The 144,179-nt window shown below is 36.9% G+C and overlaps 4 protein-coding genes across 4 annotated transcripts in view; 2 read left to right on the top strand and 2 right to left on the bottom strand.

The window, feature by feature from the left end:
- Nucleotides 1–46,635: 46,635 nt before the first annotated feature.
- LOC140162136 (uncharacterized) lies at nt 46,636–55,365 on the bottom strand. The gene is made up of 3 exons (XM_072185411.1): nt 55,239–55,365; nt 49,893–50,689; nt 46,636–47,883 (listed from the first exon to the last, which is right to left on the bottom strand). Exons 2-3 carry the CDS (start codon nt 50,661–50,663, stop codon nt 46,999–47,001), a joined length of 1,656 nt encoding a protein of 551 aa, XP_072041512.1. The 5' UTR covers nt 50,664–50,689; nt 55,239–55,365; the 3' UTR covers nt 46,636–46,998.
- Nucleotides 55,366–64,528: 9,163 nt separating this feature from the next.
- LOC140162546 (kinesin-like protein KIF28P) lies at nt 64,529–137,020 on the bottom strand. Its single transcript, XM_072185797.1, has 23 exons — nt 136,807–137,020; nt 119,705–119,899; nt 117,434–117,566; nt 116,653–116,735; nt 89,714–89,831; nt 85,574–85,685; nt 84,420–84,527; nt 83,301–83,434; nt 82,788–82,858; nt 81,759–81,819; nt 81,033–81,191; nt 79,883–79,998; nt 79,102–79,216; nt 78,697–78,760; nt 77,374–77,502; nt 76,104–76,276; nt 75,282–75,430; nt 74,234–74,371; nt 73,597–73,818; nt 72,386–72,454; nt 71,832–72,056; nt 68,897–68,974; nt 64,529–64,802 (listed from the first exon to the last, which is right to left on the bottom strand). The coding sequence occupies exons 1-23, from the start codon at nt 136,858–136,860 to the stop codon at nt 64,605–64,607; spliced, it is 2,904 nt and encodes a 967-aa protein (XP_072041898.1). The 5' UTR covers nt 136,861–137,020; the 3' UTR covers nt 64,529–64,604.
- LOC140162545 (mitogen-activated protein kinase kinase kinase 20-like) lies at nt 97,911–102,636 on the top strand. Its single transcript, XM_072185796.1, has 2 exons — nt 97,911–98,697; nt 101,955–102,636. Exons 1-2 carry the CDS (start codon nt 97,927–97,929, stop codon nt 102,546–102,548), a joined length of 1,365 nt encoding a protein of 454 aa, XP_072041897.1. The 5' UTR covers nt 97,911–97,926; the 3' UTR covers nt 102,549–102,636.
- A 3,756-nt stretch (nt 137,021–140,776) lies between the features above and the next one.
- Nucleotides 140,777–144,179, top strand: part of LOC140162135 (uncharacterized) — a 5,644-nt gene continuing 2,241 nt past the window's right edge. The window contains exons 1-2 of the mRNA XM_072185410.1: nt 140,777–140,844; nt 142,562–143,399. Coding sequence (XP_072041511.1) covers nt 140,783–140,844; nt 142,562–143,399 — 900 coding nt within the window. The 5' untranslated portion in view covers nt 140,777–140,782. The remainder of the gene's footprint in view (nt 140,845–142,561; nt 143,400–144,179) is intronic.

Raw genomic sequence — 144,179 nt, 5'->3', positions numbered from 1 at the left:
TTAGTGAAGTGGTTTTCTCACTCGCTTCTCACCACTGCAGCCAGGGTTCAATTCCCAGCATTGCCACATGTGAGTTTGGTTGCCGATCCATGCTCGTCCTCACAGGTTTTTCTGCGTTTTCTTCCTGGTTCTAAAATCAGACCTCTTCCCATATCCCTGTGCCATCATATTCGGTTAGTAACCTCTGAGCACTATTTGGGCTTTGTCTGGCTTCAGCTGAACGTTATAAATAAATGAAAATCAAAAAAAAAATCATAAGCTCCAGAATATCAGGGAAGGCAGTCCTCAATATGAGACAGAAATTATTGAGGGCATATGGTACATGGTCACACACCAAAATTAATATAGGGTGGGGGTGATTCCAGAGCCACTGACTATATACATACACACATTTTAAATATTTGTATAGTGCTGTTACATGGATATTGTGCCAAATAGAATGTCAAGTGTCAAAAACAATATTTATTTGAACACAAGGCAGCACATTACATTTATTGTGTTTTGTGTATATCATTATGCGACCAAGAGACAATGGAGAATTTATCAATGCTTATTATGTTTTATTTAGCTACCGATGAAGTAATGAGAATATTTTTAGCTATGATGGGTGTTTATCAGATCAAAGCAGTGTTCTATATACATGTAGACAACCTGTTATATCCATGTATGTATAGAAAAGATGTTTAGAAATATCAACAGGTATTCATACAAGTCTTAATATTTGCAGCATCAATGTATTACATATTTTACTGTACTGTTTGCTAGCTAGGTCTCATAAAAGAACAGAATAATTTGTGCACCTAGTGGATCGGAGCCAATCTAAATCGGTCAATTTTAGTAAAATCGCTTCTAAATTGGGATTGAGGACAATCCTTTCACTTGCTGATCTAATAAACCAATTTTTTTTCATGCAAAATCAGTATTTAAGCTTCAGATTTTACAACCACAATTAGCTGACACATCAAGTTTTACCCAAAAAAGTTGATTAAAGGTGTTTATTAGCGGTAGGGGGTTTCCCTTTTTTTATCTATAGAGGGTATGCAATACGACATCACTCATAACAGAGTCATCCTCATTTAAATAAAATTCTGTCCTCCATAAGGTACTACGGGAAAATTCACATGATAATACAATAAAACGTGTGGTAGGTATGATTGAATGTGGAATTGATCTAGAGACCTGTCCCTCTGTCATCTTAAGTTATCTTAGAACTGTGCTCCAGCATGGCTGCCATTTCAATTGTTATACACTCTATATGCTATCAGTCAGAGTTGATGGTTGCCGATTGTAGAGGACACCCTAATTAATTTATCAAAGTATGTGGATGCCTTAATTAATTTATCAAAGAGTGTAGGACATGTTATTTTTGGTAAAGCACTGATCAAGATCGGTATCCGATCAGCCAACTTAGAAAACAAACTGATCGGTGATCAGCAGATTGAAGTAAACGGTAGATTGGTGCAATCCACTGAATAAACATCACCAGTTACAGCACCATGGGGACCATCCAGCCTCCCCCAAACAAAATAGATACAGAAATTGGTTTATCGATCATGCTTCAAGGGACAGCATACGACCATCTCATTTTTCAATATGAGCAGGGCGTACTATTAACATTAGACAGCCTTTTGCCAATGGCTATAGGGGTTGACAGTGATTCGCCGACTCTCCAAATTTGGCCAAATTTGCACGCTACGGTATGCTATACAGAAGTTGCCGGGAATCACAAATTTGGTACCAGCATGGGCGCCGCCATCTTGGGAAAAGGGGGTGCTGGCATGCTGCGACCGTAACAGTTCGCGTTCCCGACTGTCAATCATCAAGGGTCAATCACCTCGAGCTTGACAACGATATCTGAATAGACTATTGCCAAGTCTTACGTGTAGGCGAAATTAAGGTTAATTTTGTGATTGAAACAGTATTTTTCTTGTATAAATCTTGGTCTGGAGAGTGGGATTGTTGGTCGATTTGATGTATTTAATAAATTAAGTTAATGGATGCGCTAAAAATATTATTAAAAGTATTAACAACAGCTATTCAACATTTGAAAAAATACGCTGTTGCAGGCTTGAAAAGGTCTAACCTTGGTTGCAGCAAGCCGTGATTTTCACGGGTAATTTTATTTCTTGAACGCGGAGCACGGGTACGATGCAGCCGGTAGAAATCGCAGTAGTGTTCCAGGCCTACGCGATGGCAGGGTAATGGCGGCATTAAGGCTGGCATTTTCGGTCGGGTAAACGGGTACCCGCCCGAGATTACATTACCCGGGTAGGAAATACCCTCCCCGGGTACACGAAATTCAAAAAAAAAAAAAAATTTTTTTTTTTTTTTTTTTTTTTTTCGGTTTTGTAGTGTCCCTGGACCTAGACCTAAATGCTAGGATCATTCATGGTTGACCTAAAAAAAAAAAAAAAATTCAAGATATTTTGTTATTTTTAATATGAAAATTGATCATTTGTATTCATGTCATAGTTTATTAATGATTTCAAAATGCATTCAAATTCAATACATTTTGAAATGAATACAAATTATCAATTTTCATATAAAAAATAACAAAATATCTTGAATTTTTTTTTTTTTTTTTTTTTTTAGGTCAACCATGAATGATCCTGGCATTTAGGTCTAGGTCCAGAGACACTACAAAACCGAAAAAATAAAAAACTTAAAAAAACTTTTTCAATTTCGGGTACCCGGTTACCCGCCCGAAAATTGCGGCGGGTACCCGGGTACAAAATTACCCGAAAATGCCAGGCCTAGGCGGCATCCATAGTTTTATTACATTTATCTTCGAGTGACGCTTCCCAATCTTTATTTATTCCCTGCTATCCCTGCCAGAGGGTTTATATGTATTGATTGTTGTGTTTTTGCACACCAAGGGAATTTGCAGATTCCTCTTCATGGACTAGAATAATTCATGCTTACTTGCTTTTCTTCATGAAAATTTTAAATGTTTTAAGGGGGTACTACACCTCTTGATAAATTTGTGCCTATTTTTGCATTTTTCTCAATAACTAATAACACAGTGGTAACAAAAGTTATGTACATGTATATTATAGGGGCAAGGAATCCCATTACTACACTGGAATTTCAATGACCCAAGACAAGCGGTTTGTTATTTATGATGAGAAATAAGGTACTGCTAGGATGTACCTCCTTTCCTATCATATATACTGAACCGCTTGACTTGAGTCACTGAAATTTCAGTGTAGTCATTGGATTCCTTGCCCCAATAATATACATAACTTTTATTACCAGTGTGTTATTATTTTTTGAGAAAAATGCAAAAATAGTCACAAATTTACCACAGGGGTGTAGTACCCCCTTAAAATAATCTATTGTGCAATAATTGTATATGCATTTGTTGTAATCTGTTCAATGTTTTTACCTGGCAAATAAAATGAAATGAAATTTTAATTTTTCTATTATGTTTGACAGGTGCATTCCCATATTCATTATGGTGATCCTCCGCATTATACAGACAGAAGCAGACAGAATGGGCTATTCGCCGATCGCACAGTCATCTCAAAAGGAGTTTCTACCTGCAAAGGGCGTATTGTGTGTGCATACGCCTGTCACGCGCGTGTTTTAATTGCCGCGTACGATTTGCAAAAACCTTCTGCCACATTGCTAGAAAAGCGAGAGAAACAAAATGCACTTTTTGCACATGCGTTTGCAGGGAGAACCTCATTTTGGTAGCAAGATGGCGGATCCGTGCAAAAGGCGAATTCTAGTCGAAATCCATATACACTTCCTATGGAAGTTAAAAAAAATGGAGGAAAAGAGCTCAACTTCATGCATCGACATCACCAATCATCTTTGCAGAGCATTGGAAAGCAATCTGGTTGCAGTAAAAGATATATTCAAGATCTTGTAAGATGTACTGACTACCACTACCACTGTGTATGTACAACAGTGTGTTTGTCTACATTCTGCAGACATTTCTAGATCGATGGAGGACAGTTATTGTCAGCTTTGAATTCTGATTTACAGAAATTAATGGCTCAGTGGTTAGAGTTCTCGCTTCTGGTGCATGATTAGGTCCTTGGTATGATTCCTGACGGTGGAAAACCTGCTGGGATATTGACTTGGGGGGGGGGTCTGGATTAGTGAATTTAATTGACAACATCTATAGATTAAATTCAGACTTCCACTCTCCCTGTGGTGCATTCAGAGATGGGTAAATGAACCATAAGAGTAATCTGTCCTTTGGAGGGGACGATAAACAGTTGGTCCCATGCACACAGGAGAGCCATACCTGTACATGTATCTTACAGTCAGTTTCGAAAAAAGTAGGGTGTTAACACCTGGTTGTCCTAACCTGTTTCTGTGTTCAAATGTACCCCAATGGAAATAAGCTTCACAAGGGGCTTTATTTGGTCGATCCTTCATGTAATTACTTCGTGCAAGCTAATCCTAACTCTAACCCTAATCATAACCCTAATCATAATCATAATCATAACCTTATCCTAACCCTAACCCTAATCCTAACCCTAATCCTAACCCTAAACTAACCCTAACCTTAACCCTAATCCTAATTTTGTGTAAAATTACATGAAGGAATAACCCTTTATGGGGTCAAACCTCAACAAATCAAATCAAGTTTTTAACATCAGTTACTAACCCTTCATAAATGTTAAACTTTGATTCAAACCACATAATTGCTTGCTCAGTTATTGAAACTTTGTATATAAAATGATTACAAGAAGCTGATTCATGCAATGACTAACTAAAATGTTTTATCAAAATCTGCAACTCAAAAGAAAGATATATAAATGTAATAATAGATATATTGAATATATACAAGAAATAACCATTACTGTAATCATAATTTATATACACAGATCGGGTACAGTAATAAAATGATAATATATCAAAATTGTTTATATTTTAAAACTGTATGGCTTTTGCTGATTCTTTGGTTATATGTAAGCTTAGAGAGAAAAGACAATCTCGCTTTCTCGCTGTGAAATTTTTGTGCTTTTCTCACTTTTAAAAGATTCATTTCTACCACGAAAATGTATTTCTTTGGCGCATGGTTGCAGAATTTGACAACCATTACAACTGAATAAGCGTAAGTTTGACCCGATTTTCCAGCCCGGCTGAATTTACAAAAACGGTCCATTTTCTGGCACATCCAAGCAAGTAATATTCTTTATTTACTACTCAAACCTTTCAGTATATTGATCTTTTAAGCTGATTTATGAGGACAATATTTGTGCATTTTTGATGACAGTTCAGTCAGCTATTTGTTTTGGTTATGGAGTCCAAAAAAATACTGCCCTCAATTTTATTTTATTTTTTATTTTTGCCAATTTTGGGTCATAAATATCGCCATCTCGCATTTTTGGTCAAAAAATTGTGTTTTTTCTCTAAGCCTAGTTATATGATATGCATGGGTGGCTGTTTGGCTGTGTTTTTGGTACATGAGTCTTGATTCATAATGAGGCTATTCAAGTTAACATCCAAGTACATGTACCCCTGTGGCAGACATGATCTTAATCTCCCACACAGGGGGTATAGATTTCAAATGGAGTCACCCATTCGGGTAATATATAACCCCATTTGAAATTCACACTCCCTGCATGGAAGATTAAGGCCGTATTTTCCACAGGGAGTGTATCATGGATTTCAACTGAAATAGCTCATTTTAATGATGACTGACCAAAGATATGCATTTATGTATTAGTATGACTTTTCACAGCAGCTGAAGTGAGTATCCCATTATGCTTTGCGGTACCATAATAGAACTGAATGTGCTATAGAAAATGTACACAAAACCCATCACAACTTTAAATAACTCGTTTAAATCAGGAAAGCTTAGACTTTTGTTTGCAAAAATATGACTCCTGAAGTATTGTGAAACTATCCATAGCTCTCTATCTAAGCGGCTCTTGTTTATATATTTTGTATACATTTGCTATGGAGCATGCAGATATACTGCAATGCATGATGGGATATTCCTTTCAACTGCTGTGTGACTTTTAATATAAACTGAATTCAATGTTAGGCCATGTACAAACAATTACTTATTTTTTCACTGGTATGTTTAGTAATTGATCAATTTATTTCAATTATAAAAACTTGTATTTTTTATGTGACCTTGTATGTATTATATACACAAATGTCAGTTGCATATATGTGACACAATATAATCCAATCAGACCACTAAAGTATCTAGTTTTGAAAATTGAGTTATTATATTCATCAGGGGCACGGTGGCGCAACAGTCTAAGACTACGTCTCCTATTGGCGAGATAGATCAAGGCAGTGACTTTAAGTTCTCATGGCGTCCATGTGTTGTGTACATAGGCAATGCTCTGCAGCCCTATTGCCTCTCCCATGGGCTCCCCACCAGCTTGATTCAATAATAATAATAATAATAATAATATTAGCGACAAGGCACATATCCACTCAATTAAGAGTGCTCAAGGCTCTAAAACAAAAAACAAAAACTGAACAATAGGCAAAGAAAACTAGAAGTAAATTAAGGAAAGTAACTTAAGGGATGTAGAATGAGCATTTCAACAGTATTTTTTGTGGGACATGAGAGCACATCCGACATATCGAACTGCATTCTGAATTCGAAGAAAGTCCTTCTGATTTTTTGAAATTTGAGATACAACACAAATTTTAAGACAAATTATTGAAATTTGATATTTTTAAAATTTTTGATATATAACAGTCCTTGAAGTAAACTTCAAAAATCTATGTAATTATATGTACTTAAAGCGTATGTAGCTGGAAGGAAAAGCCGACGATCAATTATAAATTTTGACCTTTCATATTGAAGATATACATTTTTCCCCCAAAAGACCTAAAAAATTGTTTTGGTGTTTTGGGGAAAAAAATCCATATTTTCAATATGAAAGGTCAAAATTTTCAATTGATCGTCAGCTTCTCATCCCAGCTTCATACACTTTAAGTATATATCATCAAGATTTATAAAAAATTACTTCGAGGACTGTTAAATATCAAAAATATCAATTTTTGATTATTTACCATAAACTGTATATTACATTGCAAATTTCAAAAAAAATTAAAATTATTTGATATCAGAAATACATTCTTCGTATTGAGAATGCAATTCGATATCTCTGTGCTCTCATCTCCCACAAAAAATACTGTCCACTGTGAACACAGCCTTTGCCTTTTTACCTCATCAACTTGCTCAGTAAACAAGCATGTTATTTCTGAAATCCATACATCCATATAGCGTAATAACTTGGCTACAACACTTTGAGCTTTTTTAATGACAATTTTGTAATGTATTTTATTGAATTTTTTAGCTCCCTATTTTTGCCAGTATCTCAATTTCATAATGTGCTATTCAAGTTGAATTGCATACACCCCCTATGGAAGACATGACCTTAATCTCCAACATGAGGGGGTGTAGACTTCAAGTAGGGTCACCCACTCAGGTAATCACATTAAAATTAACACTCCCTGTGTGGCAGATTAAGGTCATGTCTGCCAACAGAGGGTGTATGGATTTCAACTGGAGTAGCCCATTTTGGAGCAGACAACACTGAGTGGGTAACTCCATTTGAAATTCACACTCCCTGTGTGTGAGATTAAGGTCATGTCTTCTATAGGGAGTGTATGGATTTTAAACAGAATAGCAAAAATGCTGCCTTTGGCCTGGCTGGATCAGATTATGTCATAATAAAACTTTGACAGTATGTCAACCTATGTCATATTATAATGACGTCATTTCAAGTAGTTTAACTTCAACGCTACAGTATTTTTCGCTCACTCGGAACGTTTTCTCTAGATCGACTAGCGTCTTCAGCAGCTGGTGATACTGTGATTAACAATTGTGATAGTCCTTTTTGATGACGTCATGTGATTAACAATATGACGTCATAGTATGTTACAACGTTGCGCCACTCCCCCTGCTTATGCCCGGGGCACAGCATTGCAATATCCTATGATGCCCTTTTGAGCAAAATATAGTGTAGTGTTGAAGCAAAACTCTTTAATTGTTTTATCTACCACTATTTATGAATATCCACTTTTTTTTTTCTTACTCGTGTATCATTTTAAGTATTTTAAATTTTGAACATTCAAAATAATCATATAAACCTACCAGGTGTAGCCAAACATTCAGGAACAAACTTTTTGTTTGTTTGTTTAGCCTTGTTTTTTAGGCATTGTATTAGTTTACAAATTATGTTAAACATTTGCTATTACTACTACTACTACTTGTATTACCGTACTACTACTTCTAAAGTACTACAATTGCCACCATAAGGCAAAAAAAATTTGTTTGCTTGCCCTCCACCGACCGACTCAAAACTGGTCAAAATCAGGGTCGGCCTTAAAAAAAAAATTTTAGTTTATAATTTTAATGGTTTTTTATTACTTCATCTGTGAGTAAATTTCATTTCAAACCTAAAATTAGCCAACAACATTTTCTTAAGAAGAAAATCATTACTGTAAATTCATTATAACATTTATAACTGTCTTTTCCTGGCTCAATGTTTCCAATAAACTTAGCATCTTAGGCCTGTTAGTATGCAGTCATTCTAATTGACTCCATTTCTATGGTGTATCTTGCGTATAATAAAGTGAAGTATTTATCTTTCCACACGACCAATGCAATGTTAATTGCCTACAGGCCTATACAGCAGTGAGTCATTAAAAAACAAATTCTGACCGACCAACCCACCCCAAAAATCCCACTCGAGGGCAAGCAAACATTTCTTTTCATGGCCTAATTTTATCATAATAATTATGTGGCATGGTCTGATCCCCACAGATCAAATCTAGGGTGATCTTATTTTGAAAATTGAGTTATTACCATATACATCCCTGATGACATACTGGGTGAGTCAAAAAAAGTGCAATAGAGAAAAGAATCCATTTTTATTTAAGAACCGAGTTGAACCTTTTAGGTTTTAAAACATTTTATATATGGTATATCCATCAGTGACCTTGTATGAAAAAATTAAGGAATTAGCATTTACAGTTTTGTTTATATTACACATTTTATAGCGCTACCAAATTTTAAAATTTGTCCAAGAGACATCTAAAATTTGAATGTCAGCCCACTCTGTGTAAGGTAGATTTGGAACAACTGCCATTTTATTAACCTCATTGGCAATGAAATAAAATGGAGCACCCAAAGTGTTATTGCCCTTGGTCTTGTTTAAGGAGAAGAAACATTATTTGTTGTTATTTTCATTTTACCATTACTTTAAAGATGTTTATTCTCTATCAAAAACATACAAATTTGTAGGCAGGTTTTTCAAATGTCAAAATGAAATGGGCTCAAATTGAAGTGGAGTGAATTACAAAATATCCAGTAAGTTGGACATGTTGGGATTAAAAACAAACTGGAGTTGGAGTCGAGTGAGGTATGAAGGACTTAAAGTAATGTTAGAAAGTTTGTTTGAACAGAAATTAAAATAATGCAAAATCAACCTTATTTAAGTTAAAGTCAGTTTCAGATCTGGTGCCTTTACCGTGCACTGTGTGCTCTCATTCAAAATACATGGCACCTCGTGGACAAATAACGAAATTGGGTATCGCAGCAAAAGGACTCATAAAAATTAAACGGTAGCCGTGATTCACTTCATATTTTCACAGAAGGTGGCCATTGAGTGTGGCATTTATAGAATATTTCAATTTCGGGAAAGTTCGACTTGGTTCTTACATAAATATTGATTCTTTGCTCTATTGCAGTTTTTTTGACTCACCTTGTACTTGCAGGGGTGTAGCAAGCAGGTGGACAGGCTGGACGAAATCCAAGGGCCCGAGGGTTTAGGGACCCCAATCAGAAGCTAAATAAAATAAGTGTGATGAAGGAGATGTCAAAAGGGCCTGCACTGCTCCTTGTCCATGGGGCCCCCAATGCTCTTGCTACACCCCTGCATACTTGGTTGCAAAGTTATGAACTTTTTATATGTTCATTCTCTTATGCCTTTATTGTATTTTGCTCCTCATTTTTGTCCATATCTCATTTTCATTTTTGTCAAGATCTAAAAGCTCTATCTTGATTGGTTACTCCTGTGATTATATTATGTAATTAACCAATCAAGGGCCCTGAAAGAAAGGGAATAACCTTTAGGGTTAAAGTTTAATAACTTTGGTCTGATTGGATCAGATCATGTCATTTTTGTCAATATTTTTCAAATTTTATTTATTTATACCCAGAGAAATTATCATTTATTATGTAAATAAGTAATGACTGACAATGCAAACCTTACCGGGGTCACAGAGGGGACAATTCATTGTGTTTTTACCCTATTCTGTTGTAATTATAAAATAAAAACGTGGGTCTGAAGCGCAAAGCATGAGGTTAATGCGAATACGAAGGTATAAGCTAGGATATGGGATATCATTTTGATATGGGGGTTGTTTATGGACTGTCTTACAAAGGGTTAACCTCTGACCTTGGAGCTTTCCATTTTGGTAAGAGTATTGTTAATAAATATACCTCATTGGGCTCTTTCAATTGAAATCCATACACCCCCTATGAAAGGTATTACTTATTCCTCCACACAGGGAGTGTGAATTTCAAATGGGTTACCTGAATGGTTGACTTCATTTGAAATCTACACCCCAGGCATGAGAATTGTCAGGTTTAAACCTGAATTCAGGCTCTTTTGTTGTGCAAATTTTAGCATTTTCTTTTAATTTCAGCTAATTTTTAGACCAATTTCATGCACTTTTTCAGGCTTTTTTAAATACTTCAGGTTTTTCCATGGATGATCATTCTCATGCCTGACACCTCCTGTGTGGGAGATTAAGGTCAGGTCTTCCATAGTGAGTGTATGGATTTCAACTGGAATAGCCCAGTAGTTTAACCAGAGATTCCTATATAAGTGTTAACTTATGGTAAGCCAATTTGTTGGCATCATGTTATTGGTACTTTATGTTTACTTGATTTTTGTTTTCATGTATGCAGATTTCACTGAAACAAAGTTATATCATTAAAATACATAAAGTGTAATATTCATAATGTGGATTTTATGTGTTGGTGGCATAGCATTAAACAATAAATACATTACAAATTCTATATTCATGAAACAGTGATCCAGAATGGGCTATTCCAGTTGAAATCCATACACCCCCTATGGAAGACATGACCTTAATCTCACATACAGGGAGTGTGAATTTCAAATGGAGCTACTGAATGGGTGACTCTATTTGAAATATATACCCCCTATGTGGGAGATTAAGGTTGTGTCTTACATAGGGGGTATGGATGTCAACTGAAATAGCCCAATGACTTTAATAATGACCATAGTTTGATCAGCTCGTAACGGCGGGAAATGTTAGGCTTTTACCACTACGCCGAAAAGTAAACCCACGTTAAGATTGCTATTAGTTGGCATGTCTGGTCTTTATTTTGTATATTAAAGAAAGTAGACAAAGTATAGGACTTGAATTATTAATTTGTGATGCATCTTGCGAGATGAAGCAAGACAATTCTCAAAATAAAATATTTTGATATTAATATGCGATGTTATAAGGCCCGCCGATTATGAGCTGATCAAAGTATAGTTCTCATAACCCATTTGTTTTTTCTCCCTACAATGGACTGTTCCATTTGATATACACACTCCCGCATTGGAAGATCTAAGGTAAAGTCTTCCATATAGGGCTAAATATTTTTTATGGTGTAATGGGTTTAAATAGAATATACAATTGGCTAACTACCATTTGATATACTCCAGTTGTTGAATAGTTATCAAATTGCATTTTGAATACAAGAAATGTCCTGATGATATCAAATAATTTTGATTTTTTTTAATTTGCAATATAATAACAGTCCTTGAAGTTCATTGTATAAATCTAATGATATGTACTGAAAGTGTATGCAACTGGGATGAAAAGCCATCCATGATATGAAAATGTTGACCTTTTGTATATTGATTTTTTCCCAAAAACAAAAAAAATTTAGGTCTTTTTGTAAAAAAAATGTATATCTTTAATATGAAAGGTCAAAATTTTCAATTGATGGTCGGCTTTTCATCCCAGCTACAAACACTTAAGTACATATCATTAGATTTATAAAGTTTTCTTTGTTGAGGACTGTTAAATATAAAAAAAAATATCAAATTTTAATCATTTTCCATCAAAAAACAAAAATTATTTGTTATCAGAAGGACATTCCTTGTATTCAGAATGTAAATCGATATGTCTGATTTGCTTTCAGGTCCCACAAAGATATGTGCAAACGTCGCTATCCGAGCCCTTAACATAATTATTCTCATTAGTTCAACCAAGTATGTTAATTCATCATATTACTTGTTTTTTATATATTTACCCTCATTCAAATAGATAAGTATTGAAAACATAATAAAAGTATTAAAAAGTTGTATAAAAAAAATGGGACTATGTTCCAAGAAAGTATAACATTGTGCACAAACTAAAACATATTAGTTGCTTTTGAATTCTTTACATATACAGTGGTTCACTTCAGGTTTGGTAGTCGAGTAGGTGAGTAACTTACTGGTATCAAATCACGCGCGATAGTTAATTGCGCATAGCGTACACGCATACATAGTACAGGGACAGTTTGTCATTATGCTTGCAGCACAACCGCGAAAAAGCATTGATATCACTACCAAACTTGAGGCGAACCAAAGAACAACAACTTGGTTAGATCCATTGATATGAAAATTATGTCTTACAAAAAAAAAAAGAAGACCTGAGCGCAAGAAGAACGCAAGTCCACTTGGCCCCTCAACATGTATACACTAAGTTACGCATAGTTTCTTAGGGTTTGATAATGTGTAATACATGTTCCCGGGTCAAAACATCATGAAAGGTTGTGAAAGATCTGTTTTGGCCCTTGAACATGTATTAAACATTATCAAACTATAAAAACTATACACAGCTTTAGTGTATACATGTTGAGGGGCCAAGTGGACTTACGGTCTGCAGGTCTTACATGTTTTCAGAAAACTAATCAAACCTTGTTTTGACATCAATTAATGGGTTTCTTAATGGGTCTGCCAGTTGCAATCCATGCACCCCCTATAGAAGACATACGCTTAATCTCTCACACAGGGAGTGTAGATTTCAAATGGAGTCACCCATTCAGGCAACCATATTTGAAATTCATACTCCCTGTGTGGAAGATTAAGGTCATGTTTTTCAGACAGGGTATATGGATTGCTAATAGAATAGCCCAACATTTCTGAGACTTCTTATATCCCTCAGTGAGTTTCCTGTTCAGTGGGTCCTTACTCCCCATTTCAGACAAATACAGCACTAATTTTTTTGGATTAAAAAAATATTTTCAAGTTCTGCCAAATGAAACAGCTCAATCCTAATCATTTATTTAGTCCTAACTGAAGATAAAAGAAAAAGTTCACTATTTTACTAATCTCTTGAAAAAAGGGCCAAAAACATGCATTTTTGGCATGTTTTCTGACAATCGAGTTACAAAAATCAAAGACTTGAAACAAGTCTAAGCATTAAAAATCTTGTATATATGCCGAAATTTTGTTTTCATTTTCACTCTTTTGAGTTTAAGAATGAAACATGTCTTTTCCAAAAATTAGAATGCACAATTGAAATTAGACTTCGTACAAGTCTAGAATTGATTGTCACAGCACCTAAATACCATGTTTTTGGCCCTTGTTTCCAAAAATTGGCCAAATATTCAAATTGGACTTTTATTGCAAGTTAGAACTAACTAAAGGATTAAGATGCAGCTATGTTTCATTTGACAAAACAGGATAATATTTTTTGATCCAAAAAAATTAGTGCTGTATTTTTCTGGAATATGGAGTAGGTCCTATAGTTCTTGTTTGGGAAAAAATGTTTTAAATCATCTTGAGAAATATGGATTTATGAGCAACTATTATGTAATAATTTGATGCACACAGAGTGTAACTATATGGTAGTTCCAAGGTATGCTGTGTCAGCAATGTAAAACCCAATAAAATTGTTATATATGAGGAAAAATAATATTATGTATTCATTATTATTTTTAGTGCCAAATATGTATATAATTATATTGATTAACAAACCAGTTAACAATTTTTTAATGAAGCAAGAGGAACAAAAGAAATGTGGCTGCAACAGGGTTATTCCAGTTGAAATCCATACACCCCTACGGAAGAAATTACCTTAATCCCCCATACAGGGTGTTTAGATTTCAAATGAGGTCACCCATTCAAGTAATCCCATTTCAAATTCCCACTCCCTGTTTTAGAAATTAAAGTCATGCATGTCTTCCATGGGTGGTGTGTGAATTTCAACTGGAACAGCCCAATCAAACAGCCAATGGAATGCGAGTCCTCATTCTAGAGGTTGCTGGTTCGAATCCCACTTCAGCCAAATTGTTATCCATATCTTCATTATTATTCCGAAGTTTGAACACATGTGCTTTCAGCCTGTAAGGCAGGGGTGGAGGTTCCTGACCAGTGGATTATGACCCCGAAATGGTGTCACAAGCTCAAAACATCGGTCCTGAGACTATAATGATATAGACTTAGACATGTGACACAATTTTAAGATCGGATGAGATTTTTGCAATGGGAATGTTAAGATATTAAAATAGTTTAAAAACTGTGATATGGTAAAGAATTTTGGACTTGAAAGTGCTCGTTAAGTACTACACCCCCTGATAAATTTTGTGACTAATTTTGCATTTTCCTCAAAATATTACTACAAAGGTTATGTATATTATAGAGGCAAGGAATCCAATTACTTCACTGAAATTTCAGTGATTCAAGACAAGTGGTTCATTATATATGTTAAGAAATGTGATACATTCTAGTGGTACCTCTTTTCTTATCATAAATAATGTACCGCTTGTTTTGAGTCACTGAAATTCCAGTGTAGTAACTGGATTCCTTGCCACTATAATATACATAACTTTGTTACCATGTGTTATTATTTTTGAGAAAAATGCAAAAATAGTCACAAATTTATCAAGGGTGTAGTACCACCTAATATTACGTCATTTTTGCCAATACGTTGCCAAAAAGCAGTGACTAAAATGTTTGTAATATTTTTTATTTATGAATATTAATGAGCTTATTTGCATATTGCATATCATTATGCTAAAAACAAACCTTTGTTATTTACACACCTTTGTGTGGGGCCACCTTAATTACGAACCGCGTAATTCGAGTTTAATTAATGAAATATTGGTTTCAAACTTGTGAATGTGAATTTTGAAAAGATCTTTCAAACCTTTCAATAATGAGTTGCCATTCAACATACCTCCCTGTCCTCATCATAAGCTATAATAAAAGTTTGTTTCATGTGCTTTTCGTTCTTGGGAACAATTTTACCGCATTTTGTTGTTTTATTCAAGAAATCAAGTGAAAAAAATACATTTTCAAGCAAAATATTAGAATTTTGTTAACAGAGTTTTTTCTTATACATTTTGTTTACAAGCAATATGAAATTACTAAATATCCTATGAAAATCAATCGATTATTATTTTCAATAAACTATCAATTTTCACATTTAACCAACATTGCACTAATTTGTCAGTAAATGTAAGTTATTTGAGACATGTGTGCACGTTACCACCATACAGACTGACTCTAAAAATAACGAAAATTAAATGCATTTTGCATTTAGGTTTTGAGGCCACCTATAGGTATCAAACTTATTTTTTCATCCTTAAATGGTAATTATGTAAATTTAATATTTAAAAACGTGTTTAAACTTCTGTCACCTTAATTTGACTGAAGACTGGTTGATCATGTTGATCAGAGGTAGTAAGTACTCCCTATTCCAGAAAAATACAGAACTAATTTTTGGAGATTAAAAAATATTATCCTGTTTTACCAAATGAAACGTAGCAAAATCATAATCCTTTAGTTAGTCCTAACTAGCAATAAAATTCAAATTTCAAATATTCGTATGCTGTGACAATCAAGCCAAAAGACTTGTACTAAGACTAATTTCAGTTTATGCATTCTAAAAAGTAACCATTTAGTTAAAGTAACACACAAAAAAGTGAACATTAGAGCAAAATTTTGGCATATACACAAGATTTTGAATGCTTAGACTTGTTCCAAGTCTGATTTTTGTGATAATTTTGTGTAATGCATGTTTTTGGCTCTTTTTTCAAGAAATTAGTAAAACTTTTTCTTTTATCTCCAGTTAGGACTAAATGAATTATTAGGATTGAGCTATATTTTATTTGGAAGAACTTGATGATATGTTTTTAATCTCAAAAAATTAGTGCTGTATTTTTCTGGAATGGGGAGTAGGCCTAGTACATGTACATGATAGCATCTCCTTACTGTGTGGTGATCTCGGTCCAAAAGTTTGATCCATAGAAGTGGAGAAGATAATCCCATGATGCATCATCAATTGATAGTCTTACACCAGTCGTTTGGAGGGTTGGTACGAAGGGTTGATTCTGACCATTCTGAAATGGGCTGGCTCTGGAACTGTAGATAGGTGTTATGCCACAATGTACCACCAAAATCGCAGGCATAGTCTCTGGTTGTGAAGTGAACACTAAATGACGCGAGCCGAACGAACAAAACTTACTTGATATGAACAGGTTTTGACCGGAGGGCTCGTGTGAAACAGTGTCACAAAACGTTGTCTAGTAGTGTGTGTGCGTACCTGTTCAGATTGGATACATAATATGGAATTATGGATTAATATTTCAGTACAAAAAAGAAGAATTACTATCTTTAATTGATTTTGCCGTTTTGGCTTATTCGTCAATCAAATTCCACTTTCTTGGCCCGACAGAATTACTATCTTTAACTGATTTTGCCGTTTTGGTGTATTTGTCAATCGAATTCCACTTTCTTGGTCCAGCAGTTCTTATTGTTTCATCACACAGCGCTATCTCCAGTAGATAGCTTGCTTAAATACAAACATTGCTGTCAGCAGTAGATAGCTTGTTTAAATAAAATACATATTGCTATCAGCCATGTCAGCAGTAGATAGCTTGATTATATAAAACACACATTGCTATCAGCAGTAGATAGCTTGTTTAAATAAAATACACATTGCTATCAGCAGTAAATAGCTTGATTATATGAAACACACATTGCTATCAGCAGTAGATAGCTTGTTTAAATAAACTACATATTGCTATCAGCAGTAGATAGCTTGATTATATAAAACACACATTGCTATCAGCAGTAGATAGCTTGTTTAAATAAAATACATATTGCTATCAGCAGTAGATACCGGTGTTTAAATAAAACACTCATTGCTATCAGCAGTAGATAGCTAGCTTGTTTTAATAAAACACTCATTGCTATCAGCAGTAGATAGCTTGTTTAAATAAAATACATATTGCTATCAGCCGTAAATAGCTTGTTTAAATAAAATACATATTGCTATCAGCAGTAGATAGCTTGTTTAAATAAAATACATATTGCTATCAGCAGTAAATAGCTTGTTTAAATAAAATACACATTGTTATCAGCAGTAGATAGCTTGTTTTAATAAAACACACATTGCTATCAGAAGTGGATAACTTGTTTAAATCAAACACATATTGCTATCAGCAGTAGATAGCTTGTTTAAATCAAACACATATTGCTATCAGCAGTAGATATCTTGTTTAAATAAAACACTCATTGCTATCAGCAGTAGATAGCTTGTTTTAATATACAAACACACATTGCTATCAGCAGTAGATAGCTTGTTTAAATCAAACACATATTGCTATCAGCAGTAGATAGCTTGTTTAAATAAAGCACTCATTGCTATCAGCAGTAGATGGCTTGTTTGAATCAAACACTCATTGCTATCAGCAGTAGATGGCTTGTTTAAATCAAACACACATTGCTATCAGCAGTAGATACCCGAGTAGATAGCTTGTTTAAATAAAACACACATTGCTATCAGCATTAGATAGCTTGTTTTAATAAAACACGCCATGCTATCAGCAGCAGATAGCTTGTTTAAATCAAACACACATTGCTGTCAAACCTTTCAGCAGCAGATGCCTTGTTTTATACATAAGAATTTTTTTATCAGCAGTAGATAGCTTGTTTTATTAAATCACACATTGCTGTAGATAGCTGGTTTTAACATGGTGTGTGCTATCTTCAGTGGATAGCTTGTTAAAATACAAACATTCTATCAGCATAAATAGAGATTTTAGCAGTAGACATGGTAGACAGTTTGTTCAAATAAAATACACATTACTATCTGCAGTAGATAACTTACTGTGCGCATGCATTGCTATCAGCAGTAGATAGCTTACTGTGTGCATGCATTGCTATCAGCAGTAGATAGCTTATTGTATGTACGCATGCATTGCTATCAGCAGTAGATAGCTTATTGTATGTACGCATGCATTGCTATCAGCAGTAGATATCTTATTGTATGTACGCATGCATTGCTATCAGCAGTAGATAGCTTATTGTATGTACGCATGCATTACTATCAGCAGTAGATAGCTTACTGTGCGCATGCATTGCTATCAGCAGTAGATAGCTTACTGTGCGCATGCATTGCTATCAGCAGTAGATAGCTTACTGTGCGCATGCATTGCTATCAGCAGTAGATAGCTTACTGTGCGCATGCATTGCTATCAGCAGTAGATAGCTTATTGTATGTACGCATGCATTGCTATCAGCAGTAGATAGCTTATTGTATGTACGCATGCATTGCTATCAGCAGTAGATAGCTTATTGTATGTACGCATGCATTACTATCAGCAGTAGATAGCTTATTGTATGTACGCATGCATTGCTATCAGCAGTAGATAGCTTATTGTATGTACGCATGCATTACTATCAGCAGTAGATAGCTTATTGTATGTACGCATGCATTGCTATCAGCAGTAGATAGCTTACTGTGCGCATGCATTGCTATCAGCAGTAGATAGCTTACTGTGTGCATGCATTGCTAGTTGCTATCAGCAGTAGATAGCTTACTGTGTACGTGTGTATGCATGCTATCAACAGTAGATTCCTTACTGTGCGCATGCGTTGCTATCAACAGTAGATAGCTTCTTGTTTTAATACATCGCTTTACTTAAGTAGGATGTTCTTAAAAACTAAAAGATCTCGATGCATTTTATAAGCACGTGTAAACAAATTACCAACGAAAATAAAGCAATTACAAAAATAAAAGTCGAAAATTTTAAATGGAAGTAGTTGCGAATTGGTTCTTGCAATAGTTTACACACCTAAAGCAATGAAAATTGTGCTCTTAATAATGCAAAAACTCTTAACCGTCGAATATTTGACAAGATCGATGACTAAATGAAAAAAAAGCTGGAAACTAAATTAAAATGCAGCTAGTTTCAACAGGTTATTTTGCATGCAGATAACTCTCATCTCGCTTTGTGGAAGATATAATTAACGACACAAGGCCTATAACGTCTTATGGTCGTGCTATCAAAAGGAAAATATATGTAAAAATCTTCACCTGCGCGAAGCATCCACGCCGGAAAAACAAGACCCGCTTCAAGGGCAACAAAACGGAATCCTATTCAAAGTCCTGGCCAAATCGATACATCTTCCAGTCTCATCCAATCCGTATTTGCATCGAAACCGCGTTTGCTGATTGGCTAATCGGGATACCCAAGCAGGTGGTAGTCCGCATCGTACCGAGTGCGGCATCTATTCACAGCTACCTTAATCGGGAAATTGAGTGGAAATTGACGAAGAGAGGTTTTTAAAAGAAAACGGGTTGTTTCTTACGGCTTTTGTCCTGATGTGAGTATTGTGTAACGTTAATAATTGGTATACGCTGAATCATTAGGTTGTCATTTATCATTGTCAATATGGTCGTCTATTGCTTATCATTAATTCAAAGTCGCCTCTGCGCCTCTCGGTGGCTCATGCCTGGTATAGCAAGATTGCATTTTAAATAGCAACCTTTTTCCCCTTAGTTAAAATTGCCTCTTGTTATAGCTTCTTGAATCTATGTAACATCACTTAAAGGGGCATTTCGTGATCCACAGCCTCATCCCCCACTTTCCAAAAAAAAAAAAAAGTTGAGATTTTTATATCACTGGAAACCTCTGGCTACATAATGTTTATGTACAAAATATTTCTTGCAGATTAATTCGTTTAGCAAAGATATCGTGAAATTTGAATTTCGTTCTGGTGCACCAGAACGAAATTACAACGCATTCTCTATGGAGCAGTGTAATACACATAATCATGCATAACTCGCGAACGCAAAATCGGAATCAACTGAAATTTTGGGAATAGGTTTTTTCGTGGATACAATGAAAAATGACATAAATAGAGGATGCTAGGATCACGAAATACTCCTTTAAAATATAAGAGAATGCTAATAATATTGATAATGATAATAATAATAATAATAATAATAATAATAATAATAATAATAATAATAATAATAATAATAATAATAACAATAATAATAATAACACTAATAATAATAATTAAAAAATACTACTACTACTACTAATAATAATAATAATAAAACAGCATTTATTAAACGCATTATGAATAAATAAAATCCCTCAATGCGCTTCACATAATAAACAACAATACAATCAGAACTACATATTTTACATGTATAAATAAAAAGGTTTAAAACCAGCCCACAAATGTACAATATCATGCTTAAAAAGGTTCTACAACAGACCAGCTGCCAAAGTACACATTATTAATAACACTACCATTAAAATCATAAAAGACATGAAAGGAGAAGCCCACAAGAACAAACATAAATGCAATTTGTCACAATTTTAACACTTGTAAAACGCAACTTTAGAAAAGATGGTAAAACTTTCAAAAAGACTCCAAATTTTTCATCGTAAAGGGGAATTTCATGATCCACAGCCTCATCCATCCACTTCTCAACAAAGTTTTATACCACTGGAGGATGCTATGATCACAAAATACTCCTTTAATGACCACTTTCACGCTCCATGAACCTCAAATCAATACAAAATGTAATGTCCCGGCCTTGAACTTGTTTTATGCTTTCACCACAGTTTCAACACAAGGGTAGATATTTCCCTTTGTAAGGGACCTGAAGCCCGATTAATAATCACGAAGATATTGCCGTATTGGTTTGTCTCCAAATCAGATTTTGAATTTCAGATTTCTTGTCAGCACCTATGAAAATACCATAATCATAATAGTCAAATATGGACCAATTCGATATAAAGTTGAGTAGTAAAAGAGTCCAAGAGCAGAAATATTTGGTGTCAAACCACATTTGTATAAAGTTGGATCCACCTTAAAAAGCGCAAAGCACCCAAATTAAAAAAAACAAAAAAAACAATATGAACGAAAGGCCGAGATTAATGTACATAGGTCCATCTGGGTGCGTCTGCCCATAGACCCTAGAACTGATACTTCGCATCCATGTTTCAAAACATATTCATTCAATATTTCTCAGGCTCCAAAGCCCCCAAGTAAAAAGCAAATGCCTCTTTTTGTACAGCAAAACAAAAATTGCGAGAAAAACAAAGACTATAACTTGCATATATAGACCTATGCTTGTCCATACTACAGGGTGTCCCAGAATGATTTGTACCGTGTTTGCAAAAATAACTAAAAATAGAAGACGGGCAGTGTATCTATTTTTGATACCAGCATTATAATATTGGACATGTCTCCTACTTATTCTGTTAATTTCAGCACGCTACCTCTATTTGTTTTGGCGTGGCATGCAATAATGTAAAATCGATGAAAAACGACTCTCATACCTTTGAAAAATGGCACGAAACGATTAAATGAAGAACGTGGGATGTTTGGCACAGCATTTCGACGACAACTACTGTTGCGCCTTAAAGCTTGCCGGACAGATACAATGTTCGCTCTAGTTCTTAGAGTCTAACCATGCTTACGAGCACCTGAAGCTTCACTCTGCCGATTCCTGACAGTTCCGTGCTCGTCAAACTTCTTTACGTTATACACTATCGTCTAATGAATCTTCTTTGCGTCTCAACATAGCTGCCGGTTTGCCAGTAAGTTTTTGAAAGAAATCCACGCTGCTGTACAGTAAATTGAGGAGCCGTCTTTCCTGTACCACAACCAGTTCGATCTCTGCAAGCATTTCAAATGACATGGACCTCACACCACAATAACTATATTTTTAAATACAGTTTTAAAAAAACTACCGCCAAAGAGAGAATGGGATTGGGCCACAAATCTGTAATTCCATATAATGATTGCTTCTTAATGTCATAAATAATAGATAAATATCGGCTATTTAGTGGAAATATGAACAGGGCACAACTAAAATACCTGCACCACTTTTTCCAAATAACTTTGTGCTGAACGGTTAGTAATGTTACAGATTTTCAAAATAGGTTGCGTTGTCAAAACTTAGAATTCACCATTTTTACGCAATCTGCTATAACTTCTACTAGAAACGTCCAGTTTTTAAAATCTAAAAATCTGAGAAAGCTAAATATATGTAAAACTTAAAATGCAAAACAATATGACCATTCAACATGCCCTTCATACCTAAAAAATTCCATCTTTCCCGGTACAGATCATTCTGGGACACCCTGTATATGGTTCACTGCAATAGGCATTTTATTTGTTAAGCGGTTCTTGAGACGTTATCTGGTTTCCCACAATTTTTTGTGAAGTTTTGTGAAAAAAATAATCAGCTGCTTTTAGACAACGATATCCACCGTCGCGTGCCATACAATTATAGCTGATTTTAAGTATTTTATTGAAATTACTCCGGAAATTTCCATTTTTTTTATTTTCACTATCTCTTTTCCGTCCCCGATGTCCGTTGCTTTGTGTCCACTGCGTTCTCAAGATAGTAACTTAAACTTCCTGACATTTTTGTATAAACTCTTGAAAATCAGCTGTCTTGGTCTGCGATGCAGAAAAGCTCAGTCGCGTGCAAAACAATAGACTATTGTTTAATTTGATATTGAGCTGATTTCGTATTATTTATTTGATTTTGATTACGTATTGTCTCTTCGTTCTGTTATACGGTTCGCTGCCACAAGTGGGAAACCCAAGTTGACCACGACCACTTTCACCTGCGTTCTGGCGTGTTAAAACATTTTAAATGCAGAGAATACAATAGAAAGTTAACCAAGTTCAAGCAATTTAATAAGTCAGCAGTCCTTTTCTAGGGTCAATGCAATTTTGTCAAATTATAATATACTTAAATATTAATTGAATACTGGTAACGAAGAGGGTTTCATTTTTTTAAATCATTTTTGCGAGATATTATTACCGGTAATCATAAAAGGCCTGGGGAACAAATTAATTATTGCATCTTTGAGATCTTTAGAGCATCGTTTTCGTAGTCGGTGCTGAACGCATTAAACACCACCATAAACTTTATAACGGCATTCAAATTCGCAAAATTCATTGCGTGTTGTATAAAAACAGGCTATCTACTGCTGATAGCAATGTACTTTTATATGTGCCTTTTAAGCTGTAAGAAAGAAAGAAAGAAAGAAAGAAAGAAAGAAAGAAAGAAAGAAAGAAAGAAAGAAAGAAAGAAAGAAAGAAAGAAAGAATGAGAAAGAAAGAAAAAAGGCTATCTACTGCTGATAGCAATGTACTTTTATATGTGCCTTTTAAGCTGTATTGCTGATAGCAGTCCAAGTATAGAAATATGTGCTTTATTAATACAAGAGAAAAAAAGAAAGAAAGAATGAGAAAGAATGAGAAAGAAAGAAAGAATGAGAAAAAAAAAAAGGCTATCTACTGCTGATAGCAATGTACTTTTATATGTGCCTTTTAAGCTGTATTGCTGATAGCAGTCCAAGTATAGAAATATGTGCTTTATTAATACAAAAGAAAGAAAGAAAGAAAGAAAGAAAGAAAGAAAGAAAGAAAGAAAGAAAGAAAGAAAGAAAGAAAGAAAGAAAGAAAGAAAGAAAGAAAGAAAGAAAGAAAGAAATGGAAAGAAAGAAATAGAAAGAAAGAAAGAAATAGAAAGAAAGAAAGAAAGAAATAGAAAGAAAGATAAAAATATAGGTGGAGCGATAGAAAGAAAGAACGGAAAAGGGAAGAAAGAAACAAGACAACGCCATTGAACAATCGATCACAATAATGTATGGCAGCTAGATACCAAAGAGTTGGTATAACATTGATGTATTATAGCAATTAATTGGTCACAAAAGAAAACGTCATTGACCTACTCCAATAGATGTTAGGCCTAATACATTATATTGGTCAAGGACACTAACATTATTCCTTCTGAGTTTTTGTTTCACTCGAATGCCAGTTCTTTATCACATCCTCACCAGTGGCGTACCGTGGCCGCCCAACCCCGGGGGCTAAAGAAAAATCATTTTTGCCGCCCCTTCCTCAACAGCCCGAAAAGGTTGACCCCATTTTTTTTTTCGGTTGTTTGAAAAAGTGAAGAGCAAAAAAAAAAGGATTTCAGGCGCAAGCGCCCTAAAAGTAACACATTTTGATGTATAGTACCATTTTTTCAAAAATGTTTATGCTTTATCAAATTTTCCCACCCTTTTTTATTTACTAATTCTTTTTGCCGCCCCTTTAGTTTTTACCGCCCCTGTTTTTGCTGCCCCTTCTTCTTCCGCCGCCCCTTCATTTTGGCCGCCCCCTGCTTTTACCAAAGCCTCCCCCAAAAAATAAATACGCGCATGCTCACAAAATGGACAGTTTTTAACATGATTATATGAACAAATTGGATTTAAACATACATTAGGCCCACTTGAAATTGTCTCAAGAAACTTGGTTGAAACCATTAATCTAGTATGTTTATACTTATTGAGTGCATTTAACGAAAGTTTGCTTTCTCAAAGTTATTTTGTCATCATCACCCCTTTTTATTATATACTTTTTTCTGCTTCCTTATAATTTCATTGCTCTTCATATTTACTTCTTCAATTTTATTCTTTTTCCTTTTTTTGCTAAGTTTGAAAACTATCAGAAATTCCAGATGCATCGAATTATTGCAGAGGAATCGTTATTATAACTAGTACATTTTGCTTCAACTTCGTAAATGAAAGAATTAGAACTTGATTTTGCAACTTAGCTCTATGCTGTCTCCAGTCGGCGGCACACGCCTAATTATCATAACCGGTTTTTCTAAAATAAACGGCCCATTGGACTATTCCAGTTAAAATCCATACACCCTCTGTGGAAGACACGCCCCTAATTTTCCACGGATTTAACATTTCAAGTGGGGGAGATCAACATGATTTTAAGGCATTGTCTTCTATAGGGGTGTATGGATACCGGATTTTCAACTGGAATTTTCAAAATCCTTAGACATGGATCCCTATTTTTTTGCTGGAAAATCCTTAGATATGGTTCCGTTTTCGACATAAACCCCTTTTTCACGAGCATGACGAGTAAATCTCGATCTTTTCGGGGTAAATGGGTCTATGGGCCTATTTCATAAGAAATCCTTAGGCATGGGTCTATGGTACCTGTCCACGGTCAAATGGCCCTTGGAATTGGGTTTCAAGTCTGGAGCCTCACACCCCCGTCCAAAACTAATAATCGAAGTACCCTCCCCCCTCGGCTTTTCTCTGTCACACATCAACATTACCACTGTTTTCAATTAAGAACGAACTCCAATGGACTGTTGTCATACTCATTATTATACATAACATGTATCAATTGGTTCGATCAGTTATTAGTAACGTATTGTACTATTGGACAATAGAGCAAAATCAGCGACTGGAAATGAACTCAATTGTTTACTGGTCTCGCTTGATTTGGTCTTAATTTGTCTGCAATAATTTTGATTTTGTTGTGGTTTACTACAGTATTTCATTATGTATAATCAATATTTTAACTTAACAGACGTACTTTAATCATAAATCATCATGATTTTTTTCCAAATTTTGTGAGTTCGGGTGAGGTAATTAGTGATTTCGTCTGATTTAAAAAGTCGGCATTTGTTGGCAAACGATCAATTATAAGTAATTACTATTGCACAAGAATTCTTCAGTAGATAACAAGTCAAATGGCGTATGCGGCTATCTTCAGTAGATAACAAGTTAAAGTAGTTTTCAAGTCAAATGGGCGTATACTGGTAAAAATTATTTGTTGGGTAATTTTGAGGTAACATGTTGCCACAACTTCTCTGATTATGCCAACGAATTTATATAACTTTTGAGTAACGCTAACTCAAGATCATTTGATTTAGCAGAACTTAAAGCCATATTGTAACATTTCCATACAAAAAAAGATTTGTATTTCTTTTCCATAAAATGTTAGCTTTTACTGTCAGATGTGTCCTCTTTTAATTTTGAGCCGAACAATTGAGTTTAAGCAAAGAAATTTTGAATTTGCTACCAGCGCCGATGTCGCCAATGCACGTCACTCCGTTGGTCGTGCTACGGCACGATCTTTTGATGTGTTTGTGAGACCGTCTCGCACGCCATGTACGTCTGTGTTATGAACATCGCGCCACGTGTTCGACCAACATTTCCATCGTAATAATAAAACGACGGTTCACAAATCTCGGATTTTAATCAACTATAGCACCTTAAGTCTTGATTTTTGCAGGGTATGAATTTTGAAAAATATTGAAGGCATCCTCCTCAGCAAAAGTTACAACATGGCTTTAATAGAACAATAATTGAACAACTGAATTGTCTACTTTTAACTTCATTATAACATTGCGTTTCGCATAGCAAACTTTATCAAAGAGCAGTTTCCATGCATTAGAAGTTTTTTGTGCTGATTACCTAAACAAAAGTTTTTAAGCTGAATTTTGCAAGGGAAGTGGTTAAATTCTAACGAATTCTAAAGATGTTAAGATGAGTTAATTCATTTTGTTTGAGTTGCAATAACTGCTTTAGGATCTATGTATTTCAACTTGGAAAAAAGTGAGTAATGTCAACCAAGGGAAAAAATGAGTTTGTTTGACTTAGTCGTGATAAGTCGAGCCAACAAAAACCGTTATCTTTATGGTCTTAAAATGTTCGAGTTTCATGAACTATATTTTCATATTAAAAGGGCATTTCGTGATCCACAGCCTCATCCCCCACTTTTCTCAAAAAAAAGTTGAGATTTTTATATCACTGGAAACCTCTGGCTACATAATGTTTATGTACAAAATATTTCTTGCAGATTAATTCGTTTAGCAAAGATATCGTGACATTTGAATTTCGTTCTGGTGCACCAGAACGAAATTACAACGTATTGTCTATGGAGCAGTGTAATACACATAATCATGCATAACTCGCAAACGCAATATCGGAATCAACTGAAATTTTGGGAATAGGTTTTTTCGTGGATATCTAATGAAAAATGACATAAATAGAGGATGCTAAGATCACGAAATACTCCTTTAACACCTACATTTTTGAAGCTATTTATTATTTTGTTTGGAAGCTACTTATTTAAGATTATTTACAACTGAAGTTGTGATTAGGTAGTTCACAGCATATTGCGAATGGTATTTTTTTTCGTGGATATATACTGACAAAAAATGTCATAAAAAGAGGATGCTAGGATCACGAAATACTCCTTTAAGTCTTTAATATATACTTGATCAGGCATGCAAGGAATATCAACAAAAGGGTGTTTACCAGGTTGTCCTCACTTATTTGATTACGTTGTAATATCAAGGCAAGTGGATAATTTTATGAGTATATGGCTAATCGGTTATCTTCAGTAGATAGCAACTAATAAAGAATTTTCCTCTTAAAATTGACTTCATGCAAAGACCCTATTCTCAGCTATAATTTAAGTTTGTATACCAGTATATATTGCAATGTTGACAAACATTGCGAATGGAATATACCAACAAAAAAGCGCAAATCTCTTTGAAAGGATAATTTTCAAGAAATGAATTAATTTGATGTAAACACGTACATGTACACATGAGTACTTACTTGGTGGTTTGGTTAAGTCTGTCTCCTTTGGAAGATCTCATATATAGGCCTAGTAACTGCAAATGGTTGCACGACTTCTCTTGCTCCGAAGGACCTCTTGGTCAGTGCTACATATACAGCAAACCTTGAATTTCTTCAAAAATTAGTTTGCACATCAACAAAAGTTCATTATTGTCTCTGCTGGTTGTCCATGAAAAACTATAATTTCAGGGATCACATACATCGGCATGGAGAAAAACTTGCTGCATCTAAATTTTGAATAAGAAATCAAAGGCTCATCTTCTTTGAGCTATCAGAGCGTCCTTACCGACCAACTGTTGCTATGTTGTCTGTTCCCATCTCGGCCGTGCTATTTATAAAGCCAAAGGGGCAGATGTTTTTTGAAGCAATTGTCAGGAAAGATGTGCATCCAATAGGAACGCCGCTTACTTCAAGAGCGAGAAAGTCCTTGCTGCTAGCCTTTTCTATGCGAAATGATGACAGTGGTCATTATCAACAGATCAAACAATTTAATTTGAAAAATAGTATAGGCCTAAAGATGGATCGCCGCTGGCTTCAAGAGCGAGAAAGTCCAGTGCTAGCCTTTTCTCTGCGAAATGATGATGTTGGAGTGCAATATCTCTATATTTAAGATATGTAAAAACCTCATAATTGATATTAACCTGCCCAAAAGCGTCTCCTTTTGTCATGGCACGTCACATATTTGTTATTATATTTAAACATATCTCAGATTGTAATTAATTGGAGCCAGCCAAATCTGATGTGTTTGCAGAACAACAGAGTAATTCTCATTTAACGTCTTATGTAGCCTATATTTTCACGATATTTGCTCATAATTTTGGCTTAAAATGACTGAAAAACCTTGACTATTATTTCATATTTGTTGGCAAAGAATAACGAATTTAGAATTAGACCGAAATCATGGCGTCAAATAAATAGTCAAACATGCTTAGACCTATGGCATGTCCTTAACAAAACCTTTGGACTTATGGAAATAAAATAAGATTGGTTGATTGTTAGGGCATATTGTGCAATTTTAAAGTCATTATTTCGGTAAGGCTTTTAATTATTCAATTTCTGACACGTGTCCCCTTTCTTGTTTGTAATCGGGCGTACCGCGGTTGAGAGCGACCACCTTTCCGGCAAAATGTAGCGATATTTTTGTTTTAACCCTTCCTTTGCGTACTCATCATAGGCCTATTATGCCATTCCAATCATTCAAGTGACAAGAAAGATGGTCGGGTAGCCCCTGAACAATAGTTAGTGTTAGAATCTGATTCATTTCTATCACATTTTTCCTTTTGTTCAATGGGGTATTTCGGGCAAAGTTTTGAAGGGGGCCAAAGTTGTCAAAAGACACATGGCCATTGTAAAAAGGACAATTGGGCGAAAAAGTACGTAAAAGGACATTACAAGGTAGGCCTACTGACAAGGGGTTATTGAGTACGTCCTAAAAGGGGCATATTGAAAAATACACATAGCGTTTGCCAATTTTATGTGTTCGGCACCCGGTAGGGTATATATAGTACAATTTATTTTTAAAATGAGGAAAATGGGAACATATTAATGCAATTTTATTTTCAATTCATCATTATTGACAAAAACAATGTACTTAGGGGACAACCCAAAAGTTCGATGAAGCCCTATAAACGAAAGTAAACGAAAGTCCTTTCGTTAGAAGGCTAACCCCCCCCCCACCCGCCCCTCTAACGTAAGTGTCAAATATCGAAAATTCCAACCCGTATTCATTGGGCACAGGGCCGTCGCTACGGTCGATGGGGTTGTGGAGGGGTGCGACATTGCTAGGATATTGATCACGTTTAAGAAACAATAATTCTATTTTATTTTGAAATACTTTTCTTCATAAAAATTAGGACTTTTAGGATTTTCAAATAAAAAAGAATCAAAGTGCGGTACAGCTGCTTTAAAAAAATGAACTTACAAGTTGCGGGAGTGCGAGTACTGCACTCTATATTTATTTGAAATCATTGTGAAGCAACCAATGTAAAAGGTCAATATCAGAAAATACTAAAATTTTACAATTATATTAAGTTCTTAAAAAAAGATCAACTTTGACCGATGTTTTAACTACTTCTTTACAAACGTAAGTGGACTTTTTGACCCCCCCCTCCCTCCCTAGCGAAAGCACTTTCGTTTATAGGGCTTCATCGAACTTTTGGGTTGTTCGCATTCGGGTATCAAGGCTGCTGATTTCATAAAAATAGGGTCGCAAGGATGATGAAACGGTAAAGTACAGTGATTGAAAATTAAGACAAAAATGGCCATCAATCATGTGACACAAAATGTAAGTATTTATTAAAGAGAAAAACGGATGAGATAATTTCCTTTAAATTGGAAAATAAAACATTTAAATGAGATGAGACTGTCGCATCTGTCGAGCGAGCGTGAAGAGAGAAAAATAGCAGAGGCGAATTTGTTTTTCGGGGGGCATGGGGGGGCAAAAGTGAATTTCAGGTGGGGGGCAAAATTGGAAAATTTTGACCAAAATTGCCGCAAAAAGTGGAAATGTACGTGATTTTGGGGTTTTGCCTCAAAAAAGGGGGGCAATGAAACTGGGGGGGGGCAAGAAAAATATTTGGGGGGCAAATGCCCCCCCCCCCCTAGCGCCGCCACTGTTCATGGCCAGGGGGTAGGCAAGTTGCCCAACCCCCGGTTCTAAATACCGATACAAAATTGACGAAAAGTGTAGGCCTAATGTGTATGTTCGTTTGGCCCGGCTTTAGGCCAAAAATTGTCCTCCTTTTGACCCATTTCAGAGCTAAAATTGCACATTTTCGCAAACGCGTTTGTCCCGGTTGAGTCATTTTGAGAAGTGGGTCAGCGAAACGATTTGCCCCCTTTGGCTCGGTAGACCCGGTTCGTCCCTGGCTATTGATGACCACGAATTTGCGGGCAAAACTGACACTGAAATAAACTCTCTCTGGTCAAAAGAAACATATCGCCATTGGTAAAATTGATTATTTGAAAATGACTAGTTGGGCAAAAATATTTAAAAGTTTAATGGGTGACAATTAAGATAGGCCTATAGCAAATGGGCAATCGGGTGTGTCCTAAAAGGGGGTATATTGACAAATTAAATACATATAGGATGTGTCAATTTTATGTAATCGACACCCGGTAGTGTATAATAAATTATTTTGAAAATTTTGAAAATGGGACGTATTATATATTTGGGTATATACTGATTTCATAAATATAGGGTCGCAAGGATGATGAACGGTAAAGTACAATGATTGAAAATTAAGACAAAAATGGCCATCAATCATGTGACACCAAAATGTAAGTATATATCAAAGAGTAAAACGGATGAGATAATTTCCTTTAAATTTGAAAGTAAGAAATAATGAGGCTATCGAATCTGCCGAGCGAGTGAGAACCGAAGAAGATAGAGCGAGTGCCTAGTGCGGGGAATGATTTTCCTTTTTTTCCGGAAAGATTTATTGCACACATGCCATTTCACCTGCTTTCATAAAAGGCCTATATTTCTTAATTTCACAGTTATTCTTTAATTATAATAATGATAATATTATTCGATAGAATAATATAGGCCTACTCATATAGGGCCCGGGCCACTCAACTTTTGAAGCGACGGGTGTACCTACCGGCATCGCGAAGTAGGGGCCTATCGGGTACAAAACACAGGGGGGGTCATTGGGTACAAACAAATTGAAAAAGGGGGTCATTGGGTATGATATTTTCAAAAAAGGGGTTCATTGAGTAGGCCTATATGATTTCACAAAATGGGTCATCGGGTAGAAAATTTTGATAAAAATAGAGCAAAATTCTATTTCTTGTTCCAAATTTCCCAAATTTACGATACAATTTTGCTGAAATATGAGAATCTGAAAGTTTCCTCATTATTTTGTTGCATTTTGATGATACAATTCGAAAAAAGGGGGTCATTGGGTAGCTGCGCCAAAAAAAAAAGAAGAAGAAAGAACTGGCAAAGTCCACTTTAGGTACTTTGATTGGTCACTTAATGCTCTGCATGCTAGCCATAGGCTTCAACATAAGAAGTCCCAAGTTTTGAGAATCAAGTTTTGAGTTATTTTCTCAAAATATCAAGAGCTATCATAAGAACCGCTGAAGCAATACTAGGCTTGTTTGTACTCATTTTAATGCATTTTACATGCTGATTTCAAATATGGTCATGACAATTCACATTTCTGAAATTTTATTAAACAAAAATTGAAACTTGTCGTCTGCAGTCGACACCCGCGTGAAGAGTTAAATTACCCCGGGAGTGTGGTTCATTTTGGATTAGGTAGGCCTATAGGGGTGTGCTGCTGGGCTTCCGAAATATACCCCACAAATACGATGTATCCTCGTTGGATATTGAGTTAGACTAATGTCAAAATTCCATCAGTGGCGTAGCGTCATAGGGGCACGGGGGGCATGTGCCCCCCCAATCGATCTGAAATTTTTTTAAATCCCATAGGAAAATGGCCGAAAAACGGATTGCGCCCCCCCCCTCCAATCAGACCCGGTGCGCCCGGTGCTCCCCCAATCGGATGACCCACGTTACGCCACTGAACTCCATTGAGGAAATAAGCAGTATGGGCGGCCATGAGGGCCAAAAGGGTCTCAAAATCACACACGGGTCTCAAAAGTACAATAAGGTCTCAAAAACACACAAAGGTCTCAGAAATAAACACACAATAAGGTCTCAAACGTATAAAAAAGGTCTCAAAAACACATAAAGGTCTCAGAAATAAACACACAATAAGGTCTCAAAAGTATAATAAGGTCTCTAAAACAGAGAAAGGTCTCAGAAACAAACACACAACAAGGTCTCAATAGTACAATAAGGTCTCAAAAATAGAGAAAGGTCTCAAAAACACGTTATGGTCTCAAAAACACGTTATGGTCTCAAAAACACGTTATGGTCTCAAAAACACGTTATGGTCTCAAAAACACGTTATGGTCTCAAAACACGTTATGGTCTCAAAAACACGTTATGGTCTCAAAAACACATTATGGTCTCAAAAACACGTTATGGTCTCAAAAACACGTTATGGTCTCAAAAACACATTATGGTCTCAAAAACACGTTATGGTCTCAAAAACACGTTATGGTCTCAAAATACGTCAAGGTCAAGGTCTCAAAAACAGAGAAAGGTCTCAAATGCAGAGAAAGGTCTCAAAAACAGAGAAAGGTCTCATAATCAAAGAAAGGTCACAAAAACAGAGAAAGGTCTCAAAAACAGATAAAGGTCTCTAAAACAGAAAAGGTCTCAAAAACAGTGAAAGGTCTCACAAACAGAAAAAGGTCTCAAAAACAGAAAGGTCTCAAAAACAGAGAAAGGTCTCAAATACAGAGAAAGGTCTCAAAAACAGAGAAAGGTCTCAAAAACAGGGAAAGGTCTCAAATACAGAGAAAGGTCTCAAACACAGAATGGTCTCAAAAACAGAGAAAGGTCTCAAAAATAGAGAAAGGTCTCAGAGACATATACCTCAGAGACATAGACTGCACATAACGGTCGGTTGACTTTGTAATACCTGATTTGAGACCTAGACGTGTTTTTGAGACATGAACGTGTTTTGACACCCTCTTTGGCACACACGGCCGCCCATAGTATTCCTCGGCGTTGACCCTTTTGACCCCGGCGGCCGCGCCGTGAGTGCCAAAAGGGTCTCAAAAACACGTCTAGGTCTCAAATCAGGTATTACAACCGACCGCATATATATGCAGTACCGCATACAGTACTGCAACATCCGCTTGCAGTCCCGCATGCGGAACTGCAATATTTTTTTTTTAATTTCCGTATGGGGAACTGCAATATGTTTGGTGTATTTCCGCATGGGGAAATGCAATTTTTGGTACATTTCCGAATTGGATGTATTAATCAAAAGTTTAAGTCAAATGGCTACGTGCTTTGATATGCAGTTAAAAGGGCATTTCGTGATCCACAGCCTCATCCCCCCACTTTTTCCAAAAAAAAAGTTGAGAGTTTTATACCATTGGGAACTTTTGGCTACATAATCTTTATGTAGGCCTACTAAATATTTCTTGCAGATTAATTCATTTAGCAAAAATATCGTGACATGAAAAAATTGAATTTTGTTCTGGTACCGGTATACCAGATCGAAATTACAACAGTGGCCTATGGAATAATACACATAATCATGCATAACTCTCAAACGCAAAATCGGATTGAAATTTTGTGAATAAGCTTTTTTCGTGGATATCTACTGAAAAAATGTCATAAAAAAGGATGCTAGGATCACATGCTAAATTAAGTTACTAAGCTCGTCACAATATAGGCCCTCACATGCTAAATTAAGTTACTAAGCTCGTCACAATATAGGCCCTACTTATTGGGTTAGATGGTTTGTTAATATCTACACCACATTTCGCCATACTGCATTTTAGAAACGCTTGCTGTTAGAATAAGAAAAATTTTAATTGTAATTATTGAACATTCTAGGGAAGCGTGGTTACCTTTTAAAATAACCGAGTGAGAGGGTTTTCAAGAAAATATTTTTCCTGTCAAAACTGAAGCATCCTCTGTATAAAAGAAAATATGAATATTAACTGCACATCATATATAACGATTCGTGATACCCAATTGTGGCACATTTGATGTCGTTTATGAGGCAGAAAATTTTATTTCAATTTTATATACGCCAAAATATTTTTTAATTGAGCGAGAATGGCGATAGAAAAAACGTTGAAAATTCCATGTATAAATTACATTAGACCCAACCAATGATAACTGTTTCGTTTTTATGGTAATCTAATCTTTTATTTCCTGAAATAAAATTATGGGTCTAATGTGGATTAATTGTGTAATTGATGAAAACATCGACGTGTATACAAGATTCTACAAGAAAAATGGTAGGCCACGCCACATTGATAATCTATGCTTTTGGTATACGGCGAGTTCGTAGGGCACGTGTGAATCAAAATCGATTATACTATTGTGCGTGTATAGCCTCATTCCTATTTCTGTATATAAAACACGCAGTTATCAACAATTGAGCGCCATTAATACACATTAATGTTTTTAAACAAATAAAATTCCAAAATATGGTACGTTTTCTGTATTTGCTTGTCACGTGGTATGTTGAAGTAATGAAGTTGCGATTATATTTTCAAATTTTCATCATGACACCATCAAGCCTTGATAGCCGAGCGGTCTAAGGCGCTGGTGTCGGACTGGCGGGGTTTCGGACTGGGGTCTACACAGAGAGCTATGCAAGGTTTGAGAAGTGTTCTTAGTCAATTTTGGGGTGCTGATTCAGAATCTTGTATGTACTTTCATAAAAGTGGTAGAAAGTACTCAAATTTGGCATTAAAGGTGAATTCCGTAATTTTTAGGAATAAATTCAGTACAAACAGAATTAGCTCTAAATCATAAGTGCTTTATATAAATGACAAGAAGTAATGCTCTTTAGCTGTAAGTTTAGAGGGCTTGTCACAGTTCCCTCAGGCCCGTAGTACGCAGGATTTGTTTGGAGTTGCTGATTTTGCGAAAGTGCACTTTTTTCAGAGGGTGATATTGTGAAAAGTGGAATTTTCACCTTTTTTTGACCAAAAAAGCGTAAAAAAACCTGATTGTTTTTGCTTGCTATGCTCACAAAAATGTGATATTTTGGTACTTTGTGTATACTTGGGCAAATTTGGGCTGAGGGTGTGGTCGCACCCCTCCCCACTCCCCCATGTACAGGCCTGAGTTCCCAAGGTCAAAAGAGCTAAAATTTTCACTTTCATGGCTGCTTTGTTATGATTCTTGTAATTCCTTGTTGATATTCCTTAAATCAATTAAAAAGTGACAGACAAACAACCCAACTTTTAATGTTAATTATGCATATTCAAAATAATACGGGCACTGCTAGTAAAATTTGATAATTTTAAACAACAAATTTATTAATAATTCTAAAAATGTAACACATGCTTTAGGTTTTACAACTTTGTGTATTTTTGTTTGAATCATACATGTATACTGACCACATGTTGGAATACTTGTGTGTGTTTAGAAAAATAAAGTGACTATAAATAAGAATACAATTTAACATTTATCTATGTGTTTGTTTTCATGGTGACTGGTGTAAGGGCTGATCAATATTAGACAAGTTAATTGTTGAGCTTTTTTAATGGCAAGGGGTGAAACAAGAAACAAAACCCAAATTTATAAGGAAAACAATTTTAAGCAAAATATGTCAATGTTTTTGAGCTGAAAACAATTCATAAATTGCCTCAAAATATTCTTTTTGTGATGCTTTTTATCTTTCATATTTACCCCTTGCACAAGAAGACTTTTTTCTGTGGTGTAAAACAGGCATTGATTTTTGCCAAAAACTGAGGGTTTCAGTGAAGTTTTGTTTTGATGAGGGAGGTGCAAGTTGTTTTGAAAATGTCCAAATTAGTGAATGCAATGCCTGCTGCTGAATTCCAATAAAACTCAATTTTGAATAAGATTCATCCTCCACAGTGATATACCAACATGGATATGGGGTGGACCCTGAGTGATCCCATGTTCCAAATACCTGGACAAAATTGATAAATCTTCTCAATAGACCCATTTCATACTAAATTTCTATTCAATTCATAATTTACACCTCTAGGCGCCTGAACTTGTCAGGGGTGGTGCAATAAATTGTACCCCCGGGGCCGGGATGGTGAATTATAGGGGGGACGCAAAGATTTTTGGCATGTCAAAGGGGGAGCATTTTTTGGCAGGTCGAAAGGGCGGGTCAGGTAATTTTTGGCGGGTCGAAGGGGTGGGGGAGGGGGAGCAAGCAATTTTTGGCACATATATTTTGGGCAACGTTTCTATATTACACCCTAAAAGGTGTAGGAAAACGTTAGGAACGTGTTCAAATATGCAAAATTTCTTTTCAATCGCATTAGGCCTATATGATAAGACTTTTTAAGTCCAACTTGTAATTTTGTAAGAAATTTGGACAAAAGTTTTGGCCAAATCTAACACAAATTGTCTAACACAAATTGTCTTAGTTTTTACAACTTACAACCGCAAGCAATTTGAGAAACATTTTGGCTGCAGTGATGCAAAGTTGGTATGTTTTCCAAAAACTGCACATCCCGACCTGCATCACCGCATGCGGAAATGCAAGTTGGGATATGTAGTTCCTCATGCGGAAGTGCGTGACGGAATGTGTAGTTTCGCCTGCTGATGTGTGCAGTATAGTACTGCATGCGGTACTGCACATATAACGGTCGGTTGTAATACCTGGTTTGAGACCTTGACGTATTTTTGAGACCATAACGTGTTTTTGAGACCATAACGTGTTTTTGAGACCATAGTGTGTTTTTGAGACCATAACGTGTTTTTGAGACCATAACGTGTTTTTTAGACCATAACGTGTTTTTGAGACCATAATGTGTTTTTGAGACCATAACGTGTTTTTGAGACCATAACGTGTTTTGAGAACGTGTTTTTGAGACCATAACGTGTTTTTGAGACCATAACGTGTTTTTGAGACCATAACGTGTTTTTGAGACCTTAACGTGTTTTTGAGACCTTTTTCTGTTTCAGTTGAGACCTTTCTCTGTTTTTGAGACCTTTCTCTGTTTTTGACCTTTCTCTATTTTTTGAGACCTTTCTCTGTTTTTGAGACCTTTCTCTGTATTTGAGACCTTTCTCTGTTTTTGAGACCTTTCTCTTTTTGAGACCTTTCTCTGTTTTTGAGACCTTTCTCTGTTTTTGAGACCTTTCTCTGTTTTTGAGACCTTTCTCTGTATTTGAGACCTTTCTCTGTTTTGAGACCTTTCTCTGTTTTTGAGACCTTTCTCTGTTTTGGATACCTTTCTCTGTATTTGAGACCTTTCTCTGTTTTTGAGACCTTTCTCTGTTTTTGAGACCTTTCTCTGTATTTGAGACCTTTCTCTGTTTTTGAGACATTTCTCTGTTTTTGAGACCTTTCTCTGTATTTGAGACCTATCCCTGTTTCTGAGACCTTATTATACTATTGAGACATTGTTGTGTGTTTGTTTCTGAGACCTTTCTCTGTTTTTAAGACCGTATTGTGCTATTGAGACATTACTGTGTGTTTATTTCTGAGACCTTTGTGTGTTTTTGAGACCTTATTGTAGTTTTGAGACCCTTGTGTAGTTTTGAGACCCTTTTGGCCCTCACGGCCGCCCATAAAGCAGCTTACGGAATATATATTTGTAGAAGATTTCTGTGCTAGTACCCCAGACTCTTTTACGCGGGAAAGATATTCCAAAAATATAGGGCCTATACCAAATTTGCCAAAAAGAGACCCAAATATAATTATACTGATTTTTAATAATTTCCAAAATTATTGTAAATTTACCTCATTCTGTTTCAGAAATTTTGCTTACAAAATGAAGAATCTGCAATTTTCCCAGATATTTTGAGACAATTTTGAAAAATAACCCCATCTCTAAACTAGTTTTATGAAAATTGTGATCCGTAGTTTTACCAAAAAGCCTGAAAATGCACCTAAAATATACCACACATCCCTGTACCCACCTTTCCGCATCGAACTCCCTCCACACACACCCACACTCCCCCCTGAGCACTTTTCTCCATTTTCATAGCCTCAACTTGAATATGGTCACAGTCTAGCATGTATACAGTATGTCTTATGTTAAAATTAAAAATGGGGGGGGGGGGGCAAGTTACTGTCAATCTCAGAATATTGGGCCATTATTATATTTCGGTATGCATACTGATCACGGAAAACTAGAAATTGAATATTTTCAACATTAGACTCTTTTGATATATTTGGCACATTCCTGCCGAGGGTTGATTATAACTTTGAAAAAAAAATCCATTGCAAAACGATTTAAAAAGAAAAGGTTTGTTTTAATATTGTATTTGCATGATCTATAAACTTTACAGTAAATATATATTGTAATCAAGGGGGAGTGACAACATTTTACCGTAAATGTACAGTGTTCATTGAATTATTATAATTATTTATAAATAATTATAAACCTGTAGTAAAATTAAGAGTGTGTACTGAGACCTAAAAATGACGTTTTTGTTCTTTTCACGTAATCTATTCAACACCCGGCCCAGTGCGATCTGCTATAAGAGAAATAATTATCGGCCTATACGAGGGCGTAATGGTATAATTATATTAAGCATGTTGATTGGGAATGCATGGAAGTGCTTTTCCCAAAAGATTTCATTTCATTACACGCGCCTATCACCTGCATTACGATTGACCAATTATCATATTCCATTAGTTTGCTTTATCTTTATAAATTATAATTATCTTTTTGTATAATAACTGGATTTCAATCTGCTTGTTATAATATGCATTTGGAAATCAAATTATATTTACCTAATAAGTTACACTCATTTACTTCTTTTTGTGCATTATGTATCTTGCTGGTTTAGCTTTGGAAAATGAGGAAATACAAATAAATAAAACTTCTCTATTTCTATAAATAAATAAATAAGTAAATAAGTAAGTAAATAAATAAATAAATAAATAAATAAATAAATAAATAAATAAATAAATAAATAAATAAATAAATAAATAAATAAATAAATAAATATATAAATAAATAAATAAATTAATTAATTAATTAATTAATTAATATTGCACATTATATTAATACATTGGTTTCTGATTCGCTACACTTTCGCGGCTTCCTGTTCATGCCGGCAGAAACCACTGTATTAATATAATGTAGGCCTAAATAATTGTCCACCTTAGGATTGAGCTCTTTCTCACAGGAGTTTTTGTGATAGCTTTGATGTGTATTGAATAAATAAACAAATATAAATAAATAAATATAATAAAATAAATAAACGTTCATGCTATATGCTCGCCAACTTTGATAATGACAGCTTTCCAAATCCAACTTCTGCAGTTCACAAGCCAATTTTAGTACCCAAGATCCAATTTTTGGGGAAAACCAATTGAAAAGATCGCAAAAATCTGTATGCCGACAGAATGTATTCCATAGACCCCCAAATTAGTTTTATTTTTCAGCGCCAAAAAGCTGACAAAAGAGGGGTTAGTAATTTTTTTCAGCAACTCAACTTTTTGGATAACAATTATAGTCGAAGCAGCAATAAGACTGTGCACAGTTTCTTTTAATTCTGCATCGCATTATAAAGGCTCCTTTAACAAATCTTTTCAGCACCCCCCCCACCACACACACACACACACACCCACACACCCACCACCCTTGTCAGCAGCCCTGTGATCATGTACTGAAAATTTATTTTAGCAAGACATCAGCAAATATCCAGACAGATTTGTTCAAAATGTTGAAGTCAAGTCTTATTTATCGCGAACGCTCCGCCGTATCACCTGTTGTGCGTCCAATGTCCTCCAATTAATCACCCGACGCATGTGCGTACCTCACGGCTATTATCAATACAGTTTACAAAGTCAACTGTAATCAATCAAGCAAAGAAAATAACTGATGTACGGAAATTATGATGAATTCTAATTGTGGGAATTGAAAACTAAGAAAGATTTATATGTCAAATTATAAGATCAAAGGATGGCTATATGGTTTGAGAGCATCAAGGACAAGCTGATTGGTTCTCGGGCACACGGTCTTTAAAATAAAAGTCACATCTCGCGGACTGAAAGGAAGAGGATAAGATGAGGTATGAGAGGAGAAAAAATAAAAGAGAATCTGAAAGAATATGATAGGAGAGGGGGTGAGGGGGTAGAAATGAAACCCAGGAGAGGAGAGGAGAGGGGAGGAGAGCAGAGCAGAGAAGAGGAGGGGATGTGTAGTGGAGCATAACAGAGGAGAGAAGGGGAGAGGGAGTGAAGGAAAAGGAGAGGAGAGGAAAGGAGAGGGAGGGAAGGGAAGTAAGGGAAATGATGTCTATGTGGACAGAAAAGAAGCGGATAAGAAGAGATAGAAGATAGTTAGTGGAAGACAATCTGAAAAAAAGGGAGGAGAGAATCTGAAAGGAGAGGAGATGAAGATTTAATAAAACACACATTGCTATAAGCAGTAGATAGCTTGTTTTAATACAATACACATTGCTATCAGCAGTAGATAGCATGATTTAATAAAACACACATTGCTTTTAGCAATAGATAGCATATTTCAATAAAACAGGAGAGGGAAGAAGAGCTGAGGGGAGGAGAGCAGAAAGAGTAGATGTAGTGGAGTAAAGGAGAGGAAAGGAGGGGAGGGGATGCTAAGGAGAGGCGAGGAGAGGAGAGGAGGGGAGGGGAGAAGAGAGGAGAGAAGAGGAGAGGGGATGAGATGAGGGGAGAGTAGAGTAGAGTAGAGTAGAGTAGAGTAGAGTAGAGTAGAGTAGAATAGAGGAGAGGAGAGTAGAGTAGAGGAGACGTTAACAAAGAGGAGAAAATTTAGGGGAGGTCAAATAACATGTCAAATTATAAGATCAAAGGATGTCTATATTTTTGGTTTGAGAGCATCAAGGACAAACAGTTTGATTCTCAGTCACACGATCAAATTTCACCTCTATTATATTTAGTCCGTATGCTTTCCTCAAGGCAATAATTTAGATATTGTTTTTCATTGTATCATAACGTAATGATGATAAGCATATGAAAGTATACATTTTCAGAAATAACGCATGGAATCCAACTAGCATAAAAAAACACACATTGCTATCAGCAGTATATATCTTATTTCAATAAAACACACATTGCTTTCAGCAATAGATAACATGTTTTAATAAAATACACATTGCTATCAGCAGTAGATAGCTTATTTTAATAAAACACACATTGCTATCAGCCGTAGATAGCATGTTTTAATACAACACACATTGCTATCAGCAGTAGACAGCATGATTTAATAAAACACCCATTGCTATCAGCAGTAGATAGCTTGTTTTAATAAAACACACATTGCTATCAGCAGTAGATAGCATGTTTTAATACAAACACACATTGCTATCAGCAGTAGATAGCTTGTTTTAATACAAACACACATTGTTATCAGCAGTAGATAGCTTGTTTAAATACAAACACACGCTGCTATCAGCAGTAGATAGCATGTCTTAATCAAACACACATTGCTATCAGCAGTAGATAGCATGTTTGAATAAAACACACATTGCTACCAGCAGTAGATAGCTTGTTTTAATACAAACACATTGCTATCAGCAGTAGATAGCATGTTTAAATACAACACATATTGCTATCAGCAGTAGATAACTTCTTTTAATAAAGCACATTGCTATCAGCAGTAGATAGCTTGTTTTAATACAAACCCACATTGCTCAGCAGTAGATAGCATGTTTGAATAAAACACACATTGCTACCAGCAGTAGATAGCGTGTTTAAATACAAACACACATTGCTATTAGCAGTAGATAGCTTGTTTAAATACAAACACACATTGCTATCAGCAGTAGATAGCTTGTTTAAATACAACACACATTGCTACCAGCAGTAGATAGCTTGTTTTTAATACAAACACACATTGCTATCAGCAGTAGATAGCTTGTTTTAATAAAACACACATTGCTATCAGCAGTAGATAGCTTGTTTAAATACAAACACACATTGCTATCAGCAGTAGATAGCTTGTTTTAATAAAACACACATTGCTATCAGCAGTAGATAGCTTGTTTAAATACAAACACACATTGCTATCAGCAGTAGATAGCTTGTTTAAATACAAACACACATTGCTATCAGCAGTAGATAGCTTGTTTAAATACAAACACACATTGCTATCAGCAGTAGATAGCACGTTTAAATACAACACATATTGCTATCAGCAGTAGATAACTTCTTTTAATAAAGCACATTGCTATCAGCAGTAGATAGCTTGTTTTAATACAAACCCACATTGCTCAGCAGTAGATAGCATGTTTTAATAAAACACACATTGCTACCAGCAGTAGATAGCTTGTTTTAATACAAACACACATTGCTATCAGCAGTAGATAGCTTGTTTAAAATATACAAACACACATTGCTATCAGCAGTAGATAGCATGTCTTAATCAAACACGCTATGCTATCAGCAGTATATAGCGTGTTTTAATAAAACACACACTGCTATCAGCAGCAGATGGTTTTTTTTAAATACATAAGACATTGCATTTGCTATCAGCAGTAGATAGCTTGTTTACATAAAACACACATTGCTATCAGTAGGAGATAGCACATATTGCTATCAGCAGTAGATAGCATGTTTGAATACAATTGCTATCAACAATAGATAGCTTGTTTTAATACGCACTTTGCGCAGGCATCCACCACTCAAAATATTGGTTCTGCCTGTCGTTTATTCTCTGAACCTTGGTGTCTTGTACATGTATCATCTAATGAGCAATTTGATTGAGATGCACATAATGGTGTGATATGCGGAGATTATGAATATGATTTAAGGACTGCCCGCTATTTTATGCCTGCTATATTATGCCTGCCTAGATTTTGTTTCAGTTGGGTTGTGCGCCGGCCGGTCTTTGAGGCTATAAGTTGTCTATAACACTTTTGGTTGGTTAACTATTCCTTCTTTCCCATAAATTATATTCAAACTTAGTTACCTCTTGTAGCAAGCAATTGTTCCCCATTGTGTATATAAGTTCCTGTGAAGGATGTATAAACGAATCCAATTTCACACATTCCTACACCTCAATGGCAGCCATTAGCTGGGTCCCCGTCGACTCTATCTCACCTAAAATGTGACATGATGCGGCCTTGGAGGGTATTTTAAACTGCATTCTATCATCACCCGTGTTACACATAGACAAAATAATGATGACAGTTTACAACACAAAAGAATCTAACATCGAATTTTAAGCGGGTTTAATCCACCCAATTGGGCACTCACAACACCTGTTTGGTGCATGCGGGGACCCAATAATGGCCGACCAAATCCTGACCATGACTTGGTTCGTTGGAATCGTCTATAGCCCCATTACCAATTTAAGGCAAGACGGAGCCTTCAGGCCATAAGCCCTATTGTTCCAGATTTGGTAATTTTGCTTACATAATATAATAATATCTGCATGGCAATACATTGATCTTATAGAAAAAGAGTTTTTAAGAAAGCCACTGGCCACATTTATTGCTATTATCGCAAAGTTTTCGCTATTTCCGCTCTCCAAGGAAAAATCATGCACTGGGGAAAAATAAACCCCATTACAATAAGCCTTACGATCTCACATATTGAACCCACACCTTTCCCTGTGAGTGCAAGATTTAGTTTTCTCAATATTTGAGCACAAATACCACTAGCTCAAGCACCATTCCGACATGCCTTAAAGTGCAAATTACATAAAGAAAATTCTTTATGTTCATAATATTCGTATGCAAGTTTACAAGAGGCAAAATCAAAAAGCACAATAACTGAAATAAGGACTCAAATTAAGACACTTCTGTTCATGATATCTGCATGATATTTAATTATTCACATTTACCATCACATATCTCGCTGAATATTTCTTAAAGGACAAAACATTCACATGAAATTGATACATTTGTGATGAAATTTAAATCTTTTCTCTCAATTTACAATAATAACATAATTATACAAACTTAAAAATAATAACAAACCACCAAATGAAAACTTATACTACAAAACCTATTTCACTTTTCTTAAAGCCATAATGTATATTTTCGGTCAAATTTTAATTTTATTATTCTCAAAATAATGAGGTAAAATGAAATCTTGGCTGCTTAACTGTGAAGCTCTATGGGGAAATTGATGTCTTAATTATTAAGATACCAATTCAAAATTACTCTGTTGCCCTACAAATGCAACACATTTGCTAATTCCAATTAAATGTAAGTTGGAACATGTATTGTGTAAACATTACAAATATGCCAAAACATCGGGTTTAAAAAAAACCAACCAGACAATGCAGAACAACATTGATTTAATTAAGACATCAAATCCCCCATTGAGCTTCATAGTTAACCAGCCAAGATAGTAAGTGGGTTTTCTTTCATTTTACCTCATTATTTCGATAATATTAAACTTAAAATTTTCCCTGGGACTCATGGAAGAACATAATTGATTGATTGTGTTTTCAACTGATTGAGCGTCCCAGGTTAAAGAAGAAATGAAACAAACAAACAGTATGTATGAAAAGTCAACTTCTTGTAAAATTAAAGCCATGTTGTAACATTTCCATAAAAAATAAATTTGTATTTTTTCCCCACAAAATGTTAGTTTTCACTGTCAGATATGTCCCCTTTTAATTTTGACCCGAACATATGAGACAAAACAAATAAAATTGCTATTTAATACAAGCGCATGTGTCGCCAGTGTATGTTACTATGTCGATTGTGACTGAGTCTGGTCTCTTTAATGTGTTATGACCTTCCCGTGTATGTAGAGTGTTTATACATTTTCATAATGTTTGCCCACAGCACCTATAAGAGGATATTCTCATTTCTCATAATTTGATCTTTGATCCTTGTTTCGCTTAGCTAGATTCGTGAAAGGTTCCTTAAAGATTCTTAAAGATTGGACACTTTATTTTGTTGTAGTTTGATCTGTTTCAAGCCACAGTATTTTCCATCTTCACTTGATGTAGGCAGTGGCATAGCGTCATAGGGACATGTGCCTGCCGCCCTCTCTTTGATTTGAAAATTTGGAAATCCTATAGGAAAATTGCCAAAAAGCGGATTGTGCCCAGCTCCCCTCCTCCTCTAATCATTGTCGGTGATTCCAATAGGATGACTCATGCTATGCCACTGGATGTAGGTTTCTAGTATGTTGAATCAAATTAAATGGGGTATATATATATGTACCAGGTGTTTTTAAGAGGGATATAACATCGCCAATCTGCTTAAAAGATTACAGAAGCATGATATATGCAAAATGTTACACTATTTTGGCACATAATCAAAATGCAATTTGGTGCATGCTCACAAGCAAAAACGAATGCTCATACCACAGGTTTTGTCACTTTCTGCCTGGTAGTTGAGTTGCCCAGTAGTGCACTATTCAAGTAATTCACCGTGTTCCGAGTTTTGTATAATGAGTAATCTCCCAACCCTGCAACCCTGGGATTTGGATGGATAAAAAACCAGGAGAGGGGGGGGGGGGCATATAATGCCTACATGGATCCCAAAGAGTTGGGGAATGTATCTGTAATTGTCCCCACTTCTGGTTAGGGTGGCTGGGGAAGTATTTACATAGTCCAGAAAGCATCTGGAAGGGCACTCTGTTCCTCCTCCCCCAGTCCAATACGACATGTGCCATGTCATTTATTTGCACAGTAAAGGAGAAAAACCATGTTTTTCACTGAGAATCTCTGTTTCATGACTGACAAAATTATCACTGAGAAACTGGATTTTCCATTTCCAAAATATATAGCAAACTTGGTTGAACAAATTCACCAGGATCGGTGAAGTAAACTCAGTAAACAAGGTTTATTGTATCTGATCCAGAAAATGCACTTACTTGTGTACGTTTCAGCAAACACTGTTGCCTTTGTTAAAACTTGATGATGAGTGATTGCTACTGGCAACCAATGCTAGATGTATCTCCAGCGTGGGTTTTGGTATTGCCAGCTGATCCCTGTTGTAGAAACTCATCGAGAATGTGAGATAATTGATACTGCCCTTCATCTCTGTTCATGGTGGTGCCCCTCCTCTTAAAAGTGTTAACAAAAGCAACAGTGTTTGCGAAACGTACACAAGTAAGTGCATTTTCTGGATCAGATACAACGAACATTGTTCACTGAGGATATCTTAAACTATTATTTTTGTGTGTGTAAATTTTTCTATTCCATTTAAAGTTCACACTTGCTTGTTTTTTGGTAAATTGGGCTACTGCATTTAAAGTCCACACTCCCCCTGTGGAAAATGTTGGAAATATCATCCACATGGAGTATACATTTCAAATGGAATAAACACATTAGGTAGCGGAAGGTGAGTTTCAAATAGAGTTGCTTATATGTTCATTCTATTTGAAATTCATATTCCACCTGTGGAAGATATTTCCAAAATCTTCCATTGGGGGAGTGTGGATTTGAAATGGAATAGCCCATGCAGAAACCAGGTTTATTGAACTGACAAACCATTTATCAAATTTGAAAATGCCAGGTTTTTGACAGGCCTGGTTTATTGAATTTGAGAGAGAAACCACCAAAGTGTATCAAATCAAGAAACAATGTTGATCAAATTAATTTAGCAAAGCCATGTCTTTGACAAAACGCCCACAGTTTATCAATATGAAAAACCATGTCTTCAGGAACCAGGTTTATGAATATGGAGAAACCAAGTTCTAGAAAAACCTTGTTTCCCAACCGAAAAACCCCAGTTTCAAAATCTTGCTTTTCAAATAAATTTTACAAACTAGTATAGGGTTTTCAATACAAAAACTAGATTCTCTGCATAGCAAATAACCTGCCATAGGTGGTTAAGATATCAGTTTATATACGAAAATACCACAAAGAGCATTATAACTAGCATTATACGAAATCATCAGTTGCTTGCCATCTGCTGTGAAGGCAAGACATCTGGGTTTACCTGGGATGCTGATGGAGATATCTCTCAGGTATTCACCAGATGGAGAGAAGCAATGGATGCACTTATTATAATAGTCACAAATACAGATGATGTCCTCAAAGCAGGTAATTCCTGTTGGGTGCCAGCTATGTATATGAGTTGGATGGTTGGCAGTGTGCAACAATTGTCCACCATTGTCTACAATATGCACTGAGTTACTTACCCAGTCACTTATGATGATTGCATTCTCTGATGTCACAGCCAGTGATTCTGGTTTAATGCCTACCTTGATGCTTGCAATGTGAGATCCATCCTGTCTGTGTTTGCTGATATATCTCTGATTGATTTCTCCTACTAGTAATTGACCCTTAGCATCCATAGTTAGACCTACTAGGCAAGTGTTTTCAGCATTTGAGGGTTTGTGTTGAGATGATACTGCAGGCCACTTTTTTCTATACACTCCATCTGGACCATAGACTTTAATGAACCGTGTGCAATCAGTAATATACAAACTACCATCTGAGCTTACTCTGACTTCTCTAGGCATTGAGTGTATCCCAGGTTCCAGTCCTTGCTTGGTATCTATGCTGAATTTGTGCATTCCTTGTTGACTGTACAGCTGTATCTTTGCTGCATCATGATCTGCTACACACACATCTCCTTGATGGTTGGCTGCAATGCCAATTGGCCATCTCAGCTTACCAGGTTCACCCTCACCAATTTTCCTCTCAAGCATCCAATAACCACCAATAAGTTCTTGTTGTCTGGCTTTGTCATGTTTGTGTACTGCTGCGACCTGTTGTGTTCAAAAGGAATAACTATCCATTTATTGTGGTTGCTGCTTAACTTGTTTCAATTTTTATATTGCTGCAGTTTATCAACTTGCATTATCATATTGTGAGATAGGCATTATCATTTAGAGTTTTATATCAGCTCAACCCCCCTGTTATGATCATGGTAGTATACTACAACCAACCACAATATTGATAATAATTGCTTATCATTATGATACAGCATTTTTTCTTTTTGCCTGTACTAGGGGCTTTTATTTTCTGCTGTTATTTTCTTTGGAAGGGGTCTTAAATACGTCAGTGACAAAAGTCACATTTTTGTAACCACCCCCCCCCTCTCTCTCTCTCTCTCTCTCTCTCTGAAGTTAATAATTGTTATGACCTTCCTTTTCAATCAATAATAATCAATAAAATTAATCAAAATGAAGCAGGTTCTAGTGTTATGGAAAATGGCTTTAATGTTTTTGTGACCACTAGACCAGAGGAAGGATTGAGGGTTGATATCGGTTCCTTGAGACAATTAGAAAAATTAAGCTCCAATTTATTACCCAAGTGTAGACTAACTCCAGGAGGGGGATAAATCCATAATCGAGTGGTCAAAAATGAAAAATGCTTGGATTACTGTAAAATGCATATCAAACTATCCGTCTTCTCACAAGGATTAAAACATTAGGGGATTTAAGCCTATTGTTTCTACTATCTATGGTTAAGGAGATATAAGACAAAGGGTGTCAAATGTCAAAGGTTAATCCCAAGGGTCCAAATTTGAAAATGCTACGATTTCTTTCAAATAGGATCAACTTATTTATCAAGTCACAGAATTTAAACAAAAATAGTTTGCACTGCCTCTTATATTTGGTTACCGAGATACAGGATAAGCTAGGTCAAATTAGGGATTCAATCATGTTTCACTGTTGTTCATCACCGTTTAACGATGCGTCCGCGTCGTCTGCGTGGTTTACTTCACGAGGGCAAGCTGCCCGAGCGAAGTAAACCACGCAGACGCGCATTGTTAAACGGCGATGAACTCGCATCCGGCGTGTCTGCGTGGTTTACTTCGCGAAGGCAGCTTTAGCTGCCGGACGATCGTTGTTAAACGGTGATGAACAACGGTGAAACATGATTGAATTCCTTTTAACAACGAAAACAAGCTAAAGACCGTATAATTCCAAGGATTATTTCATGAGGAATGTCAGTTAATCATTGCCACTCAGCCTTACAAAAAGATTGGTGATTTCAGCAATAAAATTACAGATTAAAGCGGCAATGTTTAGCCGCTACCTCCAAAAAGCGTATTCGCGCTTGCGTACGCTACTGTACAAGTGTGAATTCATCACAGATTAACAACTGCTGACTCAGTACTTGTTTGTCTGGGTGATGACTCCTGTACAAAGGTATTCGCCGTAGAAGTGACGTAGTTAATTGGATTAACTACCATAGCAATAGATGAATACAATTTTGACTATACCGCCCTACACTACAACGTTCACGCGGTACGTACCGATGCATTGAACCATAGATGTCAAAGAAAGGCTGATCACTCGCACCTGTTTGATAAGTATCTTTGAAAAGAGCGGTATTGTATTCAACCAATGTTTGCTGACCTACACAGGTGATTAGTGCAATCAGCTTGTAGTGCAGGGCGGTCTATTCAAAAATTGTATTCATCTATTGCTATGGTAGTTAATCCGATTATGACGTCACTTCTACGGCGTATAGGGAGAGTTGTTGAAGGGCCGTTTAACTCTGTTGACCTTGGACTTTTGTTCTGTATGAGGTATGTAAGGCCCCTTATCCATAGGCTGTTCCCTTGTGGCGTGTGCCCTTGTTCCATGTTCACTTGTTCCCATGTGACCTGCCACACAGACAACGAACCTTTGTTTTGCTTAGTGGCCATATCCATAGGTTGTCTGTGTGGCAGGTCACATGGGAACAAGTGAACACGGAACAAGGGCACACGCCACAAGGGAACAGCCTATGGATACGGGCCTTAGTGAGGATCAACTATACTTACTATTGATAGTACGTGTGCAATGCTAGGCCTCTTTCCCCAGTTACTGTCCCAACACTGTCTCATCAGATCTGCTATAACTTCGGGACAGTCATCAGGAATTGGTAGTCGCTGATTCTCATGACATACTCTCCATGCTATGACCTGATGTTCTAAACCTTTATGAGGGAAGTCTGTTGTCCATAGCTCCCACACCACTACCCCAAAAGAGAACATATCATAATTGGGAGAAAGTGTCTGATCTGTATACAGCTCTGGAGCCATCCATGGATATGATGCTATTACTGTTGCATTACTCCGTGTGATGTCAATTTCCTTAGATATACCAAAGTCACTCAATTTAAGGATCTTTCCACTTGTGATCAGGTAGTTGGGCGATTTTATGTCTTTATGGACCACGCCCTTCTCTTTTAAATACTGAATAGGAAGAGCAGCTTGCTTCATCCAATCCAGGAACTGAGTAAACGGTAATCGCTTCATTGTAAATGTATCTAGATAATGCCTCAAGGTGCCTCCTGCACAAAGTTCCAAAATCAAGAAAAAATCTGGCACTTCATCAACTACTCCTAGGAGTTTCACAATGTGGGAATGGTCAAGCTTAGACATGATTTCTAGTTCTTTTGTCTCTAAGGCATTTAGTCTCTTCACAGCAACTTCTTGAGTAGTTCTTGCTGTTGCTAGCGTCCATATTGCATGGTATACGGTGCTGAAGCCTCCTGTACCAAGCACACGCCCAAACTGGAGATCTGATCTTTTAACTTTCGTATAAGGCATGGTGAGTTGAGTTGAGAAAACTAGATCTGTCAATATGAAAAAAATGATTTCATGGAAATATGCAAAACATGTTTACATAACTTTGAAAATAGGATAAAATGTTCTTAGTTGTCTGCTTATCCCAGCAAACACAAAACGTTTTCGACATCATTCGCAAAAGGTTATAAAAGGTTGTCAGAAAATGTTTAAATGTCGGGTTATATAAAGGATATATTAAGGGTATAAAACCTTTTCATAACATTAAAAAACATTTTTTGATAATCTACTGCCTAACAAACACAAAATGTTTTACATAAAACGTTTAAATGTCGGGTCATATAAAGGGTATAAAAACGTTTTAATAACATTACAAAACCATTTTTGAAAACTTGGTACAAAACATTCTAAACAGAATGTTATTTGAAAAAATATTTTGCGACAAATGTTTGCCCAAAATATTTGCAATAACGTTTTAAAAACGTTTTCATGACCTTTTTATAAAACCGACATTTAAATATTATTAAAACGTTATGAATAAAACAATTTAAGAACATTTCTGTGTTTGCTGAGTGCAAATATATTAACATATTAAAACGTTTTTACCTAAACCAAAAGCCAAAATATAACTTATTTAAAACGTTTTTGTGTTTGCTGGGATAGTACATCCAAGCCCAATTTTATCCTGCAATCACCAGGAATTTTTTCGGGGGGCATATGGGGGGAGCAAAATCAACAAATTTGGCCCAAAATTGCCACAAAAAGGGGAAATTTGTGTAATTTGGGTTTTTTTGCCTTGAAAGTGGGGGATCTGGGTGGGGCGAGAAATTTGTTTAGGGGAAAATGCCCTTGCCCTTGTCTAAAGTATAAAAAGTATACATATTTAGAATGGAAATATGAATCCATCTGCGAGGCCAAATGTGGGCATAAATGCTCACTTTTGGAGAAACCCCCCCCTCCCCAAAAAAGGGTTTTTTAGCCCACATTTTTTCGGTCACTGTAACAAAAAAATTCTTGAGAATTTTTTTTATCAATTTTTCAAAACTAGATAAAAATATTTAGGAACAGCTTTTTTCAGTTTTTAAAAATTTTGATCAACTTCACCAAAAATATTTGACATTTGGGTGAAAATCAGGCTTTTTATGATTTTAAAGCACAATTGAGCAATTCTAACCATTTTTGATGTAAATTTCTCAAAATTGGTCAAAATTTAAAAAAAATTCTAAACATGTATACTTTTATATATTAACAATTTAGAAGTTATAGTTTCCATGATTCCAGGGTTAAGACCACCCTTAAGTCAAATCCATGCAACTTTACAATTTTAACTTGTAAATTTTATCCAAAATTATTATACTGGTAATTTCAATTGAATGAACACAGCTGCACAACAGCGTGACGACCTTCCGCGTACACTGTATGATGAACGCTCGCGTGTGCGTGACACGGACCGACCATGCCAACCCCAGACAAACAAAAACCTACACAACCGACTTTGGTGTGCGTAGTGAAATCAGAAAGAAATCAACACTGCATAGCAACAATTTTGGTAAGGACACAAACAAGCAGACACACATGTTTGCATTTACGGAACATGTTGCATTTGATGCAAGCGATAATAGCGCAGCAATCACGCAAATGAGCATGTCCTTCTCTCCAAACATGAATGCGTTATTTCTCTGCGTCTAGTAACTCCGACTACCCGGCCAAAATCACCTTGGATATGTGGCTTCACCTACTGCCATGGTTAATTTTGGGTATAGGGATGGGCACTCATAAGTCTAGGTGATAGAGCGTGGCGCAATGGTTAGGGTACTTGCCTTTAGTGCATGAGGTCCCGGGTTCAGTTCCCAGCGGTGGCGATTTGCTGGAATATTGACTGAAATTAATTGGCAACATCTGTAGATTAAATTCAGACTTCTGCTCTCCCTGTGGTTCGTTTAGAATTGGGTAAAAGAATCATGAAAGTACTCCGTTCTTCGGAGGGGATGTTAAGCCGTCAGTCCCGTGTGCAGAGAGCCATTACTGTACATGTATCTCGCAGCCAGTTTCGAAAAGTGCGTTCACGTTGTATATAGTTTAAAATGAGCGATATGCGACCTAGTTGAATCATGGTAGTTATTATAATACCTACCATGGTTGAATTGAATACAGCTGTTGAAATGAGTTCATTCAATTGAAATTCCCAGTATTCGCCGTAAAGTAAAGTAAAGGTAAGTGACATAATAATCAGATTAAGGGCTGGGGTATGAGCGACCTTGAAGTTCCGGTATCTGGAGAGGGGAAGCAATGAGTTACCCCAAATCACAGCGGCAGGTAGTGACTGGGCCGCCGAGTGCTAATATATATTTATTTTGGAAGGTTCGTGTTTGTTTTAAATTTTGGGGCGTTTTCCAAAATTTGATATTTTTGGTCATATTTCAAAAGCGACATGCCAAAGACAACTCTTTGGGCACATAGTTTGTTATTGTTATTGCAGTTCTTTTCCACATACCCACGTTAACATTCGATTGGGTGATTTACTAATATTATATATTTTATGACTGCAATTTGGCGTTTTCAATGCGTTTTACACGTATCATGAAATTAACGCAAATATCTAGTCACGCTGCTTTTAGAAATTTTACCTGATCGTCGGCTTTTGCAGGCAACAGAATGCAGATTGGCTCACGATAGATGTCGTATTCCTCTATGTTTGCATTCCTTGTAACAACACACACATTGCCGCCTGGAAACCGGGTCTGGTACTGATTTTGGGACAGCCAATAGACTTCAGCGCCAGTATCAAATCTCAAAAACCACACGACTGACGACTATGTGTTTATGTTTCCGCATCGAAAGCTTGTGTCTACATCTATTACTATACTTCTTTGGAAACGTTGACCTTTGACCATTCTTTGTATAACGCCTGATATGACCTTGATATGTTCGCTTGATTGGATGCGTTATAGCATCCATTTCATTGAGGTGTTAGGACTTAGTCAGTACTATACTTGCAGGGATACAATAGTTTAATATGGTGTGTGAGCATGGTGAAAGACTCATTATTGATTAGGCGCGGACATATTAAAGGCACAGGTCCTTTGCGTGTATCTCTGTCTGTCTTATTGGAAACTCCCGGAGGAACTCGGCAGGGGCGATTTTCATCGCCATTTCACCAAGCTGACACAGGGTCAATTTCTACAAACTTTTACGTCTATTTGGAAACATCATAGCCTGATGGTCCATTTTTGTACGGTACAATGATTACTCTAGGGTCTGTTGAGTAGAAGCAATGGCCGAGATGGGGTTCGAACCCACAACCTTACGATCATGAGTCCAATGCTCTAACCATTGCGCCACACGACCCCCAGTATAGCAGAAAATTATAATAGAATGTGTGAATAGAATGTTTGGAATTTTGCAACTAAAATACTAACTGCATTCTGCATTATGTATTTATTTATTTATTTAGGCCTATGCCTATTTATTTATTTACTGACTTATTTATTTATTTTATTTATTTGGTATATTAGTTAGTAGGCCTAGTTAGTAATATTCCATGATAGGCCTCACGTCGGTTTATTATTGATTGTTGATAACTTGACAACTTGATTGATTGATCGATTGATAGTCATTTCACATTATATTCCTAGTTTATAGGCCAATTTGAATAACATCGTACATTAGATAAATAGACCTATCAGTATTGATTTATTCTATTCAGCAATATCAAGGATTACTATCAAACTTCTCATAGCTGATTGTAAGTTGGCTCAGTGGTAACGCAGTAGGTTTTACAACACCGAGGTCCCGGTTCGATTCCCACCTCTGCCTATTTTTTGCAAGGCTGAGAAAAAAATGAAATTTCTGGACTGCAAACTTATTTGGCGCGCGATCTGAGCTGGTCCTTTTCTGGTGGCTGTGTCTGTTACAGGCACACTCCCTCTGCATCCAAACCAGGTTCACGCTCATTAGACCTCCCTTAACTACCACAGTAATAGATGAACACAATTTTTTGAATAGACCGACCTGTACTACAAGCAGATTGCATTAATCACCTGTGTATGTCAGCAAACATAGTTGGAATAATACCGCTCTTTTCAAAGATACTAATCTTACAGGTGCAAGTGATTAGCAATTCTTTGACAATTATGGTTCAATGCATAGTTACGGCCGTGTGAACGATATATTCAAAATTGTATTCATCTATTGCTATGGTAGTTAATCCGATTAATTATGTCACTTACACAGCAAATAGCACACTAATAGTAAACTGCCTAATTTAAGCTAATTTTTATATAACAAAATTAGGGCTTTGGTTAACGTTTGGTAATTTCTGAAAAATTAAAAATCCTAACAAAGGCAATGATTCTTCAATTCCCTTTTCTAAGCATAGCACAGCTCTGGTGCAGTGAATTCATTCATTCATTCATTCATTCATTCATATTTTGAATGTGTTCAAGTCCATGGTATACCAAATCTACACACCCTTGGTTACAGAGGTCCCGGCAGAGGGTATATCTCTAACGGATACTAAATCCCAGCCTATTACAATTGTCTTTTAATCTTTAAGTTCCAATTTACTTTTTTACCTTTAATCTACAAGGACGTACCTACCTGTAAGTGAAATTGTTGAAGGTAGGAAACTCACAAGCACCCTGGATTTGTACTTAAATGGAGTCTACTTGTGTCAAATAGGATTTTCCCAAGTATGACTTTCATTATACATACAGTCAGTAAAAACCCTTTACCACAAATTGTGTGATCTTTGTATACTGCACTGTAATTCCCATTTTAGTAGTATGACTATTCGCATGCATCATTGACCAAATCAAATATATCCTTACAATATAGTATATGCCGTATTTTCACACAAAGAATTTTTCACAATGGCTATTTTTTGTGCAAATTCAAATTCCTTATTGTGCCAAAAAATAGGGTGTATTATTGCATGTAAATTAATAAATAAATAAATAAATAAATAAATAAATATTAATAAACCTTGTGATTGTAACAAATATTAATTAATTAATTAATTAATAAACTAATTAATTAACTAATTAATTAATTAAGTGCAGAATAGGTTAGATATCAAAAATCTTCTGAACAATTTTGTCATTCATTTTGCTTGAAATCATAAGTTTTTCTAGATTTTACAAATAAAACAATATGTGGTAAAATTGCCCCAAAACAAAATGTGTGCTGCCAATGGGAAACAAACAAGCAATTTGTACATGTAAATTTCACACTTTGGCAATTTGGATGAATTTGCTTGTTTTTAAATTAGTGTTTTTGTGTTTTCTTAGCAAAGAACACATTCACACACAAAAAACACATTCACACGTTTATATTCACAGTACAAAAAGAGTGCAAAAAATGCAAAAATTATAATACTCCATGAAAGTTTCCACTTTTACACTCCTAAAATAAAGAGACAAAATTGGTCATATTTGTAGGCATGATTTTGCTTAAAATTTAATAAAAGTTCAAAATGATATGTTAAACAAAAATTCAAATGAAATTGATGCGTCTTAAAAAGATATCCGCTACAATAGTAATTACAAAGTTCCACTTCACAATGAATTCTATATGGTGCTTAGATGGAAGGTCATTAGTTCATCCTCCTGACATGATCCAAATGCATGGAGTACAATACCAATCATCTGTTTAACTGATATTGATCAAAGTAATTCTTTTGTACTCCATGCATTTGCATGTGTTCTGCAGCGTGTCTGGAGGATGATTTGAACTAATGACCTTTTCCTGCAAGCACTCTATATAATTGCATGATTCAAATTAAGAACCATCCACTATAATCACAAAATCTATTGCACACTTTTGCTGTATTTTCACAAATTATCATCATACATCACATATATTGGGCTATTTAATATGAAATCCACCCCCCCCCCTTGTGATACACTGGGCTTTTCATTGTGAAATTCACCCCCCCCCCCCTTGTGGATGATGACACTCTGCTAACTTCCAGTTGAGTTATATGGTCAATGCAAATGGATTTTTTTCTTGTGTGTGTTTACTTCAAAATCAAGATGATAACTAGAATTATGCAGTTGCAAAGCGTCAGCCGCAATACCTCCACCTTGACACGCATCATGACACGCATCATGACACGCATCAACCAGGAAAAATAATACCGCCAGTGGAGGCATAAAAATGGATATGTTGAAATACAGATGGATTTCACACAATTTGACCTGCCTCTATTTTGGCAATTTGTTTGAAATTGCAAAATCTTCCAAACTTTTCCCACTGTTTTTTGTTGGGGCTTATTATTGGGGTAAAATTGGAGCTGGAATGACTTCAACTGTTGAATTTCATTGAAATTCAAAAATGCTTCCAACAGTGGGGTGTGGTTTCACTATAATGGAATAGCCCAATAATGGTCTCATTTTTAATGACACAGTCCGATAACCTCCATTCAACAATCACAGCTTAAAAGTTGACCTTGATGGTGTGGAGAGTGAGTTTTTGTACCCAACACATAGACGGGGGCTATCACTACTGCCTTTGCATTCCCATTAGGACTAACCCAAACCAACCTTTTCAGGTTCCTCAGATAGTTCCAAAACTCATTCAAGATGTTCCTAAAATTAAAAAGTGGTCCTAATCACATAGGGGTCAATCAAAGGTCAATACATGGGTCAAATTTCAAACTTGCTCAAAATTTATTAGAAACCATACCAAAGTATTTCCCTCATCTCAAGGATTGAAAAAAAGTATACTACCGTATTCATTCCAATAAGGGTCCAGGGTGCTTAACAAAGTCATTCTGGGTGGGCGCTTATATTTTACATGGTTTACCTAATTTTTTCCTAACAGGCATTTATTAGAGACAAATTTACGTACGTTATAAAAGGGTCCTGAGGCGTTCTAGTAGCTTAACTGATGCAGAAAATGTATTGCAAGTTTACACTGGACTTCTAATCCCCCAGCTATTTTACTGTATGGACGTCTATCTATCACTAGCAAATTGAAAATACCCTGGGTGGGCGCTTATTGGAGCATGGGCCGGCACTTATTGGAATGAATACGGTACCTATACCATTTTTCACCTTAATGTGGCAGTGACATCAAAAGGTTGAGGCAGCTGTTTAATGCGTGCATATCTATGTGGAGGCTTTAAGCTAGTGCATGTGTATGCCAGCACTACAAGCAAAGGCTAGCGATTTGAAGCTGCTTCCCATGAAATGTGCACTTACGTCACTGTCACATCACGGTGAACACTGGCACATATGACCTAACGTTGTGGAGCATTTTGTACCAGACACATCCGGGGTGGTTCACTCCCATTGTGGCATGTACACCATCCGCGATAATCAACTTTTGAAAAGCACCCTAAACAAGGATTTAACCCTTGGCTAAAACGATACCCTAAACAGGTAATGCGGGCCTGTTTTCACATAAAACAGTGATTTTATTCCTTGCATCAAATTTCATACCCTTAATTTCATTTCCTCATATTAGCAATTGCAATTTGTGCAAATTTTGCAATTTTTCATGTTTTTGACACCCTAAACACGATACGCGCGTATCGTGCCTACCTTCAAAAACCTACCCTTTTTATGTGTTTTTATTATCGTGGATGGTGTACAGGCCACAATGGGAGTGACCCCCCTGGGAGACACATTCAAATGTCTTTCTATGAGTGTACAGGTGTATGGGGTTAAATAACTGCTCAACTTAAATGAAAATGTCCTTCTGGTGCTTCCCTTTTAACAGTAAAATGTCTGTAAATAACCAAAAAACGAACACCATTTTCTATGTAAATCCTGTTAAGTTTTAACCGTTTTTGCGTCTCGCACAAAATGGCACAATCGTTACATATGCGGTTGTGTCATTGGGGCCCACTTTTTACATTTGAGGTTTTGCATTTAACCTATGGAATTACATATGAGGTTTTCCCGCCCAGCGACAATAAATATCGGTAGTACTAACTTACACCAACACATATGTATCTGCAGTTACAAACTTTTAACTACATATATATCTGCAGTACTAACTTATACCTACACATAATTAGTAGTACTAGCTTACACCTAGACATGGTAGTACTCACTTTTGTAATGCACTATACATTATATACAGACAGCCCTCTTAAACAAATATACATACATATTATATTTTATGGAACCAAATATATTCATATTCATATATTATTACCACATTTGCACTTTTCAAAATACTTTTGCATAAAATAAAGTATCTTTGATGATAAAACGTGTAAGGCAATTTCATTATCAAGGTAAACAAATCAAGACACTAAAATGACAGAAAAATGATACAGGTTATCTAACGGCCCTCGTGATTGGTCTGGAGTAAATGACAGAAAAATGACTGTGTGTTCACACATACAGGTTATCTAACGGCCCGTGTGATTGGTCTGGAGTAAATGACAGAAAAATGATTGTGTTCATATACAGGTTATGTAATTGGTCTAGAGTAAATGACAGAAAAATGATTGTGTGTTTACATACAGGTTATCTATCGGCCCGTGTGATTGGTCTAGAGTAAATGACCAAAAAAAATGACTGTGCTGTGTTCACATACAGGTTACTAGTATCTTACAGCCCGCACGATTTGTCTAGAGTAAATGGCATTGTGTGTTCACAAACAGGTTATCTAACGGCCCGTGTGATTGGACACAAGCCAGGTATATATGCCCGGCTGCTTTCGCATGAAGATTGTGGTACAGATGGGAAATTGAATTTTTAGGAATGTTACATCATTTTTCTGTTGATCAAAAACAATAAAATGTCAGGGAATGTGCGGGGCTCATTTCTGATTTCCGATCAGCTGCTAAAAAGTTCATTGTCTCATCCTATTCTATAAAACCCCTATGCTTCCCCAATCTTTTATTAAGAATAAAAAACCAAAATAGTAACAAGCATACTCTGTAACAACAGACCAACATATCCAAAGAGAGAGTTACTTGGATGCGCTAAATAGACTATACTCCGCATGCCTTCTTTAACGCAGTCAAGTAAAATAAATTGTGATTTTGTAGAAAAACTACTCATATTTGCAGGAATGCTAGTTAGATTCCTTGTGCCATTTCCTTTCTGAAAATGTATACTTATTTCATTCTTTATTATCATTACGTTTAGAGATACGCAGGGTTGTAGCAAGGATATTTTTAGTGCTGGGTGGCATTTGATGAAAATCTTGCATATTTGGCAAATTGGTTGCCAAAATTGACAAAACTCTTGACTAATTTAATAAAATTGTGCAATTTTGGCCTCTGAGTACTGGGTTCCAGTGCTAAAATTACAGCTGAGTGGTGGGCTCCAAAACTCAGCCACCACCACCCACTGTAGCCTTAACCCTGGAGATACAATAAAAACAATATCTAAATTACTGCTTCAAGGAAGGCATACAAACTATAGGAGTCATGTTATAGAAATGATCATACAAAGCAACAAACAAAAAATGACACACATGCATCGCAGTGTGATTTCTTTTGCATTAATGAAAATCAAGGCATTTTTCAGTGTTGCATTAATTATCTGATTGTCAAAAGAATGTAGTAAAATTATATATAAAGCACATAATATTACACAACAGTTTTGCCAAGGCTGCAGCTTTGTAGCCCAAATGGCCAGCTTAAGGCATATACAATATCAAGGTACGTACAATACTTTGGTCATATTATGAGTTACTAAGTAAGCCCAAAGAGGTGAGAGATAGAAACCAAAACACATGTTATTAAAATGTTTTGTGCTTACAGGGTATTACTAGGACTGACCATAAAAATTTGAAAGTATAGGCCTAACCAAAACATGCAAAATTGGAAAGAACTTAGTAAACAAAAAAATTTGGTCCTTGTGTCAATAACCAGTTACACCACCATGCCAGTGATTACTTTATACAGTATTTAGTAGTCCCTGGCATAAAAAAGCATATGTATTATACACCTTCAAAATGTAGGTACAATGCTGTGTTTTGTAATTATACACATGTTATAATATGTTACACAGAAGTTATATTACAGTATTGTTCCTAGAATAAGTGCCCAATCTCTATTAAACGCCCACCCCAAACAATTTCCAACATATTACACAAATCAAATGTATTATATTTTACAAACTTTATTTATACAAATTTGAACATAACACTATACCCAACCACAGCAGCTAATAGGTGTATCCCATCATGCCACAGTAGAACTGCACTTGCCATAGAAAGTGTACACAAAATCCCTCACTTCAACTTTCAATTACCTGGTTAAATCAGGGGAGCTTAAGACTTTTGTTTGAAAAAATATATGACCTCTAAAGTATTGTGGAACTATCCATAGCTCTCAATATTTAAGCAGCTCTTACTTATGTTTTGTATGTATTTGCTATGGAGTAAGCAGATAGACTGCATGCATGATGGGATACTCCCTTCAGCTGCTGTGATACCCAACAATAATACTATTACAGATAAAGGCAACTAGACTGTAGACATCACAATTGGAAACAGTAGATACAATTCTACAGAAAAATACTCAAAGAAAATTGCAGCACATCATCAAGAGACAAAACTGTATTGGAATACATTATACAAACTTTGGAATACATTATACAAACTTTGCATGATAATAAATGTATTATATTCACAGAGGAGTAAGATAAAACAGAGCACGTACCACCAGTCAACGTCCCCGTGCATTGTATGGTACCAGTTCTCGCATATTCATGAGGGCCGATTGTTCGATCGTGCTGTGTCAAACAATCACGCCAGCGCTGTGTGCCTTCGCGTATACGCGATAGAGCATTGCGTGCTTTCGCGATTACGCGATAGACCATGAAATACGCGGTAATTGCGAAGCAGTCTTGCCTGTCGCATTTCATGGAACAATCGGCCCTCATTATCGGATGAGGCGGAGACTTTGACTGGTGGTACGTGCTCTGTTTTATCTTACTCCTCTGTGATTATATTATACAATCTTTGGCATCTGAATTATATACCTACATATAGTGTTACACACATGTGAACTTTTAAAATACAATACACAACATTAATACTATTACAGCTAAAGGCAGCTGACCTGTGGACATTACAATTAGAAATAGTAGATACAATTCTACAGAAATATACACAAAGAAAATTGCATATTTTATCATACAAACTTTGTATTATATTATACAAACTTTGTATGATATTATACAGATGCTGTATTATATGATGCAATCTTTGGCATCTGAATTATAAACCTACATATGTAACACGATCTGCTCCATGGGGGCCAAAAGAGGGATTTTTGAAAACTGAGTTACTATGGTTATTACTTTATACAAACATTAAGATATCATATACTGAAAACACCAAAGGTCTAGCATACTTGGTTCTTAAGTTCTGAAGTTTTGTGATGTGTATTTTCTTATGTATTTTATTTGTTTTTTACTCCATATTTTTGCATTTATACCAATATCAAATTTACCGCCTTTGGCCCCATGGACCAGATCGTGTCACGTATAGTGTTACACACATGTGAACTTTTAAAATATAATACACAACATTAATACTATTACAGCTAAAGGCAGCTGACCTGTGGACATTACAATTAGAAATAGTAGATACAATTCTACAGAAATATACATAAAGACAATTGCAGCACATCATCCCAGACAAAAGTGTACTTATATCATATACACTTTGTATTATATTATACAAACTTTGTATTATATTATACAAACTTTGTATTATATTATACAAACTTTGTATTATATTATACAAACTTTGTATGATATTATACAAATGTAAAAATGTATTATATTATACAAACTTTATATGATATTATACATATGTTGTATTATATTATACAATCTTTGGCTTCTGAATTATATACCTACATAGTGTGACAAAAACAAACTTTTTAAATACAATACAAAACATTAACAAATAAAGGCAGTCCGACTATATATCACATACAATTATATACAACTACCACAGAAAATATACATGAAGTAAATTCTGTCCTCCCAATACATGTAAAACAATATATTTGTAAATAAACAACTAAACACATTTTATTCTTGTTGCACTATCGTTAGTGCAGTAGAATGTAATAGCTGCCTTTTGTAAAACACTTGTTGCTTGCAGCACAATACCCTCATCATGCGCATTGTAAAATGTTGATGTCCTGTATATTTTCCTGATGGCCACTAAGCTAACCCAAATATATCACTTTTACATGTAGTTGAGTGTTTTTTCTTCAGAGTGTTATTGGTTAAAGTGTTTTTTCTTCAGTAGTGTAATTGGTTAAAAGTAAGTAGCTTTATTGAAATGTTGCACTCTGCCGACTATTGTGTATGCAATGCTTGACACCCAATCCCAATTGACTGCAAAGTGCGTAATTGTTCCAATCTTGCATATAAATAAAGTGTGTTTGTGTATTGTTTCCTAATCATTACGAGCATGCCCTGGGTACTTATAGATCGCATATTAAATGCAGTGAACGGAAAAAGATACATTGTTATTTTCATGAAACAAATGTAAAATGACATTCGTAACCTCATTAATAAACGCAGCAAGTGCGATCCAATCAAAAGAGATCAATTGCCTGACCGCGCACTTATTGCATCATTCACATTCATTGATATTTATTTCCATAAAAATCAAAGACATTTCATAAAAAATAATATATACAAACACGGTACATATGGAGGAAAAAGGCTGGAAGACCAAAAAGGTCTCCTGAATGACTCCTGGAACACGGTGTTCGTCATACGCGTTACAATGACTTCTGCACGCACGTGCATGAATACGCTAAGCGTTACGGCAACATAACGCTTTTGTGATTTTTGTGATTGGTAGTTCTTGTTGTCGGCGCTAATGGCAAGTTCGCCTGGTCGATTTTTTTTGTAGGGTAGGGTATAATAATAATTAAAACTGTTTATATTTAACAGCATTTTATGGCATATAAAAATAACATAAAATGCCATTTTGATTTGGTCAAAATATTAGATATGAATTAATTTTATATATGACATAAACACAGCTCTCCTTTTTGATACAACAACCATCAAAGTGAGGTGTAAACTGAAGTGAAACTTTCTTGAAAATTGTTACTTTTCAATTAAGTTATTGTGTGAAATCGGAGGGTTTGTTTTGGGCAGAGGTAATACCGAGACCAAACACAAACCCATAGTGTATACCTGTATTATGGCTTTACCTATATCTTCCACACCTGGAGTATTTCAAATGGAAATTACCCACTTGTCTTTTCTTTTCAAAACTCATACTCCCTCTGTGGAAGATGTTGGCTAAATCTTACACAGGGGTAGTGTGGATTAAAAATGGAATAGCCCATTTCTAGTTCTCTGCTGTGATTTTTGAATTACCGCACCAATAATTAGCTTTGTTCCCTGCTTTTATTTCCCTCACCATTTTGTCTCAGCTCAACATTGCAGCAAAATCAGGCTATTTGATTTGAAATCCACACTCCCCCTGTGGAAGATTTAGCTAAAGTCATCAATGGGTTGCAAATAGAATAGACAATTGGGTATAACGTCCATTTGAAATACTCATTCCTGTTGTGGAAGATATATGCAAAGCCATATTCAGGTAGAGTATGGCCAAAATATTAAACTGTAGCCAATTCCATTTGAAAAACACACTCCCTCTGTGGAAGACTTAAAATAAATCTTCCACAGGGTAGAAGATTTTATTCAAATGGAATAGCAAATTGCTTCTGCTTCTGTCATAACACTAAAATGCAAAATGTCAGTACTGGCCTGTTTAAACCCCTGAACACTACCTGCCAATCTGACATTGCCTTTGATTGGTCAATTACATGATATCTTCATTTTCATCACTAATCAGAATGGAGCTTTGCATATAATTCACCCCAATTTTTCGTGTGGTGAAATTATTCTAACAATGTTACTGATTGGGCCAATTGATAATGACAACTTTTTTTTGACCAATCGGCAGGTAGTTCTCATGGGGTTAAAAAATTAATTGAAGGATGGAAAACTTTCACTGAATACTACAAGCTTTACTGGTGACCTGACCCTGGTAGTTCTTAGCCCTTTCCGTCATCGCGATGACTCGTGCTGCAGCTCGGAAGCGATGAGGTTCAAAGCCACGCCCTGATAGAACATCTTCTATTTCGCTGATTTTTATAACCTCTTCATCCTCCTCCTTTGCTGTAGTTATTAAGTCATGAAGCTTGGCCTGTAATATGAATGAGAAAATGGAATAAAAAATATTTTGTTACAAAATTATTTTCAGAGTTATCAGGTTGATTTGTCCAAATAGATTCTTCCAGTTGAAATTCATACACCCCTTATGGAAGACATGATCTAATGATCTCCCAAACAGGGGAGCCACCCATTTAGCTAACTCAACTTGTAATTCACACTCCATGTGTGGAAGATTAAGATGTCATCCACAGAGGGTGTATGGATTTCAATTGGAATAGCCCAAATTACAAAATCAAACACAGCAGGCAAATGGGCAAGTTAATAAATGATTTAAATAAAGCGATGGAAAATTAAATTCAGACAAAATTAGACAAACTTTCATGTACAGTGCCTCACACAGTGCACACAGTGCTATAGAGCAGACATCAATTAATGCATCAAGGCAGATGTTTCGCATGTGCTTTTGTGTATGTTGCATATTTGAATGTTCTTTAAGACATGTCTTATGTATGCGAAAGCTATGAGTAAAAATATCCCTATTTGAAGCTGCGTCCAACGGAATGTGAACTGAAAAGCCTGACTGCCCTATAATACATATTGCTATGATCAAGTCGACTTTAATTCAAGTGACTGCATAAACTGTGCAAACCCAGGTTTGATGGAGTAAACCAGATCAACCAGTGCTAACTATGGCACATGAAGTATGTACAAAAGAAACAAAATAGGCCTACATTTTAAAACACACTATGTTAGTTGACATCCAAATACAGCTGCTATTGTCAAAAATAATGTTTTAGATGAAATCGGGCACTTTTTGCAAAAATATATTCATAGTCAAAAACATGTGTCATATTCTTGTGATTTCATAATTTTGGTGAACATGAAAATAAACATCTCTAAAACTATAAGAGATGTGCAGTTTAACATGAAGAATGATACATCTTGAAACATGTAATAGTTGTCTACAATCTCTTGTGATTTGAAATCTACTTTTACAGAGTACAGATGAAATTATCAATGAATATTATCCATTCTTTCTGAAGCCTTAATGATGTTAATGATTACATAGCATGGGTGAGATACACAGCAAACTTATGTATGTTGGATAACTATTCAGAATTTGGAGTTCGATAGGTTGGAATGAGTTTCACATTTAACAGGCATGTAAACACACTAATATCTTGCCCTTAAGGCCACTTGGTTTTTTTAAATTTATTCAGATTGGTCTTCCTTAGAATAAAAAAATCAAGGCCATGCCCAACAAATCATGTGGGAAAAGGTGTCCTTTTCCAATGCATAGGCAATGCTATACCTAGGGTCTCTCTTTTTTAGTATCAATCACAAGATAAGTCAATAGGGTGTTACACACTCTGTTACACACTTTGCTGGAAAGAAATGGCAAATTTTACGACAAGTTCACAAGATGGTAAAGACTGCTGAGGTGCTTGAAGTAATCATGAAAAGAGTGTGCTACTGCTACATTCAGATGTCGACTACTGACAAGGTTTGTTCTGAATCTAAAATCAAACAAAGTACACACACTAATCAAAAACACTTATCATACAAACAGTGAATTATGCAAATTATTTGCTCTCAAGGCCCTTGAAAGTTATGATCTAAAATTGCCGTTTGATCCAACCAATGCTCTAATGGGCTATTCCAATTGAAATCCATACAATCCCTATGGAAGACATGACCTTAATGTCCCACACAGGGAGTGTAAATTTGGGGTCACCTGAATAAGGGAGTCTATTTGTAATTCACACTCTCTGTGTGGAAGATGAATGTCATGTCTTCCATAGCGTCGGTCGCAACACATACATGTAGTGGCGTAGAGTGATTTTCCAAATTTTCCGTTTCACATAGTGGCGTATAGGTTTAGAGCTAGCTATTATCCTATAATAGTTATTCCTTGTTAACTATTAAAGATGCAATTTAATAGTTTGAACCTTAAACTTTTATTTCAAATAAAATCAGGCCACTGAAAGATAACCATGGAGGAGTATCGACTTGCTTACTAGTAGCATATCCTTCAAAAACCCTTTGCTCGGAGACGTATTTTGTCCTTCAGGTACGCCACTATGTGTTGCCACCGACGATAGGGGGTGTATGGATTTCAACTGGAATAGCCTAATGCAGAGTTTCCAACCTTTTTGGGCACAAGACTCCATTTCTTGAAAGTGAAAACCACCAAGTGTCAAAATTGTGTCACATAGTCCACCTTTCCATGCTAGTTTCTTAATCCCAAATTTTGAGATCCGGGAATCCCTGCTCTAATGGTTACAAATTTGAATGAAAACTTTGCAGACAAAGTATGAATGTTCCATTTGTGCCTGAGCTATACTTTGTTTCATCTTGAGTGTGGTGGCGACGGAGGTGCATATTTTGCAGGTCGCAGTGCCAAACATTCTACGCTAACCTAATCATGCAGGGCACGTACAAAAGCTTGCAAGAGTATAGGTTTGTTGGCACGCCTGCTGCACAACAGCACTTACATCATGACCAAACTCAAGATGAAATGCTAGTGTAGCTAGGATCAGCAGAGCATACCGTTGCATCAAAAGCTAAGAAACGTTTTATTTTCAAATCAATTTTTCTGGCAATATATCACCAATCATATTAATGCTCAACTTCAGATATCTCAAATTGCACCAAAATTATATTCCTATTTATAATAATTTGCATAATTCAACATTGAAACACTCATAAATATTCACATTTTATCAATTTATGGTACAAGCAGCACTAGTAGTGGACCCTCCTTTTTCTGTGCCAGCTTTATTGGCCAATTGAACCACCGTTGAGACTGCTTTCAAACGACCGTTTCCGCTGAGTACACGATCCACATCGTCTAAATCAAGCGTGCGTTTTTGTGATTGTTTAGCTTGTTCTACCATCTTGTGAAGCTTATTCTGGGGTGGTGTGTAATTGTGGGGAAAAACATGCAAAAAAGCATAAAGTATAACAATATAATTACACAAAAAAGCTGAGAAAAAAATAAAAGCAGATTAATTTGGGAAAGCTGTAACAGCTGGCAGTATCACATTCAAACAAGGTTTTGATGATTTTTAAGGAAGTGCACAGAATCGATCACAAAAGACCGGAATTATTAGAAAAGGGGTACATCGTATCTAACAATAAACAAACAGTGAGTGTAATGATTGAAATATAATCATTAAGTGAAAGATAACATTGTGTCATTTCATGAGCTAGTAAAGTGAGTGAAATGGAACAATACATCTTTCACCAAGTGATTACACTTATAATAATAAAATAAATTTTGGATTAATATAGCGCATTTTTCCAGATCTTAGAGGATTCAAAGCGCTGTAATTTCGCTGCCATAGTGAATCATCACAATCAGATTGCATCAACTAGGCCAGTTGCAGCCGAACCTGCTGCAGACCTTGAGTGTGCATGTCTTCCTCACTGTGAGATTGGGGCCTCAAAATTTTAGCCTGGCCCAGGGTCCCCAAAAAGGTAAATCCGGTCCTGTACAAACATTAACTGTCTGTGAGTGTAATGATTGAAATATAATCAACGAGTGAAAGATACATTGTGTCATTTCATGAGCTTGTAAAGTGAGTGAAATGGAACAATACGTCTTTCACCAAGTGATTACACTTATAATAATAAAATAAATTTTAAATTTATATAGCGCCTTTTTTCCAGATCTTAGAGGATTCAAAGCGCTGTAATTTCGCTGCCATAGTGAATCATCACAATCAGATTGCATCAACTAGGCCAGTTGCAGCCGAACCTGCTGCAGACCTATCCACACTTAGATTGTAACATCCTCCTCCAATTATCTGTGCAGCACCCCAAATTCCATTGGGTGAAGGAAGTTTTTGATAACCAAACAACTAATCACTGATTTGTGGAAAGTAGGTGCAAACCAGAGATCCTGGAGAAAACCTGTGAGAGTGAGCATGGAATCAGGATAACTCAAGTGCACATACAGTCCTTGGGCATGGCAGGGGCTTGAACCTGGGACCTCAGTGGTGCAAGTTGTCACACTCCCCCTCCTTGAAAAAAACCCTGTTGACACCCTCAATGCACCCCTTCCTTGACAAAAATGTCAGGTGCCACTGCCTCTCTCCCACAAACACTGTCATTTCTACTCACCATTTTCGCTTCTAGCCTGGCCACTCGTTTTCTTTCTCTATTCAGTTCTACCTGCAGTTCATACTTCTCCTGTTCACTCTGTGAACAAAACAAAATAACCAAAAAGGTTGACTTGTTGCATTAGGACCAGTACATTATCAGATATTTTTGTGACCATTCTGCTGTTGGGACAATTGTTACATTTTATGTTCTGTCCTGCTATAAACATTGCCGCCCAAATGATGTATCTCTGTTTTTTGGAAGTCTGGAAACTTACCAATGAATCTCCTGGTGCAGTAGATGATCTATACTGTCTGTTGCCATCTTTCTGTCTTCCCCAGATCTCAATAACTAAGGCTTCATTTTCTAGATAGTCTAGAACATGTTGTATGACCATCTCACAAGAAACTATCTCTGAGTGGTTGAAGTCTTGAAACTTACCAATGAATCGCCCGGTGCAGCTGATGATCTATTCTGTCTACTGTCATCTTTCCATCTTCCCCAGATCTCAATAACTAAGGCTTCCTGTTCTAGATAGTCTAGTAACTGTTGTGTGACCATCTTACAAGACACGATCTCTGTGGGTCTGGAAACTTACCAATGAATCGCCTGGTGCAGCTGATGATCTATTCTTTGAGTTGCCATCTTTCTGTCTTCCCCAGATCTCAATAACTAAGGCTTCATTTTCTAGATAATCTAGAAACTGTTGTGTGACCATTTTACAAGAAACTATCTCTGTGTGGTTTAAGTCTGGAAACTTACCAATGAATCACCTGGTGCAGCTGATGATCTATTCTTTGAGTTGCCATCTTTCTGTCTTCCCCAGATCTCAATAACTAAGGCTTCATTTTCTAGATAGTCTAGAAACTGTTGTGTCACCATTTTACAAGAAACAATCGCTGTGGGTCTGGAAACTTACCAATGAATCACCTGGTGCAGCTGATGATCTATTCTTTGAGTTGCCATCTTTCTGTCTTCCCCAGATCTCAATAACTAAGGCTTCATTTTCTAGATAGTCTAGAAACTGCGTCACCACCTTACAAGAAACTATCTCTGTGGGTCTGGAAACTTACCAATGAATCGCCTGGTGCAGCAGATGATCTATTCTTTGAGTTGCCATCTTTCTGTCTTCCCCAGATCTCAATAACTAAGGCTTCATTTTCTAGATAGTCTAGAAACTGTTGCATCACCACCTTACAAGAAACTATCTCTGTGGGTCTGGAAACTTACCAATGAATCGCCTGGTGCAGCAGATGATCTATTCTTTGAGTTGCCATCTTTCTGTCTTCCCCAGATCTCAATAACTAAGGCTTCATTTTCTAGATAGTCTAGAAACTGTTGCATCACCACCTTACAAGAAACTATCTCTGTGGGTCTGGAAACTTACCAATGAATCGCCTGGTGCAGCAGATGATCTATTCTCTGAGTTGCCATCTTTCTGTCTTCCCCAGATCTCAATAACTAAGGCTTCATTTTCTAGATAGTCTAGAAACTGTTGCGTCACCACCTTACAAGAAACTATCTCTGTGGGTCTGGAAACTTACCAATGAATCGCCTGGTGCAGCAGATGATCTATTCTTTGAGTTGCCATCTTTCTGTCTTCCCCAGATCTCAATAAGTAAGGCTTCATTTTCTAGATAGTCTAGAAACTGTTGAGTCACCACCTTACAAGAAACTATCTCTGTGGGTCTGGAAACTTACCAATGAATCGCCTGGTGCAGCAGATGATCTATTCTTTGAGTTGCCATCTTTCTGTCTTCCCCAGATCTCAATAACTAAGGCTTCATTTTCTAGATAGTCTAGAAACTGTTGTGTCACCATTTTACAAGAAACAATCGCTGTGGGTCTGGAAACTTACCAATGAATCACCTGGTGCAGCTGATGATCTATTCTTTGAGTTGCCATCTTTCTGTCTTCCCCAGATCTCAATAACTAAGGCTTCATTTTCTAGATAGTCTAGAAACTGTTGCGTCACCACCTTACAAGAAACTATCTCTGTGGGTCTGGAAACTTACCAATGAATCGCCTGGTGCAGCAGATGATCTATTCTTTGAGTTGCCATCTTTCTGTCTTCCGAGATCTCAATAGCTAAGGCTTCATTTTCTAGATAGTCTAGAAACTGTTGCATCACCACCTTACAAGAAACTATCTCTGTGGGTCTGGAAACTTACCAATGAATCGCCTGGTGCAGCAGATGATCTATTCTTTGAGTTGCCATCTTTCTGTCTTCCCCAGATCTCAATAACTAAGGCTTCATTTTCTAGATAGTCTAGAAACTGTTGCGTCACCACCTTACAAGAAACTATCTCTGTGGGTCTGGAAACTTACCAATGAATCGCCTGGTGCAACAGATGATCTATTCTTTGAGTTGCCATCTTTCTGTCTTCCCCAGATCTCAATAAGTAAGGCTTCATTTTCTAGATAGTCTAGAAACTGTTGAGTCACCACCTTACAAGAAACTATCTCTGTGGGTCTGGAAACTTACCAATGAATCGCCTGGTGCAGCAGATGATCTATTCTTTGAGTTGCCATCTTTCTGTCTTCCCCAGATCTCAATAACTAAGGCTTCATTTTCTAGATAGTCTAGAAACTGTTGCATCACCACCTTACAAGAAACTATCTCTGTGGGTCTGGAAACTTACCAATTAATCGCCTGGTGCAGCAGATGATCTATTCTTTGAGTTGCCATCTTTCTGTCTTCCCCAGATCTCAATAACTAAGGCTTCATTTTCTAGATAGTCTAGAAACTGTTGCGTCACCACCTTACAAGAAACTATCTCTGTGGGTCTGGAAACTTACCAATGAATCGCCTGGTGCAGCAGATGATATATTCTTTGAGTTGCCATCTTTCTGTCTTCCCCAGATCTCAATAACTAAGGCTTCATTTTCTAGATAGTCTAGAAACTGTTGCATCACCACCTTACAAGAAACTATCTCTGTGGGTCTGGAAACTTACCAATGAATCGCCTGGTGCAGCAGATGATCTATTCTTTGAGTTGCCATCTTTCTGTCTTCCCCAGATCTCAATAACTAAGGCTTCATTTTCTAGATAGTCTAGAAACTGTTGTGTGACCATCTTACAAGAAACGATCTCAGTGTGGTTGAAATCTGGATTTCTTGTTCCTGATATCTCTTGGGTTGAATGTCCTCTATCTAAATAAAACTTGTATTTGCACTGACTCTGTTGAAGGAAGCAAAATTACATAAACGAACAGTTTTAATTAGTTTTTGACCACTACTTATGGTTTATTCTGTTATTCTATACCCGATATTAGCGTTATTATTGATATCGGGCATTATTCTGTTACTGTATTAAAGAATGAGCTTCTATAAATGACTTGCACTGGGGAGTTGGTTTCGTAATCTGTAGGTCGATAATACTCTTGGTAATTTTATGATTTTTATTTCTATAACTATGTGGTTGATGGTTGTCAGGGATCTACACAAAGTGTTATGATCTTCTAATATCATAACTCCAGCATTGTCATTAACTGAATATGTATTTCTTACCTTACATATTCTGGATGGTAGTCCTCTTGCATTGGAAATGCTGATTTTGAAAGTTGCTGACTTCCCAAGCTGAATTAAAATAAAAAATAAAACAAAAAACAACCAGATAAATACATTGTGATCATTGAATTTTTCCTCTTCAAGCATGCAAAGTTGAATCATTCTTCTGCCGCCATCTTACTCATATACTTTGTTGGGTCACTATGTAAAGATCTAATTATGGGACATGATCAAGGAAAATAAATCTGTTTTACATCAGTTATCTGCCCTTTAGTCCTCTGTGTAAAGTACATAGGTTTAGATCCCGAAGAGGGGGGGGGGTAAATCCCTCCCAATATTTTGCCAGGGGGATGGTCATCATCACCCCAATGTTGTGTGTGGGTTTCTGATAAAATTAACCTCATATTTGGTCATTTTAGCCCCCATAGTGCCAATTTTTGTCTGCTTCACACAAATTTACTCAACTTTTGTACCATATTTTACCAGTTTAGCTTCCATATGGCAATATTTTTCACATGCTTTGCACGCATTTGTACCATAAACTTATTCTGTCGCTATAAGGTGTTGGATTAAACTATACTTCAAAAAAAATTCAAACTCCATCCCCCCAATGTCAAAAAGAAATCTACGCCACTGATAAAGTAAACCCAAAGCATGCCCCCATTACACCCACACCAGATATCAGACATACCAATCCTTTAGGGTCATCCACAAAATCTTGTAGTTCTGAGCCATCATCAGCACATGGGAAGATGTCAATCTTCACAAGACACTGCTCCATGCCCCTATAGTCTGTTACACCAAGGAGTTCTTCTATCTCAATGAGTTATGCTAATCTTAAGTCTTTGATGTAAAGTAAACCCAAAGCATGCCCCATCTAAGCTTAAGTCCTTGGTGTAAAGTAAACCTAAAGCATGCCCCCATCTCACCTCACCCTCCCCCACCCACACACACACCCCCACCCACAAACTAGACATACCAATTCTTTGGAATCATCCACAAAATCTTCATCTTGTAGTTCCGAGCCATCGTCAGCGCATGGGAAGATGTCAATCTTCACAAGACCCTGTTCCATCCCCCTATAGTCTGTGATGCTTATAGGGGTTCTTCAATCTCAACGAGTTATGCTAATCTTAAGTCTTTGGTGTAAAGTAAACCCAAAGCATGCCCCCATCTTACCCCCACACCCCACACACACACACCAGACATACCAATTCTTTGGGGTCATCCACAAAATCTTCATCTTGTAGTTCCGAGCCATCATCAGCACATGGGAAGATGTCAATCTTCACAAGACCCTGTTCCATCCCCCTATAGTCTGTTACACCAAGGAGTTCTTCAATCTCAATGAGGTATGCTAAACTTTGAAGGTAGACATGTACACAACCGATGAGGACTTCTGTATCTGGAGGCTCCCAAAAGGGATCCTTGTCCTGAAAGATATCAAAAACACAATTAATGAGAGGAACCAACCATAATACATGGGGAAACAGGATACTTTGATGGGAATTAACCCTCTGCTTGCAGGTGTTGACTGCAGACGACAAGTTTCAAATTGTTTTTGAAAATTGAAAAATTTCAGAATTGTACATAATTATGACCATATATGGAATCAGCATTAAAACTGCATTAAAATGAGTACAAACAAGCCTAGCATTGGTTCAGTGGTTCTTGAGATAGCTCTCGATATTTTGAGAAAATATCTCAAAACTAGACTTTTTATGTTGAAGCCTATGGCCAGCATGCAGAGCATTAGGAAAATTTCATAATTTTTTATAAGTCTCATTGATTCCTTGTTATTTGCATCTACAGTGAGGATTGGTATTTTATCAATGTCACTATACTCACTTTTTCCTTGTCCCAATCTTTATCTCCGTCCACAAAATTCTGGTACATCTCCTGCATCAGATACTTGCGATTTAAAAACTTGTTACGATTCCACAAGAACTCATTGTCATTGTCAATGTTACGCATTAGTACTGCCACCTATATGAAACATGTAACAAGGAAAATGATGTTATCAAATGATTTCAACTACCAAAATCTGAGCGATAAACTTAAAATAAAGTTCAAATTACTGGTTTGCTTGGTAGAAGTTTGTATACTCTTCACTTTGTGAGATATTAGGCCAAACTCGCCATGTTATATGAGATTATAGATGAAAGACAGAGGCTCAAGGTAATACCTCTATTTATAGGAAATTCATAACCCCAACTGAACACAAGGGTTTTTGATATCGGAAGGGAAAGAAGATGAAGAAAGAAGTCACTTCAACCCGGATTCAAACCTTGGACCCCTCGCATGCCACGCAAAAGATCCCCAGCATGTAGCCACACAGGTGACGTTGGCCCTGGGTATATGACTTAGGCTGATTGCGTCATCAAGTCATGTGCAATGCGTGCACAAGCAGTGGTTTTCATAGTGAGATTTAGTAAGATCTGGTTCAGTAAGGGTTAAACATGTGAGAAAGTTCATGCAATTTTATTGGTTCTTAGCCGTGTTATATGACATGATATAACACACGAGTGGCAATGTGATACCCTTACAAGGTATTTGAACCAATCTGAAGCGCATAGCAACAAGCGACTGATCGATTCTATGCCCTAGGTAATTCCTTTTAAAATGTAGGATTTAATTTGATCAAAATTCAGTATACTTATGATTAATATTTTATTTGAATTGAACTGTTTAAGAATGAGAATAAAGGTACTGTTTTTAGCCGCTGTTGTGTATCTACCGTCTCATAATAGGGGACACCATTATTTCTGGTGCAAAACAATTTTGCTTCGCCTTATTGTTCTACTTAAAATAATGGTGTCACCTGTGTAATATGAGATGATGGATGCACACCAGCGGCTAAAATCAATACCTCTATTATCTAAGTATCCAATCTTACCTCAGTCCTGCCATGTTTAAGACCTCTAGATTGTGGTGATATCAGCGCTATCTCAAACCTCACTCTCTTCTTCAGCTCTTCACTCATTGCATTGGCTTCACTAACCATGGGCATTAGTTCAATCAGAGCTTCTTGGAGTAAGAGATCATCTGCAATGGGATTTAAAACAATATTTCAGAATTTGAGGTATATTTTTCATCAAATTTTCCCCTTTGTTATCATGCCTTTTTTTCTGTCACTTTCTTTTCTCTCCTCCTTCCCTCCCTTCCCAAATTTTCTTTCTCTTTTCCATCTCTCTTTTTCTCTCCCTCTCTCCCCTAACTAACCTTTACATTTATAACACTCGTAAAAACAAGTATTAATGTAACGGGTCCCGATTTTTAGTCTAAGCACTGGGCAAGATATCCTTATTTTCTAATTAATGTCACCAAAATGTAAAAACATATAAAAAGTACTTTGTTATGCAACAATATTTGTCCATTCTAAATTTGTTGGGACTGTTTTTATATGTCATTTAAAGTTAGGTATGATGCATAGAACAAGGTCACAGAAGGCTTGTTTGTCATCATTTGGGCCTAGTGAGATCTGACAAAAAGGAGTAATGGCTGCATAATGAATGGTCTCAAAATCCAAATTGTTCTCCCATCTCATCTCTTACTAACTTAAGGGACTTATCTGTCCCTTTCTGAAATGCATTATATCCCGATTTCTTGCTAGGGGCACCATTTCTTGCAGAGGGTTTCAATTCCCCTTTTCACTTTCTTTAACCTCCCACTCCCTCCCTCCCATCCCAATGTCTCTCTACCCTCACCCCTGACTAACCTTTAGACTTATCAGTCCCTTTGCCAAATGCAGCAAACCCTGAATTTGCTGCTATTTCTTGCTGAGCGGAGTCATATGTTGGTTTCTCTGCTTCTAGCTTTGCTTTAGCGGGATTCTTGGCCAGATCTTGTGGATGATGGAATACGTATAAATGTCTGGATCCAAACATTATCCTGAAAGGAAAACAACCAAATGATGTTAACAAATAAAACAAATAAATGAGTAAAACATAAAAAGGCCATTCATTTATTGAAAAGGTTTTTTTTCTTCACAGCCTCATCCCCCCCCACCAATTTACTCTACAAAAAAAAGTTATTTATACCATCAGAAAATATATTTTCAGGCTGTCTTCTGCATTAGGATATGGTTTAATTATGACCAGTCCCTAATGTAGTAGTGTTACTACTGCGTGCCTTGTAATCATGACTTTCATGGTTATCTCGCATTAGGACATGGTTTAACAATGACCAGTCCCTAATTATTGGTTACTGCTACATGTTACTGCTGCCTTGTAACTAAAAAAATGTTAGTAACCCAGGTTCAAGCCTGGGCTCATCGTACACCTGTTCCGAATCATGATATGCCATAGGCTTTGTGTTGTGATCATTTCAATCAGTGGTTCATAGCAAAGAAAGCATGAGCCAATTGACCTAGCAAAAGTCGAATTCTAACATACGAGTACACTACACCAGCGAATTGCATGCCTTGTAACCATGACTGCTACATATGGTAGTATACACTACTCACCTATCATTATGATGTAGTTCTACTCTGTCTGTGAGTTCATTTCCATTAATGAGTACCTTTGCATTAGGACATGGTTTAATAATGACCAGTCCCTTATGATTGGTTACTGCATGTTTACTGCCTGGATTTGTTTGCCAGTGGTATTCTCTTACACGAAGGATACACCCCTTATGACCATGACTTCCATATATGGTAGCAAACACTACTCACCTATCATTATAATGTACTTCTACTCTGTGAGTTCATTTCCATTAATGAGTACCTTTGCATTAGGACATGGTTCAACAATGACCAGTCCTTTATGATTGCTACACAATGTGCCTGCTTTGTAACCAAATTTCCCATATATGGTAGCATATATACACTACTCACCTATCAAAATGATGTAGTTCTAGCCTGTCTGTGATTTCCTTTCCGATAACAAGAATTTTTGCATTAGGACATGGTTTAAGAATGACCAGACCCGTAAGATTGGTCAATACTGCATGTTACTTGTCTTGTACCCATGACTTACATTACTCACCTATCATTATGATGTAGTTCTACTCTGTCTGTGAGTTCATTTCCATTAATTAGTACCTTTGCATTAGGACATGGTTTAACAACAATCTGTCCCTTACGATTGGTTACTACAGCATGTTCCGGTTGAATACTGCCAATATGAAAATAAAAATGCATATAAAGCTTTAAAAAATGACATATTTGTATTCTGTACCCGTTCTAAATGATAAGAAATCTGTTTTGATAATTTTACTTTTTTATATTTTTTTGTCAGGAATTAAGGTAAAGTATACTTCAATCCAAAATATTTAATTGTCAAATCATTTTTTTTAGTAATAGGTCTAGAAGAAATTGAACCAAGTGCACGAGCTGAAGGTACCAGAGCAGCCTTTTGGAAAAAGAGGCTTCCCAATCTTCCACTAATAACGTTCATGCAGCAACATCACAAAAAGGTTGACCCAATTTCTTTTCTAGCCAAGATAGTGCTCCTGAATCTAATAAGTGTGTGTGTGTGTGTGTGTGGGTGTGTGTGTGTGTGTGTGTGGGGGTGCGCCTGAAAATGCTCACTTCCGGGGACATTTTCGTGTGTTTAACTACACAACCGGGGACATCTGCCAACCGGGGACGTCCCCGGTTGTAGAGACTATACCACCTGCATCCCCTATGGCTAAAAAGCTTTAAAATGCAATAAAAAAACCGGGGACACTACACAGGTGTGGGGTCATGACCCCAAATGGTCAATTATTCCATCAAAAATGTTTTTGAAATCGCCATTTTGTCCCCGGTGTGTCGATTAAAACACACAATGTAACGTGAGTGTCCCCGCTTAATACACAAGTCGGGAAGGGGTGTGTGTGTGTGTGTGGGGGGGGTTGTTAGTAGCAAATATTTTGCTCCAAAATTTTTCAAATATTAATATTAAAGCATTAGAGGTGTTACACCCCCAATTTCACCCAATCTCCTCGAGCGGTGCATGGCCCTATTTTCCCCCTTTTTTTTATTAATTCATCTTCTGTCGCCCCTTCTTTTTTGCGCCCCCTGCTTTTACCTGGGGGACTCGCGCCCCCAAATCCACACCTAAAATATGGGCATGACTACCAAAGGGCTAATTTTTTACTCAACACCCTCCAAATCAGTATAGGCAGTTTGTACATAGTGCTGGGGCCTGTCATGACTTGCTATAGAGGACAACATTATCACATTTTTGAAATGCAATGCTGTTTTTGCCCTGGTCTTTACCTGCACTTGGCGAATTGAGTAAGGCACTTCATATAGGAATGGTGTATACTAATCAGTATGTATTAATAAAAATGATATTTTCAAGTTGACTGCAACAGAGACTTACGTTAGTCCTGATAGGAGTATTTCTGGTTGTGGATCTGCTTTGTTGTTTCCAACCCTAGTAACACCTGATCAAAACACAGGAATAAACAAACAAATCAGTATATTGCTTTATTTCATCAACAGTGAGATCTAGTGTGGTATCTAACAATGGAATGGTTTAATTGTTACAATGTTGTAGCTGTATATACGTTCCTCGCAACTTCATGATTTTCTACAAAGCATTATGATACTGTACAAGTTGAATTTTTCCGAAAAGTACTTGCAATTTGAGCTATTGCAACACCCTATTATGATGATATTCAAACTTAGAGCAGGTATATCATTCACTAAGCATTGCCCGTTCTTTAAAGTATATTATTTCTGCTCAGTAACAAAGGTGCAGGGTTTGAGTTTCCCAGTTACTCACCAGGTGGAGCAAAGTGTACAACCATGCCAGTCAGAGCAGGGTCCTCGTTTAAATTCCAGAAATGTGGTATTACTTTCATTTCTTCTCTTTTCTTCCTCTCCTTCTCTAGTTCTTCCTGTCAAGATAAAGTGTATAAAATGCTTGGTTGTAAGAATAGAAAATTAGTATTAAATATCTCCAATGTGATCCACTGTCACAACAAACTGCCAAAACTTGTATACGTTGCAGTAGATTTCAGAATAGGGGACTGAGAAGCACAAATTTGTGATGTACCAACAAAAAAAACATGATTTCACTGACAAGTGTTCTTGTTAATTAAGTCAATGATACCCCCGGCGTTAGACGGCAAAACTTTTATACAGGTGCAGCGGAGTAGCCAGATTTCAGAATAGGGAGACTGAGGAGCATAAACTTGTGAATTTACACACAAAAAACATGATTTCACCTGTGAATGTTCTTGTCAAGTATGTTACTTGAATGACACCCCTGTGTTCAGTGGCATACTGGGACTAAAGAGTTACTGACAACCTGAAATGTACTGACCGTCTGTGATTTTGGGGAGGGGCTCAAGGCAATGCAAGGTAAGTAAGCAGTATAGTGCCAACAACAATCGCATGCATTAAAACAAGACTAAATTAAAGACTAACTTAATTTCTTTCAACTTCAACTACATTATCAATACAGGGCACAGGTAGTTTTACTTGTTGCATGAAATGATTCATTTTATTCTACTGATTGACTGATTGATTGATTGATTGATCAAAAGATTGATTAGTTTTACCTGTTGAGATGTTTGTACTTCTTTCAGCCTCTGTTCCCATGATTGTTTCATTTGGTCCATTTCAGCTTGGTTTTGTTGTAATCTTCCTTCAAGTTCCCTCTTCATTTCTTCAACCTCTGAAATTCAAAAATGTTATTATATAAAATACAGTTATTCTGTCGGTCCAACATCCGAGCTATCTCTAGTCTCGGGCCCAAACTGCATGTGACTCACGGTTTGTTATATGAACGATAGAAACCGGCTGTGAAGGAGGCTACATAGCGATGTTGTTGGAGTGACATTCAATTCCGGAAAAAAAGCACTCAACCATGGAATTTAATTTTAAGTTTGTCAGTATATACACGGTAAATCCTGTAAGTTTCTTCCACTCTGTAGACTTAGAAACAGTTGTTTGATTCCACTGACTATTTGCGATCGAAAATTACACAACACCAATGCCAGAAATCATCAACAAAAATCTAATCAAGGACTTGTTTTCACTCGACCGTGATTCGCATCATCAACCAGAAGTGACGTGACACGGACCGACAGAATATATAGAAACCAATTTCAGATCTATATATGGTAAACAAATTCAAATAATTTGGGTAAAGAATAACAAAATTTTAATTTTGTAAAAATTTGAAGGAAATCATATTTTATGGCTTTAAGATATCTCTGCTGCATTCTACCTGAAGTGAGAACAAAATCTCAGAACAAATTGGTTGAACACTTTCAGGTCTAAAATGGAAATGGTCCCCCTTCCACCCTCATCCACTATTGGATGCACAATATGCTCATCATCAACACATGTTCTCCCAACATTGATTGGTGGGGATGGGTATTGAGGCAACACTATTATCTATGTTTGCATGTGATTCAAATAGTATGTGCAGTGGGGTAAAATGAACATGCACATTAGGACAAGTGTTTGACTACATTCCCCCCCCTCTGTGACTGCAAGCTCCCAATTTCACACAATAACATGATTATACTTTTACATTCAATTGACCTTTTCTGTAAATCCCATAATTCCTCGTGGTTAGACCCGAAATTTCATCATTTGATGTCACACCGACTTGCAATGCGCAGTAACGATGACATCTTGGGTCTAACCGCAAGGAATGATGGGATTTACCAAAAAGGTAAATTTCTGACAAGATTATGTTACCTTCTTCAGCAATGCCTTGGATAACGGCAGCCTGTCCCCCTCCACCTTTCTGTAGTTCAGCCTGTAACCTTGCATTCTCTTCCTTCAATTCTCTGATCAACTTCTCTGTCGGGCTCTCATTGACCACTGCTTTAGTCTTGATGGCTTTGGCTCGGTCAGCTATAGAGGTGAGAGAAAGGAATTGATTGATTGAGTGATTGAGTGATTATTGATTGATTGATTGATTGACCAAGATGGCAGGGCTCAGTGTCAGCTCCGCCATCGCAATAAGTTGTTTTCACTTGCAGCAAATGTAAGAGGATTTGTCGTTCAAGAATTGGACTGCATAGCCACAGCAGGCGATGCAGCCAAACATCAGAGTGACTTAGAGACAGACGGATGCCAAGATGATGATGATGATTGATTGACCAATTTACTGATTGGATGACATACTGACTGACTGACTAGTTCCTGATAGATAGGAATGATTCATTCGTTCATCATTCAATCAATACACTGACTGAATGATGTTGATCGATCCTTTCTACTGGGTATCTAAAAATGTGGTTTTGTTTAAGAACTTTTCAGAATTGTGGACTCTGAATTAAACACTTATTTAGTTAGTTATAATGATCCTGTCATAGATTTATGCCCCAAGCATCATGTCAGCTGCATATAGGTCACTGAAAACCTGTGTGTTTTGTTCGCTTATTTCAAAAGAACATGTTTTCTTTCCCAAGCCCTTACCATATCTTAGTGTAGACAGTGTTTCTTCATAATTGACATCAGCTGGACTGATTGCAGCAATCTAAAAACAAAAATTCCAAACATTATTAATGTACTTATATTCACAAGATAAGCAACCTCATTTTATAACTTCTCTTTCAGTTAGGTCTCTCACTGAAGTTCATGAAATTTTATGTCACAAGAGAAGTAGCAGCAATATGATTTAGATCCTTGGGCCTATACAGTATACTACAGTTCATGCCATTGGTTTACTTGAAAGCTCACATTGGTTAGAATGCTTGCTAGATACGCATGGATCCAATGTTCAAATCTTGGTAAAGGGTAAGGACAAAAATCTTCCGTGGCCAAATCGATGGAAAGAATAAATTACGATTAGCTGCAAAACATGATTAGCAGAAAATTGAATTTCCTGCAGCTATTTCTACTGTAAATTCTGGAAAATGATCATCAAATCTTTGAAAAATAAGTTCTCCAGCAAGTGCCATAGTCTGTTTAAAGCCACATTCAGAAATAATTGACCCCGGTAATAATAAATCATGTGCTTCCATAATGTTTTTAGCGGGTTTGACGTCTGACAAGCTTAGAACTGTCAAGCTTTCATCAGGACAAAGTACCTAAGTATGAGACAGTGAACAAGCAGACCTCACAGCTATCTACTAATCTTAGAGCCACCAAAAACTTTCACATTAGCAGATAGGCAAGGTTTGCTTGTTCACAAGGGGCAGTATTCAGTGAACAGCTCTTTTTAGAGTCATCAGTACGCAAGGGGCGGTCTATTATGTCTAATGCTTGGGTACTTTGTCCTGAAGAAGTCAGGGCTACTCCTGACGAAAGCTTGACAGGTCTAAACTTGTCCCACGGCGGACCCACAAAAAAATTAACTAATTGTTATGAATTACCATCATAAAAGCCTATCCCACAATATGGTTTCTGAAATTGACTTTCCTGCTTGCACAACATCTCTTATGTGTTTGGTAGGGATACCGTAGTGTCACTTAAAGTAAAATTATAAGAGTCTAATAATCTTACCATAATAGTCTTGCTGTTTCCACCCAAAGCATTTTTTAACAACATTGTCAGCTTTGAATCTCTGTAAGGCACTGTGTAAAACAAGAAAACACAGATTGTGGTATAATAAGTCAAAAATACTTACAAAAATTACAAGATACTTTATGCAATACCATTGGCTCCTGTGCTCATTATGCACTGTTAGAACCAATCACTTTTCCACAATGACAACAGGGCTGATCAATTAAAAATTCAGGTAATTCTATGAGCATGAACATCGAGTAGTTACTTATATTTATCTTTTATTAATATCATTTAAATTAAATCTGTGAATTTTGACAGTAAGGTTATGTGATTTGAGATGAGTCCAGTTTTGACTCAGTGATGAGCATTCAGTTAGGTTAAGTTAAGTTAAGTTGGCCTTGTTTGGAGTACTGCATATTCTGGCCTCAAGTTGTACTTTGTATAATCTAAGGACTTATAACACCATGAAAATCTTGGACACTCACTTTTAAATCAGTTTTTATTTCTTACCTCTTACACCTTTCTTGCCTGAACTCATATCTGCTAGAGCTTTAATAACATTTCCTAGTGAAGACAGAGACAAATTTATCGCTGCTCCTTCTTTTAGTCGATCTCCAGTCGCACCTGTGCTGTCAACACGCTCACTGATAACAGAATAAATAAAATATGAATATTCATGAAATTATGCTCCTACTTTTAGTCGGTCTCCAGTCGTACCTGTGCTGTCAACACGCTCACTGATAACAGAATAAAATATGAATAATAATCTATGAACTGTCATCACCTTCACTCTTACATTTGCAGGAACAAAATCTGACTCAGAATGACTCCCAGCACACTCTATTCTGAGTCAAACTAGCACAACTCGGTAACAGAGTGTGCTGGGAGTCAATCCAAATCAAATTTGACACCACAGAAATTAGCAGTAGCATAAATTTCTGATATTGCAGGTATGGTGGTTGGTGTAAAATCCAAGAAGTAGCATCTTTCACTACCAGAATAAATTTTTTGGTACAAAATATGTGAATAGTAAAAATATTTTTGTCATTTTGAACCCAAAATGGTCTAATATGACATGAAACTGGACAAACACAAGCATATATTTTATAATTTTTAATGCTAAAATAGTCAATATATGACCTGAAATTTGGTCAGAAACATATGGATTTATTGCATGGACCATCCCCCCTCTTAAATATTGGTTGATTTAGGTATGTAGAACTTAGAATGTTGTTTATGTTCTACAATTAAAGCTGTGCAAACATGAAACATTGAAAATTCATTATGAAATGTCAGACAGCCGATAATCTTGTTTATACTAATGGAAGTACAGACTTTGACCTATTGCGGCAAAACGGTTCACTCCCTGGTGACTATAGACCGATGCCCGTTTGAGAACATGAGACAAGACAAGACAAGACAGGGAGCAACTGTTTAAACAAACAAACAAACATTGTTTCAGTTTTAATGCTTTAAGACCAGGGCAAATACCACGTTGCTTAAATATATGATGGCACAAGTGGCTTATGGGACCTAGCAACCATTGTTATTGATGTGTGATAGATGTGGATTTAATGAAAATTGCATGTTTATATCGTGGTGCCAAAACAAGTCCTATGTACAGCTTACCTTCCTGCCAAATCAACCAAGTTAATTATAGAAGTTTTTGTCATCATCTGTCCTCTCTCATTCTTGCCTTTCTGTACAAACTCTATGGAGACTATGGTATGTGCTCGACTGGAATGCAAATAAAACAAAACCAATGACATATTACAGCTTGAAAATATCAATCAAATATTGTAGACACACAACAGTTTGTTTGAAATTTTGCAATCAGTTTCAGTTCATTTCACTTTCTATTTCATGTAAGGCCAAAAAAAAAAAAAGGTTCGTCTCAAAGCTTGCGCGCGTGTTTGTAAAATCCCACGATTTGACAAAAAACAAATGCGGAAATTTTTTTTATTTCAAAAAAAAATCTTTTTTTAGTTTTTTCCAGAAAAAATCGGCGAAAATCAGATTTTTTTCCCCAAATACCATGAAAAAAGTCCGAATAAAAAAAAAAAAAAAAAAAAATCGATTTCGCATTTGTTTTTAAATTTCTCGTGAGCTTTGAGACAAACCTTTTTTTTTTTGGCCTAATATCAGACAATGTAGGCCTAACAAAAAATTAATAGTGGTGTAATTTTGTCAAATTTTGTGTGAATCAAAATCATGAATCAAGAGAATCAAAGTAATACTGTATGTTGAATAAATATGAATTTAGGAAAATCAATGTTAATTCTCCCAAACAAAATTTAGGAGAATCGTTGTGAGAACTGATTCTCACCAAATTTGTAGCCCTGAGATGAGTAATTTGGTGATCAAGTGTTCAGAAAGTCAAAAAAGGCAATATTTAGTGGGTTTATGTTCACCTTTTGCAAAAAATTGGAATAAGTGCACTTTTTCATTTGAAAAAGACCCATATTTTGGAAATCCCACACCCTCCCAATAAATATGCGCACAGGCCTGATGACTGAAAATGTGTGTGAATCGTCATGGACAGTGAAATAAGCTCAGAAAATAAATATGTTTCTTTTCCCATGTATCAATAAATACAGACCCAAAGCAACACTGTCAGTATGTTAGATGTTTGCAAATTGTGCTTCATTAATATTACTGTTGAGTGTGGCTCTAAGTATATGTCGGACGTGTACAATTTCTGTCAGGCTGATAACTTTTATGAGTTATCTGCCCGACTGGATAGTGGCCAAAAAAGTTAGAGTACACCCCTGGTCAATATGTACCTGCTAGTAGCATTCATATTAGTAGAAGCAATGGTCCTGTTCCGTGTTCCCTCATTAATTTTACTATTGATATCTGGGTAACTCTGGACTGGAAATTTGGCTTGAGTTTCAACTGAAAGAAAAAGAAAAGGTAAAAGTTAGACACAGGCAACATAATTGTGTGCATATACATAGTCCGGCTGCAAACACCAAATTTTGGGGGTTAGATGGTTTTGCCAGTTAAAGTTTGTTTTTTTGCTGGTTATTGATCTTTGAGTGGTGTAGAAAAATATTCCGTGGGATGTAAAATCGTCCGAGATATTCAAGATGGCCGCCACGTATCTCTGAAATAACATTCAAATGGTGTTTTAGTGACAAAAGGTATCATACCAAATAACTATTGTGTTTTGGGCAGTTAAAGTTTGTTTTTAGCTGATAAATGATCTTTGAGTGGTGTAGAATAAGATTCTAAGGGGTGTGAAATTATCACCCTTGGGCAATCCGAGATATTCAAGATGGCCGCCACGTATCTCTAAAATAGCATTCAATTGGTGTTTTATTGACAAAAGGTATCATACCAAATACTGTTCTGGGTAGTTAAAGTTTATTTTTTTGCTGATAAATGATCTTTGAGTGGTGTAGGATAAGATTCTAAGGGGTGTAAAATTGTCACCCTTGGGCAATCCGAGATATTCAAAATGGCCGATTCGTAACTCTGAAATAGCATTCAAATGGTGTTTTAGTGGCAAATGGTATCATACCAAATAATTATAGTGTTTTGGGCAGTTAAAGTTAGTTTTTTGGCTGATAAATGATCTTTGAGTGGTGTAGGATAAGATTCTAAGGGGTGTGAAATTGTTACCCTTGGGCAATTCGAGATATTCAGAATGGCCGACACGTAACTCTTAAATAGCATTCAAATTTTTTTTTTTTGGTAACAAAACAAATAATTATAGCGTATGTAGTGCGTATTAATGGTAGTGAGGGCTCAATATGTAATATATGCACGTAGATTATGAATTGGCACGCTTCAGTGATCCCAAATTGCATGATGGCGTCCCGTGAGTTGTGTAATGTATGCTCATAATAGGTAACTGTCTTTTCTCAACATATTGAATGGTTTGCATAACATATCATACTCATACGTTTCTTGTTATTAATTTAATCATTCTTAACCATTTGCATAAAGTTTTACCTGTCTTTCAGACCATTTTTAGCAATAGAATACACCAATTGAATTAACAATCATTACATGTGTATATATTGTCATCTTGAAATATGTTCTTTAACACAAATACCTGAGAATTGTAGCTATAATTGTATGACACTCTTTGAAAGTACACTTTTAAGGAGTGTGAAGATATAATGATTACTGTTCCAAGGGAGTAATTTGAGTAATAGCCCACATTTGTATGGACTAAGGTTGAGTTTTGAAAATGACAAACTGGCCTATATTATACAGCGAGAAAACATTCCAACGTGCGCAGAAAAAAGACAGCAAATTTTCTTCAGTCATTTTAAAAAAATTGAAACAGTATGTATTTGTTTCAATTTATCTTCACATACCGATACGGGAACGAATGTAATAATGCTCATCGTTGCTCTCTGAACAATGGGCCAGCACGTATACAAACAATAATCAATGCAGGCAAGATTATGAGTATGATTTGTACATGTATGTCAGCTTATGTCAGCCTGAAAAATGATCACGCAAAACTAATATTGGCAATTATGTAGAAGATGGCTCTACCCAGTCTGCCAAACGACTACGTTGATCTTCCCCCCACTTTGACTTCCAGGAATACTAATGTGGGGAAGTGTGTGAACTCCAAAAGATTCAAAGCATCCAGACAGATGGAAGATTGCATTATGTACATATCTACACATGAACGTTATGCCAAAATTTGAGTATCTGATAGCAAAACGCGCGATCGTGGTAATAGCTAGGCAAATGAAATCAGAGAATGTTTAGAAATCTCTGTGAGTGATCTTCACGCGATGGGAATTAGGAATCACAGAGACCCTGTGCCTGAAGGAAGAACAGATGATTGTGTTTCAATTCAGTGAGTGTTCCAGGCTAAAGAAGAAATAAAACCAGCAAACAAACTTTATTATTCTACTGTTTTTAGTGACAAAAGCAATACACGCTGTGATGTTGCAGCATCTGAAGAAGATGCAACTGATGAATTTCTAAAACATGCTGTAGATGTCCTATCTGGTGATAAGAGTCACATTGGAAACCTGCTGAATTGTATCAGGAATGCTGCACACATTTGGAAATCACATTAACTCGTGCTGATCGTAGGTGACTCAATAAAGAACTCCAAACAAACTTTGCCGAAGAGCTTCTAGTTCTTTCATCACAAAGTTATTCTAGTATTATCGTATTCCGTTGCAACGTTGTTTGTTGTTAACGCACGTGAAATGTGAAGTTATAATGAAACTGTTATAGGCAGTCCAAAGAGTAGCCAAACAGATAGTACGAGAGTGCAAAAACATTCCCATTGTAAAGTCACACTACAATATCCCTATCGACGAGGATTAGGCTGCATAATCAGTATCTGACATGCTACAATTTCCTCGCCGAAGTTGAAGAAGTCCTTGTCAGCTTTACTGATAGGCAACAAAGTCCTGTGCAAAAGCAAGCAATGGATCTTCAAGTGGCATTGGGTGTCTTACTCAGAGATTCAAAGATGATTATAAACCATTGGTTTGACTACCGGGTTACATGTTGCTATAATGATCGGTCCTACACTTCAAGAATTTCGGCTGCAGTTGCAGGCGCTGTTGATATTAGTCGTCAAGGAATTGGAGGCGCTCAGCTCAGGAATGATTGGTACAAGTTGGGATATCAGTTCAGATATCACCAAACGGAAAGCTGTTAACCCCGAGCTGTCACTCAATACACTCCCTGCAAAAAGTCTTCCAAAATGTGTTATATTTCTACCTTTCATTTCGGTGGTGGCCATCTTGGAATTTTTATGCGATTTTAAGGAAGTAAAATGTCAAACTGGATCTGCTTAATACCAGGGTGTACATTAATTATTGTAAACAAAATCTGGCAAAAGAACTTTACCTTGAAACTAATGGTTTTTGCTTATGACGTTTAACAGCGGCCATTTTGAATTGCGTAGAATGTCATGTTTAAAACTGTATATAGTTTATATTTAAAGCATCCAAAAGGAAAATAATTTACACAAAATACTTTAAGTTATCATTTATTATGGTACCGCTAGTGAATAACCAAACTTAATTTTAGTATCCATAGCGGCCATCTTGAATATTTCTAATTGCCCAAGGGTTACCATTTTACATCCCCCAAAATCTTATTTTGTACCACTGAAAGAGTAATAATTAGCAAAGAAAACTACTTTAACTGGCAAAACCATCTAACCTTGCTCTGCCACCGGACTAACACTTGTATTGGGTGCAGTTACAAAACATGAAGCAGATACCTATATTTTATAAGTGTGATGATATTTTTATTCTAGAAATCTTGAAAATTGAGCTCCTGTCCCAGTGGCTACTTAGAGAAACCTCCGGAAAGATGATCCACTGTCCCACATTCCAAGACTGACTTTATAAGGCATGAAAATTTGGACTTTAATTAAAATTAAAATGGGGTCAAAATAAGGTCAATTCATTCACAAACCTGTAAATATCTGTCCTTCTGAGGACTTTAAAACTGTTTGGCTTGAAAAGATTTCAACCTGCTTATGGTAGATTTCTTGCACCAGTGGTGCCCCCCCCCCTGCTATTTTGGCCTACGGGCCACCTGCTTATTTTTTGCAGGGCATATTTGTGATCTTTGGGTTGCTTCTTCTTCTCTTCCTTCTTCATTTAAAGACATAAATGTCAAGGCTAGCACCCCAATTCTAGTACAAGTTAACTACAAAAATCTCAGGCCTGATATGTGGTACACCTAGAGAAGATCTCATACCTGCTGATTGTAGATTTTGTATACTAGAGACTGAAAATTCCTCCTTAAGTTAACGCATAAGTATTTGTACCTACCATAAAATCCTTCTGAGGATGTTACCAGCTTTCACTTTGAAGCTGCTTCGGTTGAAAAGATCTCGTACCTGCTAATCGTAGAGTTCTTAAACTACAGATTTAAATATCCTCCTTAAGTTAACACATAGGTTAAGTATTTGTACCTACCATAAAATCCTTTCTGAGGGTGTTCCCTAACTTTCAGACCTCCTTTCACTTTAAAGCTGCTGGGGTTGAGAAGATCTCGTACCTGTTCATTGTAGATTTCCAACATGCTTACAAATACCTGAATTTAAAAGAACAAGAGAGAGAGAAAGGAACCAACATTAAACATGTATTAACACATTTGCTTGATATCATCAGTATCCACACTCCATAAACATGTACTAGCAGGTAATGCTGAACTTTGAAAACACTCCTTATTGCAACTCATTTTGCAAAACTTTCAGGTGAAGAACTCTCTTTTTAGTAGTTTTACTGTATCTTTGTGCTTCAACAATACCCCATTTTCCACTAAAATATGTATGTTTCAACGATACCACCTTTTGACAGAAACATGAAGATTGTAATTAGGGACAGATTTAGGTTTTAGTTTTCTACTGGCCCTTTGGGCCAGTAAAATGGTAAATCTACTGGCCCTGCAATAAATTTACTGGCCCAGCTTTTTCAATATGTTCTACTGCAAAAAGTGTGTTACAATGCGCCCTTAAGAGTACCAAACACCATTTTTTTGTTACTTTTGTGTGTCCTTCCTTTCTTAGGGATGCACCATTATTAGACTTCAAGAGGTGGTAAGGAAGTTGGGGTTGGGGCAATTTTTTTCACAGCAAGATTTAAAAAAAATTCATTCATAGGTGGGGAAAGTTTTTTTGCTCATGTATAAGAATAAGAATAAATAGACTAAAAATTATTAACTATAAATAAAAACTGTGTCAAATTATGTCCATTACTGATTATGAGTTATATCAGGCTCAAATATCTAGTGGCCCGTCAGGTCAGCACTGTTGGAAGTTTACTGGCCCTGCACAAAATCCACTGGCGCAGGGCCACCGGGCCACTGCTTAAATCCGTCCCTGATAATGTACCATGCATCCAATGCCATCCATACAACTGTTCTCCAATGGAAAATTTCAATCAATTATGGAATAGTTTTTTCTTATGACTTTTTAATTTTCTTAAAGATGTTGTTCCTCCCTATCTTTAATCTCAATTTACTTTCACTTCTGCATCTCACTCTGAAGGTATAACATGTTCTTGTTGTTCCACCTTGGAGGTCTAACCCAAGAAAACCTTCTACTATAAGATTGATTTATTTATTTATTATGCTTCATCACTGGCTCATATTAATTACAAAGACAAATATAATATAAATATTGCACATACTAATCAAGACAAAGTAAATAAAAATGCCAGCGAAAAGAATGGGACAAACAGGTGCAAAATCACCTCTAGGACCATCCCACCTTTCAATTTTTGAAAACAATTTATGGGAAAAAAAAACCAACACAGCCCCATCCCAAATTATATTTATAAGCCTGCAATGCGAGCATCTGCAGTAAGAGCTCCAAGAGCATGTATTCAAGGAACAAAAATTTTAGTAAAATGAGAATTCAAAAATAAAAGCATCTAGTAATTATATCCTTAAACTTAAAAGGTGAACCTCATTGAAAATAAAGTTATATATCAATGGAAAGCTTATGATGTCAGGAAGCAGAACAACATAATAACCTTTCTGATCGTTCCAGAATGCTATCAACTTAATATCGCATCGGCACATTAAAGATTAGACTACCCCGTAGTCCACTTGCCCATTGTGCATACTCTGGATATTGTATTTCAGCTTAAAACTCTGATTTAATTAATGTGTGCACAATTGATAGATTTTCACATCTGATCAGTCACCCTACTCCCTCTGTTTGTTAGCTTCCCAAGTGGACTACTGACAAAGCCTTGCGGTTAAGATTTTTAACACGGGACTCTATGGAGAGTTAGGCCAATTTCTGGCCTAACTAAAATTGGGCATGATGTAATGCATCTTTAAATGGATCTGCCTTGTGATTGGTCGCCCATACCTCGCTATGGTTTAAATCGTCTGGGCCCGCGCCATTACCATTAACTACACCGTAAACAACTGTCTGTGGTATTTGCAGCGCTTTTGTGTTGACGCGAAAGTTAATCTCTCATCAAACATATAGCGCATACTTGTGGTTAATGGACTGATAAACAAGTATACTTGACAGTGTGTTTTTAGAGAGCAAAGTCCAGGGGGTAAAGTTCTGCTTACAATTCAAAGTTCATAGTCGAAATTTCGGGGTCCGGGGTTCGCTATCAATAAACTGGTAGATTCCAAAATCAGAATTGTTCAGTATTAAAGTGAGCCGTTATAATTATGCAAGATAATGTTGCATTCAATTACTTTTATTGTCACTAATCGTCTGATATTTTTAACTCTTTATGACCATTTTACTATTGAATACTTTAATTTTAATAAACCTCAGTATAATTTTGAGTTCAACGAAATGGGTTCATCATGGCTAATAATAACATATTTTTAATAAAATTCGACTATGGCATAGTCTAATTAAAGATACACTTCTGGAAATGTTTTAAGTTGATAATTATGACATGGTTTAAATCAGTACATTTTACAAATGGGACCAAGTTTCAAAAAGTGAGCCGAGGTGGGGGCTTTTTAAACTTGCTGCTTTCTTTACGTTGTCAACGTTTTGTTGGTGTCATTTCTTTCCATTAGTATCTTATTGTGATAAACCAAGTAGCTGAGGTATTAGCTCAATATGCTAGGAAAATATTTAAACCGATGACGCCATGTTCACATTGGCTTAATTAATAAGCTGTATTTTCGTGCAAAAGGGTACCATAATTCAGGTTGGGTACAATTTGACCCCCCTATAATTAAAGACACAGATAAAAAGAATTTATCGCGTCTGACGTCATCTGTCAATCAAATTCGAGCATTGTTTGTTTACAAGTGTCGTGATGATGACTTGCCGAACACGAATTTATAACCGGGCACCTTATTGTTAATTTTGCACCTTTCGACATGTAAACCATCTCAAAAAGTTAGGTCTTTATAGTAGGAAACTTTCTTAACTGAAGGCACCATGCCCACAATGCATAGAAAAGCTGCTTTTTGCCTTGTAAAAGTCACGGAATTTTTTGCCATTTGCTGCTATTCCTTTTCTCCGATCAGCACCAGATAGATCGGTCTTCCTTTACACGCTGATTAACCTGTGTTAACCAATCAAGGATCGTAATTGACAGTGACAGACGCGATAAATTTTTTATCTCTGTCTTTAATTATAGCTTACTGGATAAATAGCGCAGTTTTCCGATCTCGATATGAAATGGTCTATAGGCTGCTTTCTGTTTTTACAATTTGGTGTTTTTGTTGGTGTCACTTTACATCTCATACAAAATCCATTTTGTGCCACTTTCTGTTTGGAAAATGCACTGACATGCATTACAATAACAAGAAAATATTAATGAAAAGCTACTTTTCAATGAGTACCAAAAGCTTTTAACTAATGAATTTTAAACAATGGCACTTCAATAATGTATCATTATTAGATCCTACATTAAAATACAATTAATTTTTGTTCTCAAATAGTTGAAACAATTGACAAAAGAAATGAATTTATGAGCTGCATGGATTTCACTGATAATTGTTAATTAAAACATTATCAAAATTGATTTGTGTGGAACAATTAAGCTAATGTGGTCCATATTAAAATAAAGTGGTACCATCATACCATTAAATGTGCTAAAAATAAAACAAATTAATGATTTAATATCAAATCTTCTTTGGCAATTTTCTTTCACCTGTTTTCACTTAAGGGGTGGGGTATGAGCGTTTGGACAGTATGTATTGTGGGACATTAGAGCACATCAGACATATCGAATTGCATTCTGAATGTAAAGAATGTCCTTCTGATATCAAATAGTTTTGATTTTTTGAAATTCACAATGTAATACACATTTTATGGCAAATGATTAAAATTGATATTTTTGATATTTAACAGTACTCGAAGTAAACTTTATAAATCTGATGATTTATACTTAAAGTGTATGTAAGTGGGATGAAAAGCCGACGATCAATTAAAAATTTTGACCTTTCGTATTGAAGATACGGATTTTTATCCCAAAACACCAAAAAAATTAGGTCTTTTGGGGGAAAAATCCATATCTTCAATATGAAATGTCAAAATTTTCAATTGATCGTCGGCTTTTCCTCCCAGCTACATACACTTTAAGAATATATCATTAGATTTATATAATTTACTTCGAGGACTGTTATATATCAAACATGTGAAAAATATCAAATTTTAATAATTTGTCATAAAATTTGTATTATATCGTGAATTTCAAACAATGAAAATTATTTGATATCAGAAAGACATTCTTCAGATTCAGAATGCAATTGATATGTCTGATGTGCTCTCATGTCCCACAAAAATACTGTCTAAACGCTCAAAACGCGCTCTTTCCAGATCCCTTAAAGGAGTATTTCATGATCCTAGCATCCTCTATTTATGTCATTTTCATCAGATATCCACGAAAAACCCTATTCCCAAAATTTCAGTTGATTCTGATTTTGCGTTTATGAGTTATGCATGATTATGTGTATTACACTGCTCCATAGACAATGCGTTGTAATTTCGTTCTGGTGCACCAGAACGAAATTCAAATTTCACGATATCTTTGCTAAACGAATTAATCTGCAAGAAATATTTTGTACATAAACATTATGTAGCCAGAGGTTTCCTTGACCTACCTTGACCTATGCCGTTCACTCCAACTGGGGGTTGAGTGGTGGCATCCGCATCACAATGTCCCGCCAAACTGTTCTGTCATCTGCTGTACGGGCTGGCATTTACTATGGAGTTTAGGTCGGTTCTTTTGCAGTCAGCTAGCAGGCAGTCTCTCCACCTCTTTGACGGTCTTCCTCTAGGTCTGACTCCCTGGATGTGACATTCAAAGGCCATCTTTGGAAGGCGTGAGGGAGGCATTCTCTGGACGTGGCCAAAATAATGCAGTCTCTTCCGGGTTATTCTGTCCAAGATGGAAAATTCAACACCCAGGGTTTTATGGATGATGGTGTTTCGGATCCTGTCTCTCCGTGTTACTCCCATTATCTTCCTAAGGCACATCATCTCGAAAGTGAGCAGCCGATTCTCATCCTCTCTTTTCAATGTCCAGGTTTCTGCTCCGTAAAGCAATATTGACAAAACAAGGACCTTATAAAGCTCAATTTTGGTGTTGGTTTGGATGTCCTTTGCACTCCAGATACTCTGTAGTCTCTGCACAGCTCCTAGGGCTTTGCCTATTCAAGTTTAATATCTTCTGAGCAGGATCCTTTTGGGTGATCTTTCCTCCCAGGTATGTGAACTCCTCTACCTGCAGAAGCTGGGTATTGTCAATTGTGATGTTCAGATGGGTGTCTTCTTTGCATATGGCCTGGACTTCTGTTTTAGCGATATTTATTTTGAGTCCAAAAGCTGAGCTACTTTGATGAATGAGGCTAACCAGTGTCTGGAGGTCTTCTTCACTGTTAGCAATTAGTGCAATGTCGTCTGCAAATCGTAAGTTGTTCACCACTTGTCCTTGGATGTTTACTCCTATGTTGGTATCGTGCAGGGCATACAACATAGTCATCTCCAGTAGGATGTTAAAAAGTTGGGGTGAGATTACACATCCTTGGCGAACTCCAACCAGGGTTGTAAACCAGTCTGTTAGTTCCCATTTACTCTGACAGTACTTGCAGATTTATTGTAGAGAGCTTTCAGGAGACAGGTGATTTTGTTTGGGAAACCAAAGAAGCCAAGTGCCTTCCAAAGTCCTTCCTGCCACACTGAGTCGAAGGCTTTTTCGACGTCGATGTAGCAACAGAAAAGGGCCTTCCTCATTTCAAGATGCTTTTCAACTATTTGCCTGAGGGTGAAGAGTTGGTCTATGGTTGAACGTCCTGGTCTAAATCCTGCTTGGGACTCTGATAGAATTTCTTCAGTTCTTTTCATGATTCGGCGTTGTAGAATAAGTGTAATTACTTTGCATGCATGGCTAAGCAAGCTGATCCCTCGGTAGTTGCCGCAATCAAGCTTGTCTTTCTTCTTGTAAATTGGTGTGATGATAGCCCTCCCCCAGTCATCTGGGAAGATTTCGCTGTCCCATATTTTGGTGCATAGCATATGTAGGATTTCGATCCCTGCGCTCCCAGCTGCTTTGAGTTCTTCAGCTGTGATATTGTCATATCCGGGCTTTGCCATCTGACATCTTTTAGCAGCACTTTCAATTTCCTCTCGTAGGATGGCTGGTTCTTCCTTGCAGCTGGGCATCTGGGGAACACTTATGCGTTAGCTCCTCATCTGTTGGGTTCTTTTTATTGTAAAGTTCTTGAAAGCTTTCTTTCCATCTATTCTTTACTTCCTCTGATTCAGTAAGAATCTGTCCATCTTTACTTTTGACGGTTTGCATTTCCAGTGATATAAAAATCTCAACTTTTTTTGAGACAAGTGGGGGATGAGGCTGTGGATCACGAAATGCCCTTTTAATTCTCAAATTCCAGAAACAACATGTTTCATTTTTTTATAGAATTTTTGAGATTATGAAAAAAAAATTCTTCATATTTTGTAACTGTTCTTTAGAAAACATAAATGAAGTAATACATAAAATAAAATACAACAATTCATTCCCATTTAGACTTCTTTTAGGCCTATACATGTTTTGACTCAGGTCTTTAAAAAAAAGTTAAAATAAAATTATTAAAAACACTCTGATCAGCCAACCCTGTCTTCCACCATAGACCATTTAATGGTCTATGCTTCCACAGACAATGCCAGGCCAAGCAAACAATTTGTTTTTCTTATATGGCCTTGAATGCTGTAATAACTAAATTTATCAGACAACAGATGTTTATTGGTCATGGGGAAATCCCGATGTAGATCAATTGACGCCATTTTGAATGATGCTGAAAGCAAACAACAGATCCATGTACATGTATGCGTTCATCAACAAAAGCAGACCGACTTAAATTACTAAATTTCTGTAACAGGTATGTGTTAACATATTTAACTTAATTTAAATTTCTATACATTATAGAAGAAAAAAATGTTTAACATCATGCTCTTGAAATGCTACAATTAAAAAACAACAACAGGCTTTTAAATGATGTACAATATTCTAGTGATAATAAAGGATTAATTATTTGACTCAGGGCTTATGTTTGGGGAGGAGAGTTTATGAAGAGATGATCGATGAGGTATTATCCATTTAGTAGCCAATCATGCGGATTCATCAATTAACTCAAAAACATTAACAGAATCAAGATGCAAGGAATACATCGTAGAGATTTCCAGATTATTTTCATATAATAATATCAATGTATATAAGCATTTATTCAATATGTGTATGCCTGAGTCTTCAACTTTCACTTCAGCTTATAAATATATGACTTCTTTCTCCAAACCCAAAATCGAAAAGAATGCTCAATTTCCTTTCCAACAAACAATTTATATTCTTCCAATTGCGTGTCACCTGTTAGACTCGCGTAAGCTTAGACATGCTGGACGCTGAAAGACCACGCAAAGGAAAGGCGCGATTAAAAATGCTTGACAAACAGAGCTTGATAAATTTAAATTTAAAATCTAATGATCAATTAGATTGATCATGACAAATGCATATCAGAAATTTAAATTTCTAGTGTCCGAGAATGTTAGGTTGTTATTTACAAGCTGTTAAAAATCAAGCAAAGTTCACTCATTTTATGGGTTTTGAGCAATTCAAAAAATGTTTGCATCATTAATTGGATAAAATACTATGATTAATAGGTATCAACCACACATAAATGCTCTCCAAATTGTGCTGGTTCTTAAAAGACCCAGTGATCCCAATGAAAGTGTAAAAAAATTGAAATTGTTTAAAAGTGAAGGATAAGTCATTCAAATTATCATTTAGTATTTTTGAAATGAAAAATTTGGCAAAAAAAACAAAGAAAACAGCAGTATTGACGAAGTTGAAGCCCCATTCATGTAGGTAATTTATATACTGTCAGTGTATAAATTACAGATTCATGTAAATTCCTTACTTTTGTCTTAAATACACAGCTTTTGGCTGAACCGCTGGCAGGCTATGTTAACACATTTATGACAATGACAAAGGTACCAAAATCTGAATATTGATGATTTTACAATCGTCCGGATAAGGAAATCACTGAATGGGCCTTTAAGTTACACACACTAACTGTAACTTGGTCATTTTATTTTCAATTAAACTTGCTTGTTTTAAATTCATTATTCATTTCCACAAAACCTAAATGTATAACAAATCTGTCTTATACCAACAGATCATTATCAACTCAATCCACCATGCCTTATACAAAAGTTAAACGATCAGAACTCCAGTTTGGCCGTGTGCTTGGTACAGGAGGTTTCAGTACCGTATACCATGCAATATGGGCGCTAGCAACAGCAAGAACAACCCAAGAAGTTGCTGTGAAGAGACTAAATGCCATAGAGACTAAGGAACTAGAAATAATGTCTAAGCTTGACCATTCCCACATCGTGAAACTCCTAGGAGTAGTTGATGAAGCACCGGATTTTTACCTGATTTTAGAACTTTGTACAGGAGGCACCTTGAGACAATATCTAGATACATTTACAATGAAGCGATTACCTTTCACTCAATTCCTGGATTGGATGAAGCAAGCTGCTCTTCCTATTCAGTATTTAAGGGAGAAGGGTGTGGTCCATAAAGACATCAAATCGCCCAACTACCTGATCACTGATGGAAATGTCCTAAAATTAAGTGATTTTGGTTTAGCTAAAGAAATTACTCAGACAATGAGTAATGCGACCCAATCTGCTTCCTATCCCTGGATGGCACCAGAACTCTTGAAAAACCTGAAGCTTTCCCCTAATTATGATATTTTCTCACTTGGAGTCGTAGCATGGGAACTTTGGACAACTGATTCTCCATTTAAGGGTCTGGAATGGCAGGTGGTTATAATGAAAGTATGTGGAGAAAATCAGCATCTACTGATTCCAGATGATTGCCCCCAACCAATAGCTGATCTGATGAGGCAATGTTGGGAAAGTGACTGGGGAAAGAGGCCTAGCATTGACCATGTACTACATGTAGTAAGTAAAATCTTGCACCTTTACAATAAATACAATGCAGACTGTTATTGTAATATTTAGTCAGCATGCAGGACTGTGTAATTACGTGCATGCCTGCATGGCCTTGGTTTCAAGCCTCGCCATCATTACCTGATCTGACCACATTCTGAAGTAAGAAAAATAGATCGGTACCCATTTGCTTGACCATGTTGACCAGGCACAGCTTTATTTTGTCATTTTACCTCATTATAGATAATTTTACCTCATTCCAGATAATTGCTCTATTATTAGGGACAGCAAGTTATCAATATGTGACCAGCTCCAACAAAATGCAGAACAAGTCGCCGAAATGTTTTTGAGTTATAGGCCTTTAAATTTGACATTCCCATAAAAAATATCAAATTTTGGAATTCTTAATTTCGTACTATTTGACTGTGGGACAAAGTGGACTTTAAAATCTATCAGTTACAAAATTATTCATATCTTGATTAAATATTGATGCTATGTGAATAAACTTTGGTATCATTTTAAAGCTTATTGTCTAGTGCTTATATATTGACCTTGATATCCGAGACCAAGACCTGCAAAACCAGGTCTCAAGACTACCCGATTGCCTTTTTCTTTTTTTGACATTTTGGCTGCAAAGCAGGAAAAAAGTTTTTCCCCCAAATTAAAACAAATACTGCATAGCACATATATTTCACACCAAATGTTTCTGGGACAAACTTTTTTTGGCCTTGGGCCAAAACCACACCAACAGGCCTGTTTCCAGTCAAGCACACACGTTGCTTTCTGGTGGCAGGCTTTTTAGGGTTGCTTTTCGCCAGCCCATAGGGCTGGTACCTGTTTCTGAGATGGGGTCTGTGTACACTAAAAGATTAGCTAAGATTATAGCCTTCTTCTATTGGTATGAATTATTTTTTTTACTTCTCGTGGTGGAAATGTTTTTGATGTCTGCTAATTCGATTTGCAAGGAAAAGAAAGTATGTTTTGCCGTTTCAACGAACGAAAACGATTGAGTATTGCCAAAGTTATGTTTGAATTAATTATGACTTAAAAAGTTATCATAGGTTAGGCCTACACATATAAACATAAACTTGTTCAGCAATCAGCATATCAAAAAAAAAAATGACATGGTCAAAGCACTCCTTCTATAATCTGTGGTCAAAGCGGGGGAATGATCACGAGGTCATATCAGTGGACTACTGAGCATATAGCATGATGTTTGGTTGCCTGTGAGTGCATAATTGATATGTTGATAACAGATCTAATAATGTTGTAGTATCAAAATCTTCATTATAAATTATATGGACCACATTGAAGTCAAAGTAATTATCTATCCTATCCTGTATCGTTTTATGGATAAAATTGACTTAAAATGTTATTGATGATATTATTGCTATCTTTAACATCAGTTTTGTCTTTTCAACGGGAAAAATCTGATTGAAAATAAAGTTTTTAGGGGCTAGCTATAATATTGAACAATATATCCCATATTTTGACATGCACTTATAGAAATAAATAAATTATTGTCTTACTTTATAAATTATAAATACTGTAAAATGACACATAACTAAAGTGAGGCCAATTTCTATCTTTTTATTTGATTCATAAAATTACATTCAACAAAATGATTGAAGACTGAGAAAACACACAATGCAGACTATTACAGAATGGAGTAGGTTAGATGCCATGTCCATAGCTTTGCAGGAGTTTCGGACTAACAATCAACACATTCAAAAAATACAGTTTAAAAGTGAAGATTGTGAATGATCAGTCCTTTATCATGTGCTTGCCACTATCTACTTTATAGTAAACTATACATTATGAAATAATATAAAATTATTTTAAAATAAAATGTGCATGTAAGTTGAGTTAACATAGCGAATTAACTAAAAACTGCAGTGTATTTCTTGATTTTAATAATAAGCATGGTACTAAAAAGCAGTAAAGACAAAAATACAGAACAATTTGGAGTAATGAATTAAAGAGTTGACAGGAGTTATAGGAGTTAATGTTTTTTGCTGTTTCAGTGTGCATGTTCTCACCATTGATGGTTTGGTGAACTGTCATGTAACATGGATGTAAGCGTGATCCTAAAAATGCCTTTCACGGTGACCCAAACTATTTACAAGACCTCTTCTGCATTGAGGCTGGCCTTCCCTTTTAAAGGGAATTTTTATTAAAAATATTTGTTTTCAAAAATCATTAAAACCAGAAAAAAAAAAGAAAGCAAAGGAAAGAAATAAGCTAGAAATAATTTACATGTACGATCAGTAGTTCAACATTAACAACTTCCAAGAACCATGAGTTTAACACCTGTTTAAAATCTGCGATAGAAGCAGATTATAAATGTGACACAATCTGGTCCATGGGGGCCAAAGGAGGCATTTTTGACAAGTTACTGTAATTATTACATTATACATACAAAAGGCTATCATTTACTGAAAACACCAAAGGTCTAGCATAATTGGTTCTAAAGTTATGATGTATTTTGATGTCTATTTTCTTATGTATTTTATTGTTTTTTACTCCATATTTTTACTTTTATCTCAGTTTCAAATTTGCCGCCTTTGGCCCCCATGGATCAGATCGTGTCACAAACTCTGTTACAGTTTGCAAATCAAACATTTGAATCATTTTGTTCTGTTCTATTTTCTTAATAAATGTTAAAAGGATAACAATGGTGTTGTTTGTGTGTGTTTTTCTTTTATCATTAAACAAATACTGCATTGCAGAGTAGTTTTTGTACTTTCCAGACCTGCTATTGGAAACAGACTTGTTTTTGTTTTCTGGCCTGATATATTATTAACGGTAGAACAAATCATTAGGAAAATATTTTTACAGTTTCCATAGTTCTGTTTTCAAGAGATATTTATTCTTCCATTACATAAAATGAATAAAAAAGCCTGTTTCTTACAAAATTCTAAGAGGGCCCTTTTTTCCATAACCACAAAGTAAGCAGTTTGTTTACATACCCCTAGCCCGCATAAGAATCTTTTGATGATAAATTGACAATATCATAAGAAATGGGTCAAATGTTGAAAATACTTAAATAAGTTGTTGCCAAAAACAGTGGAACTACTCTTATGCCTTGATTTTATCATTTTAAATAAACTGTTGTAAACTTGATAATCTGCTGGGTATTTTCATAAAAAAAATTAATTTCATTGAGTTATTTAATATTTTGTAATGCAAACAAATAGGTTTAGTTGTATGTGAAATACTGCCTTTGGTTATGTCACTAAGTATGACTTCAATACTTTCAATCACTACAGATTGTTGATACTGCTAAGGCAGCTGCAGCCAGAGAGAGACTGATTAATGGTACCTGGAAGCTTGAGAGGGAGATTGGTGAGGGTGAACCTGGTAAGCTGGGATGGCCATGTGGCATTGCAGTCAACCATCATGGAGATGTATGTGTAGCAGACTGGGATGCAGCAAAGATACAAGTGTACAGTCAACAAGGAATGCACAAATTCAGCATAGATACCAAGCAAGGACTGGAACCTGGGACATATTCAAAGCCTATAGCAGTCAGAGTAAGCTCAGATGGTAGTTTGTATATTACTGATAAAACACAGTTCATTAAAGTCTATTCTCCTGATGGAGTATATAGAGAAAGGTGGCCTGCAGTATCACCTCAACATAAAGCCTCAAATGCTGAAAACACTGTACTAATAGGTCTAACCATAGATGCTAAGGGTCAAATACTGGTAGGAGAAATCAGGCAGAAATATGTCAGCAAACATGAGCAGGATGGTACTCACATTGCAAGCATCAAGGTAGGCATTGCACCATGTTCACTGGCTGTGACATCACAGGGTGCAATCATCATCATAGTGACTGGAGAAAATCAGTGCATATTGTAGACAATGGTGGACAATTGTTGCACACTGTCAATCATCCAACTCATGTACAAAGCTGGAACCCTAGAGGAATTACGTGCTTTGAGGACTTCATCTGTATTTGTACCTATAAGTGCATCCATTGCTTCTCTCCATCTGGTGAATACCTGAGAGATATCTCCATCAGCATCCCAGGTAATCCCATATGTCTTGCCTTCACAGGAGATGGCAAGCAACTGTTGGTTTCATATTGCCACACTAGTTTCTTCTCTGGTGCTGTAGCTATGTATAAATTGCAATCCTAAGAAGCACAACTAACAATGTAGACATGTCTGCTTGCCATAATAACCTTCCTAACCATTAAAAAACCCATACCAACCCTCTTAATTTGTCCATATAGAAGTCAAAAGATGAAAAAACAAAATTACATACAGAAATAATAACCTGCCTAAATGATTAAATAAACATGCCAACCCTATACTTTTTCCTAATTCCAGGTCAAAAGATGAAGATGAAAAATTACATGCAGAAGAAAAAGGATATTTGAATTTTGTAATTTAAGTATCAAACAATCACATTTTGTGTAATACATACTTCTATTTTCCAATAGCACTGTCTGTCTCTTAATGCAGTAACATTATGACAGTAAGAAAAGTCAAAAATAAAATTAAAACAAGCTGACTGATCATTGCCCCTCACATTTTTCTAGGGCCTGTCAAAAAAAAGGCAATGCGCTTTTTGTGTCTCTGCCAGTGCAAATGGCGCATTTGAGTTCAAGTAAAAACATACAATAAAAAAAGATGGGTTTTTTTATGATTTCTAATTTGTTTTTGCAGATTTGGGGAGCCCCTGGACCTATAGGCTATAGCCACTTGCTAGGATCATTCATGGTTGATTTTTAAAATAATTGGGGGAAAAATAACCAAAAAATATTTTTAAAAGGCAATTTGTGTTCATGATGGTTTTTGTATATATTTCTTATTTTAATAGATGGACACTACTTTTGACAACCTTTTCTAATATTTGTGAGATTTTGTTTTCAATTTTTTTAAAACCAACCACAAATGATCCTACCAATTGGCTTAAGAGGTCATTGATATAGTTCCCCTCCCATGATTAACATCCATGGTATACTGTATAATTTATGGGGGTTATTTTGAACAGAATCGTATCCCTCTTGCGTACATATTGCCATTGACAATATATTTTTGACAAGGGCCATTTTGTGAAATGGTTGCTAGAATCACCCTTAAGCCCAATGTATTTTGAGCCCTGTAACAGGCATGTGCTTTCCCATTCATTTCATAATATTATATATGCTCCATTAATTATGTTGTCAATAATTATTGATTTACATGTAACTAGGCAATATAATGCAACAGTGCATGTCTGTATGGATCTGGAATCAAATCAAAATGTACACATTGTTGTACAAATGGGCTATCCCAGTTGAAATACTTACGCCCACTTTGGAAGACATGATCTTAATCTCCCACACAAGGGGTGTGAATTTCAAATGGAATAGCCCATTAATCCCACTTGGAATCCACACTCCCTGTGTGCATGGAAGATTAAGCCTTGGGCCATGTTTTCCATAGGGGGAGTATGGATTTTTCCTAGAGTAGCCAAATTTGGTTCAGACAACACTGAATGGGTGACTCCATTTGAAATTCACACTCCCTATGTGGAAGATGAAGGTCATGTCTACCATAGGGGGAGCATGGATTTTACCTGGAGTAGCCGAATTTGGTTCAGACAACGTACACTGAATGGGTGACTCCATTTGAAATTCACACTCCCTATAGGTGGGAGATTAAGGTTGTCTTCCATGGGGGGTATGGATTTCAACTGGAATAGCCTGATACATTCATGGTTTGTTTTCTCTTATTGTCCTTGAAAAACTCATCATTGTTTCAGAGCTGACAAATTATTATATTGAAAAGACAGCCACTAAGTGGAACTGTTTAATATCACATTATATTACATGTGTGTACCTTTTAACTATTTTGATTGACATTTTATGAAACAATTTTGGTGCCTTCTGTGTATGAAGGACTTCATTATTTTACAAATTTAAGGTATAACTTGAGGAAGGTCTTTGTAAATAATTTTTTGGGGTTATGTATATTATATCTCTTGCATATTTTGGTAAAGTGATGTACAGTCATATAATATTTTGCTAATTTGTATTTTCTGTGAAGCTCATGTAGTTTTTTTTATGTATCAGTGGCGTAACTAGAGGTTGTGGCACCTGGGGCCAAGGATACATAATGGCGCCCTCCCCCATTCTTGAAACAATTAAGCAAGGAACGTGCGAAAATTTGCTCAAAGTAATTTTGGTTATAATTAGTCCCAAACAAAAATGTTTGGTAGACTCATAACCGGTGCGATCTTACCTTTCCGATGTTGATTAAGATACTTCTTGCATCGATCCCGAGATGCGGAAAAACCAATAGTCATTTTGTCCCACATAAATGAATAAATAACAAAAAAACCCGATCCCCGGTGGACTCACCCAAAGGTGACGTCACACCATATGATCGTCCCTTATCCGACTTGGGATCCCCTACCGGACCAAACTTGTAGAGGGGTGGCGGGGTCGGGATAATCAACATCGGAAAGGTAAGATCGCACGGTTATGAGTCTACCAAACATTTTTGTTTGGGACTAGACTCAGTACACCGGTCGATCTTACCGTTCCGATGTTGATTAAGATACTTCTTGCATCAACATCTGAAAGATCGATCTAGCAAGTAACCGACGGATGGAGGTACAAGATTGGTCAGCATCTGATCAGGGATCGGGAGCGGTAACGATGGTTTTCGCGAGGTCAGAAATATTTTCCCCAGCGGTCGGGAAAACAAAAAGACCACGCGATCACAGACATAAACCTCCTTACTTAATAAGTTTGGTGGTTAAGAATAGCGACACTGGTTCTTACCATGCTGAGTATTCTGTATAGTCTGAAAACCTGGTACCCGTACACCACCGTATTATGATCGCCGCACAATGTCCCGGTAAACCTCCGCCCGTCTCTGATTACTTACGTAAACGGAAGTATCGTAGAGAAGGGCGAAGGTGGCTTCGGGACACCGCCTGCTAGATCTCCTCAAGGGACAACCGAACGGTATACCCAAGATGATGAGATAGCTCGTGTCGAGTGGGTCGTGGGACGCGAAACCTTCGCGATCCCCCGGACCCCACCAACACCTGGACCAGCCATTGCGACAGCGGCTGGACGAAAAGGCTCTGTAAGGGTGATGAATGCGGTCGTGAGTCCTCGCAAGGCTTGTGTTGGAAGAAATAGTGCTGCAGCGCCTTATCGGACACCCCAGCCTATCTTTGGCTTCAGCCGAACCTTGCCCAACCCTGGGGATTGGAGAGGGACGAATGTCGGTATGCACCGCGCCGTTCGAGTCACGAGAACAGAGCGCCCGAAACAGTGTCGCTCCAGTGTTTGTGAACACGGAAGCTAACCTCGAGACCGTGTGCAACTCAGCACCGCCGTCCCGAAGCCAACGCCAAACCGGAAAGCCATCTTGAGAGTTACGTATTTAAGCGTCGCTTTTGACGGAAGGTCAAAAGGGTGACCCTTAAAGTAATCCAAGACTGTGTTGGGATCCCTTAGGAGGATCACTTTCCTTTTTGGTAGACACTCGTTGAACATACCGTCGAGGCGTAGACTAATAAGGTAACCATCGGTTATGATAGTCGACCCGTCTCGAAACCTCGGTGAATGGAGAGGACAGCTGACTTATAGCTGGCCCCAGTGGTCCGCTGAAGTCTTGCTTGAAACTTTTCTGTCAGAAACTCCGGAACTAGCAGCACAGAGGCTCTGAAGCGGAGAGCTATTTGTCTCATTGCACCAAGCGTAGTATGGAGCCAGACTCTGGCTATACGCACGGAGGGTAGACTTCCGTCTAGCCCCGGCGATGAGAAAAACAGCTTCTGATGAAAAGTATCCCTCCGCTGCGCGTTCCCTGGTGCTCTAGTGATAGACTGGGTACCTCCGCTCCGGGCATCCGGAGTAGATCTGGTACCTCGGGGAGTGCCAGCGGCCTTGCCGCTAGCAGAATGACAATGCAGTCTTCCCACCCGATCTTGGTCACCACCCTCATGAGTAGTGAGATCGGAGGGACTGCATAAGCTGTCATCCCTCCCCAGTCTATGGACAGAGCGCCCACGGTGAATGCTTGGGGTCCGCGACCCTTGAGCAGTACACCGGCAGTGGATGATTGCGATGAGATGCGAACAGATCTTTCGAGGGTGGTACATCCCTTGAAGATCGTCTGAGCGACCTCTGCGAACAAGGGACCATTCTGCTGGTCCCGACACCCTTCCTCGTGACAGATTGTGCGCGAGGATGCTGGTGACGCGCCGCGATGTGTATCGCTCTCATCGTAATCTGCCTGAACTTGCACCACCCTATCAGGTGTCGTGCATGCAGGCTCAATCGTGGTGGCCGGAGTCCCCTTGTCTGTTGGGGTAGGCTACCACGGTTGTGTTATCCGTCAGGACAACGGTATGTGATTCCACGATCACCTCCTCGTGAGCGAGGAGGTTGATGTGAAACTCTGTCTCTATGGCCCCATAGGCCCGAGGCGGAGTCTCCGTGGATGTGGACCCCCAGCCCCGTTTTGACGCTATGGTCGTCACTACGTGACATACCGGGGTGCAGGAAACCTGACACCCTGGGTCAAATTGGGCTGATGGGTCCACCACCAGAGTTCCTCTCGCGCGATCTCCGACAAGCGGAACCGCGAGGGATATTGGTGACGACTGGGCCTGCAAGCAGGCTAGAAGGTGTAGTTGGGTAAGCCGAACGGAGAAACGGCAGTACAGTACGAGGTCTACCATACTGGCCATTAGGCCTACCACCTTCATCCATGCCACAGCGGGTTTTGCCCGAAACTCGGCCAAGAGCCAGGCTCACCGCACCATGTTCGTCACCCGCTCGGGTGAGAGCACCGCGAACCCCTCCGTGAGGGTGATCTGGGCCCCTACAAATAGTGGTGTCTGCGTCGGGACCACGCTGGACTTTTTTGAGCTGATCAAAAAATCCAGGGTCCCGCACCCCACGGACTATCAACCCCATGAGACCCGTAGTCTTCAGTGGAGTGCGTCCGTATATGAGCCAAACGTCCAGGTAGCAACTGATGTTGACACCCCTGTGCTTCAGGTACGCTGCCACCGCTCTGACCAAGAGTGTTAAACACCCTGGGAGAGATGGACAGGCGGATGGCGGTATCAAAACTGGTAATTTTGATCCTGTACCTAGAAGCGCAGATGCCTCCGATCTTGAGAGGCGATTGGCATATGCAGATAGGCGTCCGAGAGATCTAGCGATGCTGTTCCCATGCCCCTGATGGGGCAGGCTAGCACCGAGGCGAGAGTCCCCATTCTGAACCTCTTGGGCCTGAAGAACGTGTTCAACAGCCTGCGGTTCCGGATGGGGCTCCCGTCGCCGGTCTTCCTTGGAGCCAATGGCTCCAAGATCACCCGTAGAACGGGGGTAGACCGGGACAATCGCCCGCTTCGTGAGAAGCTGTGTGATCCCTGTCAGTAGTGCCCGCCGCTGGGGGCCGTCTGACGGCACTACTGTGGACCTCTGAAATGTGCAGGCGAATGTGGGGAGACTGGGTTGCCAGTCGGTAGCCCCCACTCACCACTGACCATACCCAGGCACTCAAAGAGATGGTTTCCCACCTCTGGGTGAAAGCCATAAGCGGTCGCCCACTGGGAGATCCCCTGTGGAAAAACCGCTGAGCCCCCAGGAATGCTCTGCCTAGCTTCCCTTGGAAGAGCGCTTGCTCTTCTTCGGGCTTGCCAGCTGTTCCTGTGCTACCCTTGCGCCTCCCAGAAATGGGTGCTACAGAGGTAGTGGGCTCAGGTACTGTTGGTGGTGCACGGCCTGCTGAAGTCGGAGCTCCTACCCATGGTAAGGGCAGTTTCCGACTTCTTCAGAGTGCTCCGTTGGTAGCTTCTTTGCACGGTCCTCCACCGTGGCGCAGAAGCATCCAAAGAGAAAAGGACCCTGCCTTTCCATCGCGTTGAGCGATTGGAGATGCAGGCCCCACCCCCCGGCGCTGAGTGGACACCCTATGGGCTAGGCCCATGGAGCTCTCGTTGAGGCTAGCTGTTAGCACCGCTAATAGGCTCACCTCATGGAAGAGCTCAGATGTTGTCTGAGCGTGATACGCTTGAGCGACATCTGGGTCCCTCTCGGATCCCCTCAGGTAGGTCCGTGGTCCTCCGCGTTACGCGCAGAGGAAGCGTGCAAGCACGCTGGCGTCATAGCTCTACTGAGCTCGACAGCCCCACGATATCTACCCGTGAGGTTTGCGGGAATGAGAGTGCAGGCGTCCCCTGTGAGGAAGCAGCAGCTGAGCATCCTACTGAAAGGATCCCTGGTCCTCCTCCATGGACTCCCCTTAGGGGGTGTCCGGAGGAAGATCAGTGCTGTTGCTCCCCTCGCGAGGCAGCGGGGGGAGGAGATTGTAGTGATGTCACTACCGGACTCAGCTTCCGACTCCTTTCCCTCGCCCACAGTATCCGTATCATGCTCCGATGATGACGGTAACTGAGGGCGGGCATCTGAAAGCGGGTAAGAAGGCATAACCACTGTGTGGCTCGCCGACTACCTGCCAGCAGAAGATGGAGTACTCCCGCAAGACCCGGAGGTACCCGCCATGGCACCACTGGGTCCGCATGCTCTCGCAGCCGTCGTCCTAAGCGCTTAGCAGCACGGGCCTACCCTGATCAAGATCTGGGTTAGCCCCATGCCGGCTGGCCTGGTCAACAGCTGATGTTGGTACTGCGTGGCCATCGCTGGCGACACTTACCACGGTGCTGGGCCGTGGAAGAAACACCCTGCGGCGGGTACCTCGGGGCATACCCAGCCGGCAGCTGACCCTGAAAGGATCCGCCACCAGGGTAACCCCATGGTACTGCAGTACCAGCACCGCCTCCCCTTGTTGCCACAGAGACTGTGGCGACTAAAGCGAAGTGCTGCGGTACCGGTGCGGTATCAGCGTGGGTACCCTTGAGGGTTCCCAACTGTGGACCGCTGTACCCTCGCCACACTGCGTTCCCTGTTTGGGGGATCAAGCTGTGTGCTGGCGTGGTACCGGCGCGGTACTAGCATGGGTACCCGTGAGGGCTCCCGGCTGTGTACCGCTGTATGCGTGGTTCCAGCGTAGGTGCCCGTGAGGGCCCGGCTGTGTTCTACTGTACCCATGCCTCACTGCGTTACCCGCAAGGGGATCAAACCGTGTGTATGGGTACCCCGCTATACCGGCTGTCCCTTGGCTAGAGGGAGCTTGCCTAGTACCACGGGTAGCTGAGCGTGCATACCCCCGATCAATCACCTCGCCACCTGAATAGGCAGCGTCAATCAATGGAGCTATGCCCTGTTGATTTGACAGTGATCGATCAAGAGAGGGTAATTGACCCATTGACGATAATGGATCACCCACGCTCTGCTGGCTCTCGAGGACATAAGTGGGTTGTTCAGCTAGCCGGGTCAGCTAGGCTGTTCAAGCTACTTACTGTACCCTCTAGAGCTTCGCCCAAGGTCGCTGTGTGTGGCGGACCACTCACGGCAGCTATGGGCGGGTGCATAGCGGCTACCACTGAAGTCAAGCCGTAGCTCGTCTTTGTAGCTGCCACCGAATGCACCTGGGTCGCTGTCCCGTGAGAGACTGCGAGCCCAACCCCTGAATAATCGCTAGCCAGTCCCTGTGGACAGCCAGCAGCTATTCTAGGGCCCAGGGTATCACTCGGCGGTCCCGCCATGGAACGCTGCCGTGTGACAACCCCAGTTGGTTCTGCTAAGACTACACCCACAGCGTTAGCCGCGGCATCGTCTCTGCTGAACCCATGCATGCTAGGGTTCAACCCAGGCAAGCCCGGGGTACCCTTGCATGCTGCCCGTCGCTGGCTACTACTGTGGCTGTTTGAGCCCGTAGATATGCCTGCTACAGACGGGTGTCCTCCTGCTAAAAACCCGTGAGGATTTTTGGCTAGAGGACTGGTATCCTCCTGCTACAAAACCCGCTAGGGTTTTCGCTGGTGGTTACCGCTCTGCTGCCTGCTACTTTGCTCCGACGTATAGTCAGTGCTTTCGCTGGCTGCTGAGCCTTTGGACGCGCTTAGCAGTCCCGAAGGAACCGCCTGCTTGTCCGGGGACCGGAGCCCCTTAAGCAGACCTGCCATGACCCATAGGGGCTGTCACAGCAGAATCTACCGTGTCGACTGGTATCCTCCTGCTGCAAAACCCGCTAGGGTTTTCGCTGGTGGTTACCGCTCTGCTGCCTGCTACTTTGCTCCGGACGTATAGTCAGTGCTTTCGCTGGCTGCTGAGCCTTTGACGCGCTTAGCAGTCCCGAAGGAACCGCCTGCTTGTCCGGGGACCGGAGCCCCTTAAGCAGACCTGCCATGACCCATAGGGGCTGTCACAGCAGAATCCACCGTGATCGACCTTACCAGTGCCCTTGGTAGATTTCTTCTTCGTCTTATGGCGATGATGGAGCCTATCCCAATCGTCAAGCTGGAACTCGGAGAGTCCTAAGCAAAAGAAAGACATCTAGAAGATTGTGAGCACTCCTGTGGGTGAAACAGAGCGGGTGTGGGTCCCGCTCCGTCACCAGGGAAGGGCAAGCCCGACAGGGCCGAGGCGGCGAGGAGAAAGGGAGGGGGCACTACCCCCCCAACACGCGACTCAAGCCCAGTAAGCAAACCTGAGCACGGAGGCTGGTCGCTAACGTTAGTGGTAAAGTAAGGACTGGCTAACTTTATTACTAAAATGTCAGACGGGTCCCTACCAATCCCCACCGTATGAATATCTGATTAACTTGCGTCTTATCGGACGGTAATGAAGACATAACGATAGAGTAATCACCCTAACATAGCAACAATAACCTACCGTACATGAAATACAATGTGTATGTACAAACATCTATTGTAACTTACAGGCTGCAATGGTTGTTTTACGTGGGAAACAAAATGAATGGCGTCAACGAGCGGCCATTTTGAATTGCTCGTGTGTCCCGTATACAAGCGGAGGCACGATATGTAGCTAAGCATTGGATCGTTTTTTTTGGTCACTTTTTCGCCAGAAAATGCCGTCAAAACTATCCTCAGCCGAACAATACCGGTTTGGTTTTACCTAAGGTGTGAAACTACAACCGTATATCTCGCCTTTGGTCGAGAAATTGATACACAGTGCTATGAACAATCGATAGGCACGTCTGTGTCAGTCGGAGACCAAGGAGGATAAGGACGATCATATGGTGTGGCGTCACCTTTTGGGTGAGTCCACCGGGGATCGGGTTTTTTTGTTATTTATTCATTTATGTGGGACAAAATGACTATTGGTTTTTCCGCATCTCGGGATCGATGCAAGAAGTATCTTAATCAACATCGGAAGCGGTAAGATCGACCGGTGTACTGAGTCTCAGTGAATTTCGTTCTAATATTGATCTTTCAAATGAGTATTTGTGCTGTGAAAATTTTGAATTTTATCACTTGGAGGGCACGCAGAATCGATGCTGAATTAGTCAATTTGGCGCTCTAATAAGGTGGCGCACAGGGCACGTCACGTGCTCCCCTTCTCTGCCCCCACCGCCCTGATCAATGTGCCTTTCGGTGCATTTTGTGTGTGATGGACTTGATTATTTCAAAAAGGTATTAATTATGGGGGAGTCAGCAAATTATTTTTGGGGTTCTGTATTATATTTTATAATAACTAGCATAGATTGCATGATGTGTATATACTAGTTTAAGGTAGATAGATCATCATTTTAAAAATGCATATTTTTGTAAAGTGATGTAAAATCATGTATTATGAAGCTCATGCAATTTTATGTGGCATTTGCAGAGTCAGAAATTTGCAACCAAGTGCGAGAATCCCCCAGGAGAATCCTTTTGGATTCTCCCAGTGGAATTTTGCAAGAATTCATGGATTCTCGTCATATAACTTTGTATGATAAACTGAAATATCCATTTAGATTCTTGCAATTTTGTTGACGGGAATCTTTGCGAGAAAGGATTCTCGCCGAATTTCTGACCCTGATTTGGAAATAGAATAGTATGCATTATAATTGTATATGGTTTTTGGAATACTGTATTTCGTCAAATAGTCGCCCCTCTCAAATAAACGCCCCCCCACCACTTTTTTCAAAAATGCCGATATTTCCATGCTATCTTGTGTAGTAACCTTACCAAGTTGCGCACATGGTCGATAATAGCGTCAATAATTGGCGAAAATCTGGATCAGAAAACCGGAAGTGAGCCAGAAGTCAGTGTTTCTAGTTCATAGTTCGTCATTTTAGCGTGTGTTTTTAGTTTACCTAATGATTTTAACGGGAATTATCGTTCAAAATTGACCTTGAATAAACGCCCCCCCTTGGGAAAATGTAACGCCCCCGGGGGCGCTTATTTGACGAAATACGGTACGCATTTAAAAAATGCTCTAAACCCATTTTTAAAACAAGAATTGTGGAGGGTTAAGTACTGTGATTAATGTGCCTTTCGGTGCATTTTGTGTGTGAAGGATTTAATTATTTAATCTATTATTATGATGTCATTTTGCTAATATTTTGCTCAAAACAATACATAAATGTTCACAGTATTTAATTTCACATAATATTGGTTTGTAAATTTCTAAAAGTATTTCTAATGACTTAATTTAAGATAATTTATGCATAATCAATTAGATTAATACCCTAATTTGAATAATTAATTGACATTTATACAAATTGTATATGTGACACCATCTGGTCCATGGGGGCCAAAGGTGGCAAATTTGAAACTGAGATAAAGGTAAAAATGTGGAGTAAAAAAACAATAAAATACATCAGAAAATAGACATCAAAAAACATCATAACTTTCGAACCAAGTATGCTAGACCTTTGCTGTTTTCAGTAAATGATAGCCTATTGTATGTATAATGTAATAATTACAGTAACTCAATTTTCAAAAATGCCTCCATATATTGGCCCCCATGGACCAGATTGTGTCACATATTACCGTAAAACCCCGTCTTCAAGCATATATTGTGCTTCTGATGAAAGCTACATTAATTCAGGCGTCATTATGGAGTTTGAGCAAATAAATTATGGATCCAAGCATATACAAACAAGTATTATTTTAAGACCAATCTATTGTATTGGTATATTTACGCTTGCTTCGAATTAATTTAGCTTTCATAAAAAACACTGTATATGCTTGTAGACAGGGTTTTACGGTATTTAAAATAATTGTGATAATATGATGGTGGCTACACTATTATAAAATGGTTTGTGGATTGTGGTTCTTGTTGCAGTTCAGAATTCAGCAACAAGCTTATCTGATGATTGCTGTTGGGGCGTGAAACTCCGAGTAATAAAATCATGCTGTAATAACATTATTACCTTGTTTGTGTGTTTCATTACACACTCTACTATCAAATAGTATCGAGCACTATTTCGGTCGATCCTTCATGTAATTATTTCGTGTAATCTAATCCTAACTCTAACCCTAATCCTAACCCTAAGCCTAATCCTAATCATAACCCTAATCCTAACCCTAATCCTAACCCTATTCCTAATCCTAACCCTAAACTAACCCTAACTCTAACCCTAACCCTAACCCTAATTTCGTGTAAAATTACATGAAGGAATAACCACTATTGCAGCTGTTTTGATTGACTATAATATCATAAAATACAACACAATAGAATGCAACTTCTCAGGGCCTTAGACTCGTTGAAGTTCAGTTGATTATCCTCACCCAATCCTGCAAGAATCCATTGATTTTCCCAAAATCATAGAATAATGTGAGCAAAGCACATATCACAAGAATGTAGTGCAAAGTCGTTGCGGCTGGAGTCCAGGGCCTGCCTAAGGGCCCTGGAAGATCCAAGATTCTAGATCTCTGGTGCAATGAGCCTTCTTTGGAGCTTCTTTTTCATAAAATTTATGACCAATATTTTAGAAATATCAGGCCTTGTCTTTTGCAATTTCCAGAAATCCTAAAAACAAAAATCATTTTTTTTGGTACAAAAATTGAAGAAAAAAAAAGAAGTACTACATTATTTTTTATTCAAGATTGGAAACCGGAGAAATACTGCTGAAAAAAAGTTGTACATTTTAATTACTGTTGCTTCTTTTGAACAGCCAGGGACACATTGAATGAGCAAGCATTTTTTTTAGTAGCAGTATGTCTCCGGTTTAAGTAATTTAGGCTCTATGACTTCTTTTTTTTTCCACGCAAATTGATTTGGTGATTCACGTCCAAATCGTGCCCTGCTTCTTGGCAGTGGACTTTCACTTTGCACCCTCAGATTCAGAATTATCAGAGGCACAACCTTATCTCTCTCTCTCTGTTTTCATGCCCCTTTAGGTCCAAACGTGGCAGGGCATTTCCCTCACCATTGTTATAATCTGAGATTGAATTATAAGACTAGTTTGCATCTGACATCACTCAATCAAACTCCCCATCACCGTTGATTGGTTAGTAGCGCGTAAAAGGACGGTTGATTCATCTGCTGCCTTCATCTTAGAAAAGTAATTGCAGAAAATCAATGATGACAAATTACACTACTTTTACAAGGCAAAAAGCAAGTTATCTAAGGCATGGTGCCTTGAGGGAAGAACATTGTTTTCTATTACTATAGTCTGTATAGGTAGATATATAAGACCTAACTTTTGAGACAGTGCCTCATTTCAAATATATAGTTTTAGTTTTGGTTTTGGTTTTGGTCACGTGGTTTCCTATTGTCCTGCCTAACCACTTGAATCATAAGATATCGAACTCATTGTTTCTACCTTTTGTTTAAAACCGAACATTTGTGTCAGTCAGTTTTGGTTTTGGTTTCAGTTTCTTATAAGTGGTGTGGATCGTAAAATTATTTGATTTGAAGTTACCTACTCTAAGTATACAAAAGAAATGTTTAAACTTCGCAGTGCAATATTCACGAGCAGAGAAGTCGAACAAAGCAGTCTACATTTGAAAGCATCGATTTAGTTTGAAAGCATTGACTTGAGACTACGAATTAGCCTAAGCTGATTTCACTGTGAAAATATATAGACCATCGAAATATTTCCACAGACATTACAATAGCCACTTGACAGATTATGACTTCATTGATATCAACACTATTATACATAACTCTATTTATGTGCATGTCGCATGACGGAAGATCAATATCATAGAAAGCTGGTTTAAACTAACTTTTATTCAATTTATTTATTGGAGAATAGAGAGAGAGAGATAGAAGAGATCGCCAGGGAAAGAGGGTATGTGTGTGTGTGTGAGGGGGGAGGGGGAAAGGGTAAGGGAGAAAGAGAAACAGAGGGGAGAGAGCATTGGAAGTGGGAAGGGAAGGAGGGAGAGAGGGGCTCAAGAGTGGAGTGGAATAATAGGGAAGAGTCGATATCGAGTGTGGGGAGGGGGGAGGGAGAAGGTTATATATAGGTGGCGGAGGGAACATAGGTAAGAGGTATGGGTTGTGCTTTCCGGGGAATAATCTAATTCATAATCAAATCATCTACATCATCATGCATCGTATATATTTCAGACAAATAAACAAGACACCCCCCCCCACCCCCTCAATATATGCACATGATTTCTACATGTAGGCCTAGGTCTCGTATATATCCAACGATGTCTATGCATAACTTATCAAACGAATCTCGGAACTCGGGTATAATTTTATGGTGTCATGGAAGTGTGCCATCTACGGCAAAAGTCGCCCGCGTTGATAGATATCGATAATGAAAATGTGAGCACAATAGGCTATTATATACGTATGGTTATAGGCCATTATACTTTTGATTATACCCTCTTGTGTCCTCCCAGCACAATAGTGTTATGATTGCATACCAGTTCATCTCCACATTTTAATCCCTTGATTTTTGGTTTCTGAACAATAGAGAAACCAAAACTATATATTTGAAATGAGGGAGTGTGTATGTTTGAAGGTCCAAAATTTACCATAAGGCACACTGTTTTACCACCGTGTTCAGAAATTTCAACCATCACAACAACTTTGTAAAATCGTTTCCGAGTTTGATTGACAGGCGATGTCAGACGTATTTTTATCTCTAGCTCCAATTATAGCAGGCCAGCCTTGTTGTATGTGTCTTACCTGGAATTCCTGATCCTGAGATGCTGTTTTTCGTTTCCCCTCTATGCCATGAAATAATCCCTCGCATGCCACTGGGACGATACCTTGAAAAACAATGTGGATAAAAGATTACAAACCAAATAATTTACAGACTTCACCATGCACATGTTATAAACATGTATTAGTTTTGGTCAAAACATTTTAATAACATTTAAATTTTAATGATTATAATTATGTGATGCGATGAAGCAAAATCAGTCAGAACTCAGAAATTTGATTTTGAGATATAGCCATACAAAGGAAATATTTCCTTTTGTTTCTTGTTGTTTTGGAAACTCTTTAATTGCTCATATCTTTGGAACTGGTTGTTCAATTTTAATGGTGTTTTATGCAAAATCCAGATTTGTAAATGCTTTTTACTATCCTCTAAGAAAATTTAATATTTCCGAGTTGCAACTGATTTTGCTTGGTCACATCACATAGAAAGGTCACAAAAACAATTTTATCAGACGTGTTGTGCTTTTTTTGGGCCAAAGGATAATAAATGGGTTAACTGGGTGAACCCACTTGCAACTTTCAGCCCTAATATTCCACAGGGTCAATGAGAAATATATGAGCTTTACACTGATACCAAAATCTCAATTTTTATGGAGAATAAAAGGCAATCCTCCTGTAACAAATTGAGCAGGGATATCCATCTTACAGCCGCTATTAAAATAAGGATAAATTCCACTTTGGGTTTACATCAAAACTTCACCTGCTGAACTTTCAGGCATAAAAGCTGCCCAGTGTATTTTCTTACCTTTATTACTGCGGTATCCTACAATAGAATAGGATTTCCCACTCCCTGTTTGTCCATATGCAAAAAGGCAGCAATTGTATCCTTGCCATGCATTGTCCAACACCATCTGACCTAAATCACCAAAAACTTTTTTCTGAAAAAGAAAAGAAGGTAAACCTACCACATTATATTTACATATCTGTATGTATATGTACATACAGGGTGTCTCAAAAATGGGCCCTGGCAAATGTGTTTAAAACAGTCATTCAGCATATAATTCAAACAGACTGTTGTTACAATTGTTACCATATTTAGTTCAGTATTTCTGCTCAGGGCACATTTAAGAGCAGAAACATGGAAAAACTTTAGAAGTGGCAGAAAATAAATTGAGCTATTCCATTTAAAATTCACACTACCCCTGTGCATGGAGGTAGTAGAGAAGGAGAAAGCTCGCACACATTCTATTGTACAATCATAATTGCCACCGTTTGAGGTTTCCAGATAAACGTTTTGATTATGTAACACGATTATCACTTATAATCTTTTGTGTTGTATACATGCATGGTCGCACACTTCTGTGCGCTATAAATATGATGAAACAGCATAAGTCATTCTAACTTGATGAAAATGATGCACATTATGCTTACATACATCTCTTTGGCTAGTTTAAAAGAGGGCTCAGGACGCGGTTTATTTTGAAACCTCGGGGGAGGAACAATTGTTAAAGTTTTGGGTAAACAAATAAAATCGGACCAACTCGGGCAGTACCGGGCAACACTGAGATACATCTCGTTTGATGGGAGTATAATTCAACTCATTAATGCGCAATTTATTTTAATAAGATCTTCGTATTTTTAAAACAGTGGTTAAAACAATTTTACCCGTCCTTAAAATGTGTGTGAACTGCACTATTCCATAATAAACTGTTTAGAAACATTCTGGAACAACATGTTTCAACATATTAATCGTAAAAAACATCATTATATTAAATGAAATATGAATATTCAAGTTCAACAGCCAAGTAAATGTATGCGCATCCATAATACATGTTTTGCGCATACGTAATTTACTTGTTACTAAATATGAACCCCCCATGAGACGGAGTCATTCCAGAAATTATCGGCGATGATCATTAGATCAAAGGTATATCTGTCTCTATTGTGTATACAATAGGATTCACGTAATGAGCTTAACGCGAGCTCACTCCTTCTCTACTACCTTTATGCCCTGTGGAAGATTTTGGAAATATCTTCTACAGAGGGATTATGAATTTCTAATGGAATGAACACTTGAACAGCTCAATTTGAAACTCACCCTCCCTCTGTAGAATATCCAGGTTGTATCTTTATCATCATGTGTATGAAATTGAAAATGGAGCTGCCAAATGTGTTCATTCCATTTGAATACTCCCCATGTGGAAGATATTTCCAAAATCTTCCAGGGGGGGTTTTATATGGATCAGCCCATTGGAAGATTTGTTAAATACAATAAATGACTACATTTTTCACAAAAATTGCTGTATTATTTGTCATTTCTTATTGGTTTAATGAATAAATTATTGAATCCTACTTAGGCGAAAATAGCGAAAAAAAATCGAAAATCTGTGCTGTAATTTAAGTGGTTATTTTTGTGTGACTTTTTTTGTAATTTTGAGCTTTGATATCTAAAAAACAAAAACAAAACATATTTCCGACAAATATACCGTCAAATTCAAAGACTTGAGGTGTCCAATACTTGCAGAATTCAGAGAAGGACTAAAGAGAATGCTGTAGCAAATTTTTTAAGTGAAATTTGCATCATTTTCTGCTGTTCTTACATTTAAATTTGCCATCACTGAAATTTTCAGAAAATAGGACTGTCCTTCTTTTTCACTTTGGTAACCCCCAAATGAGGGATAGTCCCTCAAAATGAGGGACAGTTGGCAGGTCTGTATAATTTCTCATATTTTTATTTTGGCTGTAGCCAGGGTTGCCAAAACATTTCAGCCCGAATCGCTGGTCAAATCATTGAAAAGTCACCCAATTTTTCTCTTTACCATTGGTTTCTATGGACCAGGAAACTATTGGAAGTCGCAGGAGCCAATGTTAACAAGTCGCCCAATTTTTTTCTTAACCTATGGGACAGGAAATTGTTATATATTGCAGGAGTCACAGGCAAAATCTTCAAAAGTCGCCCAATTGGGCTACCAAATTGCAGGTTTGGCAACCCTGACTGTAGCTGCTTGAAATTATCCAAAAAGCATGAAAATAAATGCAGCGCAAACATTTCCACTTTTGTAGATTGTCTACACACCTGATCTGCATAATGGTCCTCCGTTGGTTCCAAGTATCCATCAGCTTGTTCCGTGAAGCCATCATGTGACCAGTAAGACTTGTCGTAAGTGAAGCGTTTGGGCGTGTCACTTGGATTGTTTGGGTTCGTGATCTCTGTTGAATTGCCGGACATCTTGATGATGCACGATGCATTCATGTTCTTCTCACGATCATTGTGTGTTTAGCTAAGGAAAATGTAACATGTAGCATTTCTATATAGCACTCTCTATGTATTGTCTATTTTCTGGAAAGGATCTTCCTGAATTCCACAATTTTTCCAGGCACGACAACTCTTTCTACAGACTATCAATTTATGTATTAATTACCATATATTTACCCTATTTAATGCACCAAGCGTGACATTTTTTTTCTAAAGGGGGAATTTATTAGAGGTCTTTTTTACCATGACAATTCCCTAAAAACATTTCGGCAAAATTTACCGATCATGTCTGGACTGTCGTTACAAGCTTACTTACACAATTCCAGCATTTTTTAAATATTTTATTAAAAAAATGGTGAAGGGCATTTATTAGAGGTAGGGGCGAGCCGGCGACTAATAGAGTCAAGCCTCAAAATAAGCAGATCTGGACCAGGAGCCACACATTTGGAAAAAGCAGCTCCTGGTCCGGCGATTAATTATCTAGTGAACCAGGCGCCATTTTCAAAGAGCTACATATATGTAAGAGTCATTTATATTTTAAAAATACAAAACCTGCTTTAACTACCAGGCTCTATTTAAGAAAAATGTATAGCCTGGTTCATATGATTTTGGTGTGGACCAGGAGCCAAAATGTTATGACCATTGGGTAAATGGCCCCTGGTTCTTGGTTATTTTGAAGCTTGAATATTAATAGAATAGATACAAATTTGATTGGTCCAATTACTACCAGGGCTCAAGTCGACTTTTACACAGCCCACACTTTGCAAAACAGCATTTACCTTAGCATTTAGGCCTACATTGTACGGCAATGGGGAATTCCCTTGCTTGCTGGCTTGAAAATAAACAATAACGATACCCCTACTGTGCGCATGCCCAGTGCTGCCCCTCATTGGCTGTTCATCTTCAATGCACATGCATGCAGGCTGTATAATGAATGACGAATTCAAATTGGACCCAAGTTTTGGTTTTGAGAGTGCTCTTCAGAGACTAAGAATGTGGAAATATGTAGCCAGGATCAAAGACCCATCAAAACGGTGTGCTACTGAGAATGACAAGGTGTTATTTAAAGCCGAAGAAATATGAAGAAAAGAGAGAAAGAAAATTGCAAGAGCAGTGGAAGATGAATGTTGGTGACTGGTGAGTCACATAAACCTTGTGAATGATACATTACAATGAGCAAGATGTAAATTTATTTATAACATTCGGCCGAAGCCAGGCTAAACCCAATAGTGCTCAGAGGCTACTAAATTCAAGGGATGCCTCCAGATATGACGGGACAGGGATATGGGAAGAGGTCCAATTTTAGAAGCAGGAGGAAAACCGGAGCACCGGAGAAAAACCTCGAGGACGAGCATGGATCGGCAACCAAACTCACATGTGGCACCGCTGAGGAATTGAACCCGGGCCACAGTGGTGAGAAGCAGTGAGAAGACCACTACACTAACCCGCCCTCCTATTCCAGAAAAATACAGCACTAATTTTTGGGATTACAAAAATATTATTAAGGTCTGCCAAATGAAACATAGCTCAGTCCTAATCCTTTAGTTAGACCTACCTGGCAAATCACTATTTTACTAATTTCTTGAAAAACAAGCCAAAAACATGCATTTTCGGCATATTCTCTGACAATTGAGTCACAAAAATCAAAGACTTGGAACAAGTCTAAGCATTCAAAATCTTGAGTATATGCCAACATTTTGCTATAATTTTCACTTTTTTGTGTTTCTTTAATTAAATTATTGGTTATCAATATCAGAAACATGTCTTTTCCAAAAAATAAGACTGCATTATAAACTGAAATTAGTCTTGGTACAAGTCTTTGGGCTTGATTGTCACAGCATACGAAAAACACCCTAAAAACCCATGTTTTATGGCCCTTATTTCCAAAAATTGACCAGATATTAAAATTTGACTTTAATTGCCAGTTAGGACTAACTAAAGGATTAGGAGCTATGTTTCATTTGGCAAAACAGGATAATATTTTTTTAATCCCAAAAAATTAGTTCTGTATTTTTCTGGAATAGGGAGTACGCCTATTGCACTACATGTCATGCAAATTGAACCCTATTCAAGGGACACCAAATCAAGATACATGTAGAGGCCATAATCCAACATGAATGATCAAAAGCACACACAAAAGGTCCGTTCGCCGCAATTGCGTTGCGATGCCGATTTATAGATTACCATACTTTTTGCCGCAACTCACCGCAACTCATCGCATATCCAACTTAAAATGTATTTAACTTTATTGCGATACCATCCATGTTAGGCCTGGCATTTTCGGGTAATTTTGTACCCGGGTACCCGCCGCAATTTTCAGGCGGGTAACTGGTATTGAAATGCAAAAAAAAAAAAAAAAAATGCAAAATTTTTTTTTTTTTTAAAGTTTTTTATTTTTTCGGTTTTGTAGTGTCTCTGGACCTAGACCTAAATGCCAGGATCATTCATGGTTGACCTAAAAAAAAAAATATAAAAAAAAATTTCAAGATATTTTGTTATTTTTTATATGAAAATTGATAATTTGTATGCATGTCATAGTCTATTAATGATTTCAAAATGTATTGAATTTGAATGCATTTTGAAATCATTAGTTTAGTTTAGTTTAGTTTAGTTTTTATTCGGATATCACTTTTACATCAGTGGCACTCATCAATATGATGGTGCATCCAAAAACATTTAAATAATAACAATGTGAATAAATATATAAAACAAAATTAAATTAATTTAAAATTAAACAGCAGTAAATACAAATGATACGTTTCAAACATGAAAAATACAAAATAAAAAATATTTACACTGAAGTAAACCTCATTATATGTACATTAATTAGTAGCCTACTCAAGGACATTAATCAGAACTTGAATATAAAAGAAAAATAATAAAGACATTATTTATAATGCCTTCAAATGTGTCCTTAAAGACCATGCACGTTTTATGTACGATTTACAATAGGCATCAAACATATCATCAATAATATTTTGGAATTCTGTGGAGAATGGTGGGCCTACGTATCCATGACCATAAGATACATTACTACTTAGAGCAAAACGCAATTTGATATTCATCTCACTGGATATAAAAATATTCCAAACATAAAAGAAACCATTATTGCAAAGATTATTCCTTAGGATATTTAGTTCGTCATCTCTGACACCCTTTAGTGCTGTACATTTAAACATAAAATGTAAAATATCCTCTGTGCCATCATTACATAGCGCATACATATACCACTTAAGTTATTATCCCAAATGCTTAACTTTCTATCTAACGAGAGTGTATTAGATCGTGCTCTGAACTTCATACTTGCACCATAAAAATCTAATTTGTCAAGCAAATAGTTTTCTAAGTGAGGAGTCTTTTAAATTGGACATATTCCTTCAAAGAAGATTTACGACATGCCGATTCATACCAACTTTTCACACGGTATTGATTATGAATATGATTGAAAGATAAACTATTACTTATTAATGACTGAGTATTTGAACCCATTATATGACTCATACCAATATCATTTAAAGTACTCCTTACTGAGTTAAGCCATTTCCAAGAAATCGGATGTGAGTTTTCAGACATAATAAGAAGAGCGTTGATAATTAACTTTGGCCATCTATGTAAGTCCATTGAAAGCAATCTTGAGAGATACTTAATTTTTACCTTATCATGCATACTTTTAAAATCTTCCCAACCTAAATCACCAATAAGTGCTTCTGCTGGGGTGTTTCTTGGGGCTTTAAGAATGGTCCTTGCCATTTGATTTTGAAGACTGTCAAGTTTTTATAATCACTAGCGCTATATGATGAAATCGCACATGCATAATTAATAGCTGGTAAAGCCAAAGATTTCCAAAGAATATTACCATAATATACTCTATTGAAGTCGTCCTGGTTATCAATAATTGACTTAACATATCCAATCAAACGATTTCCCTTTTTATGACTTCAGATATATGAGAGTGATCAGATAGATTTCTGGTGATATGAACACCTAAGTACTTGTACATATCTACTTCCATAATGTGATTGTCTGCAAGATTCCATAATTTGTTATAATTAACACGTTTACCAGCAACAAGAACATTAGATTTCGTGTGATTAAAATTAAGACGCCACTTATTTGAAAATTCGGCTGCAATATTAAGCATACGTTGTAAGTCATTTTCATCTTTAGCTATAAGAACAACATCGTCTGCCCAAAAAGGCATTTTATGTTAACACCCATAATATGAATTCCAACATCATGTTTGCCAAGCATCTTTGATAATTCATTTATATAAATACAGAATAGAATTGGAGATAAAACACAGCCTTGTTTAACACCTTCTTCTACATCGAAATAATCTGTGACTATGTCCCCAAATTTGACATTACATTGAACATTTTTATATAAACTCTCTAAAATATTCCATACACTTCCTCTGATGCCAACATTCCAAGCAACTGACAAGAGACCCTTTCTCCATACCGTGTCAAATGCTTTTCGGAAGTCCAGGAAGGCCATATATGTTGGTTTATTCTCATCAAGTCTTGCAGCTGCAATACCTTTTAAAGTCAGAATATGATCCTCACACCTATGATCTTTCCTGAAGCCTCCCTGCACTTCCGAAAGAATATTATTATCTTCAATGAAAGTCGAAATTCTATTTGAAATGATTCGATTAAAAAATTTGGAATCACAAGATGTTAATGTAATTCCCCTATAATTGTCTAAGTCCTTTTTACTACCCTTTTTATATATGGGAATAATTATTCCCTTATTCCATTCATTTGGCGTGCTCTCAAAGTCCAAAAAGCGGTTAAACATTTGTGTTAATGAATTAATTAAACCATTCCCTCCATTCTTTAAGAGCTCGTTGGTAATTAAATCAAGCCCAGGTGCTTTATTATTTTTGGCACACGAGATAGCATCCTTAACATCGTCAAAAGAGATTTCGATATCATTTAATAAAACATTTGTATTCACACCCACATTAGGGTTACCTTTCCTTATCTGATCAATAATATTATTTACATCATAACTATTTACACTGTCATTCATTTCCTTGTTCATTTTACCTAGAGTATTCCAATATTGCATAATTGTTTGATTCATTATTTTCCTATCATTAACAACTTGGTCAGAATTAGGAAGTTTAATACAAGAGAGATTATCCTTACACTTAACACCTCTTAATGTTTTCCAAAAGTCTCTTGAAGATGGACCTCCTGCTTCGGCGATTTTGATACTCCTTTCAACTCTCATTTCAGTAATTTTTTTCTGAACAAGTTCTTTAACATGTTTTTTCTTAGACTTATACTCTTCCCAAAGAACTTCACCTTTCTTTTGATTAAACCTATCATTTTTAGACCATTTGCGATGCTTCCTGCAGGCTTGTTTCCTTTCTTTGATTGCCTCATCAATATCTTTACACCACCATTGTTTTCTATTATCAGAAGTATCTTTGAAGCCAATAGTATGAGTGGCAACTGATACAAGGTTATCTTTCCAACTATACCAGAGAGAATTTACATCGTTGATTGTTTCTGGAGCCCACTTACAAAAACAATTCTCAATAGCTTTCTGATAAATTGACCAATTTTGATCCTTTGGAATATTCCATGTTTTGTAAGTTGAATCTGGGTTATCTACCTTTTTACTAGTACTAGAAAATTCAAGTTTAGCGATAATCATATTATGGTCACTACCGATATTCATTAGGCGTTCTTCATCAACTACTACATTAAGAATGCAATTTTCCATCTTATCGGAGGCCAACATATAGTCAATACAGCTAGATTGCATGTTTCTAAACCAAGTTATTTTACCAGTACATTTACGAGTACAGTTCATTAAAGTAAAGCGTGCATCATCAACAAAATTTAATAGAAGTTGTCCGTTACTGTTTTTAACTGGATCACCACCATAAATTTCATCACCAATTCTACCATTGAAATCCCCATGATTAAAATATGAGGGTCTTCATTATCACTCGCATTTTCAATTTGTATGATATCTGCCAATAACTGATTATACAGTTCATTAACAAGTTCTTGATCAGTACCCTGTACCGGAAAGTATGTCACCGCCACATGAACATCATTGCTACCAATCCTTACTCTTATCCAAAGTCTTTCATATTCATCATTACATGAATTACAAATATTATCATCCATGATTTCTACCTTATCAGATACCAGGAAACCTACTCCACCCCTCCTTTATTAGTTCTGTTCTTCCCTATCCAATGATAACCATTAATGTTCACACGTTCATTTGTTCTTAAAAAAGTTTCAGCGATACCAAATATACAAATTTCATTATCAATAACAAACTTTGAAATTTCGTATACCTTCGTTTTGATACGATTCACATTATTGAATGCTATGTTGACTTTTGTGTGTATAGTAGGTTTATTCAACTTCTTTGTCCTTCTACTTCGGCGTGTTTTACGACTTTTAGCATTTTTAGATGCGCTACAATTTGTATTCCTTAGGCTTGGGCTCACATTTAATTTCCGAGTAGGCCTATGTAAAAGCTCATTACTATTATTTGAAGGACTACGACTTTGATCTATGGTAACATTTTCATTGGATTCATTGTTGTTTACAACAGATATATCAAACAAATCATCAGAATATACAGAATTATTTTCAAGTTCATCAGTTAAGTTACAAAACATATTATCATGAGAAAAATCTTCGGTACTACCTTGGTTTGTAGGTCTACTCCTAGTACCGGCACGCTAATAGACTATGACATGAATACAAATTATCAATTTTCATATTAAAAATAACAAAATATCTTGAATTTTTTTTTTTTTTTTTTTTTAGGTCAACCATGAATGATCCTAGCATTTAGGTCTAGGTCCAGGGACACTACAAAACCGAAAAAAATAAAAACTTAAAATTTTTTTTTTTTTTTTTTTTTTTTAAATTTGGTACCGGGAGGTATTTCCTACCGGGTAATGTAATCTCGGCGGTACCCGTTTACCCGACCGAAAATGCCAGCCTTAATCCATGTACTGCAATGCAGTATTCAGGTTTGTTCATACTTCACTGCATCTGCGATGCATTACCGATATATCTATCATCATCGCAATGCACTGTTAAAATGAATTTAACTTTATGCGATATCGCAATGCTATTTGGCAAGAGACTGATTTGCAGTGCGGCAACGCAACACACCGCATCACATCACAATTGCGGCATACGTATGTTCGGACCTTTAATTGTAAAGCTGCAGAATTAACAACCGACAGAAACGCCGGCAGCTATTTGCCCTCCGATCGCTGAACCGAGCCCAGACCATGCACACTGAGCGTGTGACCATACTCTTCAGATCTGCACACCCAATCACCTATAAAACGGGGAGGCCCTTTTCTGATAAATTCGGGCTTATAACATTTCTGTTGGGCGTGTAACTCCTATACATGTACTGGCTAGTGTCAAAAAAGTTAAGCCGAGCCCTGATTACTACCAACCATCAAATTACAGGTCCTTAAAACATGGATAATTGGCAATAATTTAGGTAAAGTGTGGCACACAAATAAAATGTGGCCTACTCAGATCATGCAAAGGACCTGGATATTCACAGATTCGATCAGCGTGCCGTACAGTAGGCGTACATTTTGAAAATTATCAATTATTATCAGCATTTTGAGTACCGTACCCTTAAAGATTATAAACACTTGTGCTGAGCGTCAAATTGGTCACTTATCGCTCACTGTTCAAAATGTGACATCTACACCAATTACAGTCCCCGAAACTGTCTACTTTTTAGCCGACCTCAATTCCAAAACATTTAGTGATACCGGTAGTTAAAAATACGATCCTCAAACCTTTGGTTACCTTTGGACGAATTTGTCGAAATCTCTGCGGAGTCTCCGTGTCTGAAATTCCCCAGTACAAACATCGAAAATGTCACATTTCTCAGTCCCGGTGATGATACTACATTGTACATCCGCATCGCTGTTTTCATACATGAATATGCATATGCACAGTAACTTCTTGAGAAATGGTATAGTAATAGACCACCTGTTAGCATCTGATGGATACCATCTTTCCCAAGATGGTTCTAGTCTATTATATAGTAATATTAGGTGCAAGATCGAAGTTACCTTAAATACCCGTGATAAAAGAAAACGGTATGTTGCTAATTCTAGATAAGTTAGCCTACGAACTTTCACTTTTGAATCAAATTCAACATTCAGACATTTTCTCAATCTGATATTCAAATTGGAGGATGGAATATCGATGGTGTGCATACTAGAATAGCAAATATTCGCATTGCCTCCAAACTTACATTTAAACATGTTGTTGATATGTTATCAAAACTAGATATCTTCTGTCTTACTGAAACTCATTGTAACTCCACTGATTCTCTTTCAGTTCCTGGTTACCACATCGTACAAAATAATAGACCGCAATCAAAAATGCTCCTCATGCTTTGGCGGTCTGGCAGTAGGGTGAAAACAACCTTGATTAAAGGGGTTACCTTCCTAAAATCAACTCATTCTGAATACATGTGGTTCAAATTAAACAAAGCGTTTTTTGGTCTGGACAAAGATATTTATATTTGTAATGTATATATTAGTCCTATTCGCTCTAGTTTCTCTTCTCAACGAGATGATATTTTTAGTTTAATTGAAGAAGACATTATCGTTTATCAGTGAAGGGTAATTGTATCATTATTGGTGACTTCAATGCTCGAACGAACTGTAAACCCGACTATATTACTAATGATAATAATAATTTTTTGTCACTGTCTTCATCTTATGTTAGTGATCGCCTATTATTAGGAGAAGCTGTGTGAAAAGAATGTTGATACCCATGGTAAGAAGTTACTAGATTTATGTAAGAGCAGTGGACTACGTATTATTAATGGTCGAAAACTAGGTGATCTCTGTGGTAATTTTACCTGTTTCAACCATCGAGGTACCCCAAGTGTGATAGATTATGCATTATGTAGTTCCAACATATTAAATGATATTGAATATTTCCGTGTTCATGATTTAACACCATCCTCCATTCATTGTATGATATCTTGTACTGTAAAGTCAAATTGGTGTACCTACAATGACATCTTTGCTGTGAAACTCCTCTTCATGTGCTTCCTGATCAGTTTATATGGAACACTCACGCTTTACAGGCATGGAAAGATTTTGTTAGAAACCCAGATGCTGAATCACTTGTTAAGTCATTCACTCAAGGCGTTCAAATTGACAATTTTCAGATACTTCTGAAGAATTACGTAGTAATACAGTCGTAGATAACTTTTACGATCTTATTGAAAACATGGGCAATTCAGCGGGCTTAGTAAAAGGCAAGAAGTGTTCTTCTGATAAATTACATAAATGTAAACGCATAAAGATGGTAAATGGTATGATAAGGAATGTAAACTATCATTTCGTCAACTGCAAAGTTTGGCTCGTAATATTAAGAAACAACCATCTAACATGTTTTTAATTCATAGGTTCCGTCATATGAAAAAGCAATACAAGAAATTGCTTAATATGAAAAAACAGAATTTCCGTGATAACATTTTTGATATGCTAGATAATATGCAGGAAAATAATCCTAAAGCATTTTGGAACTTATATGATGATTTATGTAGTAGTTCTCACACTGATTCTACTAATCCTATCAGTCCAAAAAAATGGTTAGATCATTTCTCAACACTGATGAACAGAAATATCGTACACAATGATAAAGATTTTGAGGCCACTTTAAACAGCCTCTGGGATCATTATGACTTCTCGGATAATGAATTAAATTTTAACATAACTCCAGATGAAGTCATTAAAGCAGGTCTGAAACTGAAGAACAACAAAGCACCAGGAGTTGATGGAATAAGAAACGAAATGTTAAAAGAAGGTATTCATATTCTCGCACCTGCTTTATGCATACTTTTTAACACAATTTATATTAGCGGTAAATTTCCATCAAGATGGAGATTAAGTACACTGACCGTTCTTCATAAGAAAGGTGATAAAACAGATCCAGGAAACTATCGTGGTATAGCAGTGTCCAGTAATCTTTGCAAATTATTTTGCTTAGTTTTACATAATCGTCTTGTTTTATTTACAGATAAATACAAGACCATTCCAACTGAACAAATTGGTTTCAGAAAGGGTAGCCGTCACGAGTGATCATATTCTCGTTCTTAAATCTCTTATCGACAAATACTTGAACTCAGTAAAGTCAAAACTTTTTGTTTGTTTTATTGACTTCTCAAAAGCCTTTGACACCGTATGGAGGAGCGCACTGTTATATAAACTGATGCAGGCTGGAATAGGTGGTCACTTGATCAATATTATCCGTGATATGTACTCTTCAGTTAGTTTTGCTGTAAAATATGATAGTAAGTTAACTGACACGTTTTATACAACAGTTGAGTCAAACAGGGATGTATTCTTAGCCCAATGTTTTTAATATTTTTACCAGTGACATTCCAAAAATATTTGACAATTCATGTGATCCAGTATTGCTTGATAAGTATCGTCTATCTTGTATAATGTATGCTGACGATCTTGTCATTCTTTCTGAAAGTGCTCAAGGTCTCCAACAAGCACTTGATAATCTGAATAATTATTGTTTAAAATGGAAGCTTTTTGTAAATATTAACAAGTCTAACGTCATGATTTTTAATAAAAAAGGTCATCTCATTCGGAACTTCACATTTACTTATGGCAATACTGATCTTAAAATAACTAATGAATACTGCTACTTGGGTGTTATTTTCACACCATCAGGTTCATTTCAAAATGCTATGGTTAAGCTGAAAGATAAAGCTTTAAAAGCATATTTTAAAGTTCGTGAAAACCTTTATAGCAACTCTTATAAATGCAGCTCTACATTATTCCGTACTCTCATTCAACCAATCTTAAGTTACGGCAGTGAAATATAGGCGCCTTATTTATGTAAAAACATTAATGATACTAATTTTGTAAATATTTGTGATAAGCCTCCTGGCGAAAATGTACATATAAAATTTTGTAAAACAGTACTGGGTGTTCATAAGAAAGCTACAAATAATGCTGCACGTGGCTTAATTGGGAAGTTACCCCATTCTCATTTCTATGATTGCTTTAGCTATAAAATATTGGTGGAAACTTAATTTAAACTGCATGTTAGGTTCAACCTCTCTTGTAACAAAGGCTCTGATTGATAACAGGAAACTAAACACCTTTTCTTGGTCCACCGGTATTATGAATGTTTTGAAACTGATTGATAAATATGACATATGGAATAGACCTACCATGATTAATAAGGCTAATTTTAACACATTAATTGTAGATAAACAAAAAACTGTTTATAATAATTCATGGTTAAATGTTGTAAAAACCATCAGACTAAACTTGAACATATTGTCAATTCAAGCGTTCATTTTCAATAGAAAATTATGTTACATTATTAAAACGTAGGCATAGATCTACTTTTTGTAAACTAAGAATTAGTTGTCATAAATTAAGGATTGAAATGGATAGATATGTTTCCCCTAAATTGCCTCCAGAACGGAGAATTTGTAAATATTGTAATCTCAATGAAATTGAGGACTAATTTCATTTCATTATGAAATGTTCCTTATATAACGATATCCGTAATAGATTTATGCGTTAATAGATGATATTTTTGTTACCAACAATTCAACTGAAAATGATAAGTTTCTTCTTATCATGGGTGCCAATGATTTTGACACCACCAATGCAGTTGCTAATTTCATTTATACTGCATTTGAAAAACTGGATTTAAATAATAGGCCTATGCCTAGTTAATTTATATTATATTCTTTATAGTTGTAAACTGTAATTATTGTTCTTGTACTTTATTTGTATTATATATATCGTATCGTAGGCCTATTATTATATATGTTTTGACCATATCTTGTTGTAAGATGAATGTCAATAAAATCTGAATCTGAATCTGAAATCTATATATCTCTGACCCCTGTAAGGTCAAAAACGTGGCGTGGATTTCAACCAATCCGATCCACCGATTGTGATACTGACGTCATACATGTACATGTACATGTATCTGAGGTGACCAGGATGCAGGAGATACCATTTTGGTCAACTGAACTCGACTCGTGCGTTCTTTTGGTTGACATAAATCGAACAAAATTTTCAATAAACTGGTAATAGTAGGATTTCAATTTTTTATTAATGAAGTAACTTGTAGTTTTGAGGAATGACAAAGTTGTTTTTGGAAACTTAGATGTTTGTTTCAACTGATGATGTGGGATCGCAAGGTGAGTGAATTCGTGAAGAGATTTGCTTGTTTGAGTGATAGTAGGATACGGGATGTAGGCTAGTCCTCTGTGTTTGACCGGCTCCGACGTCTCAATTCACGCGGAATTATTCGTACCTGCTATAAACCAGACAGCAATATGTAGGTAACCTAGGCAAACCTTAGTTAACACATTTACCCGGGACATTTACTTAGTCAGCGAATTCGCCGAGACCGGGGCCCCAACACAATGCATATTTACATAGAAATTTGAATTTTTTTCGAGAATAGGTGGGTGAAGGAAACCTACATAAATATGTTTTCTATACTTCACTTGACCCAAATATATGATTTTTATGGTGATAATCAAGTCGCACATGGAATTTTAGAGGATTTTGATAGCAGTTCCATTAAAAAAGCTGCCATCGCCATGAGACTAAGATCTAGAAACACCCCCGAAATGCCGTTTTGGGGGAATTTTGCTAGCTGAATCTTTTTGATGAAAGTCAATCTTTGACAAGATGTAACTTTGCTACGGAAAGTGCTATGAATTCACCTAGGATACCTACAATATGTATGGAACCAGACATATGGTCATGTTTTTGCAGCAGTGCTGCATTAATTCTGAATTGGCTGGGTGTTACTATACTGAAATTTTCGAATGTGAAAGGCATTTTGTACCACTGAAGTTTTTCGTACACATCGATAGCTTTATTAATATAAAGATTGACTTTTGTAGAATTTTGGTTGTGTATCCATTGATTTTATATGCGATTTCATTGAAAGAAGTGTTTTTTAATGCAATGATTTTCAACAACACACTCAACCTGGGCTCCTTGCATGAGGAATATTAGCTACAAGCATTAGCTGAGCATGCGTCCTGTCAATTTCTACTCTCACACCCCTGATTTAGCATAGGGATTGGGCTCGTTTGCATATGCATGAGTTCGTTGAGTTGGTCGATGGCGTCCTTGGAGATAGTACATTTCTAGTAAAATGGTATAGATGAGTTTATAGTCAAAATGCGTGATGTATTTTAGCAGTTTAAACGTAGGCCTATGTTTTTGTAAATGTGCATAATTTCCAATCACGTGCATGAGATGGCAACTATCACAGCACAAGTAATAATTTATCCTAGTGTATTGCCCGGTAGAATACCTTGCATATGCCATAGACAAATTTTGATAACTTGGTTGGTAGACAGAGATGACGTCAGTGGTACTGATTTTGGTTTAGATCTGAAACCATATTATACCTCAGGTTTAGATTGAGAAAGTATAGGCCTACATATCAAGTAATTATCTGGTGGGAATTGTTTTATTGTTGTATTAATTGTGGTATACTGAACCCGACAACCACATTTGAAGAAAATAATTATAACTATGATTAATTTTATCATGGGCTATATTTTTTGCGGAGGAATATGGATTTAGCCTGGGGAGTTAGCTTTCAAAAACTGTATCACGTGTCATTACATGTGGATGGGATGGGTGAAGTTTCGTGTTACCAAAGTATGGTGTGTTACCATTACAACAACAACTTACTTATTTACATAGTACATCCAATCACAGCGTGCTGATCTGTCTTAAGTAATAAACAAAGGTTGTTCAGTCGCACAGTAACAGTGCATGCACGTCATTTAATAGAGGCGCTGTAGTTTAATATGGATATGCAAGCGAGATGGCGGTGACCGTGACTCAACTGTAAATGATTATTCTTGGGACACCTTGACGGATTTTCCGCAATTGACACACCGTGCTGTAAGCATGGTAAAGTGAACCTGTAAAATGTACCAAATGCAGTTTTTGATATTGCGGTACATGTCAGCTATTTTATGCAATTTTAGGCCGTTGTTTGACCTACAGTTTGTTTAGGACTTCTGTGTTGTGGACCATACTATTTTGTTTTTACGCAAGTGATAATTTCTCCATCATTTTGTTTCAAGTTGCTTTATTTATTACTAAATAGCCTATTCGGTCTGGGTATTAAATTGATAGGCCTAATGGCGCAGTGTAAAGGACCATGCGGTTATAAGTTGAGACTCCCAAAAGACTGGACGGCGTGACATTTTTCTTGAACAAATGAAATGATAATGATATTTTCAAAATGAATAGCCCCTCATAGGGTCTATGTAAAACAGTCAATTATCAGAATTGCAAGTGTAGTCTAAAAGTGACAAAGAGATATTGTATTCTCTGGTTTGGAATGAGTATTTATGACTGAAAGCAGTTTAAGCAGCTAATTAGCACTAATTAAACCTTTTGAATAAATAATTAGGTCTGTTAATGAAGTAAATTTTGATCACCCTGTATACATAGAAGCAAACATCGCACCCAAAATAAAGTATATTTCTGGTTGGCTTTTTCAATTCAAGCTCTGTTTGATTTTGAGGTCCTCAGATTGAGAAAATATTCCTGAAAAGAAAAATATACCACATGTTCCTTAAAAAGTTCATTTTTACACACTGTATATCGTCTAGTACACCCTGAATATTGATTTCGAATTTTGGTCAGTTTAATCTCTGTTCTTAATGCTTTCCAGAAATAGGCCTACCTGTAATTGGTTCATAAAATGATATAACTATTCATCATAAAATTGAAAACAATGGCCATACCCGATGTCAGTCAATGGTATATCCAAACCACAATATGAACCTGAAGACTCGTCATCAGACTTAGACACTATCCATGCTATCAATGAGGAATTGCTATTACCCCATACCACAGTATTATGTTTATAATCATTCCTATGCCTTATTAAAGGCTCAAATGCATACAACTTTTTAACTCATTTATGTTAAGTACAAACTTGAGAATATGTTCTTCATTTTAAGTAAATGTCATCATATGTTATTAAGTATACCAAGAATTGAACTAAGTACTCAGCATATAAATTAATTTGTGCCCTCATTGTGGGTTTTTAAGACAAAATAAAATAAAGGAAACAAACATCATTCTCCTTTTTACAGTGTCGTTTCTAAAAGCTCATTTTTAAGCCAAAGGTCCTCTCAGTGAATGTGAAATCCAACATTTTTTCTTCATTCACTGCGCGTCTTTTTTAAAGACATTTCTTGTTTGAGGTGGGACCCAATTGTGTCACATCTTGCTATTGGTCAAAAATCAACTCCTTTTTTGTATTTCTGATTATATTTCAAAAAGTTTTCACCCAAACTAGTAAAAGTATACATTTTTAGAAAGCATATATTGTCATGATTGCAAATCTGTAAAGTTCGAGTGGATATACAAAAAAAAAACAAAAAATATACAGGGTGATTCCATTGAAAAATACTGAAATATTAAATTCCTTTACCACTCCAATATTTCTACATAGTATATTAAATTGGAAAATGAACTTGATATTTGGAATGTACACAGTTAGTCCTTTCATTAAATTTATAGTTTGTACTATATTTATTAAGCCCATTGTGTTATACAGGGTGTGAAAAAAGTTGTAAATTAAAATTTTTAATTTATGTAAAATTTCCCAAAGTGTCATTAAATTTGGAAAATATATTCAAAATAGTTTACAGAATTGCTATAATATCAAATTCAAATATCCAATTCCTATATAGGGTGTTCCAAAAATCAATATACAGTGAATAATTAGTAACAAAGGTACATGTACATGAGGCATATACATGCACACTTAAGCGCACTTCAGACTCCAGTATTATGCGTACATATATTATGTATGTACAATATATACGTTATTTAATCTATTGCCATTCTATTTCCAGTAATGTTTAAGTTCTACTTGAATGTTTGATGACGAAAAATCGATAATATGTTACATACAATATCTAGCAGAAATATATTATCGATTTTACGTCATCAAACATTCGATAGAACTTAAACATTACTGGAAATAGAATGGCAATAGATTAAATAACGTACATATTGTACATACAATATTGTACGTATAATAAAAAGTCTGTATACTGCTTTAGCCTACATCAATAAACTATTTAACAATTATAACCAAAGATCAATATGTCATCAGAATAAATCCTTTGACTGTAATAATCTCCTTTGAGAAGATTTATTTTATATTTCAAAGATAAAACAATATTGAAATTTATTTCATATGCATGCATGCAAAATTAAAGCCCATTGTATTGTATGACCCATTCCACTGCATTAATTAAAAGCTTGTTAAATCCTTAATTACTAAGTTTATTAAGATTAACTAGGCAATTATAGTTATAGAAAGTTAAAAAATAAGATTAACATTATGCAAATGCATTTTTACTTCTCCTAGGCAACAAAGTGCATAAATTTTATTAATGAACATCAACTTCCCATTGGAATTACACAGAGCTCCTCCGCTTCCGGCTCCTCCACTTCCGGCACCACCCCTGACTAATTAACTTAATTTAAAAGCTGTTGTAATTAATTAATACATTTGTTTAATTGTATTTGTTATTAATTCATTAGATTAATAATTTATCTTCAAAATAAGACCAAAACCATTTGTTCATGATGAATTTTAGCAAAAATATAGGAATAAGTAGACAAAATGATTTAACAAAATGTGACAGCACCACCTTTTTTAGGGTCCCAGACCCAGTATAAAAAACATGACCACATACATTTTGAGTAAATGAATAACAAAATTAAAATATAACGCAAAGAAATAGTACATTTTTAATATTATTATTAATATACCATACTTAAATATTTTAATCAAATTTATCAAGACATTTTAATAAATAAAAAAGGATATAAATGGTCGAACACGAACAGCCACTTTCACATTTTCAGATGACGGTGGCGGCATGATGATGATCTTCTTCAATTTCTTCCCGTGCTTTGTTGGTTCGATGCACACCAGGCCTCAGTCTCGAGAAGTAATTAAGTACCGACTCCCTGATAAAGTGCACTTAATATACAAGAGGTTTTTCAGTCTGACTCTGAGCCAATGTCAATTTTCTCTTTTTCAAGTCCACTGACTTTGAACTTGAAGTTGAAGTAAGCTTGTCATTTATTTTTTATGATCAGCAACATGAACATTGACAGTTCACACAATTCTGAAGTCTAGACGGAGCTAGAAAAAAACGTAGAGTTCCTGTAATCATCCAATAATCTATACATTTCTTGTCAACATCTGTGGGCAAATCCCCATGAAAAGAAATTGACCTGTTTATCATGTACACATTATTTCCTAAGTATAGTCATGATAGTTACTGTACACACAAAATAGACACCTGTTATTCCACAGGGCGCACGAGAAATGAAAATCCCCTAATTGTTTAGTATAATTATGGAATCAGTCGCCTAAAAATCAGGGTGTTTTATAGTGTTTGAGTTTACTGATGTTTAAGCCAAGGAAAGTCGATTTTGAGCAGGGTAGTTTCCCGTCACCCGGCCGCCCTCACTTCATTTTCTGACCCTCACTTGAATTCATTATTGTGATTTTCCAAAAAATACCAATAAAAACCGGTTATAACTTATAGGCCCTATTTGCAAAAAAAAATATGAATAGGCCTATCCCTTTATTTTTTTGTGGAAAAATCAAAATCAAAACATACATTTTGCTGTCAACCTTGCAGACTCGTGTTTTGAATCTCATTAGTAAGCCTACGGTGTACCATCTCCGCCAATTTTCCTTTTTTAATTCCCCATTTTTTTAATTTCCCCTTTTTTATCTAATTCCCCGATTTTTTTAATTCCCCATTTTTATTTGATTCCCCGATTTTTTAAAATAGAATTCTCCTTTTAATTCCCCATTTTTTAATTCCCCATTTTTTTAATTCCTTATTTTTTTTTAATTCCCTCATTTTTTATTCCCTCATTTTTTAATTTCCTTTTTTAATTTCCCCCTTTTTTAATTTCCCTTTTTTAATTTCCTTTTTTAATTTCCTTTTTTTAATTTCCCCTTTTTTAATTTCCCTTTTTTTAAATATTCCCCCCCTTATTTTTTTAATTTCCACCTTTTTTTAATTCCCCCTTTTTTTTCTCACAAAGCAGAATCTTGGCCGAGGCACATACTGGTAGTTGTCCAAGAAAAGGGGAATTAAAAAAAAGGAAAATTAAAAACTAGGAAATTAAAAAATGAGGGAATTAAAAAATGGGGGAATTAAAAAATGGGGAATTAAAAAAATGAATTAAAAAATGGGGAATTAAAAAATGGGGAATTAAAAAAAGGAATTAAAAAAACAAGGATTAAAAAAATCAGGGAATAAAAAAAAATCGGGAATCAAATGAAAAAAATGGGGAATTAAAAAAAAATCAGGGAATTAGATAAAAAAAAGGGGGAAATTAAAAAAAGGGGGAATTAAAAAAGGGGAATTGGCGGAGATGGTACACCGTACATTTGGACTAAACATCCATCTTCAAGTGAGCATGGTGAGTGAGCAGCAAATAACAACACATTTTACATGCGTGTTGGTCATATAGGCCTAATGAAAGGCAGACAAATAATGAATAATGAATAATGAAAAAGTTAACTCACTTGTTCTCAGAAATTATGTGACAGGAAACTCAAAATTGACTGTTAGGGGCCTTATTCAATATTCATGGTCAATCATTTATTGTTGTTAATTGATGAATTATCCCCCTCAAAAAATAAAACCAATTGTTTGAATGGTGTATTAAAACACGATGTGCAGGGACGCACCATTTGATTCTGGGATTCGATTCCCCTGAGAATTGTGCATACGGGGGCATGGGGGTTTGGGTCACTGCAGAAGGGGCAAAAAAACATTGCTGCTGAAGAGCTCCGAAAGCAGCGCGCGACTTTCTTTTTCAATTTTAATGTATACCTTCAGGCCGAGTAAGAAAAAAGTTTACCTTACCCTTTCGCTTTTTCTGAAGATTCTAGTTTCTTTCAAAATTCTTTCAAATTTCTTTAAAGATTCTTTAAAGACCCATTCAATGATCCTAGCGAAAGTGTAAAAAAATTAAAATTGTTTATGAATTGCTTTTGAAGGGTTATTCAAATTGTCATGTGGTATTTTTGAAATGTAAAATTTGGCAAAAAAGGAAAAAAACCCAGCAGTTATCATGGTTATATGACTTGATGAAGTTGAAACCCCATTCAAATACATAGTTTATGGTTTATATACTGTCATAAATTACAGATTCATGTAAAATGCATGATTTTGTCTTATTAAAATCCTTCGGCTTCAGTTCGGCTGAACCTGACTTTCTGTAACCAGCTTTCCAGATCAGCCTGCCCCCCCGAGAATTATGCATACAGGGGGCATGGGGGTTTGAGCCACTGCAGAAGGGGGCAAAAAACATTACTGCTGAAGAGCTCCGAAAGCAGCGATTTTTTTTTTCAATTTTAATGTAGGCCTATACCTTCAGGTCGAGTAAAAAAAAAAATTACTGCCCCCTTTCGCTTTTTCTGAAGATTCTAGTTTCTTTCAAATTTCTTTAAAGATTCTTTAAAGACCCATTCAGTGATCCTAGCGAAAGTGTAAAAAAATTAAAATTGTTTATGAATTGCTTTTGAAGGGTTATTCAAATTGTCATGTGGTATTTTTGAAATGTAAAATTTGGCAAAAAAGGAAAAAAAACCCAGCAGTTATCATGGTTATATGACTTGATGAAGTTGAAACCCCATTCAAATACATAGTTTATGGTTTATATACTGTCATAAATTACAGATTCATGTAAAATGCATGATTTTGTCTTATTAAAATCCCTTCGGCTTCAGTTCGGCTGAACCTGACTTTCTGTAACCAGCTTTCCAGATCAGCCTGCCCCGAGAATTATGCATACAGGGGCATGGGGTTTGAGCCACTGCAGAAGGGGGCAAAAAACATTACTGCTGAAGAGCTCCGAAAGCAGCGATTTTTTTTTTCAATTTTAATGTAGGCCTATACCTTCAGGTCGAGTAAAAAAAAAAATTACTGCCCCCTTTCGCTTTTTCTGAAGATTCTAGTTTCTTTCAAATTTCTTTAAAGATTCTTTAAAGACCCATTCAGTGATCCTAGCGAAAGTGTAAAAAAAAAATTGTTTATGAATTGCTTTTGAAGGGTTATTCAAATTTTCATGTGGTATTTTTGAAATGTAAAATTTGGCAAAAAGGAAAAAAAAACCAGCAGTATGACTTGATGAAGTTGAAACCCCATTCAAATACATATAGTTTTATACTGGTAGGCCTACTGTCATAAATTACAGATTCATGTAAAATGCATTATTACGGTCTTATTTAAATATGTGGCTTTCGGCTGAACCTGGCCGCTAGCAGCCTGACAAAGGTACCAAAATCTGAATTTTGATGATTTTTTACGATCATCCGGATGAGTAAATCACTGAATGGGCATTTTAAGGGGCTGTACAATACTGCAATACCCGGGGTGCAATAGGAATGATAAAATTTCAAAACAGCTCGCCAAAAAATTGTTTATAGAAGCTTATAGCCTACCACAAATGTTTGCCAAAAATCACTGACTTGCCCCTCCCCCTCTCGGCTTGCCAAAAAATACTTTTAAGTTCCCCACCCCTTCGGCTCGCCAAAACCCCCTCCCCCTCAATTTTACCCTCCCACCAGGGCTCATAATTATTGCACAGTCCCTAAGTAATAGTCTTTACAAATTCTCACTTTGGCCCTGTGATGAATGGAAGAGCTTGAAAACGACTGGATATATTATAACTTAAATTCACTTATAAGCCTTGTGAAAATCCACGAACGCTAATTGATTGAGGTCAAAGTTCACATAAATAAACATTACTATCAAGGCAACGAAAAGATGTCCGAGTTTGGTCGTCCGGACGATGGCTTCGTCTTACATGGCAGAAAAACGCCCATAAGGTAAATATTTATGTTGAAGATGATGATGACACTATTCAGTTTCACTTCAGCTCGTAAAATTGGCTGTTTGTGTCATGAAATATCATGACAACATGTGGTTGTTATGGACGCTATTCGGACATGCGATGCATGCATGCCACATGAAAATTATGATGATGCAGGTATGCAGATAAAGTTGAAGTTGGCAAGATCCAATTGGACATGTGGCCAAGGAAGTTATACCCCTGGGGAAAAGATGAATTTTGCCGAAAAGGTTGGCCCAATTTTTTTTTGATGGTTTGAATATTAAAGTGAAGAGCAAAAATAAAAGAGAATAATACTATACTCTACAATGCTCTAGCGTTAATAGCAACCTAACAACAGCCGCCCTTCCTTTCTGCCGCTCCTGCTATTACCCCGGGGGGTTCATGCCCCAAACCTCCTCCCCAAGTGGTGCAATAATCACGTGTTGCACAGGAATAATGCAGGAGGGTAAAACATTTTGTCAAGCTTGAGAGGGAGAAATCATTTTGGAAGCTTGAAAGGGGGAAAGAGATTTTTGGTACAGATTTTGAAGGCACCGAGTTTTAAAATAGTTTTTTTTTTTCTTTTTAGATAAAAGTACCATATAAAAAGATGAATAATTACTGAATAGGGTGCAACTTGCTAGACTTGAGTCCAGTCCTCGTTTACGGAGTTTAGGGTTGGGGTAGGGCAGTCTTGTAATAAAACTAGTAGAGTTGCACCCTATTCTGCAATCGCTCCGCTGGTTGTTCAAACACATGTAAAAAACATATTGTAGCATTTGCTGAGGGGGATGCCCTCAATGTTTTTTTAAAATTTTGATTTTTACACGATTGTAGGCCTATTCATGGTAATGTAAGATTCAACTCTTCCCCCCCCCCCCATAAAAAAATATCCTGCTGCCAGGCCTGGAAAAATTATTAATTTCCCAGGAATATAGACAAATTTCCTTCTAACATATCAAGTTTTCCCACTATTTCTTATATATTTCTTTATAAAAAAAAACCCATAATTTCCCAATGAGATTCCTGAATTCCAATGTTTTCCAGACTGCCTGCCGCCACTGCTTCATCGGCTACCGTATCCGGCCCATTCCAATATTTAGTTTACCCTTTTAACTTCAAACCAGAATCTTCAGGGAGGCATTTGAGTTTGAAATTTATGGACCCTCATCAATAAGTCCACCAGCCCAAATTCAAATTATAATCTTCATGTTACAGTGGTCCATATATTGTGACACTTTGGTAGACTTCAGACAGGCAGTCAACAGTGGGTAACATAATACCATGGATTGATGTTTTATTAAAAGTCAGCAGAGAGTCTGTCTTTTTGACATTGAGTCCGAAGTTTACCGTTTTCTAGAATCCATTCTCCGTGTTGTGATCCGTGTCGGAAACATACCTTTATTTCGGTATTATTTAACAGTATTTTTATCATTAAAATTGACATACACAACTCATGATTGTTTTTAACATTTATTTCTCTTATCTTTTAACAATTGTTATCACATCATGTCATCAAATGTCATTTTCCGTGTTGTACCTCCATGATTTTCTTCCATTTTCCGTAAAACTTTGGACTCTACCCTATGGGTCTGGAGGGTAATGTATCAGTGAGCCTGCGGCATTTTTTGTATGCTTTTGACCCGAGCTCCTGCATTATTTAAATGATGTTGACTGTTCCATTGTTTTGTTTTTTAACTTATAATTTGCAGGACGAAGCCTAATGAGCGGACATATATGACAAACTCAGAGAAGACTCTAAGCTCACATAACCTTTCCCATACGACCCTGAACCGCTCTGGTACAGACTGGGACTCCATAAATGTTCTCTTTAACTCCGCAAACAGTTCAAACTTTCAAGAAATGCCAAAGAAATCAAAGAAAAAGAAGCCAAAAGAGACTGGAGAATTCAGTTTAGATTTGAGGAGTCTTAACAGTAGTTTGAACAAAAGTTTAAACAAAAGTGTTAGCTTTAATAATAAGCTACCGAAAAGAATGGACGACAGTGATGAGGACTTGGAGGATATGTTTGAAGAAGAGCTGCAAAAATTAATAGATAGCGATGATCAAGAAATAGGTGAACAAACCCAACAACCGGCTTTAGTCGGAAAGCCGCATCATCCATACACTCAGTGGTTTACCGATCCAGTACACTTGACCAAATCCTCTGAGTATCCTGTGTTTGAGAGTATGGGAGTAGAAATGCACAAGACATCGCCAAAAAATAGGACGGTTGGGATGATTGGAACAGAGTTAGCTCAACAGAGAGTCTCTTCCGAGGTTGTACTTGATGATGTAGCCCAAGAGTATTTCCCAGTGACTTTAGGGACGATGCGGTCTATTGCTAACACTGTATCTCCTGCACCGTCTAACCATGCATCGTATTCACATCGACCATCCAGTACTAAATCCATGTCTTACCGTCCAATGAGTGCCAAGTCCGAGCCACCGAACACTTCCTATGCAACCATGAGAAGACCAAACAGTGCCTTGAATTTGTCAGGGAGGAATCCGAAGTTAGAAGCTAGTAGTGATTATAACTATTTAAAGGTTAGTAGAAATGATGGTTTTGGTAAATTCCATAAGCCTTTGCGAGTACACCTGAGAGCGCTCGTCATTTGACGTCACACCAACTTGCCATGCACAGCTAGTAAGAATGTTTGATAAACAAGGCAGATCGGCGTGATGTCAAATGACGACATCTCAGGTGTATTCGCAAAGGCTTATGAGATTTACTGAGAAGGTCAATTTGTTTTTTATTCCAATTTTGTTCCAGAAAGCATATAGAAATACGCAGATAAATTGAGAATTATTGTGGTGGGGGGGTTAGGCCAGCAAATGAAGACACAGAAATGAGAAATCTCTGTACAACAGTTGACGCACAGGAATTGTGGATGTCCACGGTTTCTAGACTGTATCTAGATATAAAATGCCATACAAAAGTGTTACAGCCTTTTTATTTAGCTGCGCTTAAAAACGTAAAGGTCTAACAGGTTTGTGCAGTAACCATGGTAACTATAGACCCGCAATTACTAAATGTTTACATTAGGATTTGGGCAAGTAATTTTGTCCTTACATATCACAATGTTCTTTTACACTGGTCAGGACCTTGGTGAGTTGGAAACTATTATCATATAAATGTTTTGCCACCAAATGTTGAACACTTAATGAATAAATCCAGATGTGCAGTTAACTCTTTAACCATGCCCACAGTAAGGCAAAAAAATCTTATTCTGTTTTTCACATCTTCGTTGGCCGATGTGTTTTTTTCCAAAATTATTGACATCATTTGGCAAGCAATTTATTTTGCAAGGTACTCAAATTTGGAAA

The sequence above is a fragment of the Amphiura filiformis genome, chromosome 10 (genome assembly GCF_039555335.1).
Source record: "Amphiura filiformis chromosome 10, Afil_fr2py, whole genome shotgun sequence".
NCBI lineage: Eukaryota > Metazoa > Echinodermata > Ophiuroidea > Amphilepidida > Amphiuridae > Amphiura > Amphiura filiformis.
The sequence above is the reverse complement of the archived record's forward strand: the minus strand, read 5'-3'. Positions and strand labels throughout refer to the sequence as shown.

Coding starts and splice junctions, on each gene's coding strand:
- LOC140162545 (XM_072185796.1), top strand. CDS start 97,927: ATGCCTTATACAAAAGTTAAACGATCAGAACTCCAGTTTGGCCGTGTG. Junction 98,698..101,954: donor TTGACCATGTACTACATGTA/GTAAGTAAAATC, acceptor CAATCACTACAG/ATTGTTGATACTGCTAAGGC.
- LOC140162136 (XM_072185411.1), bottom strand. CDS start 50,663: ATGCCTTATACGAAAGTTAAAAGATCAGATCTCCAGTTTGGGCGTGTG. Junction 47,884..49,892: donor TTGCACACGTACTATCAATA/GTAAGTATAGTT, acceptor TGAACACAACAG/GTCGCAGCAGTACACAAACA.
- LOC140162546 (XM_072185797.1), bottom strand. CDS start 136,860: ATGCCGCCACCGTCATCTGAAAATGTGAAAGTGGCTGTTCGTGTTCGA. Junction 75,431..76,103: donor AGGGACTGATAAGTCTAAAG/GTTAGTCAGGGG, acceptor ATCCCATTGCAG/ATGATCTCTTACTCCAAGAA. Junction 64,803..68,896: donor CCAGGCTAGAAGCGAAAATG/GTGAGTAGAAAT, acceptor TTCATATTACAG/GCCAAGCTTCATGACTTAAT.